The sequence below is a fragment of the Urocitellus parryii genome, chromosome 4, assembly GCF_045843805.1.
Source record: "Urocitellus parryii isolate mUroPar1 chromosome 4, mUroPar1.hap1, whole genome shotgun sequence".
NCBI classification, from domain to species: domain Eukaryota; kingdom Metazoa; phylum Chordata; class Mammalia; order Rodentia; family Sciuridae; genus Urocitellus; species Urocitellus parryii.
Window position 1 is genome coordinate 192,531,928 of NC_135534.1, and position 144,179 is coordinate 192,676,106.

Sequence of the window (144,179 nt, forward strand, 5' to 3'; positions counted from 1 at the left end):
CATTGGTGATTTGCTTTCAACCTACAAATTGGTGCTGGAGAGAAAAATGAACATTTAGCCTACAGCAGAAAGAATCCTTGTTATTTAGGAAGATCATTCATCTAGCCACTGTGTGCAGCAGTCAGACCCCCAGGGGCTGTTCCAGGAGCACAAGCAAAAACAAAACAAAACAAAACCGTACCTGAGCTGCTCAGCCTGGAATACAAGGGAGGTTTGGAGATAGGAACATCTTCATATCAACGAGGAACAGAAGGGGTGAGGGGAGGGAGGACTAGAGAGCTGCTCTGGCTGAGGGTTCCACAGGGTGAAGCTGGAGCCCCCACATGCATGGCTGTGACTTTGCCCAAACAGGCTGAATGACAGCGCTATTTCAAGGTGCAAGGAAACTAGTGTTCTTCTCCCCAACTCATTCTGTGTCCTTGTAGTGACTCATCCTTTAGGATAGGGTGGCTGCTATGCATTAAATATTGGTGTCCTCCTCCCCCTAACTTATAGTTGAATACCAATCCCCAGAGTGATGGTATTTGGTGGTGGGACTTTAGGGAAGTAATTAAGGTGGAATGAACTCATGAGGGTGGGGGCCCTTGTGATGGGATTAGTGCCCTTATAGAAAAAGGAGAAAACACAGGATCTCTCTCTTTTTAGATTTCTAGCCAGAAGAAAGGTCAGAAAATTAATTTTTGCTGTTTAAGACACCAGTCTATGGCAATTTGTTATAGCAGCCTAAACTGACAAGACAGTGGCCAAAGAAACGTTTTCTCACTTAGATACCTAATGTTCCATTTGAAATTGTGATTTAATAATCTCTACCCTGTATCCTACAGATATCTTCCAGTGAGCGCTTAGCTGTTTCGGTGAGTGGAAGAGCTGGATTTCCTATCTGGGTTGTAGCAGTGTGGAGTAAACAGCTTTTATAGAGACAGCAGGCTTTGGTCCTGCAGTGGGGAGACTTGGTTTTTACAGGCTTTGGTCTTCCCTGGAGCATGGAGTTCTGGTTTGACCAAACATTATCTGCATTTGAAAGGACAGGGAGGAAGCAAGTACCATCAGGTCATATTTCATTATTTTGATGCCTCTAAAATGATGTCACTGAAGTTTATTTTATGACTGTTTGTCTCTTGCTTAAAGAAACTACTTTGGGCTGGGCTGGTTTACACAAATTATTGTTTTAAGAACAGTTTAACTCACCAATTACCGGAGCAAAGTGAGATTCTTATCTCTGGGATCCAAAAAGGTATAGTTTATTTATACACCGTATCTTCTGGAATGTATTTTTATAGATTGCACAAGTTGGATAAAGTAACGGAGTGCAATGCATGGTATGCAAGGGTAAACAGAATTGAAAAACTTCTTGTGGCTGTGGTAAAGAAATGAAAAAAAAAAACACATAAAAATGTTTTAATAATTTCTTGAACTTATTCATGTAAAGAGTATAAACAAATGATTAATGAACTATTTCACATTCCTTTCTTCAAACCAAATCCTTGGAAATTTTTTTTGCCTGTAGTTTATACTTCCAATATATCTCAATCTGAAGTACCCGTCTTTCCAGCCCTCAGTAACCACAAGTGGCTTGTGACTACGCTGTTGGACAGGGCAGTTAAAAAATGTGTCCTCTAGAACAATAGCACATTGTATGTGGCATAAATTATGTTGTTATGAAAAGACTCTACTAATTAACTGATTCAGATTTAACTCAGCATTGTAATCTACATTAATATGAAAAAGAATGTCATTTTCCCCTTGAGGCTTCATAGGAGACCATAGACTATTCATTTTCTGGCTCATCAGAGATCTGACAAATGCCTTTTCCAACTCGCCAAGTGAGATAGAGCTGGTTGGAATCCAGTTCTTCCTACTTAACAAGCTATGTCATCATAAATAAGCTGCTTAACTCTTCTGAGCCCAGTCTCTTTAGCTGTAAAAAATGTCACATGTTCAGAATTTTAAAAAATATTTATGGGTTTTTTTGGGGGGGCGAGGGGAGCTAGAATAAGCTGAAATAGCACTGAATGAAGAATAAAGAATTTGAATCCTGGCCTCAACTTCTCCCTGAATCTTTGAAACTAACCTTCTCAATGTCTCTAGGATGTTCTCATTTCCACCAGTAGAGGCAGTATAGTACCCTGCTGGAAATTTCTCTTTTCAAATGGAATCCCTTGCCAATAAAATACAATGGACTATACCCCAAAGACTCAAAACCAGCATACTACAGGGACACAGCCACATCAATGTTTATAGCAGCAAAATTCACAATAGCTAAACTGTGGAGCCAACCTAGATACTTTTCAGTGGATTAATGGATAAAAAAAGTGTGGCATATATACACAATGGAATTTTACTCAGCATTAAAAGAGAATAAAATCATGGCATTTGCAGGCAAATGGATGGCTTTGGAGAAGATAATGCTAAGTGAAGTTAGCCAATCCCAAAAAAACAAGTGCCGAACGTTTTCTCTGATATAAGGAGGCTGACATGAGTGGGGTAGGGAGGGGGACCATGGGAGGAATAGATGAATTCTAGATAGGGAAGAGGGGTGGGAGGGAAAGGGAGGGGGAAGGGGATTAGAAAGGATGGTGGAATGTGATGGATAATATCATTATCCAAAGTACATGTATGAAGACACGAACTGGGTGTCAACATACTGTATATACAAACGGAGATATGAAAAATTGTGGTATATATGTGTAATGCAAAAAAGTACATGTATAAAGGCATGAATTGACATGAACATACTCTATATACAAAGATATGAAAAACTGTGCTCTATATGTGGAATAAGAATCGTAATGCATTCCGCTGTCATGTATTTAAAAAATAAAATCAATAAAAAAAGAGAAAAAGAAAACATTCATATTTCTAGGATTACATTAGGGACAGGACTGCCTTCTGGAAGGTCTGCATCCATAGCAGCACAGTGTTCCTAAGAAAATGCCATTTTTGGAAGAAGGGGTGGAAACGATTAATCGGAAAAATCTCTTAGGTTAGTGACTGAACCTTTGGCATAAAATTTGAAGAGACAACAATGAAAATCAAACCCACGAGCTCTCTATCACTACTTGTGGAAGTGTGTTTTGAGGGCTCTTTCTGGAAGTCAACTGGCAACATGATTCAAAAGACCACATGTGTACATCCTGTCATGAAATATTTCTATGTCTAAGAAATTTTAAGAAAACCCTCCGGCATCCCCAAATTTCTACTCATACAAGTGTCTGTGGCTCTTCTGCCGACACCACCAGAAAATTAGAAATACTCTGATTATTAAAGAAGAAAGAATTAGCAAAAAACAGTCGTAGTGTAGACATGTAAGAGGATATTATGAAACAATTAAAAGTCATAATTTCAAAGAACATTTAATGATGTGAGAAAATGCTTTGTTACATTGTGGAACCTTAAAAGATCATGAGTAATATGCATGATGGGATTGGTGCCAGCCCTCTTTTCAGGTTGGTCCCTTTCCAGAGGACGTCCTTAGAGATCTGACTTGGTCTTTTGTCCTCTTGTTCACTCTCCTCAGAGTGAACCTTCATTTTCTCCTATGTCAGCATTCCTGAACTTGGTACTCTGGATCATCCTTTGTTGTCCTGAGCTTTGTGAGACATTGAGCAGCGTCCTCAGCCTGTACCCACTAAGTGCCTTTAACACCATCTCCCAGTTGGGACGACCATGAGTGTCTCTAGACACCACACATCCCCTGGGGGGCTAAATCATGTTCCCCCAGAACGGTGGTTATTTGTGCCTCTGAGATGTGGAAAATGAAAATTCTTGTGGTCTCTCTCTCTCCCTCCCTCTCTCTCTCTCTCCCCCCACACTTACACACACACACACACACACACACACACACACACACACTTTCACTGTCGTATTAGCACAAATGTTAAGCATCAATTCTCTATGATAGCTCAGTACATATTCACAGTGAGCACTTCTCTCCATGAAATGTTCTCTGCACAGACCTCTGTCCACCACGGGAACAGGCTCTTTGGTATACGGAACAGTCATTCTGCTGGCTCAGGCTTGGGTTCCAGGATGAATGAATGACAGCGTTCCTCGTGTTCAGTGATCAGAACTAGGAATGGAGGACCAACCTGATTTTACCACTTGTTTCAGGAAATTCTTGCCCAGGAAGACAAAGCCGTAAAGTAGTAAATAACCTCACTGTTAACCTCAGACACTTCATGAAAACCCATTTATTTTGCTCAGGAAAATTGGATACTCAGCTGGGGAAGTATCGTGCTTCTTCAGAAAATGGTTTGTCTGCTTGGTTGAGAAACGTTACTTATCAAACAACTATTTTCTTGTGGAGATTCCCCAAGAATCTACCTTCTCTGTGTCTACTCATCCTAAGCTATTGGACGATGAAACCTCTATGAGTCAGTGGAATCCACATTCCTGTGCCTTATAAATGAAACTTATAGGCACATGAACAACCCTGTCTGAAATACATGGAGACTGTCCTAAGAGGGCATTCTTCTTTATTTGTTCAGTAAAAACTGGACTTTCCCTAAATCAGAGTTTTCTCTGGGGTATTGGCAGTTCCCTTGGGCCTGCTACCTTTCAAAACAAGGGGGACACGGTCATAAAGGGACCTGCACATCAGTGCTCACAAAACACCAAGAGGATTTTTTTTTAGTTGTAAATGGAGACAATACCTTTATTTTGTTTGTTTATTTTTATGTGATGCCGAGGATTGAACCTAGTTCCTCACACTTGCGAGGCAAGTGCTCTACCACTGAGTCCCAGCCCCAGCCCTAGGAGCAATTTTTAACGCAGCAGCTTTTCTACCTCTCTATCCAGCTAAGATTCATAGGCATGATGTCCCCACTCTGCACTCTTCAAGGGGAAAGGAGGCACCAGGACTTAAAGTTCCCCCTGGCCAAGGAGTGTGAGCGTGAACTGGTCCAGGGCCACAGGTGCATGAGCATGGGAAAAGAAAACGCAGAACCCCCCTCCCACTCCCACATACACACACACATATGTATATGCCTGCATGTATAAACATATACCCCAAAGTACAGCAGAAATCATAGGTGATTTCATGTTTATATTTCCATTTAAAATTTCTTCTTTAATGAAGATATCTTCCTATTCGTCAAAGTCATCACTGTTATAATTTTAGGTGCAATAATACGCTGATATAATTCTATCCTGCACACTTCAGAAGATCCCTGGAAAACCTAGAGTTGGGAGTTCATCATTTGTACCCAGTATTAACTTGAAGTGTGAATGAAAAGGATTCCCCTATTCCATTTTTTAAATTATCATTTTCTTGAATAATCTCCTGGTTGCTAGTACATAACTCTGTAGTCAGCTGGGATAGGCAGGCCATGGGGTATATGAGGAGAAGCATGTAGTTACTAAAATAATTGTACTGTTGGATACCCAGGGTCATGAGTAAATGTCTAAGCTGAGTGTGCCCTGGATCCCACAGATCACGGTGACTAATTCTCTGGGTTTGGCTTTGACTCCGTCATGTTCTAATTTCGTTCTCATTAACAAAAATACCTCCCCTCTCAGCTGAAGTTTTTTCACTTGCAAAAGTCAGATGCTTGCACCTACCCAGAGAACTCGGTGAATTTGATGTAAAGACCTGAAGAGATAATAGATATGAACATAGGAAAGAGCTCAGCTGCATGTGCCTCTCCATTTGTCAAAATGCCTTTCTGATTGATATTAATGTAGATGAAGATAACCACCCCACATCCAGTCTCAATGCTGGGGCTGCTTAGATCTTTGAGATTGCTTGAGGTGGAGGTGTAGGCAGTTGGGGATCTCCACCTTGTCTTCAAGTACCCTGGTCTGGTGCAGGGACCTGGCTGGAAGTCCTCACATGCAGCCTGGTTCCCCAGGGCCAGGTGGGCGCAGGATAACCCCGAAGAGGAATGCTTAGGGCTGCTTGCCACAGCTGCTTACCATCCCTCGTTAGAATTGATGCCCATCATGTATACCTCAAATTGAATTTTCCAGGGTAGAGTGGGGAAAATAAAAGGAATGAAGGGAAACAGACATATAAGCACATCCCTTGCACGGGTCCACTGTTTACGTACTGTGTGCACCTCATTTCCTAGGAGATGATCTCTCCTGAGTTACTCTGAGTAACACTAGTATAAAGTATACGTGATTGTCTGCATTTACAGGCTCTGCAAGGTTCAGCAATTTGACCCAGAGCACACAGCTCAAGAGCAGAGTGACACCTCACACTCAGCTGCCGAAATTCCATTGTATTGGACTTCATTTGATATTTTGGGGGATTGGTAGATCAGCCATAGTGGGGCAGCACAACATTGGTACTGGATTTTCTGTACTTCATCCTTTGTACCAACTTTAAGTGGCCAGAGGGCAGAAGACCAGGAAGGCTTGATGGAATGGGAACTCGGATGTGGAGCAGTTTATTTGTTCCCCATCAACAGAGCAAAGTTATGCTTGATTACATAAAATGATTAACCACATGGAGCTACATAATGTACATGAGTTACATTAAATGTGCAGCAGTAAATGCATTCTGTTTGATTTCTCTGCACCTAACTACATTTTGATTTCTCAGAACGTTATGATCTAATATTAACTGGATGGCACACACATGAAATTTTACCCAAATCAGCAGATGTGCCTTGTACCCTGTATATAAACAGGCCCTTCTCTGGGTGAGCCAAAGTGTACACCACTGGTCTCTGGAAGTGAAAGTTCTAAGACTGTGGTACAAGATGCCGATTCTGGCTTCCCTTGCCCGACTGTGAGCGCCCCCTATGCTTATGTAATTCAAGGAGGCCCTAAAGTATTTTATCCAGGTGACTTCCTTTCTCTACTAATAGCTCTATTTTTGCCCAATTAGGGACATCTGAGAGAAAGACAAAATAAGTAGCCAGGACCACATTGCTGATTCCAGCTGCACCTTCCTACCCACCCATCGAATCCTTCATCCACGTCTTCCAGGGGTCAGTGGAGTTGGGGGGTGCCTGACCCTCCCACTGGACCGGGACTGCAGGTAAGACAGAGGCCTTGGCTTTTTCTTTCTGTGTTTTGATGGGATGGATGACATCTAAGTGTGCCACCATGTCATGGGCCTGCTTGGCCCTCAGACACGCACTTGATCTCTCCTCCTTCTGGAGGGCCTTGGATTCTAGAGAGTTCTCAGAAAAAGTGACTGCATAGATTTGGTGGAAGGAGCACAGAGCAAACCAATGGGAAGCCTAGGTTTTCGTATCTGCCCTCTCGATGTGGGGAACCACAGACAAGTCACCTTGGCTCTCCGCACCTCTGTCTCTGCCTCCCAGATGGGGGCCTGCCACTCACAGCCCTGAATGCCTAAGAATCTGTTGCTATTTGTTGTGTATAGTTTTTAATGTCAAACCTCCCCGGTCTCTATGTCTGTCTCCCTCTTCCTCCTGTCCTTCCTCTCAGGTGCATGAGAAACCCGGAGTTTACAGTAAAAGCACAGGAAGAGCTGAATGATGTGTTCTCTTTAGGAAAGTACCTGGTCCCCTCAGGGAGCCAGTGTCTGCCTCAGGAGCCTCTCCCTCCCAGGCTGTGGCTCCCGAGGACTTTCAGTGTAGGCCTGGCAACCCAGCCCGGCCTTTGATGTGGCTTTGAAACGGCATGAAGCACAAGCAGCCCTGATTCAGATCTGTGAAAAGGCTTGCTGCTTTCTGCCAGGGACCCGTGGCTACCCAGCGGTGACAGGGCACAGCCTGAGCATCCATCTGGGAAACGGCACAAACTTCCACCATCACAGTCCCTGTGGTCCCCAGACTTCAGGTGGGACTGGCTTCTTCTTCCACCATAGCTCTTTGTTCCTCTGAAGAGGAAATTAGATGTGCTTTTATGACCTGTATGCACCCTGAGAAGCCACACAATACCCAAAGGACTCTCGGAAGCAAGGACACATTGAACATTCAGCTCCTGAATCTCAAAGAGGTACCTATGCTAGAAAGGAGGGAGTCACCCTTTGTTTATTCACATCTTGTTTTTCTTGGTAGAAATAAAGATGGTGGAGGATCCTAAGGTCTCCATTCATGGTTTTCATTCATTCACTTCATCCATTCATTCCCTAACTTAGCAAAGAGGAAGCCTATGTTACTCATGCCACTGTGCTTAGTCTTCAGTGTACAAAGGCCTTATATAGGTAAGAAGGTAGGCAGATACGGAGATATTATATATATATATATATATATATATATATATATATATATATGGATGTAGATTGCAATATGGATGATATGTAGGTGTACAAAGGTTGAAGGTCTAGGTATAGGAACCTAGACTGGACATTGCAAAGCTTAGGATCTGCTGGTAAGTCTTTGGCATTGTATAAATGGTGTCACAAATAATCATGGTAACTGCCCAGAGGTAAGCCACATGTAAAATGAAGGAATTCTGATTCATTCTGGGGATCAGACAAAGCTTTCTGCATACACAGACATTTGAGTTGAGTTCCAGTAAAAAGAGATGACCCCAGACCCCAGAACCAACACTCTTCAAACCAACTGCAGTGTGGGTTCTGGAGTCAGACTGCCTGAGACTCCAGGTCTTTTCCAAAGTCATTGAGAACCCAGGCTCTGTCCTTGTACAAAGTCCGGTAGCTCCCAGTCCTAGAATATTGCTTTCAGCTTCAGGCCATGATGTGGCTGCTGATCCTGCAGGCATCATGATGACTTTCACATCTAGGGAAGGGAAAAGGAGTAGCTGAGGGGGCATGTCCCTTGAAAGAAATTATCCAGGAGCTTCACCCCTTCAATTCCACCTATACCTCCTTGGCCAGAACTGGATCTTCCAATTCTAGTTGCAAGGATGTCAGTGGGGGAAAGAGGGGAGGGGTCTTAAACTGAGCACTCTGCCTTGCCTCTTTGGACCAAGCCAGAGGAGACTGGGTGGTAAACTAGCTCTGTCTGCCTAGGCTGTAGTTGATGTTTCTTTCTTTCTTTGTAACCTACATCTTTCTACCATTTTTGGCGACACTGTCTGGATTTTCTTTGGGGAAGTGAATCTGTTCTCAGGGGGAAGTGCCTGATGCCTAGCCTTCCTGAAACCAAAGAATGGGCTGTCAGACCTTTGAATCGTCAGAAGACCCCAAAAGGGGCAAAACCGTTGGAGATGTTCACTCCAAGGCTCTTCAAATCTATTGATTATTTCCTGCCACCCAGAAGCCTGGAAGGGCCCAGCATCTGTCCTTTCCAGACCTGGTTTGCTATCTTTCTCTGAGATCCATGGAGCCAGAGTCTCTGTTTCCTCCCCCGGATGCCTTCAACATAAGTGCCCCCACCCTTGAGCACCCAGCTCCTCATGTGGAGCTCCAGGTGGGTTGGCGTTTCATTTTTAGGCGGTTGCCTGTAAGTCTGCCCCCTTCCCCACCCCCACCCCCTACCCCTGAGCAGTAAGCTCCCTGAGGGCAGAGGCTGCATCTAGCTCATTTTATGGCCTCTAGCCACTGACATGGTGATTGGGATTTATCAGTATGTGGTGTTGCTGGTTTTCACGGCAGGAACTAGACACTCGCAGGGGACAGGCAGAAGACAAGAGTCTTGGCCTTGGAAAGATTCCTGACCATGTTTCCAGAACTTTCCTCCAAATCCTGCTAGCATGGTAGATGTTGTGACTCATTCTGGAAGTGGTGACTTCTGGAGTTAGCACTCTCTCTCTATGTGACAGCCACTGCTTCTCCACCTCTTCTTTCTCCTCCACCTTCTCCTCCTCCTTCTCCTCTTCCTCTACCACTTTTCTCCTCCTTCTCGGCACCTTCTTTCTCGTCCTCCTTCTCTTCTGCCTCTTCTCTCTCTTCCTTGTGGCCATACCTCCGTTAACTCACACTGAGCATTTCCCCCGTGCCTGTCCGGCCAGTCTAGGCCTTACCTGCGAGGATCAGCCTCTTGCTCTAGATTGCAGGAAGTTTGTGACAGCGCTGGGACTCAAACTCATCCTTTTAACCCACGTGTACGTGTCCTGTCCTTCCCCCTGCCACCGGGGTGGACAGGGAACTCTGGAGAGGCTGAAGAGCCATGTCCCATCACAGTGGAACTCCTTCCAGGAGCCACAGTGCCCCCGTGGTACAGGACGGTTTCTCGGGTATGTGGCTGGGCTTCCTCTGTCTGCAGGAGGCCTCCTTTCCCACTGGTCTCTCTGTCCCACTCCACATGCCTGAGGTTCTATCTGGAGTCACCCGTGGGCCACACCAAGCACTCTCTGCCTTGCTGGCTTGATGTCTTTGCTAACACTCTCTCCACAAATGGCACCCTTCACCTGAGGCCTGTGTCAACTGAGGAGGGCCCAGGAAATCCTCTGCAGTGGCTTCTTTTCAGGCCTGAGCTCTGTTTAAACCCTGTGGTTCCTCCTGTTTTCTTCTATGGTTTCAGGAAGCCACGCAGAGGAGGGACTCAGTCTTTGGAGGTAGACGCACTTTGCTGAAATGCCTTTTCAGTTCCTTTCTCTCTTTGGGAATGTTGGTGAGTTCTTTAGCCTTTCTGCACCTCCTCATAGCTATAAAAAAAGGTGAAAATAGTGCCTACTTGGGGGAAATGAGCCAGAGTTATAGGATGGCTTTTGCCCCTGACCCTCCCCTGACCACCACTTTTGTTACATTGGCCCTGTCCCAAGGCCAAGGTGCTGGGCAGCCCACAGGCCTGGGCTTCTATCACGTATCTTCCAGGGAGCAGGTAATCTTTAGTGGCAAGAGCATTAGGAGGACAGCACTGGCTGCCTCTGCTTCTGTCCTGGCCCTGCTTACTCCTGGCCCCCAGGGCAATTGCCTGGCCTCCTGGGGTGTGGTCCCCCAGTGTCTGGCAGGTGGTATTCTAGACACTGAGCCTGAGCATGGAAACCCCACCTCACTGCTCCCTGCTACTGGATTTCTTAGTAGGTCAGCCGTGGAGGTAGGGGAAGGAGGGACTCACATGAGGAAGGAAAACAACCAGCTTCAGGGAGGGTCTGCCCCTCTCGGGTGCAGTTTCCCCCTGTCGAATGAGTCGGCATGACTCAGTCCCTGCAGCTGCTCTGGTGCAGCAGTAGCATCCGTTGGTTGGTTTTGGCCTCTAAGGACACATGGTGTTGTGCAAGGGGTCATGGTTGGTGGTGAGTCATCCTGAGCCACAGGAGTCTGGGATGTGCGGGGGTGGGGCAGAGAGAAAAAGGACCCATCCAGGGGTCTGCTGTGGGGGGGCGGGTACGAGGCATCCACCTGGGAACGCTCACTGGGAACTCAGTATCAACTGGAATTCTTGAAGACATCCAGTTCAGCCTTTCCATATTACCCTCAAGATAAGCAATCAGTATTCATGGAGCACCTACTGTATACCTTTGTGATGCTATTTGGGAGTATTTATGTTTTTTTCTGTATGTTCACTTGTATGATTCCCATACTTCACATCAGACACAGGATTATGGTTGATCCAAAGAGCCTCTCTTATTTTACTAATTTTATCTCACTTTGGTCTCTTCTCCCAACCTCCTCCTACCCCACCACAAGAATATGTGTAAATCTTTAAAAGTGTGCATTGTGTATCGTGAATGGGTGAGCTTTCACTAAGTGATGGTGTGCTACACATCTTGTTCACTTTCTTACCTCTTCGCTCAATGTTTTATTTCAGGAATCTATGCACATCAGTGGGTGAGCTTCTCGCTGACATTTCTACAGCTGTGTGAAGCCACAGGACTTTCTGTGTATGGCCTCCAACTTCCATGACCAGAAGCAGTGACTGAACACTGTGTATGTCCTCTGTCAACTTTCCCCCATTTTTTTTTCACAAACAGCCACCTGCTACTAACAGAGAAAGTTTTGGGTGCTATGTGGTGTTGCTATTAGTAAAATGGAACTCTATAGCACTATTGCCTGGAGATCAATGTGGTTGGCCCAACTACACCATTATTGCCTCTCTTTGCTTGCTAAGCTTCCCCTTTATAATAGAAAAAAAAAAGCTGCCTTCAGGCTAAAATATTCGTAGGTAGCACATTCTCCCTGAAATTAATTATGTTGAAAATTTAATTAAAATGTAATTTAACAAAATGTACTTATTTAAATGGTTCCTTCCATTATTAATAAGCAAAGCCGGTTTTCTATTTAAAGAAGTGACATTCCATATTTAATAGAATCTAAAATGCCACTGATTATGAAAGCATCATTATTATATATTCTACTAAGAAAGAAAAACAATTCTAATTAAACCCTCATAAGCCATCGATAGTAACAAAGCATGCTGCTTTCAAAGCTATTAAAATTTGAAGACATTTATATCTGTTTCTGTTTCCTTTAACAAACAAAGTTATTCGAGTAAAGAAGAGGACTGATTTAACAGAAAGTGAAAAAAGGACGCCTTGGTTTTAAGTAAACTTAGCAGAAATGACGTGAACACAAACTTGCTTGGAGTTTGGGAAATGGGCTCATCCCACATAGGTGGTCCTTATACCTGCCTTCTAAGGGGGCTGTTGTCATTTCTGTTTAGCAGACGGGACATCTGGGGCAGGGAGCAGTGGCCTTCCTAAGACCACAAGGTGAAAGGAAAATTCAGGCTTAGCCAGGGGGTCCAAGTACCCACTTTTGATACCAAAATTCCACGGAACTGAATGGACTCCAGCATGGCTGGGTCTGCTGCCCCTCCTCTGTGAGGCCCTGACAGGCTCAGAGCATGGCCCCTTTCCCCCAGTCATGGTCCCTTTCCCACAGGGGCTGCATTGCCCATGCAGAAGCATGTGATGGCAAATGGACATTTCCAGAAAGGCATCCAGGGAGGGATGGGGACAGAACACCCCAGGAACAGTTGTAGGAATATTAGGCTCTTCTTGGTTGCTGAAGCCACTGTCTATTTTGTTGTTGTTTGGTCCTTAGCTCAATTACATGAGTAGGTATTATTCCCATTTTACAGATGAAAAAAAACTGACAATGTTAATTTGCCGCTACAGTCACAATTAATAATTAGTCGAGCCGTAAAGCCATGGATTCACTGCCTCCTTTTTAAAATTAAACTTTGTGAAATCATTGTAGATTCGTGTGCCCTCATAAGAAATAATAAAGAGAGAGATCTCAGAGATCTGGCATACTCCTGGATTTACCACTTTTCCCTGAGAGTAACATTTAGCAAAGTTATAGCAGAATGGAGGGACCGGGATGCTGGCATCGAGACAATCACAACACAGAGCCTTGCCTTACATCTCTCTCCCAGAGTTGCCCTTTTCCAACCACACTTTCCTCCCTCTCCTGCATCCTTCCATTCCTGACTCCAGGCAACCGATCATCTAGTCTTCATTTCTATAATCTTGTCACTTCACGCATTATGTATGAAATCAGGTACTATCTGACCCCTAGTGACTGACTGTCCTCACTCAGCATAATTCCTTGGATATTCAGGAAATAATAGCTCCTTTTCATTACTGAGTACTATGCCACAGTATGGAGGCACCATAGTTTATTAATCCATTTATCTGTTGAAGGACATCTGGGTTGCTTCTTTATGAATAAAGTTTCTTTAAACAGTCTTATAGAGGTTTGTGTGTGAGCATAAGTCTTTGTTTCTCTGGGATTAATCCTAAGAGTGCAATTGCTTGGGTTATATGGTAGTTGTGTGTTTAGTGATATATCTGTATATATCTGCATATTCTGTTTGGTGAAATATTTTTTTTCTAAATTCCTTTTCACTCCTCCCTTATTTTTTGTTTGTTTGTTTTCCTCCAATATCCTTTTTTAAAGAAATTCGAAATTTTTATTGATATAATCTAGCTTCATGTGCAATTATAAGAAGTAATAGAGATCAAGAAAAAAGATTAATAACCTAACTTAAGAATGGGATGAAAAGATATTTAATGAAAAATGAAAAGAAATAATGAGAAAAATAAAGAAAGTTCTCAAAAAATACACAATGGTCAATAAGAACATGAGAATATGCCCAAACTCATTAACAACAACAACAAAAAATGAAATTAAAGCCTTATTGAGGTACCCTTTCGTACCAAATAGATTGGTTATGATTAAAAAGAGACAATAACAAGTGTTGATGAAGATGGGGGGAGTTGGATCCTCACATGCTGCCAGTAGGATTATAAAATGGTGCAGGTTGTTTTAGAAAAACTGACGTTGACAAAGGTTAAGCACAGTTACTGCTGATCCAGCAATTCCACTAGAAGGTATATGCGCAAGGGAATCGGAAACACGTCCGCACAGACACGTGCACATGGAAATTATCCATCATAACCCCCAGCTAGACAAGCTCTGATGTCCACCAAATGATAAGGGATAAATAAAATGTGGTCTATCCTTACCACAGACTGTCATTTAGCAGTAAAAGGTGTGAATATGGGTGTATTCTAGAATCAACGTTCAGCAAAAGAAATCAGTCGTAAAGGACCATCTGTTTTACAACTCCACGTATATGAAATGTCCCAAATAGGCAAATCTGTAGACACAGAAAGTCGATTACTAGTTTGTCTAGGGCCTATGGGAAGGGGGTTTGGTAAGCAATGGCAACAGGGTGTGGGGTTTCTTTGGGGGATAGTGAAAATGTCCTAAAATTGATGGTAGGGATGAATTCACAATTCTGTGGATCTGCTGAAGTTGTTGGGACTGTGAAATTTATGTGAGGGAATTATATGGTACGTGAGTCATTTCTCAATAATCCTGTTTTGTTTTTTTGAGAAGGAATACAGAGAGAACCTGTGTACCCTTGACCCAGTTCCTCCAAGGGTAACGTTTCGCCACACTCCAGTGCCTTAAAGAATTGAGATAATTCATTCATCTTAACTGGATACCGGCTCTTTGACTGACACTCACCTCTCAGTCTCTCTGGTATGATTCTCCACGTTTTGTCCAGTGGGTAGGTCTGTGCTCCACTGCCCCTGGTCGAGACACTGGACCATCCTGTCTGTCTGTCCGAAGCTCTGTCCTCCCTCAGTTCTGTTTGAAGTGGCGGCTCCGAGCTTTTCTCAGTTCATGGCCAGACGCAGGGCAGCGCCCCATCGGGTTCCAGGGCTTCCCGCCAGGCAGAGGGATCTCCTTTGGTTGTCAAAAGGCAGAATCGTGGTGGGGTGTGAACTCCCACCCACGCAGAAGGGAAGAAATGTTGGAATCTAGATTCTAGAACCACCCACACGGCTGAAAGGGTGGGAAATTATTTTACCAAAGGGAGAAACGTGAATTCTGGGAGGGGGTTACGCCCCCAGACCTCCACACCCTGCTTTCTCCTCCCACCGATTTCGGAAAGAGTCAGCGCTTTTGGAGATCTGGTGTTTGTTAGGTTGCCACCGGCAATTGCTCTCAGGGACAAGACTGGCAATGATTCATCTGTACTAATCCCTGTGTCTCCATCCGCCGTGCTTCTGTGCAAGGGGACAGCCCCGTGCGTACTTCCACATCATCATCGCTTCGGTTTCTCTCAAAATGTTTAATCAGAAAAAGCCCAGAGTTTGGCCTCGGTGCACTTTGGGCTTCCAGGGGAATTTCCCATCCCTCTTGGACTCCATGGGTGAAGTTGCTTGAAGGTTGGTTTGTCCTTACAACAGCACAACATTTGCCAAGGCTGGCCGCAGGGCACGTCTTTTGGATCAAAGATAGAGTTAGTCGAATCACACACTTTGGGACAAGAAGTGGGGAAAGGAGTAGCTGTCATTACTATCTGTCTCTTGCCTGTGACCCCACAGCCCCCAGTCACCTGTCCTAGTCTACCTGACTACATTCCTGTCCCAACTTTACTCCCTCCCGGGTCCTATAACTCCTACTGCCTTTAAGTCCATAATCCCACAGAATAGGTACTTGACATCCTTTGTGAAGGTCAGAGTCTTACAAACTGGTTCTACTAGAGAAGAAAAGGGGTTGCTAAATTCCTTCTTCTCCCATTGATCACATCAAAAAATTTTAACATCTGCCTCTGTATGTGATTAAGGCATCAAGTTGGAAGTTGGCTTCAGCTGTTATTAGTCAGTGTCCACCAAAAAAACAAGACCAATAGGCTGCATGTGTATACACACCAACAGAATGAATAGGACAGGGAGAGAGGGAAGGAGGGAGGGAGAGAGGGAAGGAGGGAGGGAGGAAGGGTCAGGAGGGAGAGAGAGAAAGTATGGAACTGGCTCTCATGACTGTAGAGGTTGGCAAGTCCTAAATCTGCAGGGTGGCCTGAGGCCCAGGGAGAAGTGAGTGGAGTACTTAGGGTCCGCAGGCTGTCTGACGGCAGATTTCCCTCTTCTTTGGGAAGCTCAGACTTTTCCTTAAAGTTGTCCACTGATTGGATGAGGTCCCCTCACACCAGAGAGGGTAATCTGTTAGTCCTATGTTGAGAATACCTTCACAGCAATATCCAGACTTGGATGTTGATCAAATACCTGGGTATCATGGCCTAGTCAAGTGGACACATCACATGCACCGTCCCGCCAGCCTAGGGCTTTATGAAAAGGAGAAGGCAGGAAGGGAAGGAGAGGGAATTGAACCACCCCATGTTGTAGTCTGTCACTGCCTGAGCATTTGATCCAGAAAAGGGAAGTGCTTTCGATACAGAAGGAATTCCCAGAACAAAAGGTGGTTCCTTTCCACTCTCCTTGGGAGCCAACCGGCAGAGAACCAACCCTGGCTGCTCTCCTAACATCCACAGCACCTCCAGGCCAACTTGGCACCGTGGAGCCTGTCAGGGCCCAGGGCGGTTTAGCGGTTGAGCCCTCTCCAACTGCGCCTGGCTCCTGTTACTCTGGACAGCACCTGGAAGGAGCTGGGTGCTGGGGTCAGCTCTCACTAGGCAGTCTTACAAGAGGAGGCAGAAGCAGTTCTGCAGAAAAGGCTGCAGAGACAAAAACCAACCTGAACCGAGGGTGAAGGGGTCCTCATTTAGACTTCAAAAAAGGTCTAGAGCAACGGGGCTGAGTAGCCAGGGAGAGCTGGACTAGGACCAAGGGCAGAGAGAGCTTGAGACAGTGGACTTCAGGTTTCCAGGACTGATTTGCAATTTCCAGTTGCAAATTCAAGCAGGGATGGCTGCAAGTAGGTAGATCAAGGGTGTTATTTCTCACTCCTTGATCGGCCAAGCTTTCTGCCTCAGGCCCTGTGTTCCAGACCCCCAGGTACCACCTTGGAGAGGAACTGGATGCCAGGCGGAGCATCTTTGTTTTAGTGTTTAGACTTTTTTTTTTTTTTTTTAACAAAAAGAGAAGTTCTAAGGGGTCTGTTTAAAATTATTGGCTTAAACTCCATATATGTTACACAGAATTTCAAGTCAAAATTTTGTCTGCTCACTGACATGGAGAGGAGAATTCATGAGATGAAGCAGGGTAAATCAGAGCTGATGTGTGATTGCCTCTGCGACCCTGGTACTTCGGTAAGTGGTGAAGCTGGAAGTTGGAACCCTAGGTCTTTGTAACTTCAAACCAAACTCGGGTGATGCATCCCAGACACTGTCAGCATGATGGACCAACATGCCCATGAGCTCCCCTGGGTGACTTGTACTGGGGAGCCCTGACCTCTGGCTATGGCTTTCGACAGTACCCTAAGAATATGTTGGGCTGACAGAAGGACACCATCTTCCTTGTGCAACCCATTACTACACTTTCATTACATGTATTTTGAGAACTCTAAAGAATACAGGAAGCCCTTAAGGAGAACATCACATATCCTACCACAATCCAAATTTAAACAGACTAAGACTTTGTCACGTTTGTCACCAGTCCTTTTAAAGCCTGTGGAGCATTGTGGATGACATTTCTATTGCTTCTGGCCTGTTACCCTGCACCCATTTTCCTTCTACTTCTCCCAGAAGCCACAGGTTCTAGTTCATTAAAAATATTTTTCTGTACACAAATGCATACATCCATGAAAAACACACAATGTCTCATTTTAAAATTTAATCAAATGTTTCCAAACTGTATATGCGATTTGATCACTGCATTTCCCACTCAATTTTAGCTTTCGAGACTACATATTTATGATACTGGGTATTCATCTATTACATTTTATTCATATTCTTTTGATGGACATTGAAATTTTTTCCAATTTTTAAATGGGTAGCCAGAATTGCAGGGGACATCCCCGTCTGGGTTCTGTAGACTCCTGAGCACATCCCTCCCTGCCGTGTTCCCACGAGTAGAAGGGCTGGCTTTCTCATGCTTGACCGCAGTATCACACTAGGGGATCAATAGCTGGTGTATATGCCAGTCTCTCCCACCTGAATGCTGATTCCTAGAGATCAAAAGTTTCATTGTATTCATTTCTGTGTTGCCAGGGTCTAACACATGGTGTTGTGATAAATGAATAAAAATATGAATAAATGGAATGCCTCCGTCCCTCCCCCTGATTCTGCAGAGTTGCTTGGTCTCTCACTCTAACCTGATGCAGTAAAGGGAATTCCCAGCCCCTGCTTACGACGCATGCTGCTAGTGTTATCTCAGTCACTTACTGAAACTTTAATTAAGATGCACCACTTTAGAAGTAATAAACTGGAGGCTGAGAAAGGCAGAAGTAAAGATGAGATGTGAACCCAGGTCCACCCCAATCCAGAGCCTGTAGCCTCTCTCTACTCTCTTCTGTCATGGTTCAGAAGGTGGGATTTGGCCTGCGGAAATGGTCTGATCTTTTTCCTATATAAACACAACATCAGCTTCATCAATTCTCTCCCCTTTCAATGAAATCTTTTTTTTTTTTTCCCTTCAGAGTCTGGGGAAATCACCTTCATTAATTATCACATGGGCTTTGACTAATTGACCCACATCCTTCTCTCTTGTGTTTTGAGTCTATGTGTTAGAATCCTAAAATGCAAGCAAGATGTTTTAGTGAAGCCAGACCCTAAATTTTGGTGATGGAGCTCAGGATGACATAGTGCATGAGAAGCCAATATATGGTCAGTACCAGTTCTTTTGAGGCCAGGTCTTTGATTAGTCTTTGGGTTATTTGATAGGGCTGGCTCTCCTCTAGTAGGCAGTAGAGCTGGGTGGGATGTGGCTTTGCTTTCTCACTGGCTTTAGGGGCATTGAAGAAGAGCTCTGGGCAAGGACTGGGGATGGGAAATGGACATCACAGAACTCAAGGAACTTGACAGTGAAGTCTAGCTTGGAAAGAGCCAGATGGAAATTATAGAGGATGCTGAGTTTGCTGGACCAAGGTCAGAGGAAGTGGCAGACTGGACCATGGAGGGACTGTATTAGTCAAGGTCGGCTAACCATTGTAACGAGGGGCTCCCTACGCTCAGGGGCGTAACACTATAAATATGTATTGCCTGCTCACACTGGGGTCTGGTGCTACTGGAGAGTTGGATCTCTGCCCTGCGCAGTTGTTCAGAGAATCAGGTTATTTCCATCTTTAGACTCTTCCCTCCTGAAAACACAGACTGCAAAGTCAGCTTCAGAGGTAATAGGAGGCTTGAGGTGAGTCAAGGTGAGTCAAGGTGAGTCGGAGGCAGCCCTTGGACTAGAGTGGGAATTCTGCTTCCATCTCCAATGGTGGCTGTTTCTAACACACAGTCCAGCCTCTCAACTTCTCTGCTCCTCAGTTAACTCCTCTCCGAAATGGGAAGACAGCTTGCCCTGCCCACCCTCAGCACGGTGAATCCAGGCCCTGGAGTGATTTGTACATGGGTGTGTGTCTACAGATAGAATGATTCCTGTGTTTGTTTGTTTTTTCTCTGTATGGCAAGGAGCCAACCACCCTGCCGACCCTGACCTTTCCCTTCTGCCCCTGAAAGGAGATGACACAGTTGAGAAAGGTTCCTCCTGATTGGAGAGAGAGCTGCAATTTGACCTCTTGGGGCACAAACTCTGGCTGTAAGATTGCAACCTAGGGAACATCTCCCCTCCCTGGTCATGCCGATGAATCCATGCTCTAGGTGCATTCTGACACTGGCCATCAATTCCTACTTCCTCCAGCCCCTCCCACCTGCCACCTTCAAGTACAAGTTCAGGGTCAATCCTTGACCATGAACCATGGAAGCAGCACCACCAGTCCCCAGTAGGGTGGCTGGTTGACCAGAGGATGGAATTTGGAATTCAGTGACCCCTGGATTTGAATCTTGGTTCTAGTGCTTAATGGTCTCACTTTCTGCATCTATTAAATGGGGAGAATAACTTGTAAGGTTGTTTTGAGGCCCAAGTGAGCTCATTATGAAAACTGCTTAGCAGACTGACTGTAAACAGGCAGCACTCAGGAAAGCTGCGGTTATTTTTATGCCATATCCAATGTGCTAGAGGTGAGCTCTGGGCACTTGCATAACAGTTGAGTCAAACCTTCATCCTGTGGCTTCCCTGCTGGCCCTATTTCAGCCTTCTGGCTCAGTGTCCGTCTTCTACTGTTCCCAATTCTTGCCCTCAAACTTAGCTGAGGCCTAAAAGATCTCTCTGACCCTGATGTAGACACATCTGGTGCCCCTTCTCCCCTCTCTTGCTCCCATGGCACCCGAGGTCCTGTCTCAGGCATTCCCATGGAGACCTCCACCATCATGCTCTCCGGGGCACTGGGAGACTAGGGGCTAGAATCTAGGGCTTTTTCATGGGCTGTAATCCATTCTGGCCTCATGGATTCCATTCTGGTTCTCATATGTTCTGACTACAGTGAGCTCCCTTCTCAGCTTGTCAGACCTCCATCAGAACCTGAGACAAGGGCTTGACAGCTGATCTCAGGACACAGGAGTGAGAGAACAGGCAGGGCGAGAAAGAGGAAGGAAAAGTGAATATGTGTCGTGCTCTTCAGTGGGTTTCTGCTCTGGGCAACCAGGGCTTGGTTCCACGGAGGTAAGAGCCATATCAAACATGTCTCTCCATTATTTTGCTGCAGGACGGGAGCCTCCCACATCTGTCATTTGCTCCCATCTCCTTCACCGGTTGAGGGTCCTCCAGGGATGTCCCACTTTGAAAATGATCCTGGTTCAGATGGGAGAGGATTCCCAGGATCCTGAGAAAGCCTCACAGAAGAGAAGCAGAGAGTCTGAGAGGCACACTGAGAGGGGAACCTGTCCACAGGTAGTATGACGTGGACACAGAAAGTGTCTGCAGAACTGTTTGACACAGTGAGCTGTTGCCCACTCTACGCCTCTTGCACAAATTGTGCCCTGGATCACACTAAAGGTCTAGGCACACATGACCTCCTTCCAGAGAGGAATTTTCTGAAATCTTCTGTAATTTTCTGAAATCTTGATGATTGCCTACCTGTGCTTGGTCCATCTCATGCTACTTTTCTTTCTGTGACCCTTTTATGATGGACAGGCCAGTGTGGCTTAAAATCTACCAACATGTGAGTGTCGCTAGGTTGTGGGACGGGATCAAGCAAGACTGATACCAGACCCTGCCTGCTTCGTTATAAAAGGAGAGGGACCAGATGCCAATGGCAGAGTGGGAAGCGGCACAGAAGAAATGCCGTGGCTTCAGTTGACTGTCATGTGTGGGACAGAAGAGTCAGGAAGTGAAGGGAGGAAAATCTAGAGTCAGTTTGGGCACTGGAAACAAGGGAGCAACCAACAGAGAGTTACTGGGCAGCAGGACTAGGACTTGGGCAGAGACCAGACAGGCCTGGTGTTATGTCTTCAGGCAGTGAGGGGCTGGCAGGATCATCTCTTGGGAGTGGACACCATGCATCTTCTGGTCCTGGAAAATTTGATGGCACTCCTCTGTGTCTGGGTTCTCCTCCCTCAGTGTGGCCATGCCGAAGATGTCATTGAAGGTTGGGAGAAGTGGCCACTTCCTTCATGGCCCTGATGAAAATGCATGTCCATTCCATTGCATTCATCTCAAAACTCTGAAGGTGATATGAATCTAGAACCTGGAAATAGGCCTTTTTTTTTTTTTTTTTTTTTTTTTTGTCTTGGCACAAAGTAAAATAGCTTGTGCAGATTGTTTTTCCTGCATCCTGTAGAGGCCCCTGGAATTCTTGAGAGTCTGGGCTGCAGAAGAGCAGGGAAGTATCTGTCCTGGTTTTCTGAGCTGCTCTGGGGAGCCACTGCTCCATCAGGCCAGCTCAGCAGGAGCAGCTCCACTGAGTAGGGTGTGAGTCACCCTCTGGGCTGGGCAGGAGCCCAGGCTGCTGGTTTCCCTTATGGTGACCTAACAGTCCCTGTCTCAGTTTTCCACGCTGCAGGAAGACATCTCCATTCTGTAGGAGGAGTCCTCAGAAAGACCTGCCTGCCTCCTAGGCAGAGAGCACAGGAGGGCGCCTCTACGTTTGCAGTTTTTTTTTTTTCTTCAAGGAGAGTGCAACAATAAGTAACCCCGTGGCTTTCTCGCTGTTGCTGTGCTCAGGTTCTGTGGTTCCTTGTGAGGAACTTGAGTGGTGGAAAGAAAAGTGGAATTTGCTCCTATGGTCAGCATCACTGTCTGAGCCGCGGGGCAGGCTGATGACTGTACCGCCATTAGCAGTGTGTTAATTATGTTCTCAGCCATCTTCACAGTCCTGAGAAGAATGAGTTCTAAATCAAACAGTTCCGGTTTTGTATTTGCATTTAGAGACCAGGTCTCACTGATTGTTTAGTGTCTTGCTGTTGCTGAGGCTCATTTTGAATTCGTGATCCTCCTGCCTCAGCCTCCAGAGCCGCTGGGATTACAGGCGCTCTTCACCACGCCTGGCTAATGCTGCAGTTTTGAAATCACCAACCCTTTCCATGTCTCAGTTTCCTCCTCTGAACCTCTGCTACATCATAGCATTTTTGCAAGGATTAAGTGCGCTTTTTCTGTGGGAAGCGTTTCGAATGGGGACTGGCACACATCCGGAAGTGTTATAAGTGCTGAATGCTACCTTTTTTTTTTTTTTTTTTTAGGATTGTCCATCATTTCAGGAGGGTGAATTTGAGGAAGAGGATTCAGGTAGTTTTTCAAAGTGGAAATCTGTGTGCAATTTCAGGTTTTTAATCTTCTATCTTACTGTTTTGCAGAGGGATTTGCAATGGTTTCAACAGAAAGCAGAATGGGTCTATTTGGACAAAAATGAAAATGGAGAGCAGTGGAAGGATCTAGAATAAATAGAGGATACCATGGAGCTGATTGGAATAAGTGGTAAGAACGGATTGACCCTTTGATGTATATTTCACTTTCTGATCACAGCATTATATATATATATATATTCATTTTAGAAATAAACTCTTTGGGGCTGCTGTGGGGGCAGCAAACACAGCAGGAATCTATTACAGGGTTCTCTGAAGTACAGATGACTCTCAGTTCCGTTGATTGTGTCTATATCCTCAGCTTTCCTACGATAGGTCGTTAAGGGTGTGATCCTTATGCAATTGTCTGGAAGATCTGGGACTTTGCTTTATGTAACTCAAACACCAGAGTAGAGATCATAATGGAAATGAAAAACAAATGTATGTGAGCTGCCTCTCCTATTTTGCAGAGATATTGTGACGTTTTATATTTGCTTTCCCCTCTCTGTCCCGAAGTAGCCACTTGACAGAGGCACTTGACATGACCTGTCTATTCTTCCTCCCAAATTAACTGAGAGCATTCATATTAGTTCCACCTACTGACCAGCCAGTCAAATGGGTATCGATCATTTTACTTTGTGGGAAGCATGTTTGTGGGAGGAGGGAGAGACCATTTTCTGAGCACCGCTCATAGGTGGACCCTGTCTGGGACATTCTATACACTTCATTGCCTCCGTTGCAATCATCTGAGGTTGTCATTACTATTTCTGATTTATAGATGAAAAATGTGAGCCTTGGAGGAGCAATGGAACTTGACCAAGGTCACATGCCTATTGCTGTAGCAGAAGTAGGGCAAGGAACCCTTGACTGACGGACTCATTCCTTGATTTAGCATATTGCTCTCCTTCTTGCTGTGGACTGCCATCACAAAGAATGCTAAGACACACAGCCGAGCCATCAAATTGGCCAGGACCAGAATATGAATCTTGGTCCACTCCCAAGAATTCTAGGAAATGCTCCCCTCTGCAGCACACCCATCGGCTGCTTGGGCAGGCAATTTCCTGGTTGTGTGTCGGATGTGTGTGTTGCCCGACATCAAGGCTGACTGTTTAAAACATGTGTTACATGATCACAGCCAGCCATCTGGATCCCATTCCAATGCCCTTGCCGAGTGATGGGGAAGGAAAAGGATCAAGTGGTGACTGAGAGAGGAAGCTGGATGATAACGTCATATCTCTTTTCACTAAAAATCTCCTTTAGGAAGAAGACCTGGCCTTTGAGCAGGACTCATGTAACTTCCCAAGTGAAGTTTGGGAAGTTTGCCTGAAAGTGATCCTTGCCCTGGAGCTATCTTTTGCAGAAATTACCTTGACCCAGGAGGCAGTGACCTTTTCCAGTAATAGATCAGGGCTGGAGCTGCAGATTTCTTTTCCATTAAGAAGTGTGCTTTAGAAAAATGAGTTAAACTCCGAGGTTTAAGGGTTTTGTCACCTTGTAAGTGTGGCTCCTCCCAGGCATGTCCCCTGGAGGAGGGGGTTTGGCTGTGCAGAGGAACAGGCTACCCTTCTTTTCTATTCTCCCTCTTGTCTTTCTCAGAACCGCACCTGTGCTTCCTGGGGTCTTAGCCCTACGATGCCCTTTGTTTTGTTGCATTTGGAAGCAGGCTGGAGACTGAGAATCGGGAGTGGAAGCACTTTCAATACCTTGCACGCAAAGCGAACTAAACCAGAGGGGCAGAGGGAGTGTGCTTCAGTGCAGCTCTAATATCAGAGCTACCTCCAAGACGTGGGACCCCTGGTATCAGGTGCTCATTACCTCTATGATGGCTTGTTCATTCTCGAAGTGGCTTTGGTCATTGGAGCGCTCTCTCTCTCTCTCTCTCTCTCTCTCTCTCTCTCTCTCTCTCTCTCCTATTTTTTTTTAAGTGTAGTTTGTTCCCTTACAGATTTCAGTACCAGATCCTAGTTCTTCTCTCACTTACCAGTGATACTCTGCTCTCTCCTCTTTATGAGGGATCTTCAGAAATTTTGAGGCAGAGGTCATGTCCCTGCTCACTATTCCACTCTCCCCTTTTGGAGGAGAAATGTGTAGAGTTTCTAGTCTTCCCACTGTGCTTGTGGTCTAAACACGCCTCATTCTAAGGGTGGCAACTATATTATTATTAACAAGGCATCTATTAACTGAGTGCCAATCTCTTTCCTACTGGGACTGGTTGTGATCTCTGATTTCTTCTCAGTAACTGGCAGGAAGTTATTATAAGTTGATTTCTTTTTTTACATTGTTAGTGGTCGATGGACATAATACTTTTATTTTTATGTGATACTGAGGATAGAACCCAGTGCCTCACACATGCCAGGTAAGTGCTCTACCATTGAGTACCACCCCAGCCCATAAGTTGATTTCTTAATAAAGACACCCTAATTGTGTGACTACTATGTCCCAGCACTATGCATTTGAGATGCAGGATTGGGATGCAGCATTGGAGGTGCATTGCTTCACAGAGCAGAGTTGTGAACTTGCAGCCTGCTCTGGAGCTGCCCTAAAGTTGTTCTGAGTTGAAGTCTCTTTTTTTATTTTGAATTGAGTTTTTGGGTAGAGACACCTTTCAAAACATAGCTCTGATAGCCACCTGAAGAGGGGCCCAGAGGTTCACAGGCCTTGACCTCCACAGAGTTGGGTCTTCCCAAGCTCCTATGACACATTGGGAACCTAGTCCTCTTCTCCTGTGCTAGCTGCTTAGGAAGGCCTGCTTGCATTGAAGTACATCCAGAGAATGCCCAAAGTCTGGGAAGGATTAAGGCCTCGGTGACTCTGGGAGGCAGAGGCACTTACTGAGATGATCTCGAGGGCACACAGGGAGGTGAAGCTGATTCAGTGCTGCTCTTACCACACCTGGGAAGGCCCCTCTTGCCTCCCTCCATCATCTGAGTAAGCATTTTAAGTTAATGAGGGTAAATAAAAAGATGGAGAGGTCAGTTAATTTGCTACTTTCCCACTGATCCTTGAGAAATGATGGTTCTCAGCTTGCCTGGGTGGTAGGACCTCTGCCAAATGGGGAGAATGCTCTCCAAGAAGCCACGTGCAAGGAAAGTCCTTGAAGAAGTTATTGTGGTTGGACATGTGACATTCTGTCTTTGGAATGCCTGCTATTTGTGGTATTTTTTTTTCCCTCTAGTTATCCTGCTGGATCCCTCCATTGGAAGACAATCCATTTCTTGGTAGGAGAGGCTATCTCCAGGAACTCTTGATAGAGCAATTGTTTTTTGCCCATTTCTTTAAATCACACTCTTCATTTGCCTCCTGTTGAGGTAATCATGAGCCTGAGTGGGAACTGAATTCGAATCCACATTGATAACACGGTGTTTTTGGGAAATCACTTTCTCACTGTCTGTTGATTTCAGCAATAAAAGATGGTCTGGGAATACAGAATAGATTTGGCACTCAGCAAATCAAATAGACAATCATCGAGGCTCCTTCAGGGTCGGATCATATGTTCAGTCAACAGGTAACAATTGGGAAATGACAGAATAGGCTCTGCTCTGACCTTCAACAGCCCACCACAGACCTGTTCTGGGTGCCGGAGACACAGTGAAGGAGGGGAAATGCAAAGAAAGTTCCTGTTGTCACAGAGCTTGACCTTCAGAAAGTCCACATTTACATAAGCATACCAGTTGGAAATATGTGCTATAGATGGAAGAGGTCTGGGCATGAAGAAGGTGTGCATGTGTGTGTGTGTGCACATGGCTGTGTACACTGTTAGGTAGGATGGCAAGGAAGCGCTCACTAAGATGATGCTATTGGAAGATGCCTGCATGGAGAAAGAGCCTTCCAGACAAATGGCTGGCAGTTGGCAGTGGAGTGTGTCTGCTGGGTTTGAAGGGCAGCAGGGAGCCAGGGCACCTGGAGCATCCTAAGACAGGGGTGAAGGTCAGAGAAGCAAGCATGGCTTAAAATTCACTGTGATAGGCGGGTTTTACTTCAAGTCAGAGGGCAAGCATTGGAGGGCTGGAGCAGTGACGCTTTGTTCCACAAATTGGTTTTCAGCACTGCGGGGTGCAGACTGGCTCTAGGGGGTAAGTGTAGAAGACCCAGGGTCCTTGACCTCATTCACAGTGTTGCTCAAGAAGCTCAATATAATCTGCAGGGATCGGCATCCAAACTGGACTTTCAGACAAGAGAAAGCAAACAGCCACAGGAATAGTGACGGCATCAGGAACGAGTCTCATTTTTCACTGTGTGGCTCTGCTTGTCAGGTAAGGGTAGGGAAGGAGAATAGAAGTGTTGTTGCTGAGGGTTCAGTGACTGAGCAAGTTGAAGGGACAAGTTCAGGACAATAGAAAATACGTGAGCTTGGCATTCAAACTCATCCAGAAAGACTACTGAATAAAAATAAATGAGAGCTGGATCGTGAATACAATGGAGCCACCCAAACAGGTTGGAGAAGTGTGCACATCCTTGCTAGAGGTCCTTGTGGAATTGGATTGGAGACTGGACATTGGGTAAAAACACTCCTTCCCTGTGTCTCACGTTCCTGTCCTCCTTTAGTATACATCTGCAAGAGGTGACAAGCAGGAGGGTTTTGTGCAGCAGAAGGGGATCAAGAACAGAAGTGATTATCTGTTAACTTCCAGGAGGGCTGGAGCCTTTCATGGAGAGAAGTTGCTTTCCCAAAGGTGCCTGTGGGTCTGGGAGCCCAGTTGGTAGGAGCCCCATCCACATCAACACATCTACAAGGACCTGCCGCTACTGGTGCCCTTCTAACACCGGGAGGAGGCTGCCATCTGCTGGTTGATGTAAGTAGTTCATCCAGATGCTCCCCTGTCTTTGAATTTTGTCAAATGCATTTTCTCCAGGCCAAGCACTGTCCTTTGTTCTAAGTTATCAAAAATCCTCACTCTTCACTCCAATGAGTGAAATATCAAGTGACTAGTCCAAGATGACTCAGTAATTGGAAAACCTGGGATGCAAGCCTGACTCTCCCCACAAGATGATTGCTTTAAGAAGTTGTTATGTTGGCTTGCAAACTGTGAAGTGTGATAAGGAAATCAGCAAGGGCCAGGTGTTTCTGGTGTTCTGGATGCAAGAGCGGAGAAAAGAATAGGACTGCGGAAGGACGCTCCTAAACGCTCTGCTGCTTAAGGGGTCAGAAGACCAGATTTGGGTCCTGGCTCTGGCACTCAGAGGCCGGGAAAGCTTGGGAGGAGGGGGGAGAGTCATTTCTCTGTCCTGAGACACAAATTTTCAACCTATAGTTGTAAATGTGCTGGGAAAAGGCGGTGCTGCCTATTTTTGAGTGTGTGTGCATGTGTTCCTGTAAATCCCTGAACTCTATTTTCCAGTCCAGGTGGGATTGAAGTGATTCTCAACAAAGCCACTCCCTGTTTCTTTTCCAGAAAGCGAATTCCTTTGTGGGGCTCCTTGGGGAAGGAGGAGGAGTAGGGGACTGAGCCCTCTGCTGGCCACTGATATACTGCACCAGCCCACACCCTGCAGTGTGCACAGAGGCTGCACTTCCTGTACCCCACGGAGGCAGGAGGATGCGGGTGGATATGCAGATGCCTTCCTAGTAAGGGAGAGAGATTTTCAGACAGCTGTGTTGATTAGGCCCCTCCTGGCCTCCATACCTTCAGCAACTGTCAGTAGTGCTCAGGGGACACCAAGCCCTCTGGGCAAGAACCTACCACTGCCCCCGCTGCTTCCCGCGCTGCCTTTGCTCTTCGCATCCAGGATAGGACTCACCTTGGCATTGCCACCAGGCCTCCTGCTAAGCACAGTGACCTCCAGGAACCCTCCCCGATTCTACATTGCACCTTAACCTAGTATCAAGGGGTGATGCCTCGTGTCCCAGGACCTTGCTGTCTCCCAGCTCCCAGAGTCAGCGGGAGCTGACATTTCTAACGAGGCCGGCCTAATTGAAACTGGCACTCATGCCCAGGAAAAATCCCGGGTAGGAATTGAGGGCCACCCAGGAATGGGAGTGGGGACCTGAAGGAGCTCTCGGGGGTCCCCAGTCCTATGAGCTTTACCTTCTAAACATCCCTCAGAAGCACAGGCTTCCCCTCCAGGTCACCTTTTGCTGAGCATCATCACCGTTCAGCTGGGCTCCTGGGGTGACCTCCCCCTGGGTCTCCCTCTATTGTACCTCCCAGAAGAAATCCATACTGCAGCAAAAAGATGGTTATAAAAATGAACAGTTATGACACACTCCCCTGCTAAAGCTCCCTCGTAGTTTTCCATTGCATTTAAGAAAACAGATCAAAACCTTATTCTAGACCAGACAGACCCACATGGCAGGATCCTGCTGCCCTTGCAGCTGCACCTACCCAGCCTGGGTCTTGGCTTCTCTCCACACAGCCAGCCAGCCGTGGGCCTCTAGAGTGCTCTGTCCCCTGCCTTCTGCCGCAACCTCCTCCTCGACCCAGTTAACTCCTCCTTGTTTAGCTCCTGATTCAAATGCCCCGATGCTCTTTCCTTGGGGGAAACCTTTCCCATCAGGACCCCATTAGTTTTGCATTTGCTTCTAAAACATTTGCCTGTCTGATCCTATAGCAGTTGCCACCCTCGTCGTCCTGCATGGATGCCCCACAGAGGCCAGGACGGGGGTTATTTCGTTCACTTAGTGCTGGGCTTATCTGGAAGTGGTTGTTACCCAATACTGTTTTTTATTTTTATTTTTTGCAGCGGGGGGAAGTACTAGGGATTGAACTCGGGGGCACTCAGCCACTGAGCCGCAACTCCAGCCCTATTTTGTATTTTATTCAGAGACGGGGTCTCCCTGAGTTGCTTAGGGCCTCGCTAAATTGCTGAGACTGGCTTTGAATTCGTGATCCTCCTGCCTCAGCCTCCAGAGCCTCTGGGATTGCAGGTGTGTGCCACCATGATCAGCCCAACACTGGCTTTTAAATGAAAGAGAAGTGATAATCTTGGGAGAAGAGGCCCAGTCGGCACAGCCCTCAAGGAGCCCCTGGGTTCTCTGGGGCTGGTGTGGGGGAAATGGGAACAGTGTGAGTGAGGTAGCCGAGAAGGGGAAGGTGGGATGGCAGTCTCAAAGGCCTGGCCGAGGAGGGCATGCTGGACAGCCTTCAGGCCCTAGGAGGCTGGGGAGGAGAAACCTGCAGAGTTCTTGCTCCTCTGGAGGCAGACTTGTCTGCTCCACTGGGCGGGGAGCAGGGCGCCCTAGGGTCATATCACAGTTCACTGCCAACTTGCGGTGGACCTGGGGCAATACCTATCCCTTCTCTGGGTGCTGTTTTCCTGCTTTAAAGTAAGAGAGATGCTGGCTCAATGGAGCCAGTCTTCCTGGACTGTATCTTTGGTTGCTCCCTGTCTTTCTCTGGCTACTCTGTTTTACCATGGCCATGTGCCCCCAGCTCTGGCACCCCAGCCCCTTCCCCTCCATCTGATCCTGTTTCTCATGGCACTGACTCCCTGTCACATGCCATTTAATTGGCTCATAGATTATACTCATTTTTCCTTGATAGAACGTAAGGTCCGTGACTGGCAGGGACCCTTCTTTCTTCACTGAAGAATCCCCCCTCACACACACACGTGAGAAGTGCTCGGCAAATATTTGTTAAATGAAGAAGTGCTGTTCTCAATCTACTGTGGCTTGTTGAAATAAGTAAGGAACCCCATTTTAAAGAACTTGGATTTCGGATTCAGGCAACCCGACTTTGAATCTTGGTCTGACACCAGTTGTGTGATTGTTGGGGACACCTGCTGCCTTGGAGGCTTAGTTGCCTATGGAAAATGGAGTCATCTTAGCTACTTAATGTCTACTGTGATGGTGAAATGACTTTGAGTATTTCAAGTGCCGAGCACAGGGCTTGCTCCACGGGAAAGTCAGTACAAGTGAGGGGATCATGGTCCAGGGAAGGAGGGTGCTCGACTGCGAGCATCAAAAGTCATCTAGGATTACTTAAGCAGAAGAGGAATTTTCTAGAAGGATCTTAGGAAGCTCATAAAATCGGTGGGGAAATTTGGAGAAAAGGCTCAGAAGACTCTCAGGAACCAGAGGAGGCCAGGTAGAAGGACTCGTCAGCCAGTATTCTGCAGTCACTGCTGGGATGGTTGTCACCATTAGAGGCAGACCCCCTTATCCTGCCATAAATACTTGTCACAGAGGACACTAACAGATGGCCTCTTGACACAGGGGGGAAGCCAGTCTCAGAGGCTTTTTGCTTTGTATTCCTTGCTCCAAGTTCAAAAGCCCAAATTACGTGCCCATGTCCTGACTACCAGTAGGAGGAAAGAGTGTCTTCCCTGTGGCCCTCATGGTGGAGGGGAGAGTCCTCGTCCACCGGGAAACTCTCTAGAGCAAGACAGGAATCTAGATGCTATGAAGCCATTAAACGATGAATGGCCTCTTTGGGAGCCAGACCCAGGTAGGACTAGTAATGGGTAAGAAAAGAGGGGGTTATAATGGGGCTACCAAGTGCCTGGGTGGTCCTGATAGCAGGCCAGCTTTGGGCGTCCCTGGGAAGAGTTTGAGGGACTATTTTCAAAGGTGTGGACAGGACAGAGGGAAACCTCAAGGGCCAGCACAGTTGCCGGGTCTAGCAGCAGCTGAGGTGCCATGACGTCCCCAGGCCTGAAGGAGTAGGGGTTGGGCACAGGGGTCTGACACCCAGAGAGAGACAGTCAATTGGCTGTCACTGTGAGCCCTTACGGGGAAAGCCACCCGCCCACAGAGATGCTAGAGATGGAGGTGGAAAATAAGTACCTAGAGTCTCCCCCAACCCAGTCTCCTCCCTCCAATGTCTTGCTGGTGCCTCCTACATTTTACCCAACTGGAAGTTGGAGGGCCAATAATATCATTGGTATCAGTGGCTTTGAAGGGAGAGAGCAGGGAGAAGGGAGGAAAGCAGGTGGTGGAGGCGCAGAGGACAGCCTGAGCAAGTTGGAAATGAACTCTTAGTGGAGACTCCTGACTGCTTCGTGGGGGTGGCATCGGGCCTGGACCTTGAGGGCGGAGTTGAATTTCAAGAGACTTTTTTGAATTGGAGGCGGTTTCCTGAAAGAGCCTCAGAGTCAGACACTAAAGGAGTGTTAGGCAATGGTGAGCTTTGAATGCTGGGACCTCCTCCCACGCGTGTGCCTGCCTGGTCCCCATTTGGGGCATCTACCACCTTCCTGAGGCCACAGTTAAGGACTCCTGCTTGACGTGGCTTCTTTGCCATCGGAATTTGATTCTTGCGTGGCTTCTGGGGATTGCCTTAGCAGCCCAGGTCTGTCCACGGTTCTGGAGATGGGGTAGGATTTGGGCTTCGATACTCCCAAGTCAGCAGCCCCTGGAGAGTTAAGCCTCCCTCTTGGGGCCTGTGTGAAGGAGCCCGTGTGTTTGGGTTTGTGCAGCCAGAAGAGCGTTGCTATGGCTGAGTCGCAGGCAACAGGTCTTGTGATCTGGAACAGCAAATTGTGTATATAACACGACGGCATTTATTAAAGCAAGATAAACTCTGCAGTGGAGGATCTGGCTGGAGCTATAAATTCCTCTGATCTCCACTTCTGAGACATCACATTCCATTTGAATGAGGCCTATCAGCCCAAATGCTTTCATGAAATAAGTCAATTTGCTGAAAATCTCTAAGAAACTGAACTGCAACTTCCTCCTCCTTTGTTTTAAAATCGCTGTGCAGCATGGCTGTAACTCACACGACACTGCTCAATGTCAATGACCCACGGGGCTGTCATGGGCTCTGCGTGCCCTTCACTAGCATTGTCCAGGCCGAGGTTGGACACCCTCGGCTCTTCCTCTTAGGGGGCTTAGGTGAAGAAGAGAAGGAGACAGACATTCTTTCTAGATCCAGGAATTCAGAGATGTAAGTGCCAAATGAAGGAGCCAATCAAAATCCCCCCTCGCTTCAACTTGAGACTTACCCCTTGGCACATGATGGCCCACAGTGAGAGGGATTTTCACAAGAGGCCTCGGGGAGAGCAGGGGCATGGAGCCCAGAAGGCCTGGGTTTAAATCCCAGCTCCATTATGAACTGGGCAAACAGCTACAGCCTAGTCATTGTATCTCTCTATCCCTAGCCCATCCCATATAAAGTGACAATCAAGATTGCCAACACTTACTAGCACTTAATATACATCAAGCACCATGCCGAGAGCCTCCTATGGATGACATAATGTATCCCTCACAGAAATCCTATGAAATAAGAAGCAGGAGTATCTGAACTTTACGGAAGAGGAAAGTGAGGCTGAGAGAGGTTAGGGACCCTGGGAACCATGGGGCTGAGGCAGTCGGGGCCTTTAACCCTTGTATAAGAACAATTCTCACTGCATGGACTTCTTAGAATTCCTAGGTTGCATTAGGAAGTGGGTGGAAGAGCATTTTTTAAATCATAAACTACTAGTCGTGGAAATGCTGATACTGAAAATCTTTGGTCGTTATTTTTCCCAACTTGTCCAAGAGCTTTCCTCCCTCTCATCCACGGGTTTGCTTTTTCTCTTTCCTCCCACTTAACCACCACCTCTGTACCTATCCTTTCCAACATTCCTCCCTTGGTTCAAAAACAACAACTTTGTGGAATTCAGATTCAAGGAGAAAAAAAGCAAAGTCACAGCCCAACTCAAAAGTACTTGTGCTTTTATTAAAAAAAAATACAATCAGGTACTGTCCAGATGTGTTTGGAAAAGGGGGAATCTCTTTATAAATCCTTAGCTTTCATCATCACCATTATTATTATATTAATAATATTAATCATCTCCTTGAAATGGGAAACAGTATTGCTTTTCTGGTTTCGGCTGGATGAAATGTAAAAAGGAAAATAAAGGGGGGTGGGGGGGGACAATTTCCAATGACACACATTTTCTCTTTCCTAACAAAAATAATGATAATTAATTATACAGCTTTGTGTAAAATATGGCTGGTTCTAAAACAAACTACCACTGTACAGCCTACCCCACTCCCGTTCCCAGAGCCCCCCAAGAGAAGTAAAACCAGGGTGTTGTTGCCACTGGAAGATTTTTGCTGAATTGAACCACAAAGCGGAGACCTGTTGCAGACTGTCGTCTTTGGTGCGGAGGAAGTCATCGCAGAGTGGGGAAGGCCAGTTTCTCTGTGATCTGTGGTCAGGGTCAGCTTGACTCTTGCCAGATGCCCAGGCGTGCTTGATGGTTGGATGGTTGTTTTGGTGCTTTGGTAAAATCCTTTCCTTTCTCTGGGCCCTACTCCTCTCTCACCCAGTTGTCCCTGGAATTCATGCCCGTTTGCGCCTGCCTTCGAGGTTTCGGAAGTTGCTGGGTCTCAGCTTCATCTCAGCAAACTGGATTGAATATTCGTGGCCTTTCCAGTGGAACCAGTTAACACCCTGTGAAAAAAGAGAAGGACCCCGGGTTGGTCTCCATTGACACGTTCAGTGACTCTTGCTGTTTAGTTGTTCAGACAAAAAGAGTTGCTTTGACTCAACCGTTTGGCACCTCACAGCTGACTCTTGTGTATCTCTCTGTTGGTCTGTGTTGTGCAACCTTTAAAGGGACTGGCCAAAGGGGACCCAATTCTTCACTCAACCTGGGTTTGCATTGAGTCCGCCATTTTGGAAAAAAGAAAGTCTAGCAAATGATACTTGGCCATTCTTAGGGTAGGTTCTGCAGGAATTCAGGTAATGACTGGAGGTTACGGAAGTGAGAGGCTGGGTGTAGGGAGTGTGTGTGTGTGTGTGTGTGTGTGTGTGTGTGTGTGTGTAACTGATAGGATTCCTGTGAAGAAGTTTAAAAGAGGTTTGGTGTGGAATAGCAGCAAGAGCATATGAGGAACACAAGATTTGCAACCCAACAGACAAGGTTAAATATTAGTTCTCTTACTTAAGAAATAATGGTCTTGAATAAGTTTGTCAAAACTTTCTGGACTTCAGTTTCACTATCTTTTTTTTTCTATCTTAAGACCTAATGATATCAACCTTGGAAAATGAAGAGTTTGTACAGATGCTATCACATGGGTGAGCACTTTGTGGCGGCTCAGTGCATATAACTTCTTTAATCTCAAGGAAGGAGAAATATACTTGGAAATTTTGGCCAAAACTTTTTCTACAAGAAAAACTACAGTTGTGACTTGGCTTCCTGGTTCCACGTATGAATTTGCAGTGGGGATTCTTGATGGCAGCGTCTGCCCACCAAGTGCATGTGGCCCGTTGCCCCCACGTGTGGGAAGCTAAGTAACCTCAGCTTCAGCAGGGCTCCTGGAGCCTCCACACCAGCTGACCTCTCTCCTCTATAAGCTGCACAGAGCTGTAGGGAACAGGTTCCTGGTCAAGTTAATGGCTGGTGAAATGAAGGAAAGAAATAGACACATTATTAGTTTCTAAATTTTTGGCCTTTACCGAGATGGGTGAGCTGAATCTGATAGGGAGGTGGGATTTAAGAACAGATGGTTCATTTCACAAGCAAATGTGCAGGAATGGCTCAGGTACCCAGGGGCACTGCAGCCTGACAGCCTGGTCCATCGGGTGCCCTCCTCTGCCCTTGTTCTTTCCTCTGATAGAAATTCAGGGCTGGAAGCCAGGTCCTCCTGGGGTTGTGGTGGAGACCAAACCCAGAAAGGGAAAGAAAGCTCACAGGGAAACACAGCAGCCAGAGCTGGGACTCAGCTCTCTGTGACCTTTGTGTCCTCCTGTCACCTCTTCTAACCTTGCGAAATGGGATGATAGAGGAGGTTTCCTTTTCTGACATGTAGCATTTTTTGTCTGTTTTGTTTTCAGGATTTTGTATCACCCTGGCATTAGGGGCCCTGGTGACAAAAGCAAGAGGAGAATGCTTAGAGCAAGTGTCACTGAGGCACCGCAGGATGAGATGGAAAGAACCCAGTGTTAAGAGGTGTCCTTCGAACTCACCTTCCTCCTGACACAGGCATGAAAAAATCTCATCCTGATTCCTTTGGAGAGTGTCAAGTAGAAAAGCCCATGAGATAGAGAAGGTGAGAGTGTTTGAAAAGTGCCAGAAATTATGTCCAGGTAAGATCTACAGGTAAGGTCACAGGTGTCACTCATGAGCAGTCAACTGAGGCCCAAAGACAGGCACCAAAATCACTGGTAATGGAGAGGAATAGCTCACAATCCCTGATGCATGTCAGGAACCAGTCTCGGAGGCCACTTAAAAAATATCCCAAATCAAGAACTAAAGTACAAATAAGAAAAAGCTAGATGGAGCATCCCACCTGGGATCATCGACTTTGATCCCTGGGGTTGTGCTGTGTGGAACCAGTCTCGGAGGCCACTTAAAAAATATCCCAAATCAAGAACTAAAGTACAAATAAGAAAAAGCTAGATGGAGCATCCCACCTGGGATCATCAACTTTGATCCCTGGGGTTGTGCTGTGTCATTTGGACCATTGCATTTCTGCAAAGCCCCTGGGATCCCAAGAGCAGACCTGGTGGGAATCCTGGTTGCCAGGGATCAGTGTGGACTATGAGACAAGAGCGCCCATCTCTCCTCCCTGGGGTGGGGCCAGCCTCGGAGAAGGGGCCAGGGCAGGGGCTGGTCTTGATGAAGAAGGGGGTGTCACGAGGTGTAGTTCCTTTTTCAGGTGCATGCTGGTGTAGGCAGGGCCCCGGGGAAGGGAGATGCCTGAACTGGGTTTGCTCACCTGTTTCTAAAGGGGATCTCAAAGACCTGTTCCTGTGATGGCAGAAGTCGTGCTAGAGCTGTGTGTGGTGTCGGGGGAAAGCTAGGGGCTGGAAGTGGGAGACTTGGATCATTTCCATTCCATGATTGTGGGAAAGTCACCTTTCTTGGGGCCTTAGTTCCTTCATAAAGTACAGGGACTCAAAGGCTGTGACTTCACCCCAAGGTGTCCCTGAGGTTCTGAAGGTGACTCTGGGATGGGCTCTGCAGGCTCTGTGTCACCCTGCTTCACCTAGATGGTCTTCACTTTCACTGGCTTTACTTTTGGGGTTTAGATAGAGGTTGTGTCAGAGGAGACCTTTCTAAGTTTGAGACCCGTCTGACCAGTGGTTCTGCTTGGGATCTTCAGGGGCTAATGTGCAGGTTCTATTGAGCTGGCCGGCCATGTCACTGAGATCTCTTACTGTGTTGGGGACAAGCAGAAAGCATGTGGTCGTGTCTTTGAGGCTGTGACCCCTGGTCCCAGCCAGGATGGAGGGCCTGACCTGTGCTGTGTCCCTCCCGGGCCCTGACAGCTCTGCAGTCCACTCACCTGACTGTGGTTATTGTCCCCATATCTTCCCATCAGGTTGACACGGTGACAGTTCTTATACCAGAAAGCCCCTTTGTAGGACAGGGCACAGTTAGTGATGGCCGAGTCTGTGTCCTTGTCAAAGGTGGAGAAGGATCTGCCGTTGTGATAGGCCATGGAGTCACCTGAGCGGGAGGAAAAATAGGCCCCTGAAGAATGCCGGCCGGCGTTTCCCTTCTGCTGTGAAGCACAGACTCAGAGGTGACCTTCAGAAGGTCTGGGGTAGGGTGGCCTTAAACCTCAGCCCCTGGGAAGGCGGGAATGCACGGCCCCTGAGTGTTACCCCGGGGACCCACTTCTGATTGAAGAGACACAATGTGGTAGAAAGAGGGCTGCAGGGGGCTTGGAGGGGTCCAGCCTGGAGTCCTCTTTCATCTCTCGCTGTGACCTTGCACAAATCAAGCCTTTTGCTGACCCTCGGCTTTCTCATGTATGAAATGGGACCAGCACACAGATTCCATCTACCTCATGGCACTGTCATGACAGCAGATAGGGAGAGGCACCAACAGGGACAGCAGGTGCAAGAAGGTGCAAGGCTTGATGTTATTTTATGATTTTTCTGTATTCCCTTTACATAAGATAGCTCAGAGAGTATGCCGAGAAATCTGTACATAATGATAACGTGTTTTCCCACATACAAGCATTTATAGCCATGATTATAATTCATCCCTTTGGATATTAGATATTGTCAAAGAGCCTCTGTATTAATCATGTAGTTATTTAAAAAATGTTTAATAGACCAGTAGCCCATTTTCATATAATTCTATTTTACTCAGGAGAGGGAAGGAAAATGTGTGCATCTTCTCCCTGGAAATACAAAGAGAAGACGGACAGAGGCCACACTCCTGCTTGGGGGGTGTTCTTGCCATATAACAGTGTCCTTCTTGCCCGAAGCCACTTCGACCAGGGAGGTAGTTATTGCCAGAGAATAAAATGTCAGAATTCTTTGAGGCATGCAAGAGATAAAACCATTTTCACCCCTGGCCATCTCTCCTCATTGCCACCCAACTGCCATCTCAAAAGAGCTTTGTGCCCCCTTAGATTGAAGCCTGGCTTTTGGCAACTCCTCGTTTGGAGACTTCCCTCTTCCCGGATGTTTTCTTTCGGGGCTCAGATGGGCTGGAAACGTGCCATAGCATCTGTGTCTTCTGTTTTCACAAACAGAAAAGAAGGCCACCCAAAGTGGGCACAGCTTGCACAGGGTGGTCTGCACTCTCACCCTGATCCCTTCTTGTCACCAAGAAGACTGTGGGCCACAGTCCCCTGCAGCCACCCCCATCCACCTTCCATAAATGGTCTCACCTGGGGCAAACCACTGGGCCTTTCTGAGCCTGTTTCCTCACCTTTACAACATCTTCCTGAAAGGTTTTTGGGAGGATTAAATGGGGGTAATGCAGAAGGAATGTCTACCCAAGAAGATGCTATCGGGAGGCCTCGGTACTTGATGTTTCCTTATTTAGTTCTCCTCTAATGTGGAGCCAGGAAAATGCACAAAATTCATTTTAAGTCAAAGAAGACTTCAAAATGAGAACTAGGGTTATGAACAAGAGCAGGAACGAACAGGCCATTTGAGAGGTGGGGAGCATGCAGGCTGAGGCTGGATGGCATGTGACAGGGATGCCTTAGAAGAGATTTAAGCATTTAGGTGACGGGTGGACTGCTTGCTACTCAGTGTAGCCCACAGACCAGAAGCACCAGCAACGTCGGCTTCTCTAGGGATCTTGTGAGAAATGCAGACTCTCAGCCCCACCCAGACCTCCTGTTTCAGCATCTGACACATTGGCATGATCCCTAGGGGCTCTGATGCCCAGAGTAGGAAAGCTCTGGATCAGACGAAGATTAAGGCCTCTGAGAGACTATTTAAAAAAAAAAAATCAGTCTATAACTGACATCTAAAGATGGATAAGAAACATGTTTTGAATTGTTAGAAATCAATCCTGATTGTCCAATGCACAACTTACTCCATGTCTCAGCAACTAAAATATCTACCTAACCTTTTCCAACTAGAGTTTTTCATCAGCCTCTGGTGGGTAATCAAGTATTTGCTAGTTCAATAAATGCAGCATTCACATAGGAAGAAGTGAGGGAAGAATGAGTAGAGGAATTAGTCAGAAGCACCATGAGGGTCTCTGTAGGCTCATAGGCTCTAAGTGAGGTGGCCTTGTACCTGCTGTTCCGCTGTACCCCTCCACCTTCAACCTGTAGCGAGTCTTGGCGTCTCCCACGCTGAACTTGTCATAGACGGCGAAGGCTGTCTCCCCATGGTCTTGCAGGTCCACCCGCAACTCGTACTGCCCTTGGGCTGTGATTTTGCTCAGGTTATCCAGCCCTGTGGATGATAGGTAAGGGTTATGAAGAAGCCCAAGTGACCCAGGCCATCATTTCTATTCTTTCCTGTGGGAGCAGCAGCAGGGTGTACTTGAAATCGGTGCATGTCACACACCGCTCTGCTCCTTGCTGGTATGATGCCAGGTAAAATATGTTTGTAAGCCTCAGGTAAAATCAGGTTGACATCTTTGCCCTCCAACCACCTAGTGTACTCTGAAGAGTAAAAGTGATAAAGCAGTGACAGTGCCCTTAAAATTCTACAGCTCCTTGCACATGTAAGGCAACGGATGATACCAGGATGGACATCCGCAGGCTCAGGCAATGGTGCATAGAACGATGCTCTGTGCCGGCAGGTTGGTGGCTAGTGTGAATGGCATGGCTGGCTGGCGGAGGGATAGATGGATGGAGGATGGAGGGATGGAGGGATGGAGGGATGGAGGGATGGCGTTGTGGGGCTGGCCTGGGAGACTTCACATTGCAGGTTGGCTAGATTACCATGGGAAAGCCCTCCAAGCTTTCTGAGGATCTGTTTTCCATGTGCAAGATGGAATTTAGCACTTGGCATGGGTGTTCTGAGGGTGAGCTTATAGTTATGAGGAACCCATCTCAGCGACAGGAGCACAGGAGGGGAGCAGCTAATGATCCACTCAGTGACAGGTTTAGGCTTGGTGTTGGCTTTCCCTCCATATGATGATGATGATGATGATGATGATGATGATTTTTAGTGACCCAGAGCATTTGAATAGTCTCTCCCATTGGGAATTTGATACTCCGAGTCCACTGCCAGAGCTCCTACCACCAGAGCCCCTCCCCCTCTAGTCTATCCCCTCCCCCTCTAGTCACTGCGGGTTAGGACAAAAGACATGGAGGGCAGAAATGGGCATTCTGAATGCAAGCATGCAGCACTGCATTACCCAGCCAGAATTCTTCTCTGCGGTCCCCGAATCCTTCAGCATAGGCCTTCCAGTTTCGATAGAAGTCCTCCCGTCCATTTTTGCGTCTCAGGAACACCTGCAAACAGAATCAACGGATCTGCATGCAGAAGAGAGGGCCTCTCTCTGGGAGGGAGGAACAGCAGGCTGTGGAAAGGCAGCACCTGTCCCCTGCTCTGTCTCTGGCTAATCTGTCATGTGACTTTGGGCAGGTTGTCTCCCCTCTCTGAGCCTTCTGTTCTCACCTGAGAAAGAGGGACTGGAAATTCAGCCCTGCTTTGGTTATCAATCAATCATATCAATGGAGCTCCTCCTCCTCCCACAGATGCACCACTCTGGTGTGGGATGTTGGTGACAGGGGAGATTGGGTAGGTGCAGGGGTTATAGGAAAACTCTCTGATATATTTTGCTGTGAACCTAAAACTTCTCTGAAAATGCAGTTTATTAATTAAAAAACAAACAAAACAAGACAAAACAAAAACTACCCAGCTCAGATGGTAATGGGGCTGAAATAATTCCCGTCAGGCTCTGTCTAGTGCCTGGAAGATAGCAAGTGCTTGGGTGGTACTAAATAATGTAACTTCTAGGTCTGATGATCTCTGTCACTTACATGTTACAGAGTTGTCTGAGGTGGCTCAGATGAGATAAATTATAAGAAAATCTTTTCCCATGTTATTTTTTATGCCCAGCCTCTTTCCATCAGTTTAAAGAGACAATGCAGGAGTGCTCCATGTTCTGGATACCGTCTTGGCAAACCTCATGTGCCTGCGTGTAAGGGTGCCCGGGAGGAGGACATGGCCCCCTCTTCATCTGCTGTGCCCCCAGCCCATGTCCCAGGACTCTGGAGCCACCATGACACTCACGATCCATCCGCCCCCATCAGAGGTCATGTCGCAGAAGACTTCCAGTGCCTGGGCCTTGTCACCATTGAGGTAAATGGTGTAGAGGCCGGAGGTGGTGTCTCCATTCAGCATGGCTTGGGAGCAGTCCCTGGGGAACGGGTACAGGAGTCCAACTGTGGGGTAAGGTGAAAGAGCGACTCTCAGAGTAGGATAAGGAGAAAGCGATAAAACGGCGCTGAACCGTGGCTCTGTCATGTGCAGGATGGAGATAAAGTCTATTTTGCACGGGAGCTGGGAGGTGAGGGATTATGGATGTGAGGGGCCGCCTCCGTCCCTCGTGCTGACAGAAACTGTCAATTATAGGAGCCAAGCTGCTACAAGGGACACATGTGAGGTTAACCCGGCCTATCTGGGGTATCCAGGAGCTGGGGAACACCCAGGTGCTGTCTGGGAAGGCACCTATGGTCCCCTGTGGCGTGCAGTGTTCTGTTAGGGCACAGGAGGCTTAGAAATCTCATAAAAGCTTTGGAGCTTGGAGTTCCCCAGACAAATACAAGTCAGTGTGCAGTGTGGACATGTCTCTGCCTCTTCAGAGGATTCTGAGACAAGGGCCTAGTCCTGAACCTGCCACTCAATTGATATATGATGCTAGAAACACCATTTAATGATTCAGAGTCTGGGAATCTTAGGTAAAAGAAGAATTCCTGGGGGGATTTTCGAGTGTAATGATATGACACAAAGAATTCAAAACTGGATAGACATGGACCATCTTGGGGCGGTTCTTAGGGTCACAGCAATTCATTCTTCTGACTGGACCACCTCCTCACTGTGCTCTCCCTTCGCCCGAGGTGCAGCATGTGGTATTCCACAGCCTCGGCCTGAGAGCGTCTTCCAGGTTCACTCATAGCTTTGTGTTCCCAGAACCTGGCCTAAGATCTGGCAAAGAGGAGGCACCTTCCTCGGCAGAGTATTGCAGAATGACTAGGGAAGGGGGGTGGAAGGGCAGGAGGCAGCTCCAGAGGTCAGCTCTTCCCTTCGTCATGAATGGATGCCACGTCTTATTCACCAACAGAACCGGCTATTCATCTGCCATCTGTAGAAGATGCCCAGTGGGAGGTGTGGGGAGGGGCTCCCTGGCCCCGGAGAACCTGAGCCCACTCGGACGCTAACTCCCAGGCTAGCCTAGAACAGGCCAGTTAGTCTCTGGGAGCCTCCATTTCCCTGTCAGAATAATTGGGCACCATAATCCTGGCCCACGGAGCTCGATGGCTGGGAAGACCATTTGTGATTTTGAATGCACCTCACTGAGGTCTTGCTCAGACTCAACAGCACACAGAGCCGTGATAGAATCCAGGGATGCTTACCTCCAGCTCTCCTTTCCTTTCATTGGGATGCCTATGACCTCCTGCAACCACATATTTCTAAGTAGAGGTAGATTTGTTTGAAAAATGCAAAGGAAGTGGAGAGTTGATTGAGCCTCACAAATTCACATCCCAACTCCTGGTTGCTCCCTGGTCCCCTTACTTGTGGTGAAGATGGTCTGGATGAGCTTGCTCCTCAGCGGCCCATTCAACGCCTGGATCCTGGCTGTGTAGTGGGTGGATGGGCTCAGGTCTGCCAGGCTGTAGGAGGTGGTGTCGGGGCCCACAATGACTTCCTAAGGGCAGGAGAAAAATACACAGCAGTTGCTCACAGATACTTGCAGGATGTAACAGATGCATTCATTCATTATTGTGTATATTTTTATTCATTCAGCAATAACCCACTAAAGCCCATTCTATGCCAGGCTTCACGTACACAGCTGGAATCTCAGAATTAGGGACAATGCAGCATAAGAAAAGGCCCTGGGGCCAAGAAAGGCAGAATAAGTTCTAGTGATAGGAGGAGGCAACTACTGAAACTGTACTTGGTTTCCTGGGAGAACAATGGAAAAGGTGGGCAAAGATCAGACCATGAAGGACCTTAAATGTCAAGTTATAGAATTTGTAGCTTAAGGAATGGAGAGGTCTGAAAGTTTTTGAATGACTGAATTACAGGAACCCAGTTGTGTTTTAAGAAGCTTAAGTTGGTCTATGGCTGGATGAATTACACAAGGGACAGGAGTTTTGAGACCATTTAGGTCAGTGGTACCTCATTGTGGCTCTATTACAGCCTTCTGAGAAGCTTTAAGACAGCCTGGTACCTGGGTTCCATCCAAGACTACTTGTGTGTGTGTGTGTGTGTGTGTGTGTGTGTGTGTGTGTGAGAGAGAGAGAGAGAGAGAGAGAGAGAGAGAGAGAGAGAGAGAGAATTGGGGCAGGGCTAGGTACACAGTCAGGAAACTCCCCGGGAGGTTCTGATGCACGGTCATTGTCAGGCTGGGGATATCTTGGGTCAGGAGATGATTATAATGTTATAATGGCTCAGTGGTGGGGCATGTGCAGGCTGGACCTGACCCAGTATGTCTCTTCTAGAACAGAGGTATCCAGGAGAGACAGTGTGCAGTCCACTCTAACTACTGCTGTCTAGTGGAGGTGACTGGCTTCAGTTTGCAGGAGAGTTCTTGTGTTTCCAAGTCTTCTTGCTAGCTTCCAATTCCTTTTTAGTAGATGACTTTGGTGCCTGAGATTGAAATTCAGCCGACATCCTTGTAAACTGAGCACAACAACATTGCTCTCTACAACCTCTGTACATGGCTGGCTGAGTTTAGGCAGTAATGGGACTGGAACTGGAAAAGCTTGCTCTCCTGATTTCTTCCAAAGGGAAATTGAGTTTTGAGGTGTAAGTGGCAGAGGATGATCTTGCATCCTGGTCTAGCTGCATTCTAACCAGGGACCTGGGTTGATTTTCTGGAGTGAAATATATAAAGCTGGGGTTGGGCATGCAGGAAGGTAAGCCAGGGTGAGAGCTCATTTAATACCAGTCACCCAGGGACCTTTGTGTGAGCCTCAGGTCTCATCCCTGGGGAGGGATCAACTGTCAGGTGCAAAGCTGGGCTCACGGCAGTCCTTGGGGATACAATTACCTGCCAGCTCTCTAAGCTGCTGTGTGAACTTATCTTCTAGGCAGTCAGGGTAGTCTGAAATGGGATTCGTGGTTCAAGTAAACAGTCCTAGGATGAATGACTGAGAGGGAACCTTAGAACCCATTTTACAGATATGAATAATGGTATCAGAAAAGATAAAGGGCCTCTCTCTGTTCATGCAATCAGTTCCTTACATACCACATCCAGGAAGGGCCAGGAACGAGGGTCATGTGATTTCTTCTGCCTAAATATGACAGATTGTCTATAACCTGTTTACCTCTATTTCCTTCTGATGCTCACTATGAGAGTAAAGCAATATAAGGTATAAATCCACTTAGACAAGGGAGATGAGAAGGGAGAGCACAATAGACATGTCATGTCAGCAGAGTCTTGGTAGATGGGAAGTGGGTGACAGAGAGACCACAAACAGGGCAGAATGGAGACAACGGGAGCTAATGAACTAGAGTGGGCAGAGCCACTGACCACTGGCCACACATGTCACCAAGTCCAGCAAGTTCACGATGAATGTGTACAAAGCAAAGATACCTTTGGAGGCAATCTTTGGTTTGTTTAAAAGCTTTGAGTAAGAAATGCTTAAGTCCCCAGATCCTCTCAACCACTCCTAGCCCAGATGGAAAGTTGGGGTTCACTCTCTGGACAGGCTGAGCCAGAGGGGAAGACTCTGGATTCAAATCCACCAGGCTTAGCTGCTGAGGAGGTTGAACTGCTACACTGGAAATGTAAGCTGAAGGGAAGCTCTGCACACAGTGAGAGCCCAGGCTTTCCAGGGCCCCCCAGTAAAACTGCTGGGCACTTGCCCAATCTTTCTACATGAGCCCCAAGTTGATAAGCCCTGCTGGTGCTGTTGTCAATCCCCAGGAGCATTTTATGCTTGACTCTCGTGTAAATGAGCCAACAAGACCAACAGACATTGGGTGGAAGTCTTCCATATGAAAGAGGGAGACCCAAATAAAATGAACCAAACAGCAACCAGAACATGGGGGGAAAAAAAAGTTTGGAAGAAATGGCATGATGTTGCGCAAAATATATACCAGTGACGTATATTTTAGACTTGAGGAGAAGATGATGCATGAAACCGAAACAAAAATGCTAGAACAAGGTGAATGTGCAGAGAATAAGGAAAGATCTCAGAAATACCAAGTAGGATCACCAAAATGAAAACTTCCATAACAAGTTTGGAAGGTAAAGTTGTCCAAAGGTCCAACTAAAAAGTAAAATAAAAATGTTCACAGAGACAGCATGTGAATAGCATGGGCAATGGGTGTAAACATTACAATAATAAACAATGGGTGTATCAACGGTGCACAAGGACTGAGGGAGATAGGCTGAAATAGGAAATGCAATGATGTCACTGGGAGATGATATATATGGCAAAGATGCAGAAGAGGCTCTCAGTCTCAATAAAATGTTAAAGGGCCAAGAGTTTAGCCCCTAAAATGCCCTCACATCTTGTAAAGAGTGGCTCTTGATCTTGGCTGGCCTTAAGAACTGGGGGCTGCTGCGGATGAGAGAGCTGGGAAAGTCTCACTCAGAAGGACTGACACAGCAACCAGTCCCTACTAATATATTTTTTTCTTTTTCTAAGCTCCCTGTCACAGTATTAGGTGATTCTTCCCGACCTTAGGAACCATGCACATGTGTCACCCAGCAGCGGGGACTTGCATATATACTGAAGATACCTTGACTGTACCATCCACGGATTCATAGATCAGGAGGTAACCAGTGACCGACGCTCGGGGAGGTCGCCAGGTGAGGAGGGCAGTCTCCGACTGAACCTCAGTGGCAGTCAGATCTCTTGGAGAATCAATGTCTGGAGGAAAAAATGGACAAGTCAGTCAGTGTCGGACACAGAGCATCAGAGGGCTGGGCTCAGGTCCTTCCCCTGACACTGGACTGGTGTCTTAAGATGAGGAGGTTGACCCATGTGATCTCCAAAGAGAATTCTCTACTGTTCATCTCATCCTAAGGGCCGGGTTTCCATGGGGCCAGCATGGTCTCTGTGGGCCTGGGATGGATTTGGGGAGAAGATACAGCTGTGGAGACCATTACAGACCTCTTATTTGCAAATAAGAGGCCAAAAGAATGCTGATACCAGTCTCCACCCTGACAGAGGGAACACTTTCTCCCTTTCCCCAACTGCTGAAGTTTGCAAAAAGATCTCAATGCATGAAAACCCAGCGCACATCTAAGAAAACTTGCCTGAAAAATCTTTCTCTTTCAGAATACTTCCCTGCCGGCAACATGGCTCATTAAATGCTGGATTCAGGGCCAGTGGGAACTGTTTTTCCACTTTAAAAGCCCTCCTCTTAAAATCTTTTCCTTGTTTGTGGGGAGAAGCAGGTCACTTCAGTTCAAAAGGAAATGGAGTGTTTCTTTGGGTCTTGACTGAATAGGCACGGGGTAGATTTAATGGGGGCTGACGTCATCACATTGCAAGGGCCTGACTTAAGGAGGAAGAGTTGGCCAGGGGCTGCCGCTCAAGATGCGGGCTGTGGTTGGGCAGCTCAAATGGGGAGTTTCCAGCTCTGGGTGTCTTGGTACCTGTGGTGAACTTGGCAGTGAGGGCGGAGCTCTTCTGGGGCCCTTTCTCCGCAAAGATTCTCATCGTATATTCTGTGGCAGGTTCAAGGTCGGTCAGCGCATACTCTACCGTGTTCCCGGACACCGTGCGTGTAATTTCTGGCACTGAACATGAAATACATAAACCAAGGCAGTTACCTCTTGCTGTCTGGGCCATCCCTGAACTTGGCAAACAGCACACCCACCTCCTTCTAACACAGAAAGCTGTTGTGACCCTGCAGAAAAGCTGGTTTGATTTCTGAAATGACCCCCTCCTTTCTTCTCTCTTTCTAGGAAAGATTTATCACATTGGAGGAAGGGGAACTGGGGAACATCTCTGTGGCCGAGACACAGGAACAAGCTACAGGACAATTGTCAGCAATGTCCCCAAGCTGACGGACAATCCAATGTTAGCTTGTCCATTGCCTGTTCTTTCTCTTTTTCATTTATTCACATATCCTATTATAAGTTACCAAATATTTTATCATCAAGGATCACAAAATCCTTAAGGTTGAAGGATCACACTAATCGCAGACACCAGAGCCTGGTTACCTACCACCTCTCAGGCCCACTGGCTTATTCTGACCAATGGTGGGAACCAAACCACATTCCCTGCCTAATCACAGGTGACCAGCTATCCTGGTTTGCCAAGGACTCAGGGATTTCCCAGGTGTAGAAATTTCAGGCTGAAACCGAGAAAGTCCCTGGCAAAGTGGGACAAGATGGTGACCTTAACTCATGATCCAAGTCTCCTTCCTCTCTGGCCAAGGACCTCTGTTACTCCCGGATCCCTATTTTCCATGATTCCTGTGAACTGTCCTCTTATTAATTTTAAGTGAGACAACACATCTTCCCTGTCTTGGAGGAGTTTGCTCACAAGGAATAAGAATTAAAGCATAACAAGAATAGACCCCAATTTCCCCCTCTTGCCCTGCCTAAGCTCTGTCCTCACAAAGAAGTCTCTTAGGTTGGTGCCAGGGCCCAGTGAAAACTCGCAATGGCCCCAGGCACAGGTTATGGTGCCGCCTCTGTCGCTAAAAGCAGAACAAGAACAAACCATACAACAGGAAAGTTACAATGACTTGGAAATTGAAATAGCAGAATTCTTTCTACAATAGATCATTACAAGATTGTGGATGGGCTCATTGGAACTCTCTTCCTCCTCTCTCTCAATTATATTTGACTTTTTGGTGGCCACGGTTCACTGGTGCCTTAAGCATGTGTTTAATCTGCCAATTGGGTAAATTAATGTAGGTGGTTGCAAAAAAAAAAGGAAAAATAATTTCAGATTTTTAAATAAAATTTGCTTCCAATGGTCCTTCCTGTGGCCTCTGAGAAGCCCACCTGGGTGCCACCTGATATGGTCTGCTTAATGTTTTAAATTTTGGGCTCTTGCTTTGCAGAGGATGAGGGGGCGTCTGTCTCACACTGAGAGGCAGAGACTCCAGCAGCAGAGGAGGAAGGGGCGAGGCAAACAGGCAGAGGCTGGGAATGGATCTGCCGGACCCTCTTGAGATTGCAGCTAAGGACCACGGGGACATTGCTGGCCTTTCCAGTCTACCCATGCGTTTTGGTCATTCTGCACCCAATGTGGCATGGAGTGACAGAATGGGAAGTTTGGAGCAAGACAGACACTCTCGGTGTGAGGATGGGCCTGGACAAGCACTTACCTCTTTCCCCTGTGTAAGAGATGACATAACTGTCCACAGTGGCAATGGCCGGCTGCCACATGGCCAAGGCTTCTGAGTCGGTGATGTTGGCTGTCACCAGGCCAGATGGACCATCCAGAGCTGCAAAAGAAAGATGGAGGAGGAGGTGCCGGTCACGCTGGGGAAGATATCAGAACCCAGCTGCTCTGCCGTCCGCTCTGCTTAAGGACTCCTGGCATTAGTCACAGTGACAGATGCAGGACCAGTTCAGAGTTCTGAGCCGGCACCAGGCTGACCTGAGACTCCTCCCCTGTTGGCTCTGTTACCCTGGGCCTCAGTTTCCATACCTGTGAACTGGGGATAGTAATTCTGGCTGGCTTTTCCTCCGTGTTACTTTGATTTTCACATATTATGGGTGGAAAGGTAAATTGAAAAGTGCTGAATGGGCGACAGGGATCGTGATCCGAGTTCACACCCCTTTTCCCAGGAAAGGAACCTATAGAAGACTGCATGGTGGACACTGTCTGGGGCCTGTCAGGGCTTTGAGTGGCATCTCTGGTGACAGGGCTTCTAGGTAATACTGAACCAGGCCTTGAAGGTTGCTGGTCTCAGGTTCTATTGTGGCTTCTTTGCCTGGTGCCTCTGTGCCCTTGGAAGGTCATTTCCCTGGACCAGACCTCACTTTCTTCAGCTGTCAAAGGGGGGCTGCTCTAGGGTCAACCAGACGATGGGCTAAAGAAGCCTTGGCAATGGTGATTATTATTAATCTGTTAAATTAGGTATGGCTTTCAAATAACTTGTCCTGAGAAAGGACATTCAAAGGGCCTCTTCTAACTGACCACTCTCCCTACCCAACGTCCCTTCCTGTTTCCCTCTCTCTCTTGCTCTTCATACTCAATTGTTCTACCCCCAGGGGGGACAAGGGCTGCTCCCATGTGCCCATTTTACAGAGGAGGCACCTGAGCCTCAAGGGATGACATGACTGGAGGTGGCAGAGTTATCTGGGAGCCCGCCTTGTCCACTCCTGGTTCCTTCCTGTGTCATGGTGGTGTACACAGTCTCCTCTGACCGGTGATGACCACAGGGGCCTCCGGAGGAAACACACCCAGCTTTTGTGAGATCTGTTGCTGGGAACGGTCCGTGAAACCAGGATTTCTTTGGGAAAATAAAGGCCCGTGCAGCAGGGCGGACAGGACTTTGGTTTCAGATGGGACGTTTTAATTGCATATCATCAACTCTTTTAGGCAATTAGGATATTTTTAAAATTTCCTACGAGGCCCATTCTTTGGATCCCTTAGTGGACTGGGCGGGATAATTGCTCATATCTCAAAGGATAAATTGTTTAGACACATGGCTGTCGGAAGAGAGATTTTCCACTTCATTCTCCTTCAATGCCATTCATTACTTCTCCCCTTTCCAGCTGCAACTCAGGTTTTCATAGGAAAATCAGCCTTTATTTTATAATACAGGGTTTGCCATCTGAAAGACCTAGGTTCAAGTTTGGTTTCAACGTTTACTGGTTTTGTGGCTTGGTACCTTCCCCACATCTCCTCTGTGAAGTGGGGATGAAAATGGCATTAAATATAAAGGGGTTAGCAGCAGTTTTCAGAATTCTGGAGCTGCCAAAAGAGAGGGGTGGCTACCTGATGACTGTCACCAGTTTGTTTTTGTGTGAGGCACTTGCTCAGAGGGCTGTCACCATGGCAACAGGCAGGGGAAGGAGGGAGAGGGCGAGTGACCTTGCAATCGCTCACACCTGCAGGTCCTTACAGGCCTAAGACAGACTTCACTGTAGTCTTTGCTGAAGTCCGAGTCCTGAAGTCTCCATCCTCATCTGAGGAAGGAGGAAGCAGCAGTACAGAGAGGGCACGGGACCTCAGAGAAACTACCTCATGTAGCCAGTAAGTGACAGAAGTGGGATTTCAAGCCAGCTCTCTATGACCCCCAAAGTTGGGCATCTTCTTCTACAACAGTTGAGGAAACAGGGGCCTGAGAAGGTCAAGGATGCGTCTAAGGTTACCCAACTCAGGAGAGGCCAGAGGTGGGCCCCAGATGAGACTTTTGGCACTCCAAACCCAGTTCACGTCCCACTAGGGTTTCATAAATAAACCTCCCACAGCTGCTGAGTCCTGAGCCAACAATGCTAAAGGCAAGAGAGAAAGGAGCACAGCCAAGAGAGCCCTGGAGAAGGAAAGCCCACGCCCAGCATACCTGTGGTGAGCGACCCTGAGACAGGTTCGCTCTCCTCAAAGCCCTTCATGGAGACAATGCTGACCAGGTACTCCACCCCGGGAATGAGCTTCACCAGCCTGGTCTGGGTCTGGGTTCCATCCACAGTGACCATGGAGGGTGCACCTGGACCACGGGAGGAGCAAGACCAGGAACAGTGAGCCTCAGGGACCGGCACTCACGGTTGCCTGGAGAACGGCTGTCCCACTGGGAAGTGAAATTCTGTCTTTATCTAATACCATTTTCTCCTTCATTTTCTCCCACTCTCTGGAACAAGGGAGTTGGGGAAAGGCCTCACTTTTCGTATCCTGCTTTTTCTGTGGGTGCACTATGCCAAAAAACCAAGCCAGGAGAGGGAAAAAACATGAGGTCACAATGTACTAAAAATGGCAAATTTCTGCTCCATAGAGAGCTGGCATGTGGCATAAATTTTATTTCCTTTATTTTTTTTCCCACAAGGCATATGGAAAGCTCACTCTGTAGTGTCCATCTGAACTCCTTAACCCATTCTCTTGGGTTAAGTAGCATTATGGAGACTCCCTTGTTAGTAGACATGCTATGGATGATGTAAAGGTGGTCACAGTCAAGCCTGTGCTCTTGTATTTATTACCAAGTTCAGAATTGATCTATTTTAGAATTTCAGGGCTGGTCAAACTCCCCATGGAGATGCTAGTACTCTCCTGTGACTGACTATCCCCTCTTTATACACCTCCAGGACCAGAGAGCTCACTACAGACTTCACTGAGGTCTTTATTAAAATCCACGTTCTGAACTGGAACTTGCAACTCTGCCAAGCCACAACTCCCGTCCTATACTGAGACAGACAGGTTTTGGCACCCAAGGACAAAATCTCAACACATATCCAAGCCAGCCTGTCAGAAGAGTGGCTCACAGAGAACAAGTCCTTGTGTTCAAACAATACTGAGAATGAATTTCTTAGGATACTTTAGAATTTCAAGGCTGGAGAGGATCTTCATAAAATGATCCCCCTCCCAGGATTTTGTAGGACTTCACAAAAGATGGTCTCCAAAATAAAGGAAGGATTCTTTTTTTTTTATAATGTTTGGGGGATGGGAATTTTTAGGGTCTCTCACTCTCCCACCCCAGCCTCCAGGCTCTTGTGGCCCTTCCCCTCTCTGAGTCCCCTACCTCCTGTCATGGGCACGTAGGTAATCCGGAAGCTCTCCACCTGGGCAGTGGGTGCCGTCCAGCTGACAGTGGCTGAGTTTTCAGTGATGTCTGAGAAGATGAGCTCCTTTGGAGAGCCCATGGCTGTCAAGAAGGAAACACAGGAGAAACCCAGAAACAGTTAGTGAACTTGCCCACGATGTTTGATCCTGGATTCTGGATCTAGGAAGACTTGGTGTCTAGAGTCTAGGTTTCCAATGGAGCCACGCCTTTAGGATGGAGGGCAGGTGACCTGTGATCCAGCTGTGACTGATAGAAAGAGTGGTCCTTTCGTTCCAGGTACAGGGCCCAGGCCTGTGGTGCAGTTTTCATTCACAGGGACAGTTACCATCTCCATTGCCTTCCAAGGAAGTGGGGAGTGACTTGAAAGATTGTAATATGTTCCCCCTTTGGTTTGATTTTTAGCTTTTTGTTGTTGTTGTTTTTCAAATCTTTGCTTTCTACTTCCTTTTACTAAATAATGCCAAGGCTTGACCTGTGTCCACTTTGTTGCAACTGATACGAGGCTTCACCCTCATCTAGAAACCCTGAGATGATGGTGCGGCGGTAGTGATTACACAGAGGACCAAAGTGAAGCTCCATTTTTCAACCAATATCCTGAGGGACATTTCTGGATCACAGGACTTTGTGGCCAAGCCAAGTCCAGTCCGAGATCTTAGAAACAATAGTCACATGGAAACTGACCTTGACAAACCCACTTCTAGAACAGGAGGGAGGTCCAGAGCCAGGGGAACAACCTCGGGCCATCACCAAAACAGACACCTGCTGGGCACTGGGGGTACATGTGGGGAAGGCCAGGCCCAGTGGAGGCTCCAGTTCCCCAAATGTCTCCTCAACAAACCCAGTTTCCTTTGGCTTTTTTGTGATTTCTGGTTCAGGGTTATGCCCACTTGAACTTCCCACGCCTGGTCAGAGATTTCAGGAAACAATTCCCAGGCTCCGGGGAGCCCAGGTCCTCTCATTCCCTTCTTCAAGCCCTGCTGATCATTAAGTTCTGCAGCTCGCAGACATCAGGGACAGTTGTTTTTCCTGTCCATTCCTGTCTTCTTCTGTCATCTAAGACATCTATCTCCTCCTCCTGTTTTCTTCTGTGACCTGGGAACAAACTGCGTGGTTGCCTGGGCTTTTGCTCTCTCCGTATCAAGTTTTGGAAACCACGGGGCCCCAGGAGCCTGCAAGATCTTGCTTATCCAAATAACTCTGGGAGGCTGGGCGACCCGGGGCATGTCCCTCGCCTTCTGGGTCCTCAGTTGCCTCATGCGTCCAGTGGGGAAAGTGATATTCACCCACAGGAATGCTGTGAGGATTAGCAGAGATAATGGACGTAAACCCTAGCACGGCATCCGGCGGGCAGTAACGATTCCCTGCTTGCGACTGCCCTCTATGTTCTTTCCCATGTGACTCTTTCTGCTGCGAGCCATAATGGATTCTAACGTATCCCCCAGGAAAGACCTAGATGGGTCCCAACGAGAGAGAACCCTGGCGAGGCATACAAAATGGGATCCAGACAACCCCCTTCGGCCAGTCAAGTTCACTCTGACCTCTGCTCTGGATGAAAACCTTTCTGGGGTAAATGATGGCATATTTTAGAACTTGGGTCTGATAGCCAAAGCTTTCTTCTCTGGACTCTAGCTTTATCATTGGTAAGACGGCACTCGAGTCTTACACGCCATAAGAATTAGTGGCTTCATCTCTCACAGACTGCGGGGTGTGATCACTGAGAGCTGTGGCAGGGAGATACTATGCAAAACCTGAAAGAAGGACCCAATCATGGTGGGATTCCAGGGTCAATGATGTACTATTTGTGGATCACAGAACGTCCTAGGAGTTGAAGACTATTTGTTATTCTAGCGTGTCTCCTTCTGCATGAGTAGGGCCCCAAAGCCTCCAGCCCCTCCGCAAGTGTCTGGACACAGAGCAGCTGAATCACATCTATTGAAAAGTCGGGGAGACTCAGGTGATGCTTCTTGTCTGTATTTCCAAGGGGAATCAGTTATTTTTAAACTTCCATTAGGGAAATTTGTGGAATTGCTAAAAACTTCCCAGGAGGTTGAAAGGATTCCTATCTGCCAAATAAAAATTTGCCTCCCGAATCCATGGCAAGTGTCTTCTGTTACATGGCAAATAACAATCACTTAAAATTTTTTTCCCCTTTCAACATTTTTTGTGGGTACAGGGCATTGAACCTAAAGGTAATTTACTACTGAACTACATTCTCAGCCCCTTTTATCTTTTATTTTGATAGAAATTCTTGCTGAATTGCTTAGAATCTCATTAAGTTGCTGAGGCCGGCCTTGAACTTGCAATCCTCTTGTCTCAGCCTCCTGAGTCAATGGGATTACAGGCATTCACCTCTGTGCCTGACTCTTCAACATAGTTTTCTTGAACACATAATATGCATTAGGCCCTGAGCTACATGAGGGATGGAACAGCTGCTTGAGGAGGTATGGTTTAAGAGCTAGGATTTTGGAGCTGGACTAACTGGGTTTTGAATTCCACTCTGGCCTTACTACCTATTAATGCCTTAGGCCCCTGGGTCTCAGTTTTTACATCTGTGAAAAGGGGTGGAATATGACACACTCCCTTGATCTATGTGTGTTGTGGAGACTCAGTGAAGTGTCTGGCTGCACCTGGCATGAAGTTAATGCACTGAAATTAGTAGTGATCATCTTTACCCTCCTGGTAGAGGTGTGAGTCAGAGGCAGGGAGGCTGGGGATAAAGAGCCTTCATCATGTGGAAGGGCAGATGGCCAAGCAGGTGTTTCAGACCTGCTGACCCAGCCCCAGGGACAATGTCACGGCTCCTTGGTGATGTGTGGCTTTAAGTTCAGCTGAGCTATAAGGAGCTGGGGAGCTGTGAGGCTGCTGGTTGGAAAAGTAGAGCAGGGTGGGTGTGGGGGCAGGTTCTGGGGGCTGAGAGAATGCGTATTGATACCCTATTGACACAGGGACTGGAGGAGGGTCACACGAACGTGTGTCTGTGGACAGGGGTGGGGTTGGGGTAGATAAACATTTTTGGGTCCTCACTCGGGCACCTTTGGTAGACCTGAGGAACCTCCAGACCAACACAGTGAAGTCCTCTTAGTCAGTTGCTGGGATTTCTTCCTGCTCTCTACCCATTCTTGGGGCCCTGAAGATGGTGCATGGAGTCATGTTAGCACTAAACTTCCTGGAGGAGAAAGAAGTTTCTCTTTAAAGGGGGGCCCAGATTGTTGTAAGAAAGTGGCTCCGACCACAGAGAGGAAGAGAAGCCATTGTAAATGCAGGGACAGAGAGAAAGAAGGGGTGACAAAAGTAATAATGTAAGTGTCCATCAGTAGGGGATGGATGAATAAATAACATGGATGGGCTTACCCCTTGGATCTATTAATGAGTGAGAAACACCTGGGGCAAAGCATGGAGAGGTGGAAATGTGTTAAACATTGTGCTCCTTAAAAAGGGTAAAAATATTAAATTTATGTCAATTTTTTTCCATTTATATATTTCCAGAAGGACAAGAAATTGGCAACAAAGGTTGCCTTTGGACAGAGCTTCCTCTGCCTCCCCCCATCCCCAGAGCATGGGCATGCGTGGGCACATACGTGGCTTTTTTTTTTCCCTCTGTCTCTCTTTCTCCTCTTTGGCTGTGAATGCCAAAGCCCCAGAGAGGGAAATCTAAAAGAAGTCCTTCCAGAACAGCAGAGCAGACTTTGCTTCTCTTTGTTCTTTAAAAAAAAAAAAAAAAAAAAAAAAAAAAAAAGCAGCTCATGATTATTCATTCTCTCTCCCTCTCTCATCGCAGGGCTTCTAGAAAAAAAAAATCAGCAAAACAAAATCAGAGATCAGAAGTAAACTTTGAAGAGCTGTGTTTATAAACCAAGGTCAAAAATCAGGCTCTGTCTCTGATCTGGAGCCATTTTAAAGGCAGTCACGGGGAGGGGCGACTCCGACCTGCAGGAGCTGGGGGCCTCGCGTGCACAAGGAGCAGGGTTTTCCTGTCACTAGCTGGCTGCCTGGACCCCAGCATGTCTATGAGTACTGACCCTGATTTCCCTTAGTAGTTTGTGGTAGTTTATTAGATCTTGAAACTTGACATAACAAAATACCCAGCTTTACCCCAGGAGAAGACCGTTTGGGCTCGTGCCAGGCTCTGTGCCTCTCAGAGAGGACAAAGAATGTATATTCATTGGTTATCTGTGCTCCAATCTCTGTTACTTAGCTAACAGTACTAAAAGAAGCTGGTGGTTGGGGTTCTACTCCAAATCTAGCTGTGTGACCTTAGGCAGATGGCTTCACCTTTCTGAGCCTCATATTCTTCATGCACCCAAAGAAGGGGCTGAGCTGTGCCATTTCTCAGGGCTCATTTACTTCCCCGTAGAGTCTTTCCTCTGGCTACTCATTGAAACAGCTGTCCCTGGGGGATACTGTTTCTGCATCTCCCTGTTTCCTGAAAGAATTCGACCCACCTTCTGTAGGTCTTTCCTTTTCCTTCTAAAGAGTCATTTAGTCTTAGTATTATTATCAAGAGTCAACTTATTAAAGCTTTTTTTTTCCCCCCTCCTTGACAAGGCTTACGTGAGAAAGGGTTTCATTTCCCCCTCTGGATGGCTTTTAGAGTTGCTAAAAGAGTTGAATAGCGCTTCATGAAATGAATCCAGCTCCTGCCCCCTTCCTTGCTGAGCCTGGTACTAATTACTCACAGGCAACATTTTATAAATATGAAGCCTCACAGGAAGAGGTGCCACTTCTCCATTGTTCCCCACCTGGTGCAAATGGAACACCTAGTGCAAATCAAATGTTGGACCAGAGAACAAGGAATTGTATGCCTGGATACGATACAAGGATACAACGAGGTAACAGGCAGAAGGCAGAGTATCTGCAACCTGAAAGACGTGATAATTGCAACTACGGATGCTGCCTCGGAGACAATATGACAGCTGTCTTTCCCCAGCCCTGGGTGTGCTGGGCTCTCTGCTGTGGGCTTTACATGAATTATCTCACGGAGTCCTCACAACCCTATTAGGTAAATGGCATTGTGCTGTAAGGACTCAGTTCACACTTGAAGGAGCTTGTGTGTGTCCAAAGCTCCTGTCACTACTCAGCCCTGGAGAAGGAGAGCCCCCATGGTGGGTGCCTCCTCCGTTCTCTCCTGCGTGTTTACAGTACCTGTGGTTGCTATGGCACTGACTGGCTGGGACCGCCTTCCATTGCTTATTCCATAGAGTTCAATTTCGTATTCAGTGGCCTCTCTGAGATTGGTGATGTCCCTGGTACGTTCATGGGCAAGGAGGATTATTTCCTGCGGCTCAGATTGCTTTTTGGTATCTCTGATTCTGAGAACAAAACTGTCGAAAATCCCTTCGTCAGCTGTCCAGGACAGACGGAAACCGTCCGGGGTGGCATCTGAAACCAGAAGGTTGTCAACTTCTGGTTCAGCTTCTAGAGGGGGAGGAAAAAAGTGGAAGAAGGAGGAAAGAGAACATCATTTAGCAGCCATCTCCTCTCCTGCAGGGGTATCAATAGGCAGTGCGCCCCGACTTTCAGACATAGAAGTGTCCTGAGATACAGAAAATAAAATCATCCGACATGAACGAGTCTAGTAGGGCCGGGAGAGGGGAGGGCTGGGGCGCACGCGGTCAGAACAAGCCAGGCAGATGCTCGCATGGGTGAGTTCTGTCTGAAAGCACGTCTATAAACCCACATCTGGACTCGGCTCCGGCCCCTCCCGTGCATTACTAAATAAGTTCAGAGCCAGTACTTGTTTATGTTCGCTCTCCGTCTTCCAGTGGCTGAGTGCCCATCTGCTATGAGACCTTTCTCTTTTCTTTTTGAAAAGACAAATAAACCAGCATTAACCATCTGTAGAGCTGCCCAGGATGACTCTGATACACTTCCCTTGAGCCCAAACAAAATGGTTTTTTAAATGCTTGGGTCTTTTTATGCTCTATTCTTGGAGCCGACTGATTTACTAAAGAAGGCTCCTACTCCTGATTTTCTTGTTTGTTTGACTTCTGTTCTTTCTTGCTATTGGAACCATCAGATCAGCGTTCAGATTGTAGAACTGAGGCTTGGAACCTCTTGAGATATATTGTTTGGACCCAGGGGTTCATCTTGGATTGCCTTCACTAGAAAAAACTCAGGATCAAGGTAAATTTGGAGCCAGGTTTCCCAAAGTGTGCTAAAATCCAATTACGTCTATTTGATCCTCTTCCTTAAAAGATACTCATTTGTCAAAGAAGTTTGGGAAATACAGCCCCCTGGGAAATATACCATAGGCTATTCCACAAAGCCTTGTGGGCAAGGCTCCTGTTTGACTTGAACTCAATGCTTCCAAACTTATTTGAACATGCAATTCCTTCACCAAGCAGGACCTTCGAATGGTCTATGGAGCTACTAATCTCTAGAAATAGACTGTGAGAAACATCTAGGTTTTTGACTGTTAAAATTGTTAATGCTATACTTCTCTAGGAATTTTAAATTTTGAAGAAATCATGGATTTAGTTCTGTGTTAAAAACCTTTCTGATGTTAGCATTTACCCATGTGATAAGTTCCGATTTAGTTTTCCAATGACAAGACCTACTAGGTGAGTTGGTTAGATCACAGTTAAGACTTCCAGATGGTCAAGGTTTTGAATATGTTTTTAAAATATACTCACTGGTATATTTTTTTTTTCTTTGAGAAGGCGGAAATGTAACTGGGGACCAGCCAGGATGATCATAGGGAGCTTGATACAGAGTAAGCACACACAAGACCGGGCTAAGGGACTGGGGAACACCAAGAGGGAAGATTTCCACCTTCTCGTTCTGGGATGGGAATGAGGAGTGCTCATTAGATGCGTAAGACAAGGGGAGGTGTGGGAGGACATGAAAGAACAGGCCACATCTGTGGATTAAGTGGGAATATGGACAAGGAGGTTAAAACCACGGTGACGCTGTAGACAGATGACACGGGGGGACCATGGAGAGGAGAGAATGGCTCACTTGAGTTGAAATACCTGTAGTGGTCTCAGCCCTCAGGGGCTTGGTTTGGTGCCCTTGGGTGAAGCCAGAGACCATAACCTCATAGCCAATGCCGGTTATGAGGCCTCTAAGCTCCAGCTTCCTCTGGGTTCCTGAAAGTGTGAATTCCTGGGGGTCCAGAAGCTTCCCAGAATCCACCACCGTGACTAGAAAGCTGTCAAAGGCATGCTCCGATGCCATCCAGGAAACTGTGAACCCGTAGGGATTAATGTCGGAAATGGTTAGGTTTTCCAGAAGGGGCAAGGCCTCTGAAAGAAGGGAGGGGTGAAAACAACTCAGGTTAGCAGCGGGGACTCTGCCGGGAGAGCACAGGTTTCCACGCACACCAGAGACACCCGCTCCGTCACTCGCTGTGTTACACGCTCAGAAAACAAATGTCCAGGAAGAGCTTCCCGGGGCCAGAGAGTGTTACCTAGTAGGATGCTCTTAGCAAGTCTATTCGGTGGGTATCACTCCCAGCTCGCAGGTGGGAAAACTGAGTTTCAAAACAGATGAATGACTTGCTCAAAGTCACAAGCTATTATGTGATGGAGCAGGTTTCCAGCCTAGTCTGATTCCAAAGACCACGCATTTCTGTCTATACAAACAGGATGTCTGTGTTGGGTTAGGTGCTGTTTCTGATTTTGAAGCCAATTAACTTTTTTCTGCTTTCTTTTTTTAAAGTACGCTCCTCTTTTACTTCGTAGGTTTCTATTTTACTTCGAATTCACATTTTACTTCTAACTCACATTTTGAATCAAATCAATTAGGCCAATCAGCGGCACATCCTCATCAGCTATTTTTTTTTTAATGTGTCAAAATTAACAAATTGAGGTTTGGGTCCAATAAGAAATCCTAAGATTTGCCAATTCTTTTGCTGCTCATTTTCTTGGGTAGAGTTAGAAAACAAGGACATATCTGGACCTTCAACAAGTTTTACCATCCTTTGCTCATTCCTTCACCAAACATCTGTGCCCCAGGTGCTCCTAGTTCTCAGCTGCCAGGGGTCTTTTCATGCACAAGGGTGATACAAAGGGTGAGCTTGTATCAGCTAAATTTCTATGGATACTTCTCAGCTGAGGGGGTTTCACATTCATTATCCTATCTGTCCCAGTGATATTGTAAGGTAGACACATTGCCACCTTACCCCTCAATCTCCAGGACACCTAAGGAAAGGGAAAGGCTATCGCTTTCTCCAGATCCCACATCCACAAGGTGGTAAGCGGGGTTCCAGCAGGGTCTGCTGACCCCCAGTTCTATATTCTTTCCACCTGCTCAGGCTGCTGTCTAATGAGTACTCCTGCCCGCAACCTCCGCCCTAGTGCTGGCAAGTCCTGAAGCACAGGAGGACCACTGGGAAGGCCAGCGCCTCCTCTGCAGTAAGCAGTACTGTGTAATGCTGAGCATATTGATCTCTGAGCAGAGGGGGAAAGGGATGGCAATCCCACAGCCAAGGCTGCTTTAGTGCACCTAATTTAGATCTTTCTTGTCCACTGTGGCTAAGTGGAAACTTTCAAAGAGATAAACGACCTTGCGCTAATGCTGACAGTCTAATCAATGTAATGTTAAAAAAAAAAAGTGCTTAAAAAGAAATGTTTGGTGACTGAATGAAAAAGTGAAGAAATGCCCTCATTCCCTAAGCAGAGAGTTAAATTTTGCTGTGGCTTGGGCTTCCTGTACCTATTTTGCAACACTTGCTGTTTATTTTGAGGAATTCCCCCCCCCCCATGTATAGATTTCCCAAGAATCAACTCTATCAAAGGCAAAGGTGAAGTCACATACAGAGTCCAAATGGCTTCTGCAAGGCAAGGGTCTCAAATTCGGCCTCTGGGTTTTATTTAGGGCTCTATTTGATAGCCAGCCTCTTTGCACCTCCTAGCCATCCAAGCAGTGAATTCCAAGGAAAATGAAGGCTTTCAGGCTAATTAGTCAATCCCCGGCTTGTTTTTTCAAGTCCCTCCTATTGGTGGTTTGTTCTTTTTAAATATACTTCTTTTAAAATGCTGAGTCTTTTCACATCCGGATTAGCAGAGACAATGCTGTCACTGGATCTATTATTGGGACCAGGTCTCCCAGCCTCCCTCTCTCCTCTCTGTTCTGTGGGAGGTCCTGCAAGGGGCTACAAGTAAGGTCCTGATGGCATCTGTAGCCATTCCCCTCCTCCAGGGCAGTGAGAAGCTCACCTCACACCTGCTCTTCCAAGCTCCTTAATGAATTACTAAGTTCTGCCTGTGCAGCCTGAACTAAATAATTTAATTCACATTCAATAACTGGAGAGGATAGTAAATGCAGCCACGTTTTAATCTTACATTCAAATGTAAGATAACGAGGGTTCTCTTGCAAATGATAAGCAAATCATGACTGCATAGCACTAGTGTTTAATGGAGGCACGTTGGGCATTTTTTTTTTGTTTGTTTTTTTTTGTATTTGCTTACTTATTTGCAATGCTGGGGATGGAATCTAAGGCCTTGTGCATGCCAGGCAAGGGCTCCACCACTGAGCTACACCTGGCCTTGCGGGTTACTTTTGAGAACATGACTTTCCTCATACTTTTGGGAGGCACCAGAAAAGACCTGACATCTGTATCACACCCACTGAAGTACATCCAGGTAGTTATACTGCATCTGCTTCATCCCTGAGACAGGATACCAGAGGCACCTGTGGGTGTCCTCCTGCCTTACTTAGGGAATTGGGGTTCAAACAAATAAGGAACCTGCCGAGGGTATGTAGCTAAGTAGATGGGGGAGAGGTTTAGAAACCAAACAGGCTTGATCTCAAATCCTCACTCTGCCAGGCCACCCTAACACCTCCAGGAAACTATTCAATTGTCCTTATTAACATATCTTAATTAGAGCAATTTAGACCTGGGAAAGACTTGTTTAGTGTGAAAGTCAGATGGCAAAGTCTGTCTCCTAGAAGTTGTCATTAGTGGAAGACAAGAGACTTTTAAACATTTTCAAGCTAGGGATTTGGTAAAAGCACACCATTTTTAGCCTTTACCATGGATCTGGGATAATATCAATGTAGAAAATAGATAATCGTTTCTTGATGTAAATCAAAGTGAAGTTAGAAGTCAAATTTGACAGATGGGTAAGATTTTAACTAACCTTATAATTTATCTGCCATCTCAGGGTGAATCTTCATTAATCTGCTGTATTTGTCAATTTTAAGAATAGGTTTCTCTCTTTTTTTTTCTTAAGATAGATTATTATATTTTTAGGACAGATAGTTTATGAACTGCCTTAAATGGCATGATTTATGGACAAAATCCCTGTCATAGGCCTTTACTAACTAAGAATTTATTCGTTAGATGGTGTCTCCCAACTGTGAATGTTACAGTATAGAAAACTCCCTGAAAGCTTTATATAGCCATTGAGAACATGCTTCTGTTTCCTCACAGTAGCTGTGAAGCATCTGTCCCTTCTGGAAGCCTCAGCAATCTCTTCACTTAGAAGTTGACATGGGGTGTCCCAGCCATTAATGAGTAATGTCATTTTGCAACCTATGTGTTCATCCATGAACGAGTGGATATAGAAAATGTTCTAACTATATGAACCATGCAGACTTAAAAAAGAAATTTTCATTTGCAACTAGATGGATAAACCTGAAAGATATTATGCTAAGTGAAATAAGCCAGGTGCAGAAAAAAATAATACATGATCTCACTTATATGTGGATTTTAAAGAAGTTTAACATAATAACTAGAGTATAATGTTAGTTACCAGAGGCTAGAGTTGGCAGGAGCAGGGAAAAAGGAGATGCTTGCCAAAGGGTACAAAGTCCAGTTTGACAGGAGGAATAAGTTTTAGTAAGCTATGGCACAGCTTGGTGACCACACTTAGTAGTAGTGATACACTGTATATTTCAAAAGTCGTTAAAAAATGGATTTTAAATGTTCTCACCATGAAAAGTAGGTGAGGTGATTGATATGTTCATTTTTTTAATTCAACTAAATCAGTCCACAACATATACCTATATCTAAACACCATTTTGCATCTCATAAATACAAACAACTATTGTTTTCCATTATAATTAAATATATGGAAGTTTACATTTAGAGCATAGACTGCATTTGGATGGATTTTTCCTTTAGAATATCTTTCTCTTTCCCCCTTTCCCTGTGTTAGAATTCCAGACAGACAAGTGAGAACCTCTGAATACCTGTAACGACAAAGGCAGTGAGGGGTCTGGTGGGGTCACCAGCCCAGGTGGTCCCTGCTACACTGACGTCATAGCCAGTGTTCTCCACCAAGCCAGAGATGTGAGCTTGCTGTACATCTCCTGGGACTGTGACTTGCTGGGACTCATGCAGCGAGTGAGCATTGCTCACATTGATAACAATTTTTGCAAAAAGCCCAGCTTGAGTGGTCCATGATACGTTGAAGCTGTCAGGAGTAATATTGCTAAGAATTAGCGTGCCCAACTGTGATTCTGGCTCTGAAGGCAAAGGAACATGGAGAGAGGGAGAAAGAGACATTATTAGAAGAAGCAGAATATTTCTCCAGAATGTCGCCGCAGAACACAAATGCATCAATATCTCCAAATATTTGCAGAAAAAAAATAGTATGTTAGGCTAACATGCTAACCTTGATACTTACTAACATTGATTATAACAACAGAGTATACATTGCTTTTTTCTGCAAGTATGGATTTGTGTTCTTCTAAGTTATAGGCATGGCCATGTCCTTAGTCACATAAGAAGAAAAGCAGAGAAGCCATTAGAGAGATACATAAGATTAATGTAAGAGTATTAAACTCCACTTTCCAAAGTCTATAGTGGGACACTAGCCCTATAAGATGTTCTAAGAAAAGACAGATTCATGGTCATGAATGCACTGTCAACACTGAATATTATATTCTATTGTAGAAACTCACAGAGTATGTTAGCATCTGAAAGGCTCTAAAAAGCTGAGTTTATAAATAAATGTATTTGATTTTGGTTAACTCAAGCATTTTGTGAACTTATTGATCAATGATACCCCATCTCAGGAATATCCCACAGAGCTACAGTTCCACTGAGCAATGTTTTAGAAAATGCTCCTTTGGAGTTATCTTAGTCTTCTTTTGATCTATTAGGTTTGCACAAATTAAAGGCTCATATCCATGTCAGAGAAATTCTGCAATGGCATAGAAATCCAAATGTATGTGTTATAGAAAAGTCTGGATCTCACCTCAAATACCGTGAAGGTGAAAATGGCTTCCATTCTTGGTGGATGCGAAAGCCAAGGGAAACTTGAAGCTAAGCACTGCCTTTTCTGATTAGGAAATTTACTTACTACATAATTTTGAAAGATGGATGATTCTACCTGGGATAAGCTTCTCTTGTCCCTTAATTTCTGGACAATCAGTGGCAAGAGCCACTCATTCAATATAAGGGGCTTTATGGCTTCTTTCCACAGAAATGCAAGTAAGGTTGACCTCCCAAATGCTCATTTAACAAATATCACTAACACTAATATACGTTTAACCCAGATTCTATTTTAGAGGCAATATTCTGGCGGATTGAAACAGTGGAACAGAATTTAGTGTTGGGAGAGGCAGACTATTACTTCCAAGGTCCTGGGTGTTGTTTTGCTTTAGCTCCAATATTTGGAGGAAAGAAGGGGCTCCCTTGGATAAACTGCAAAATTATACAGCATGACTTGATGCTCTAAGGTCTCTAAGGGCAAATAAGATCTGGCTCAGAAACAGAATATAGAGGTAAGCAATGACAAGGAATTTCCTATGTTATCAATTAGTTTGAGAAGCTAATAATGCTGTAGTTTTGAGCTATGGCACTCATAAATTTCTTTAACCACACAAAAGATAAAATCTCCAAGCTCTGTTTCTTTTGCCTATATTTTGCTACAGAAGCAATATCCTAAATTAAGGATGTATTTTGAGATTATTCTCATGCTCACATACAAAACCTGGCAGTACTAATATATTCATCATGCAGAATAAGATTTGGGTTCTTAGTTAGTTTTACCTTCATCTGATCCCCAGAAGGTACAATTAAGCTCAACTGTAAGAGTCGAGGAAAAACTCAGACAGAGAAGGCTACTTCAGGTGTGGTGAGTGTTTCATGCAAGCAAGGGGCATTTTTCTCCCACCATTTCTAACCCTTTGGAGTAATTCTTTGACATGCTGTCGACTTGCAGGAAAAGAGACCTGTTCCCAAAAAATGCACTGAATATTCACCACATGCACCAAGACTTAGACAAGATGGTGGATGGAAAGAGGACTCTGACATTTCAGAACAGACATGAATGGGTGACAACACATGCTTGACAGAATAAATATTAAAAAGAACAGTCTGTGGGGAATCCAGGCAAAGGGAAATCTCCAGAACAAGAAGAGACCACTAGGTCCTCTCACGGTGGTTCTTGGATTGTGACTTAAGTCTCTCTTCTTAGCCCACTAGTAGCACCATTATTTAAAATTCTGCTAGACAGAGACTGTAGATCATTCTGATCAAGGAATCAAAAATGACATGCACACCTTTTCTTTGCATACGACACAGGCAAACTTTGATTAGACAGACCACAGGCAGATGATGATGGGTGGCAAAGGAAAGGATTATTCAAGATCGGATGAAAGGATGGTTTAGAAATTCAAACAGAGCAAGTCACGTTAACTCCATACACACAGACAGACAGACTAGTGTGGCAGGGGGAGCAAGTGCACTTTTAGGGGAAAGAGGTCAGATGCTGAAGTTCCTTAATTTGGGGTAAGTGCTATTTTAAAGCTTTCAAACTGTGACTTGGTTGGCTCTATCAAACTTGAAAAAGAACTCATGGAACTAGGAGGATGAGAAGTGGGTTGACATTGGGATGTGATTCAGAGGAAGTTCAATGGCAAGTGAAGAACCCACAACGGGAAATACCTGTGGTTGCCTGGACCATCCGGGTCTGAGCACACTGCCCACCAATCAGCCCATGAAGGTGGGCTGTGTAATTAGAAGCAGCTTTGAGGTTGGTGATGACCGAGCATTGGGATGCCCTGGGCACAGAGCGCACCACTGTTTCCTGGGGATGGTCAGAATTACTAAATTCTACAAGAAGGCTATCAAAGCCTGGCTCCTGGGCTTTCTGCAAGATGGACACACTGCCCCAGGTCACATGGAGACAGTGAGATGGCTAAGGAGAGATTTGGCTACTAAAGCAATAAGAAAAGATACGAAAGCATATCAATTTAATACACTATCAAAGTTCAAGATCAAAACACATGAGGCTAAACCCATAACGTTTAGACTGTATCTTCCAGGAAAGTGACTTGTCTTGTTGAAAATCAATTTGAACCAAATTCATACGGTTGACTAATTCTCTCCTAGGATTTGTTAGATTGTAATCTGGCTGAGATGGGAACTAGACAGTGCTGGCTCCTTGCCTTGACCACCCTGAAACCATTTGAAATCTCATGTAGAATGAGGACAGACCCTCCCTCAACCAGGGGTCACTCAAGTGATAGATAATTATTGATGCTACAATGCTTGGATTTCCCCAGAAAATGGACCCTTAATTTATGAGCTACAAGGAAAAAGTTTCCAGAGTTTGTTCTCTAAATATCATTTTTGTTTTTACTTTGGGACGTCTTAGCTTACCTATTAAGAGAATGCATTATCTGAAATATGCTAAGAGTGCTATCTTGAATGGATAAAGCTCTCCTTTCTAAATCCCCATAGGATTCTCTATTACTGAACAGCAGAACATGTGGCATAGGGCACACATGCCACAAATCCAGAGTGAGAGCAGTTTACTCCTCTTTAAACTAAGCCTCCTGTTTGAAGATGGCCATTCTACTTTTATTTGTGTCACGTACCATTCACTGTTTTGGGAAGAAAGCATGATCTGACTTTTCCCCTTGGAAGTGGTATTGAAATTGGGGTAATCGGATGGCATGGCTGTCTCCTACATTCACCTGATAAGTAATCTATGCTCTTTCTCTTCATTTTCCCAATTTAAAACAAAAAACTAACAACGGTTTCCTTAACTCACTGGGATATCTGGGTAAGAAAAAATTTAGGACTGTAGGAAGACAAAGGCCCTCGAGATAACATACAAATCCAATTCTGAAGAATTCATTGATGATGTCGACATCTTTCCAAGCCAAGGGCAACTCTCATGATAGCTTTTAAGTTACCAAAGGAGAGAATTCTTTTCTCCAGATTCTATATGGCCATCTGGACCAAACTACATTGTGTGCTGCAAAAGTGTCCTGATCAAGGATAACCAGGCACATGGCTTTATGGCAATCCACGATTCGGACGGACTTCTGTTGGAAGAGAGTTAGGTGAAATGTCACTCCAACCTCACATTACGAAAGAGCGAGCACGCCGGCATGTGCTCTGATGGGTGAGCAGGAGTGGCCGCACCCTGCACAGAAGCCCGAGGACCCGGGGGACGCACATGTACCTGTGGAGGCTGTGGTGCTGATGGTTTTGGTCCGAATGCTGGGAGCAAGTCCAGAGAGGTAGACAATGAAATCAGTATTAGGGGGGAGCCCTGAGATGTGGGCGGTTCGTTCAGCCCCAGATATATTATATTCCGCAGTTTGCAGCAACCTATTAGAATCAATAATTTCAATGGTAAAGATCTCGAAGGCCCCGTCAGTAGCTGTCCAGGAGAGGTTGAAGCTTTGAGGAGTTACGTCAGAAACATTTAAGTTTCCCATTTCAGGTTCTTTGGCTGAAAAAAAAAAGGGGGTGGGGGAGGGTAGGAGAGAAGGAACAAATAAATGGGAGTTAATTATTCCTCTGTGTTTTAAGATGGAAGTTGTTAATAAACCATCGCTGGGGAGAGAGATTCCACAGTTAGGGGTGATGGTGAAATGAAGCTTCGGTGACCGTTCAGTGCCAATGAGAGAAGAAGGGACTTTGTTACAGGTTAAGAAAGGAAGGCATGGAGATGAGGTTTCCCTTCTCTGCACTTGCCATGCATGATCAGGCCCTGTGAGATCCCTGGAGAGAGAGGTGCTGGATGATCTCAGTGCGGCAGCTGTATGTCAGCTGCACCTGTCTCCAAGAGTGCCGCTTCAGGGCTGGTGGCCATGGCTCAAAATACAGAAGTGCTGGTAGCTTCCTGTCTCTTGAACTACACTCAGGAGACCAAGATGACTTGGATGCCTCCCCAGACATCCTTTGCTTTGCTTTGAGGGTGCTCCCATCTATTCAAATGAAGGCTAAGTCATTCTGACACATCAGCCTCCCGCGGTGGCACCTGGAGGCTTCTGTTTTTGTGACTTGGAGGGATTGGCAAATTTCTCAGTGTAATTCTCGATATATATATATATATATATTGTTTTCATCCTTCAGATAAGGGCCAGCCAGCTGTTCTCACATTCTGGTAAAATAGCTGGTCCACTCTCTTAATCGCTTCTGTGTGCTCCAAGAGGACTAGCATTGTATCGCCAGCCAAGAGTGTGAAGCCAAGACAAGGCAGTTTCGGTAACTCTTTTTAGCCAGGAAATAATATTTTGTCCTGGAGATGGTCCTGCAACAGGAATAAACACACATAGGGCAGGCAGGAGCAGGAGCAACTTTGAAAAGTTGGTGATGTTTAGCAAGGAAGGAGGCTCCTGGTCTCTGAGACCAACCCAACGATCTGTTGAAACACAGATCAGATGGAATTATGGCCCTTCCTCCCTATCTGCCAGCTCATCAGAGGTAAGAATGTCACTGTCATTAAAAAGAAAAAAAACCACACACACACACACATAAAAACATCAATGGAATCCAAACCACATGATCTGCGGGAGAGATCAGATGGTGGGTGATTTGTCTGCCTTCCGGGAACAAATGATTTGTGGATGTCAGGTTAAAAGGTCCCGGGCAAATTCAGGGCAGCCACCACCACAATTCCTAGGTATTTCTGGGTCACTGTCCATGCAGTGGTCACCTGTGTTCCTCAGTAAGGGTTACTGAAATGACTAAGGCTAAATTGCAGATCTATGCTTTCAAATCAATGAGGATGTACAGGCTTGCTGTGAAAGTTCAGTTGCAATAATTATATAAAAAGGGAGACAGTGATTTGCAAAGCAAGGCAGAGCAGCCTCAATGAGCATCAAACCAACTGGGGCACATTGTAAAGATGAGCAATGGAAAACGGTGGTGGTGGGTGGGAAGGCCACTCACTTTAACACCCTCCAGGGAAACAGTGAAGCCTGGTAACTGGAGCAGGGTGAAGAGAGGTGGGAGTTCGCCCTCTAAAGACCAAGCACTCCAGGGAGCAACCCTTGATTCAAACAGCAGGAAGGGTACCAGCTCTTTCATAGCCTGGGACATTCCTTAATTCAAATGCTGCTGACTGTACTTCTGCTAATGAATGGCTTTCTCTTTGGTATGGTTGCTAGTCATAATTGCATGATTTATTTTTTTTCATTTTGGTCTAGCTGTTGGCTAATTTGATGTTGTAACAATGACTCAGTATCTGAGGGAATGGCCTGGAGGAGGGCAATTCAGTTCTCTTATTCTGTTCAGTGCATTTTAAAGAAACATTTCTTAAATGCAAGAACTGCAGGACCCATACCCTTGAGGGTCTGGAGATGGTAAAGCACCATTGTCAAGCGGCAAAAAGACTCTTTAAAGAAATAACACGTGACTCCTCACCATTGGAAAAGATGGGCTTCTAGTGATATTCCAGCACTGGAGAGGATAGTTAAAAGCATCAGGTTTAATCCATGAGACAAAAAGCCATCATGCAAAGGAGGCGTACTTGTAGGACTGGCCAGGTAAGGTATGGGAGAGAGGCCGGGGGCTGGAGGCTGGAAAGGGCAGCCTCCACAGTATTCATCACAGCCATGGCAAAGGCTTCCAGACAAAGGTGCAGCCCACAGGGAGGTCTCTGAGCATGCATGGCCAGCCGCCAAGGGCACATGGAAAGGATCCAGTTATGGAGAGAAGCCGAGTCCCTGTTCCATCTCTTGGAGAAGAAGCAGAGAACCCTGGGAAGAAAACATGAACAGTGGAGGAAAAGGTACCTGTGAAGGCCTCGGCAGAGAGCACGGGTGTTCTATAGCCCCGGATCACCCCATAGATGGACACTCTGTAAGGGGTGTTGGCCTTGAGGCCAGGGATGTCCATAGCCCGGAGGCTGCCTGGCACCGTGAGGTTCTGAGCGGCCTCCACCTTGTTGGCTTCCTGCACCTGAATGACAAAGTGCTCATAGGCCTGGTCAGCGGCTGTCCAGTTGAGTTTGAGGCCATCCCAGCCGACCTCAGTCACGACTAAGTCTCCCAGCTGGGGGAGCTCCTCTGAAGAAGGACAGAGAGGTATTTGTCAGTGCTGCAAACAGAAAATGAGGAGCCACAAGTCCCACGGCCCAACTCCAGGAAAGACAGAAAGAGGAGAGGAGGGTTTTGTTTGGGTGATTCCTGGTCTGTGGGTGCTTGTGCTTTGAACTTGGTACTCTGGCTGCATCTTTCTGCAGGAGTTGAAAATGGTCAGAAAGGGGAACCTCTGCATGGCTCGGCCTTGAGACAGCCAAGGTGTCTGTACAGATGCACAACCCCCTGGCAGCCCTGAGCATGGATCGCCAGCTGCTAAGGGCTAAGAAGCATGGAGAGGGTGGGTCTGTGGAGGGAAGTGGGGTTGAAAGTGCAGGTTTTGGAGGTGGGCAGATCTCGGTAGGAATTCCAACACTGTAATTTGCCGGCTGAGTCATCTTGGGCATGTCACCTGGCTTCTCTCTGAGCCCCTCTCTCTTCATCTTTCAATGATGCTGACAGGACCATTTCATTGGCTTGTGTGATGATTATATAATAGTTTTTAATCAATCCCTTCACATCCTACCTGACACAGAGTGAATGACCTACAAGTGACAGCTAAAGAAAACAGTCATTATTTAAGTATTTCTTCTTGGAACTTTCAGTCATTTGGGGGACTGACTTGCTTCCTCTCATGGCCTGGAGTCAGAGATCACCTCAGTATTGGCCACCAACTCTCTTCCTGGCTTTATAAATTATGTGCTGTCTCAAGTTTGGATAAGCACAATGTTTAATCTCTGGACTTCCCTCCGTTTTCAGGGATCAGAGGTTACATACTGGATTCTTGCTTGGTTCTCTCCTCCCACCTGCTTTTGCTGCTCAGTGAAGAATGGTTGTGTCACACTACGGGGGTGCTCCTGTGAAATGTGTGTGCCTACTTTCTATTAAAAAATGACTATTTTTTCTCAGTAAATGGTGCAGAACAGGGCCCACTATTAATTTCATATGATGTAGGAAGGAAATCGAATGGCGTTATTATTGCTGATTTTAAAAGATTGCATTCGGGTATAGAAAAAAAGTCCACTGCTTTATGAGATAGTTCTCAGGGTTAAATGCAACTTCTCAGCCTCTCTCCTTAAAACTAAAGTGGCTATGGATCAGAAGTTCTGGAGCAAAATATCTGCAGGGATCTCAGCCCCCGCCCCCACTCCTGCAAAGGTGGGGGAGCTTCATTCTCAGGTATCCCTGGATCAGAAGAGTGTGCCAGGAGAGTCTGAGCAAACTCTTCCTGTTAGAGGGTCTGTTTTCAAACTGTCCCCCACACAGACCTGGCACTTTGCTGGAAGGACTTCTTTGGAACACAGATGCAGGCATCTCCCTCTTCCTTCCCAGCTAAGAACTGCTCTTTGTCTGTCATATAGAGGGCTTCCTGGGGAGATTTCATTTGCTAAAGAAGTTTTATTGCTAAAAACAAGTTTGTAGACTGTGAAGGTAGCTCATTCTGCACCCAATCACACATTTCTCAGAGACCTTTTGTGCTATTGTTTTGTTTAAAGGTACTTGAGGAAACACAGGATAATAACTTGGCCAAATGAGGTAAATGATAACATCACCTTTTTATTTTTGAGATCCTGTGTGGTTTCTATCAATGACCAAGTTTGTTTGGCATATAAGAGCAAGAAAAACAACTTATTTGAACTAGCTAATTTGTGCATAAGTAAAATACAAGGGACATGGGCTTAGAGAAAAACCTGATTATCACAGATTTGGCCCATTTGCCCAAAGCACTTTTTGAAGCTATTTCTAGAAACCTCAAGAAGAGTTCACAGTTTTCTATGATAGATGGAACATCCTATTTTCAGGGGACAAATTGAGATGAACTATTTTCTCTCTCCAAGTTGAATAACAAACAAAGAACTCAAAAAGTACTATCCTTTCTTGGAAATATTCTTATCCTGAATATCTGATAAGGAGACAGATGTGGATACTTTCAACTGAAGATGACCAGATCATTCCCAAGAGTGATTCTGTAGCCATCTGACTAGGAGCTAGACGTTAGTGACTCTAAAGCCAATATTGATAAGGTATTTTTTAGAAAGTTCTTCCCTTATCCTTGTGCCATGGTCCTGCTGTTGTGCTATTTTTTCAATAAAACTGTTGCTTATGACACATTTAGCCATTTGCTATTCAATACTGACTGCACCATGGGCACTTTGATAAGCACGTTCATTCATGAACTCACTAATGCTCATGACAGTGTTCCAAAGTAGGGGTGTGATCTCTGCTTTGAAGACGAGAAAAGGCTCAGAGATGCAAAGTGATATACCCAAGAATATTCAGCCAGGAAGGTGGAATCCCAGCTCAAACCTTCCTGAGTTACAGATTCATGCTGCCTGCCAACCACTTTTAAGGAGGATACCCTGCTACATGGTATGGAATTTTCTATCCCAGCAACAGGTCTGGAAGGGGTCATATACCTGTGGTGACCTCTGCAGCAAGGGGTCGAGTAGTGCGGCCCTTGAGCTCCCCATGCAGGGTGACTGTGTAAGGGGTGCCAGCCCTGAGGCCTGGGATCTTCACTGAGTGCAGGCTGCCAGGAACCATGAGTTTAAGAGCTTCTTCCACCTGACCAGCCTCCTGGACCTGAATGATAAACTGTTCATAGATGCCATCGGGTGTGGTCCAGTCCAGTCTGAGGGTATCCCAGCTAATCTCGGTCACTGTGAGGTTTCCCAGATCTGGAACCTCCTCTGCATAAGGACATAAAGTTGCTGGGTTACTAAAAAAGGCAATTGCATGCTAGGATCCAGGTGAGATGGCATTTTGGCTGAGGTTGGGATGAGCTGTCTGGTTAGTGTCGATGGCAGATGCTTGATTTACAGCGGTGTTGAGCGAGCTCTCATTGTTGGCACTAAAGCCGGGGTTTTTCTGTGCAACCCTTGGGAATGAAAGGTGGTTTTACAAATTGTTCACCACTTCCATTCTGGACATACAAACAGGGTTTTGGAGTGTCCTTGAGTGTGTGCTTGGCATGAGCTCAGAGCTATTTTATTTTCTTTCTTTCACTTACAAGTAGTGCTTTCCAACTCCTTAGATATTATGACTGAAATTTGCTTTGGAAAGAGCAACCTCTCACTTTTGTAAATGAAGAATAGGTGGAATTTTCCATGGGACTGGCTACCAGACTACAATGAGGACGCGGCCAAATAAGGGATGTGATATTTGGGAAGTAGAGATGATTCACCGGTATTTCCCCCAACATGGTAGGGGCTAAACCCATTTGAGAGCCTTGATTCCTCCTGAGCAGATACAGGGGGATGGAGCAAATGAGTGAATTAGTCTAGAATACCTGTCAAGACTTCAACAGAGAGGGGGGCTGTGCTGAAGTCCCCAATGACCCCGCGGATGATGATGCTATAGCGTGTGGCTGACTTGAGCCCAGGCAGGTCCACGGACCTCAGCCCTCCTGGGACGGTGAGGTTCTGGGCTGCCTCTCCTGTGTCAGCCTCCTGCACCTGAATGACAAAGTGCTCATAGGCCCCCTCTGGAGCAGTCCAGTTGAGTTTGAGGGCATCCCAGCCCACCTCGGCCACCGTGACCTCTCCCAATTTGGGAGATTCTCCTGGAGAAGGACAAAGAGCTGGTTTAAATCACACACCAAGATGCAGGGAATCTTGAACACAGGAATAGGCTTTTAAAAACTTTGATAAACATGCATCATGCAGCTTTCTAAATTTTAAGAGAAGAGCAGAGGGAGAGGTTGGGGACTATTTGTTTTCTAATTATTAAAGAATGGCCCTAAACATCAGATGTGGGGATTAACTTATTTATGACTTCTTTTCCTTTTACACACAGTGTTTTAACTCCCTTGCAGTCAGTCCCCTTCCTGAGGCCACAGGGTGAGTCCCACAGAATAGGCTCTGTACAGTTTCAAAAGGGGTTGGTATGCGGAGTGATGGTTAAGGTGGCCTTGGAGTTGTGCTGAGAGCCTTGCTGTCCATTATTGGACTCTATGGCACTCTGACCTATAGCAAAATGAGTCCATTCCAAAGCTAGATTATCTGCCTGATTATCCACGGGCAGTTTCCTGTTGGGAGAAAGAGAAGCTGTAGGTGTAAAGGTAAGAAGTACCTGTGAAGGCCTCGGCAGAGAGCACGGGTGTTCTATAGCCCCGGATCACCCCATAGATGGACACTCTGTAAGGGGTGTTGGCCTTGAGGCCAGGGATGTCCATAGCCCGGAGGCTGCCTGGCACAGTGAGGTTCTGAGCGGCCTCCACCTTGTTGGCTTCCTGCACCTGAATGACAAAGTGCTCATAGGCCTGGTCAGCGGCTGTCCAGTTGAGTTTGAGGCCATCCCAGCCGACCTCAGTCACCGTGAGATTTTCCAGTGCAGGGGCTTTGTCTGAATAATGAACAGAGATGGGGTCAGTTAAATTATTCCTCAAAATGCTTTTCTTCTGAGGCCTGCCGCCAAAGATGCAAAGTCCTCGGAGTCCAGGTGCAGGATTTTGCTCAGGACATCCCTTAGCCATGCTGTTCCCAGTAAAACCCCAAGAGAAAAATCATACAGTACTTGTTTGACCTGCATGCATATTTGGGTTTGTGTTTGGGAAATGTATTTTCCTATCGACCTGTGTCCTGAAGACTTAGGAAACTTTTCATCTATGTGAGTCATTATTACTTTGGAGAATATATCTCCTTATAGGAAGGTGGCCCTTGGCTGTCCTTGGGTCTTGGTCCAGCCTTCTGTACCTTGAAATAATTGGCTGCTCTTAGATCCTGCCCCTTCCTTTTGTTGCCTCCATCTCCCCTGGAAGTTCTGTTGAAGTCCATATGGGAATCTTGCCAGTTTCTAGGGTTCAAACCAGTTTACTCAGTAAGGACAAGAGGTAAAGGAACACTCTACTAGTAAGACTGACCTGAGAAAGGTGACATACATTTGAAAAGGGGTCCCTTATTGGACAGAAAGAAAGACTGAGGCCTTGGGAGAAATGAAACTTACTGAGCTCAATTAAAACGGACTGCAGCCTCTTTATTCATCTGACACAGAACTTCGGCAAAAGCCCACTTGTCTGAGTGTGCCTAAAGAAGGGTCATGGGCCTGAGGCTGAGCTTAAAGAGACTCTACAAGACCTAGGAAGAACAAATTTTTCTGGAAAGGGATACTGTAAACAAGAGAATAGGAGCTGGATTTACTCACTCAAAAGAATAAATAGTTTATGTACTTATACCTCACATTGCTAATTTCAAATGAGCCCTATATGTTCATGATAGCATTCATTTAATTACATGAAAACATTTCATGTAATTTGAACAAGGTCATCCTTTCAGAGGGAAAAGCATGTCTTTTCTAGAATCTGTTTAATTCAGACTTTTCCAAATTCTGGAAAACATTCTTAATTGTTTCCTATTGGCAAGGCTTATAATCCTTCAGCTTTCTTCTTTGTTTAGAATTTACTTTGACCCAGCAGATAGGTACACAAACCATGACCTGAGGGGCCACATCTGGCCTGCCGGCCCCTGTGGGAGTTGGCAAGTGACATCAGTTTTTACATTTTTGAATGGCTGACAAAAATTCCAAACAGGAATGATATTTCCTGATGCATGAAAATCAAATGAAATTCAAATTTTGGTGTTGTAAACTAATTTCCACTGGAACAAAGTCATGCTTGTTCACTTAAACATGCACGATGGCTGTTTTTGGGTGACAAGGAGTGGAGCAGTTACGACAAATTGTCTGTCTTGAAAAATCTGAAATATTTACCATCTGGCTGTGTACAGAAAACATGTGTGATACCTGATCTTGAACTACAGTCCATGGATACCTCGTTTAACCCAATTCATATCCTGGTGCTCATGCCCAAGGCTTTATAACAGTTCACAATTGCCTAGACACTGTCTCCATGAGAAGGAAAGGACCCCAAACTCAAGCTGATGTGTCTATATTTGGGGAAAGAAAGGAGAATCTGCTACCCTTAAGCACACAGGCCCTTGTGAGACCAGGAATGATACCTGCAGATAGGATTTTATCCTTGACTTTGGGATTTAACCATAACTAACCTCAGGAGCATGCTGCCCTCAAATATTCCATCAGTCCTCATGCGTAAAGAGATGCAGGACAAAAACAAATCTAAGCAAAAATAAACTCGATCTTGTGGCTCTTAAACTCCCCTTCTTGGCTGGCTCTCCTCTTTTTTGTTCTTCTGCTTTTCAACATCATTGCCAGAAACTTATCTGACATTGGCAATTTATATTTTTGAGTGAACGAAGACACCATCTTTCCTCTCCAGGAATCTGTATTTTAAGCCTAATCTCTAATATGACATAAAACATTATTTTTTTACCCATCATAAAAATTTCAGATTCCAGATTACAAAGGATATGGGGAGAGGTCCCTACCTGGAGGAGGGAGGAGGTGGTCACGGATCACATGTTAAGCTGTTAGAGTAAAGACGGATGGAAAGGGAAGAGCAGACAGACAGCAGAAAATGTGTCTTCCTGATGAGAATCCCAAATCCATGAGGCTTTGAAACAGCTCTTGTGTAGGTCACTGATGCTTTCAGAACTCGACCCCCACATCCTTTTCACGTAATTCCATGTCCGTCAGTAAATAGCAGTAGTCATGGTGATGATGATCTTCTGCCAAAATTTTTGGCTATTTCTCCATTTTTGAGGGTAGGGTAACTGAGAAGGAGCACTGGTTTAACTCAGACTTTTCCAAATTCTGGGGAACATTCTTCCTTGTTTCCTATTGGCACAACCTATAATCCTTCAGCTTTCTTCATTTTTAGAATTTACTTTGACCCAGCACATAGGTACGCAAAGCATGACCTGAGGGGCCACATCTGGCTCAGGTGTCAGTTGGCAAGTGACATCAGTCACTTGAGAGGAGTGTGTGGCCACATGAGTAGCGGGTGCTGCTGGCATCTGCCCAGAACCCTCTACTAAACAAATGCCAGTCAGAGAAGTCAAAGGTGCAGCTCTGTGAGTAAGATTAGTAGAGAAATGAAGGAGACAGGGAAGGGAGTGATGAAGGGAGGGGACACCATGAAGGAAAGCAGAGCGGATGGAGTTTAGGTGGCCACCGAGAGGCTTCCCATGAGTGCTGAGTCCACATTTCCAGAGCTCATGACACCCCGTGGGCTTCCTGCCCCCAGAAGCCAAGTGTTTCCATTGAACAGTTCCGCACTGACTTTCTTGGCATTTCTTGATGAAAAGGCTGTTGTCTTTTTCTTACAGCTGTGCGTTGGAATCTACCCTCTGAACAATGTCAGTGGGCCTGGGAAATCAGAATTTCCAAATCCCATGTCTGTGCTCGGGGTGGGTTGAGCAGCTGGCCCTGAGGAATTTCTGGCCGTGTCAATTTCAAATCTTTCGATTCCCACCATCCTGAAGATGGCAATGACCTAGTGCTGACTTGAGGAGACACCGCTTCCTTGTTCACTTATGAGATAAAGAGCGATTCTCCCATAGGATAATATCATCTAAGTCTGAGGACCCCAAAGGTAGATGAAATGGCACCAATACTTTTATACAACAACCCCCACATCCTGTTTCATCTAGTCATACAATTGAGTAATTTTTCATGCAGAGTTAATTGAAATGAAAAGTCTGGGTAAAGTCTGGGCTGCCTAAAAACTTGTTGGTGAGTCTCTGTATCTATCAAGAACAGGGTCCAAGCCCTTAGCATAATTTTCTGGGCCCTCTGCAGATGTCCTTGATGACCTCTCCACCCTTGAACCCTGCTTCTCTCCAGCTCCATCACACAGCAGGACCTTACAGCTTGTGTCTCATGGGGGTGCAGTTTCTCGTGCTCTGAGCCTTTCAGATGCTGCTCGCTGTTGGAAATGCCATTGGTCCTTCTGCACATGCCCAGCTCCTTTTCCTTTTTGAATGTTCATGGCCTCTTCGAAAACCTCTCTGGGCTCTTTGCTTGCTCTTCTTAGGTGTGTGATAGGTTCCTGCCTCTATCCTCCTGTGGCTTCCACATGTCCCTCTAAGGCAGGTGAGTGACGTTCTCACATTTTGGTTTGATGCTGGGTCTTTCTCATGACAGTCTGCGTCACGTGTTCAGGGGAGAGGGCTGTGTCTTTCTGTTCTGTACCAGCAGACTGGACTCAGAGTATGGACGAAATACACACATGTTGGCAAGATAAATATTTGAATAAACTTCAGTTTGCTTCATGAGACCATCAAAATGGCATATCAAGGGTAGAATGGTCTCTAGCACCCGTAGCTGTGGTTAAAGCAAACTTCCACCTTCCTTCTTCCAAAATTTATGGGAATATCACTCTTGAGTCTCATGTTGCTATGGAAACATGCTTCCTCATCTGTGCTTCTACCTATCATCTCTGCCTGATGCCCCCATTGCCTCCTGTGGTGGCTCTCAGTACATCCGTGGCCTTGGCCTGAAGCTGGGTTCAGTTGATTTTATCAGAATGCAATTGCAGAAGGCAGAGGAGAAGAGAAGAGGAGACGGGCAGGGAGAGAAATGCTTGGCACACTGATTTTCTTCCATGCCAACAGGAAGACTCTCTTTCTTCCTCCCCTCCCCTTCCTTTCCTTTCTTCTTTTTATAAATCCAGATTTAGATGAATTAAAGACTTGGGGAATGACTTCCTTTTCCTTCCCCTGAGTTCTTAGGGGAGATATTGATTGCTAATGCGGAGGTGGAACAAAAAGACCAGAGAATTCTTTGGAAACGCCAACTCTGGAGCAGCTGGAGTTCTCCAAATGCTCAGGAGGCTCATGCCACATGCTTGGCTGTGTTGAAGGCACTAGAGGTGCAACATTGGTAAAGGGGACGGTCCTTGCAATCTGGCAAGTGGAAGTAGTCATAGATACTAAACTGACTAACGGACCACTGAGGAGGCAGAGAAGGGTCAGGAGGGAAGCTAATGCAGCAGGAGGGACAGATCCAGGGAGGTTGCATTTCCATACTTTATAAAAGTGTGGAAGTCCCCTGCTTGGGAGGACACTTGAGCTGACTGGGACAAGGGAGAACACCGTGTGGAAAACTGGAAGCAGTGTGGCATCTGGGGAGCAGGACAGCATGTACAGATGGAGATGGGAGCAGAGTGTTCTCCTGGCGCCTGGCTGAGGTCTAGATGCTGAGCTCCTCAGAGCACAGATCTGCCTGCCTTGGTTCAATGGCCTGAGAACTCAGCACGGAGGGCGGCCATAGAATTTCACTGGCTTAGCGGCGAATGCAAGAGATTTTTAAAGAACTCAAGAGAAGAAAGCCACATCTGTTCTGCTTTTAATAAAATAAAATTGTTCTGTGGAGAAAGTCACGGGGGGAACATGTTCTGCAGACAACGAGGAAGATCCAATAAAAAAAGACTTTGCACATGTTTTCCTGCGATGGAGAATTGTCTTTGAACACAAACTGTGATGTCTTTGAAGTAGACCGAAGGAGGTGTGGTGTGGGAAATGAAATGGCTGAGGCTTTGGGATGTCAACACAGTGTGCTCCTTCAGATAAGGGATCCCTCCTGGGGTTCGCTGGAGAGGTTTTTGTCTCCCTGGGTTGCTGAGGTTGGGGCTTCCCCATTGGAGAACAGCGGGAGCATGGCTGTGACCCAGAAGAACCAGCGAGGGCTGAGACAGGAATCACTCCGCGCACAGCATTTGTCAAACTCAGGGTAAAGTTGAGAGGGAGAGGAGGGGGAGGAGCAAAGAAAGATTTCTTCTTTTATATTTTGAATCATTTTTTAATCCCTTGATATCTCATACCAAGCTGAAATGGTCAAATCTCTGCTATAGATTTATTTCTTTTTTGATTCGATTCTCCCCCTCCCCCATACTTGATTAAACTACCCCATGCAGAGGACCCTCCAGCTGAGTGGAGCAGTCCCCGTGGAGTTAAGAGGACTGGCCATCTGGGCTCACTTTACACTCTTTGGCAGAGAATGTTCTTTATCTACCAAATCTCTCTCTTTTCCTTACAAACAACCTGATGTGAAGTGTACAGCGTGTTCCGACATGAGACTACCCTTCTGGTTCTCACTCGGAGGTAAGAATGGCCAATGGCTTTGGGGGATTGTTGAGTTTTCCGGAAAGACTCGTCTAAGAGGCAGCCCAATTTTGGAGTTTGGGTTCTCTCTTGGTAATGCTGCCCAGCACATAGATGTATCGCAGCAGCTATAATGTGACATTCAGAAGACATCGAGAATGGGAGTCAAGGACTAAGAATGCTGCAACGGAGGGACAGAAGAGGCCGGAGTCCCTGACAACTTGAAACTACTCTGTGGTCTCCAAACCACCCAGCTCCAGACTTGTTTTATGAGAGAAGAAAACAAACTCTCTCTTGCTTAAGTGATTGTTACTAGAGAATTTCTTGATATTCAGTTGAACATATTTATAAAAGATCAAGATGCTTTAAGGCATTGCCAAATGTTCCCATTGCTGTCCCTTTTCTGGCTACGGAGGTTCAGCCGGGGGAACACCTCTGTCATGAGACCTCCACTACCTGTTCCTGATTCCTTCCCTCTCCTCCTTTCCTGATGGGTCTCTGAATATCATATCTTCCCTGAGAACTGTGAGCAGGAGACATGGGTCAACTTAGCAATGTGATGATGTAACCCACTGCCCCTCAGGCATCAGCACAGTCCAATGCATGCAGGTGGTGCTCAATAGATTTTACTAAGTAAATTGAAAGTTAGGCCGTTGACTTGCCAAATCCCACCATTGAATACTTAGTGGCCAAAATTGCATGTGTTAGGCATCACATAGAAAGAACTATTTTTTTCCTGATTGTCTTCAACTTAGCCACTAAGAAAATGGGGCAGGAGGTTTAGTGATTAGGATTGAAAGGGCTAGAAGGGACATTAAAGGGCCAGGGTTCAGCTGTCATCATGGATAGACCAGGTTAACTTCTAAATGAGTAAAAGAAAAGAGAAAATGAGAAGGTGCCGCGGGAGGATCAAAGGACCATGTGTATCTCTTCAGGGGCAACCTTAGAGGAAAGCCAAAGAGCTGGAATAAAAACATGTCAGGGAAAATAACTCCAAATTATTGTCAACATCCCGGTCATCTTAAAATTAAAAAAAAATTTAAAAAAGGAAAGTAAATTAATTGTTGGGGTAAAGAAGGGAAATCAACAATTTAAGAGATTCTGTGAAACACCTAGTTTTAAAAGAAAACAATGACAAACACAAACCCCGTTACTCTAAGCCCTCCTGGGGAAAAAATAAATGTCTAAAAACCACTCTTGTCCTGCAAGGAGACTTTGCTGAAAAAGTGGATCATAAGAAAGTCAACGCTTGGGACAGACCAGCGAGCAGCTCTGTGGAGGCGGGACCTAGAGGTTTCTTGGATGGAAGAAACAGCGCGTGGTGGTGGGAGTCCCAGGTGCCCCTCACCTGGTTGCTGGGTCGCTCTCCTTGTCCTGCTTCACGGCAGAAACTCATTGCTCATGGAAGGACAACCTGGCCAAAAGGGTTGGCAAAGCTCAGCCTCAGAAGAGGGCTTCATAAGGCACAGGGGACTCACCGGTGGACGCCGTGGCAAGTGCGGGCTTGCTCCTGTGCCTGCCCTTCTCAGCCGTCAGGAGGATGGTGTATTCCTGGCCTGGTTCCAGGCCTCTGAGGACATAGGAGGTGGTGTTTCTTGGAAGCTGGGCCTCTGCCACCTGGCCCGTGGGGAGGCTATAGTTGAGGCGGTAGCGGTCAAATTTGGCTAATGGTGTCCTCCAGACCAGGGTCAGGCTGTTGTCCGTCGTTTCAGAAACCTGAAGGTCCCTGGGTGCATCAATTTCTGGGAGAAAGGCAGAGAGGTGGATACTCGTAAGGCTGCAAGGCATGGCTGCTTCTGGCACTGAAAGTCAACTGGTCTGGGCTAGAATCCTGGGTCAGCCCCAGAAGGACCATGTGGCTGCAGGATGGTCACCCCTCTGAGATTTTGGTTTCTAGGTTTGCAAAATGGGTCTAGTTATATGTTACTTTGTGGCTTGTTTGGAAGACTAAAAATAACGTCCTGGGGTATCCATTCCACAAAATGTCACTCAGGTAAAAGTGTTTAAAAGGACGGACTACGACTACAGATTCTAGATACAATTTAGATGAATCTCGAAAGCATTATGCTGAAGGAGAAAAGCCAGTGTCAAGTGACATACTATTTTGCTATGGACTATACATTAGTGACACCTTCCCCCGAATTCTTATGTTGAAACCTAATCCCCAGTGTGATGGTATTTGGATGTGGGGCCTCCGGGAGGTCTCATGAACAGGATTCATGGCCTTATAAAAAAGACTCCAGAGAGATTCCTTGCTTCTTCTCCATGGGAGCACACAGTGAAGAGGCCTTTCTAGGAGCCAGAGAGGGTCTTCACTGGACACTGAACTTACTGGCAATTTGATCTTTCACTTTTTAGCTTCTAGACTGAAAATTAAGTTTCTATTGTTTATAAGCCACCTAGTCCATGGTATTTTTGTCACTGTATCCTGAGCAGACTAATACACACAGGATGTCATTTATGTAGAATTCTTGAAAGGGCAAAATTTTAAAGATGAAGATTAGTGAATGCCGAGGGGTAGACAGAGGGGGAAGGGACTATGGCCATAAAAGGTAGCATGTGCGATCCTCAGGATGGGTCTTTCTGTTGGAGTGACAGGATGGTCCTGAATCTAACTATGATCCTGCCAATTATGTTCTGCTTGTGAAGAGGTTGATGTTAAGGGGTTAACAGAAAAATCCCCAGATGTATTTTAAGTGGGGAATGACATTAAAAAGTAGAATTGGTTATCAACTTATAAAGGTGGATTTCTTATAATGTCTAGTTCTAAATTTTCTTTAAAAACAAAAATCCCTCCATCCCCTTATTGTATAAAAAGCAGCATCCACCTCATTGGTTGGGCATGCAAAGTGTTTGAATGTAAACGCCTAGGCTAGCGGCTGGGGGGCCCTTTCTCCTCCATGCTTCTACTTCTTTTTAAGTAGGTCTCTGCTTTATCAGCCCTGTCCTGTCTGCTCCGCGCCAGCTCAGAGGTGGTGGGAGTCCCAGGTGCGCCTCACCTGTGGCCGCATTGATGGTTGCTGGATCGCTCTCCTTGTCCTGCTTCACGGCAGAAACTCCAATTCCATATTCAGTTCCCGGCCTCAGACCTGAGAGAGAATGTGAGCATTGAGATTCAATCTAGAATTGGAAAAGCTTCCTGGGATCAAAAAAAAAAAAAAGATCCTGAACTGGTCCCTGGACATGGATTTCTCAGTGTGATGTGTACAAACGAACTTGTTGAAGTTCAAGGGAGAGGACTTTCTGGGACCTGGGTTTATTTCTCTCTGGAGGGTTGCACATTGGGGACATGCAGGAGCAGGTGCCTGTCCTTCTAGGCCCTGTGGAGAGGCAAAGCTCACCAGTGAGTGTGGTTTTCGTTGTGGTTTGTTGACTCTTGGGAACGTCGACCTCCGCGTGGTCCCCACCAGAGATGGGTGCATACTTAATTCTGTAGTTGTCAATGGCTGCCTTGACATTCCTCCATTCCAAGGTGATGCTGCTGTCAGTCTGGGAGACGCGCCGGAGGTTCCGGGGAGCATCCAGACCTGTGTGGGAGAAGAAGGAGCATGCACATTGGAACTCCAGGCACCAGGAGAGCAGGGGTCTGACGGGTCAAGTTGAGACACAAAACACTCCTTCCCTTGGAGAGAAATGACAAAGCTGCCCTCAGTCCCTGGGTCTCGATCATAGCTTATCTACAAATCTACAGATTTGGCAAATTTTTCCCATTCTTGACACTCATGATATTTCAATAATTTCCATTTTTCTCAGACTTTATTTAATTTTTTGGTACTGGAGATTGAACTCAGAGGCACTCAACCACGGAGCCACATCCCCAGCTCTATTTTGAATTTTATTTAGAGACAGGGTCTCACTGAGTTGCTGAGGCTGGTTTTGAACTCATAATCCTCCTGCTCAGCCTCCCCAGGCGCTGGGATTACAGGCGTGTGCCACCGCGCCCAGCTTTAGACTTTATTCTTACAGAACAATTCCAAAACTTACAAATAAGATCACGAGTGTCAGAACTGATTTGTTGAACTTTGTCACTATATTTCTAATAGCTAATACAATGCTGAGCTCTGACAAAATATGTTTGAATAAACAACTGACATTTTGGTACTTTTAAACTAATATAGTAGGAGCCAAGGGGCTTTTTGTTGTTCATGTTTTCTATATAATGTATGTTATCTCTAAAATGTTTATTTAAATTTTATTTTAAAATTTGTCTGTGATTAACCAATATCTTCTATGTGTACCAAAAAGAAAAAGAAAGTTTTGGAAATCCCCTCTGTACTTTTCTTAGTGGAAACTGAGTTGAGAGGACACCCCATCATGGATCGGAACAGAAATCTTGCCATCTTTCCTTTCCTTTACCCATTACAGAGGGAGGTCTGTTACCTGTGGTGAAGGTCTCTTTGGCCGGGTTGCTAGACATGTCACCCCTGCGGGAGATGAGGGACACCTCGTACTCAGTGTCAGGCTTCAGGTTCCCGATGGAGTACTGATTCTCATCATGTGTGAGGTCGATGGTGGTGCGGTCACCAGGCACATCTTTGACACCATAGGAGAGCTCAATGCCATCGATCTCAGCCTGGGGCTTGAACCAGGTGACCAGAGCTGTGGTGTCGGTGACATCTCTCACCTCCATCTGGCTGGGGGCATCCAAGCCTGTGATAGGGAAAGAAGGAGGAGTTTCAGAGTTCAAGGGCAGTACCAGGGGCTGAGCAGGAGGGGCTTTGCATCCCACCAGACCTGGGGGTGGGCATCGAGGGAGATATGGACCACTTGATTTCATCTTACCTTCTGGAGCCTCAGTTTCCTGTCTGATGAGCTAAATGGAGATTATGCTAGCTGCCTCTAGGGTTGTTTTTTTGTTTTTGTTTTTCATTTAATGAAGGGGATAAAGCTTGGGAAGTTCTGGCACAGAGCCTGGCAGGCGGCAGTCACATGATCAGTGCTCCTTTCCTTGGTTGGGGTCATCATCATCATCATCACTCTTCTAGAGAGTTGTGGAAATATGCTTAAGGGATATGTCCTTTGAACAAAAGTGATCTATTTCTCTGATGTTTTTAACAAACTGGGCAAATCTTTCCTGGATGGTAGATAACTATTAGTTAATATCATGTAGCAGAAGCGTGTGACAGTGGACTGTCTTCATGGTACACAGAAAGTTGTTTTTTGATGAAAAGCCACCGCTGTCTCAGCCCTGGACTATCTTTCTATCCTCCTCTTGGCTTCCTGCTGTCCCACCCTTCTCCTGTCCTGCCTAGCTGCTCAGCCTGGCTATGTCACCTGCCCCTGCATTCTTCTGTGTCCCCTCCCTAAGGTGGCCCTTGCTTATCTAAAACCCTCCTTTTCACCCTTAGAGATCTTACCTACCTGTCACCTCCTAGCAGGCAGCCTCCCTGGTCCTTCCCAGGGGCTGCTATGCCCTTAGAGATTTTCCCAGTATCACACTTTTCCCCTCATGTAGTAGCAGATTTCTCTGTTCTTTGAATCAGTTTAGATGGGATCATTCACTCACTTATTCATTCATCCAGGAATGAGTCTTTGGCCATTCTGAGTCCCCAGTGTAGAGACAGGCACACGCCAAGCATTTAGTAAATGTTCTCCCCCCACACATATACTTCTTTATAAAAATTGTTAAGTCTGTGTTTTCAGTATTGGTTGGTTAAAAAATATCAAATAGAAGGCGTGAGCTTTCTGCAAGGAATGAGGAGGAGGAATGATTCATAGCTGCCTGTGAGGATAATTCAGAATGGTTTTGAAGACCAGGTGTTGATGCATCCATCTCACTCTGCAGGTGATGAGCTTGCAGGATGCACAGTGACCGTGACACTGCAAATTGACAGTGATGCTGCCTGTCCTAAGTTTTCAGAGCTACTAGCAAGCACCCAGGCCATACATGCCACCTCCCTTAGCCTTCCTTTTATCAGAGCTTGGGTGCAGTCAAGGACACTTGACTCCCCCTTACATTTGGATTGCTTCCTTGTGGAAACTAACATTGCTCTGTGCCAATTGCGTTCCAAGCATGGGACTTTGTAATGTGTATCTGAATTCTCAGGATGACCTCACAAGGAGGACAGTGAAAACCCATTTTCTAAATGTTGGATCTAAAGCTTAAAGAAATGGATTTTTCCAAAATGGTGATGAATTTTTAATATTTAAATCCAAGGCCATGTCTTTTGCCCTTTCTGTGACACTGTTAAAAGATATTCACATATCAATAGCAATAATACAACCTCCATCTAAGTGCCAGAGAGAAGGAACCAACCACATTTTGCACTGAAAGTTTAAGGTCCTTCAAATCTGGAAAAACTTCAGGTATATCAGCGTAATGAACTGGTAAATATCTGACCTTCGATGTTGATATGTACTTCATTATGGAACTCCAGATGTTGGGTGTTTGTTCTTCAATAAGAAGAAAATAAAGCATCTGATCCTCAAATTTAGATTAAAAAGAAAAGGGCTGGTGAAAGAAACGTCTTTTGGACTTTCAGGGTGTTTTCTCTACAGTGAATAAGCACATTTGTTTGATCTTTTCTGTGCTGTTCTGGTGATCTAATGATTTCTTCCTGTTGGTACCTGCCTCCTACCTACCGCAGAGAGATGTTGTCAGGATGATGGAACACACTTGCTTATGAGGGAGACGATCCTAGGAATTGGCTCTGAGCTCAGCAAAATGTGCAAACATTTAAATGCAAGATGTTCTTTCTTGTCATTAGTCAACAGTTTAACTTTTCCAACAACCCCCTGCCAAGAAGAGTCAATTCCTAAGAGTTGGCACATATGCTATCTTTAAAAAAGTAAGAGCTTTTCCTAAATGGCAATGCAAAATTATTTTCTTCTTTTTTAAAAAATTTACTTCCTGGTAGAGCAACTTCGAATTCAGATTATTGTTATTTTTTTTCCCTCCACCAAATGATCTAGTAGTGATCCAAATCCTTCTCTACTCCAAGAAGTTCTGACAACATTAGGATTGAGTGAAATTTTACTTAGGTTTCAACATTCTGCTCAAAACAGAGACTATTGATTGGTAATGGGTTTAGAGTTCTAAAACAAACCCTGGCTTAAAGTTGCGGCTCTGATGGTATTAAGTATTAGTTAAAGTGATTCAGCTCCTCCAAGCCTTAGTTTCTACTCTTGAAATAAAGAGCATGAATATCTGCCCTATCTCTGTTATGGGACGGGGTGATAGTATTAACTTAGATAATGTGGCAGATGGTTTTTCATGTCCTCAATTATTTATCTTCCTGCTCCTTTGCAATGTGACAGTGAAGCTCCTCTCATTAAGAAATTTTTAATTTTTTAAGTTTTCCTACCCCTTAAGTTCCATGGCTTTGAGATGGGCTCTGACACAAATTATGTGTTTCTAGCCCCAGGTAAGCAACCAAAGGTTAAGCCCACATGGAGCAGAAAGTCACCATCCTGGGTGAAGTCATTCTGGGCAATCAGTCCCAGATTACACAAGTATATGAATGAGCCCTGTCCAGGCCAGTTCAATGAGCCCGACCCCTCACCTGAGGGGTCACACACCTGCACACAGGTGCCTTTTGTTAATCGGCAAAAGCTAAGTGATACAGATGTCATGTAGGAGGTACTTTATCAACCAGAAGGTTCCACAAGGCACAGTCAGCTGCTCATGGGTCACAGGTGATACTCACGGGTGGTGGTCACTCTCTTCAGGCCAGGGCCCCGGGTGTTGTTTTTCACGATGTGCAGCGAGATCTCATACTCTTGCCCAGGAGCTAGACCGGTTTGCCGGTAGGAGGTCTCCGGCCTCCTCAGGCTTTTGGTAATTTCTCCCTCATCTTCTTTATTCTGAAAGAGAGGAACCCCTTGATAAGACTTAAAGGAGGTGCCGACATCTCCACTTATGTGAGTCATTCGCTGTGTCCATTCGTTCCTCTGTGGCTCTTCCCTCTCCTCGTTAGGCTCCCCTAGGTAGGCAGCAGATCCATATACGGAGGATACAGAGATGAGAAAGGATGTCTCCAGTTCATTTCTCCTGCTTTTCAATCTCCCTACTCACCTGTTGACATGTAAGTCAAAGGACAGAATGGACGAGGCAAAGGAATTCTAAAGCCATAAACAATGCCACTTTTGACAGATGGAAAGGCTGGTATCAGAGAAGTTGTGTTATTGCCCCATGGTTACACAGCTAGCTAGTAGCAGAGTCTGGGGTGAAATTAAGAAACAGGGTTCCCTGCCACACCAGGGCCTTTGGCATGTAATCTGAGATATGCCTGGAGATGTTGCATGGAAGAGCCTGGTTCTTCTTTTCTTTGGCTCTGAGTTGAGATTTTCAAGAAGGAAACTAGAAATATTTTCACTTGTATTTGTCTAGGGTTTTAGCCTTAACTACTATACTTTTGACTTTAATTAATATCAGGGCAAAATTAACATCACTTAAAATATACATGCAAACACACCAAGTGCTAGTTAGAGCCTGGTATTCTACCCAAAGCTAAGGAAATCAAGAGATGTAAAACTGCAGAATCCTTCAATCATTCTAGAACCTTGAGATCAAACAGACCTGCTTCCTTGTGTCCCTTACCATATTCCTGAAGATGATCTCCCATGTTTCGAAAGCAATGTCTAGAGGGTCCCACTCCACTTCCACAGATGTCTCCTTGATGGACTTGAATTTCAGGCCCTCGGGTGCAGGCAGGTCTGCAAGGAACAGCACAAAAACAGACGTAAGGATGGGAAGAGGTGAGATAGGGGCCTCTCAACCCGTGATGGCTGCCCATGGCCCGGGGCTGATAACCACAGCTGGAGTCTGTTTTAAGTGTCTTCTAGGACGTGATCTATTGTACGGTAGTATGAAAATTAATATTGCTGCAAATCATAAGATGAAATATTTGCAATTTCATAGGGTTAAACCTAATAAAGGACAGAATTTAGAGTGTGCCAGAATTTTAGCTCCACCACTAATACAGTGACCTTGGGCAAGATGCACAAAGTGCCCTGTGACTGTTTCCTTTCCAGTGAGAAGGAGGCACATATGACTGTCCTTAGGGATCCTTGAGAACTGAGCAGGATATTCCATGCAGACTGCCCGGCCCGCTTCTTGGCATGCAGCCCAAGTTCATTAAGTGGCAGCCAATGCCATTATTACTAAGCAAGACAAGGCCAACTTCTAGCCACAGCTTGCTTTTCAGGTTCAAAGGTAATTATGCTGATGCCAGACTCTTAAAGGAACAACTTGAACCCTAACATTTACACACACACACACACACACACACACACACACACACACACAAGCAAAACAGTGGCTAAGAACATAAATTTGCGAGGACTGCCAGGGTCCGAAGGCCATCTCTTCCACTTGTTAGCTGTGGGATCTGGGATGAGGTCCTTAACCACGCTTAACCACTCAGTCTCAGTTTCCTCATCTGTACACAGGGTTAACAACAGCTCCTGTCTCATGGGTTGGATGAGTTAGTACAAAGTCTGGTGTCTGGTGAACACTTGATACATGGTGCCTGCTATGGAAAAAGGACCTGGGGAGAGCCAGGAGGGAGACGGGTAGGAAATGAGGAGTTGACAACAGAAGATAATGAACTCAACTGGATTCCAGGCTTACTTGGGGGTAACTATAAAAGGAGAAAGGGGGGCTAAGGGGGCAAAGTGAGGGTAGTTCCTGGGGAAGGCCCTGCACTTTGTATGGGGAGAGGCCGGGGGGGACTGTCCAGAGGGGCTTTGCTCACTCACAGGTGGCCACCCGGGCGCTGACGGGAATGCTCCTTTTGTTTTCCAGGATGGCGAACACGCGGATAAAGTACTCCACACCAGGCTCCAGCTCCTGGATGGTGGTGGATGTCTGGTCCCCGGGCACACGGAACTGCATCTCCAGGCCGTCGGCGTGGGTGGGTGTGTACATGATGAGGTACTCTGTGACCCGCATCTCATTGTCCCAGGCCAGGTTGACAGTCTCTTCCGTGACTTCCGTCACAATGAGGTCTTTGGGAGGGGACACTGGCAGGAGTGAGGAAGGACATCTGGGGTGAGTAATGTACCTATGAAATCCTTTCACGTTTGCTTCCATGGGCCACTGCCTCCTCCACTGTAATCCACAGAGGCCCGAGGCTCTCCCCTTGAAATCCAGCTTCTACCCTCTCTAAAGTGCAGAAGGACCCCCTGTTGGGATCCATCTCTGAAATCCAGTAGTCCTCTACTCAGTTCCAGGTCAGTGGTGTGGCCTTCAATGCTCCTTATGACCTGCCCCTGTCTACTTCTCCACTCCCTGAATCCTAGCTCAGATTCGGGCTGTGGGCCTGGGAAAGTGCCACCTGAGATTGCTCAAGTGTGCTAACCCTATCAGGTCTGCGGCTCACATGGCCTCCCTGTTGGCCTGTATCCTTACCAACCAGACTGTCATACTTTGGCCATGTTAAACATGGAGCTCTTTATTCCTAGATGCCAAGAGCAGAAATTCTGTCATGACAATTACAATACAGGTAAATGAGAAAGGTACAAAGATCTCATTAAAGATGAGCATTAATAGTCTTTGCATATGATTCCACCAGTGTTTCCTGAGCAGTTACTATGTACCATTCCCTTTGCTAACTGCTGAGAACAGGGCTCCATTAAGGAGCTCATAGCCCTTAAGATAAAAGCAGTTAAAAAAATAAAAGAAATTTAAGTGGCAGGCCTACCTTATAGCTGATCAGCAGAGAATCTAGCTGAATGTACATTTAAAACCATTCATTCTAGGTAATCTTCCTGTCTACTCAATGTTGTTGAATTATCATTTCATCCAAATTTGGGGGCAGGGGTTGCTTGCTATCAGCTCAAAGTCAGTGGAAAGTAGAAAAGAAGGTCCATGCTTAGCAAAAGGAAAGACATCTCTGTCTACCTCAGCTTGGCAATGGATGTTCAATTCAGTGTACATGAGTTAGGCAGACTCAAGCACCAGCTGTGTGTGTGTGTGATTGGGAAAATGACATAACCTCTCTGAGCCTTTGAGCTCTCAGCCAGGTAACCCTGTACCAAGGTAGTCACCATAGTCGTGAGTGTCCAGAGCCCACACAGGAGTGTTTGATATAAATATATTAATATCACGAATAAATAGAATCTGGGTGTGTTGATACAAATAGTCCTCCAGGGCACACAGGAACAGCACAGCCATTATCACTCTTACTGGCACAGGTACTCACCTTCTGAGCAGTCTTCCCCGGTGTAGCCCTCGATGCAGATGCAGTGCCCAGAGACACACTGTCCCCGTTCGCTGCAGTCATTGGGACAGGATCGCTGCCCACAGTCGGGGCCTGTGAAGCCCTGGTGACAGATGCACTGGCCGTCCTCGCAGCGGCCCTGGCCGTGGCAGTCGCTTGGACACCTTAGCTCCTTGCAGTCTTTGCCTGTGAAGCCCTCGTGGCACACGCACTGCCCGTTCACGCAGCGGCCATGGCCGTGGCAGTCACTGGGGCAGGAGAGCTCAGCACAGTCGGGGCCCGTGAAGCCCTCCTCGCACAGGCACTTCCCGTCCACACAGCGGCCGCGGTTGCTGCAGTCCCGGGGGCAGCGAAGGTCCCGGCAGTCTTCCCCGGTGTATCCGTCGTCACAGACGCACATGCCATTCACACAGCGGCCATGCTGGTGGCAGTCATTGGGGCAGCTCATTTCACTGCAGTCGTAGCCCTTGAACCCCTGCTCGCACACGCACTTGCCCTGGACGCAGCGTCCCCGGCCGTGACAGTCGCTGGGGCACCGCTGCTGGCTGCAATCCTCCGCGGTGTAGCCCTCGTCACACACGCACTGGCCATTGACGCAGCGGCCATGGCCGCTACAGCCATGGGGACATTTGAGTTCCCCGCAGTCTGGGCCGGTGAATCCGTCGTCGCACTCGCACTGGCCATTGAAGCAGCGGCCACGGTGGTGACAGTCCGCGGGACACCGCTTCTCGCTGCAGTCTGCGCCCGCGAATCCCTCATCACACACGCACTGCCCCTCCTCGCACTGGCCGCGGCCCTGGCAGGCGTTGGGGCAGGTGAGTTGGCCACAGTCCTCGCCCGTGAAGCCTTCTTCGCAGTAGCAGGTGCCGTTGATGCAGCGACCGCGGTCAAAGCAGTCATTGGGACAGACGAGCTCGCTGCAGTCGTCGCCCGTGAAGCCCTCGTCGCACACGCACTCGTTCTCCACGCAGCGCCCGCGGTTGTAGCAGTTGTTGAGACACAGGGGCTCGTTGCAGTCTTCGCCCGCAAAGCCATCCCGGCACACGCACCGGCCGTCCACACAAGTCCCGTGCTCCTCGCTGCAGGGCACCGGGCAGACCTCCTGGCTGCAATCGGCCCCGGCGTAGCCTTCGAAGCAGACGCAGACCCCGTTCACGCACCTGCCCTGGTCATTGCAATCGCCGGGACAGGCCAGCTGGCTGCAGTCCTCACCAGTGAAGCCCTCATCGCAGTTGCACTGTCCGTCGAGGCACTGGCCTCGAAGGTTACAGTTGCCCGGGCATTCAGGCTCGGAGCAGTTGGGGCCTTTCCATCCAGGTTCGCAGATGCAGCCACACCCTTCGGTGCTGAAGTTGCCATGACCGCTGCAGAAGGGCCTCGTGTCCAGGCGGCCTGCAATGAAGAGAACAGAGGCTCTCAGAGGTGCCCGAGCAGCAGTATCTGCTGGTACCCTTAAAACCCAGATGCAAATTCAGCCTGAGGATGGTTCAGGCTCCATCTGGTTTGAAAACCAGCTGCATATCGTGTAACATCAGACTGGACTCACATCCAGTTACAGAAGCAGGGATTCCCAACTTCCACAGCCTGAAATTGTAGACTTGTAGGCAAAGGGTAGTGCACGCATGTGTGTGTATTTCTACCCCTGGGGAAAGGATCAGTAATTTTCATCACATTTGCAAAGAGTCCCAGGACTCCAGACAGTGTGAGTCATTGTCTTGTGCTGTTCATTACCCAGGGCTGCTTCCCTGGTGCTGAGACAAGGTCAGGCATACAGGAAACCTGAAAAATTCTTGTTGGACCAAACTTCACTCTGACTTTGGATTCAATAGCTGTGCCATGTTTGGGAAGGGATTTGGATTCTCTGGAGCTCAGTGTCCTTGTAGGCCCAGTGGGACTGATGTCTTCTGGGGACACACAAGGGTCAGATGAGGACATTAAGAGCTTACTCCTATGCTCATTGTGATTTTTTTTTCTGTTTGCTTTTCCAGAACTATTTTGGGGTCGATTCAAATTGGTATATGTGGGCTTATGTGACAAAAACTTGTGAATTTTCCAAAACTGAAATGAGGCAGCTAAGTAGTGGCTTTCTAATTCTGTCAGGACCACTTTTCAATTTGGCCTGCCCCCAGAAAACGCCTGTGCCTCTGTCTTTTCCCCATCATGCTCCCTGGTAGGCTGCAGTGGTGGGCAGGCCTGAGGGATGCAGCTTCCGGGCTGACAGCCCTTTGCAACTAGATACTGGTTGGTGCAATGTGCGGAGCCACTGGGCTTATCCCAAGTGAAGAAGCAGAGCTCACTTTCCTAGTTTTTGCATCTAGGTCCAGTTGTATTATTATATGTTCACTCCTTCCTAAAAGCAGGAAGGAAGAAATTTTTTTTAAAAAAAAGTTGGTTTGAAAAATGAGAATGTAATGTGTGTTTTCCGGTATAGTGGCCACTGTCCACATGTGGCTACCAAGCACCAAAAATTGTGGCTCAGCTGAATTGAGATGCATTTAAGCAGAAAACATACACCAAACTTCAAAGATTGAACATAAAAGAATAAAATATCCAATATTAATTTTTATATTGTTTCTGTGGTGAAAAATGGTTATTTGGGCTACATAGAGTTAAGTAAAAGAGATGATCGAAATTTTTCTTACTTGTTTCTTTTTCTTTTATTTGACTACTGGGAAATTTAAGATTACAAGTGTTATTGGCCAGCCCTCCTGTAAACAATTGTGTCCACTACCCTTTCCATTACTGTGTACTCTCTCACCTGTATTTTTCCAGAAAATTGACACATGTGGAAGATAAAGTAACTTATGCCCAATGAAAATTTCTAAAACTTCTCCTTTAGATTCCTAGAACATGTCCTACAACACTCCTCAGTTAATGCTACCAAGTGGTTATTTAGTGGTTAGGTCTATTCTTAAACAACTAATAACTTAAATAACTACTCTCAAATAACTATTGAAGAACTTTATGGTACTGTTTTTTTTTTTTCTTCTGGGTGGCAGAAATGAGATTTTTGCTTCTGATTTGAGGTTATCAAATCTTCTGTAGCCCTTCTGATGTTAGGGGATGAAAACGAAGACATAATTCCAAACCAGACAAATTGGGATGCATGTGAAGACAGATGCAACAGGCAGGCATGGGCTCTGGAGAAGCAGGCGTATCCAAGGCGCCTGCCCCTCATCACTCTCTGTCATCCTGTGGCATTTGGGTAACTTCTTTGAACTTTAATCCTTAGGTCTGCAGAAGGAATATTAAGCCTTATCTTAAAGGGGGAATCGAGGACCTCAAACAAGATAATAAAGTCAGTGTCTGGTGCCCTGAGGGGGCTTCCGACATGATTGTGACTATCAAGACATGAATGTCCAGTTCCCACAGACGGAGTCCTGCGAGGGCAGCACTGGACCTTGGAGGCACACTTAGATGTGCACTAGTGCTCTTAAGACCTAACTCAGCTCCTCACTGCACGACCTTGAGAATCCCATCCACCTCCCGGGCCTTGGTTTCCCTCTTTGTATAATGCAGCGAAGGGGCTAGAGCCTTCCAAAGAGTGTGCCCGTGGGGCAGGGATTTCATGATCATCGTAGGTTTTTGGGTCAAGAATGGGTAGATGTCACAGCCAAAGTTTTCGAAACATATACTCAGAGTGAAATAAGCTTTTCGAAAGGAGAATTCTTTGCAGCCTGACAATTCCCGTGAGAAACATTTGCAACCCTGACTCCTCCAGGAGCAGGAGAGAGGGCCACATCCTCCACTTTTTTTTTTTTTTAATCTTAAAATCTTTTTAATGAGCACCTTGACAGAGTAGTTTCCCAGGGAACCCACTTTGGAAACAAGGAATGGGTCTTGCTATGCTCATCATTTTTTTCCCATCTTAAAGCGATGGGGACACGTACCTTCAGCAGACTGGAGACAGCAGCCGGCTCCCATGGTGCATTGCTCCCGCAAGGAGGACACTAGGACCTCCAGCTCCTCCAGCCGGTTCAACAGGTCCTTCACGTCAGGGGCCGCGGCACAGCCGCAGGCGCGGCGGGGGATGTTGATGCGGTGCGTGAAGACGATCTGGTTTTCCCCATCCACGGTGTGCTCCTGGAAGCTTCCACTGGGCTCTGAGGGTGGGGCCAGGTCCTTCTCCCCACTGGCTGATTCCAGATCCACCGAGCACTGGGACCCCACGGGCAGCTTGATGTTGTAGACGTGGTTGAACACCACGGGCTGGTTCTCCTCCGGCAGGGAGATGTTCACAGCGCTCTGTCTCTTGTGCCGGATGACTTTCTTTAGGACTCCACCTTCAGAAGAGAGGGCCAGCAAAGCCAGGAAGATGCCCGGCAATAATCCGGTCAGGACCCCCATGGCGGAGGCAGGGAGGCTTGGCCGAGGCTCTAGGATGTCAGTCTCAGTAGAATCTGGGATTCAGGAATGCAGAGTAGAATCCAAAATGGTTGTCCCTGATCTCCTGGAAAGAATGACTTTCTACAAGTAAACAAAGGAAACCACAAACTTATTAGTATCTAACTGAACCTATTGCATATGGACAATTTTGAGTGAATCTTGGTCTTATATCTCGGGTGCTTGGAGCTTCCTGTGTTTCTTCATTATGCTCTAGTGATGGTATAAAATGAACTCTAAAAGAATTTCTGCATTCTTGAAGGCACCATTTCACTCACTATTCGATGGCTAGAAATTTAAGGAGGGAGCCATATAGAGAGGGAAGTGCCAAACATTGGAATGAAGTCAACATGAGTTTGTATCTCACCGAGCTCTGGGTCCTTGGGCAAGTTATATGACTTTTTTTTCCAAACTTATTTCATTTTATGTACAGTGAAGACCATAATGGCTAGGGCAGGGTTTAAAAGGATATAAGAATTAAATAGAAATTGCTCATGTAGTCATTAATTCCTTCAGTATTTACTGGCCAAACCATCTGAGGGAATTCTTATAGGAATACAAAGGCCACAGTCTCCCAGGAACTGTGCTGTGACTCCTGCCTCCCATCACGGACTCCCCAAACAGAGTTTAACACTATCCACTGGTTCTCTTCTGCCACAGGAGGTGGAGGGCAAGGTTGAAGGACACCAGAAGGTAAACTGAATTTTTATCCAGGTGAGCTTCTTTCCAGTTATGTGACTGGTGGCATCGAATTCTCTCTCTCTCTCGCTGACGCTCAGTTTCCTTTCTTCTTGGTTTGTATCTAAAGCCCTCCAAAGTCTGGTTTTTAGAAGAGCTTGAGAAGGAATTCCTGAACCTTGTTATTTAAACTGAGATTCATAGCACCAGATGGCTCAGAAAGGGTGTCCATGAGCCTCTGGTGTCTTCTCCAACCCACAAGTACATACAGAATCCCTGCTGAGTTTCCCCAGAATCAGAGTTCTGTGGGTGGTGGAAATAAATATAAGACCAACTGTCTACTCTTAGTGGACTAAATAATAGGGCTAAGAAGAAAATGGAATCATAATTATTTAGGGAACAAAGAAAGGATACAAAGGATTTATACTGTGGATTTTCAATCTAACTGATTACAGTGCTTGAAAAATTAAGGATAACATGAAATTAAGGGATAACATGAAAACATTATGGAGGACACTTTGCTACTGTGAACATTTGTGACTTTCCTAAGTTTTCTTATTCATCTGCCATGTGGCTATTGACCCATATGGGCAATCAGGGAACAGTGGAAAGGCACTTGAGAAATTGTGTGGAAATAGGAAGATGTGGCTAAATTGGGTAGTTTTAATACAGACCAATGCCTTAGATGCAACCATGAATCCACTCATGACCCTCTTTAATCAGAAAGTACACCTAAGTCAAGATTATTGAAGAATTTTTTTTTTTTTTGTAATGCTGGAATTGGTACCCAATCACTTCTGTGTGCTATGCAAGTGCTCTACTAGTGAGCTACAACTCCAGTGCTAGCTCTTTGTTTTTTAAACTATTTAAAAAACATTTTCTTATAGGTATGGTCTTCTTACACTTGCAAATTCTAAGTTAGCTACTGATGACAATAAGCTATGATATTGGGGTTACTAATCCTGTAAGAAGTTTTCTACTCTTTTTCTCAGAAAGATCTTATCACAATGATAGAATGTATCAACTTGATCACATAGGACAGAAAATCTTTGCAATGCCTGGAGAGGTTTGCAGCAAGGAAGACTGAACTGAGCGGCATTTTTATAGGATTGGGAAGGGATCCAAAGACCTCAGAAGCATAGCTGTGCATTTAACCAAGAGCATCCTACCCCCACCCCCACCGCATCCTAATTTTATTCCTACCATTCAAGTAGTGACTACTCAGGGCATGTCTACTCCATGGTTAGGAACAAAACCACTTCTGATCATGCTTTCTTATTCAAAAATGTTCCCTAAATAACTAGCTGTGGGTGGGTGATGTAGGGAAGGTCAGTGAATGAAGATTATCCTGAATAGAAGAGCAGGGTACTCTGTTCTCTCAAACTAATATGTCCCTGTTATTTGTTCTCTGATGAATATTGATTAACTGCATGATCTAGTAGAATGCCTGTTCTGACTCGATTTGCCTTCACAATTCTTTTGCTCCCACCCTTTTCTCAGGATTTCTTAGCTCTTTCTTTTTTTCCCCTTGGAAGAAGGGCTGCAGCGGGCCTCACCACAAAATGCTTTTGATTTCACTTAACACCTTTGTCTGTGTTGTTAAACAACCTAGATTTCCATCTAAAACACCCCTAGGGTTGTTGGTTGAGACTCCAAGGCAATGAGTTAGGGAAATTATGCTCAGAGAGTGGGTAGGGTGAAGATTTCTACTGCATGTGTGTGATGTGCACTAACACTGTATGGTATTCTTTCTTTATCTGATGCTCGGGATTGAACCCAGAGGTGCTTTACCACTAAGCCACACTCCCCAGCTCTTTTAATTTTTTGAGACAGGAACTTGTTAAATTGCTCAGGGTCTTGCTAAGTAGCTGAGGCTAGCCTCAAACTTGAGATCTTTGTGCCTCAGCTTCCTGAGTTGCTGGCATTAGAGATGTGAGCCACCGTGCCCAGCACAGGGCATGTTATTCTTAAGTGTTGGTTCATGGTAGCCTGAGGGTAGGTTTTATGATTGGGAAAAGATCCATAACATCTTTAGTATTGTGGAAAATGCTTAAGCTTTAGAATCAGACAAACCTGGGTTCAAATGCCACTCCTGGTGTGTAGTTTGGGCAAGCTACCTACCTTCTGAGGCACGATCTTATAAGGGAGGGGTCAAACCATGATGAGGGTATTAAGGACATTAAGGATTAGGGATATGTACATAGAGCACTCAGCATGGTGTGGCTCAGAGTAGGCACTCACTAAACAGTAGCTGCTATTTTGTTATCCTCCTGGGAACCAAACCTAACACAAGTCCACACCAATAACCCTTCTTTTGCTTAAGCTGGAGCTTGACCTCCTCCTTGAATCCAGTCCTAAACTCAGCAGCAGCTTGGATCTAGATCAAAGAAGCTGCAGAAATCACTGATGAGCTAGACGGTCGACCTTGTGAAGATCAATTTACTAGAACTAAAAATATTTATTCCAGAGAGGGAAAATCTCGGCAGCAAATAATGACTGTTAAGAATGCAAACTATTCTCATGTAGACAACTGGCTGGTTTATGTTATATTTTATTTTATTTTTTGAGGACAGACCTCGGGAAAATTACTTAAGACTGTAGCTTGGGAGATTTAAATCAGACATGAAGGATCAAGTTCTGATAGTAGGGCCTTAATGTCATAATGAGCAAATGTTCTACAGAGGCTCCTTAAAAGATACACTGGATTCTTATCTTTATGGTAAATGACTGGTAATGAAAGGTCTGGGAAACATCTTGTAGGAGGAAGAACTACAGACCTGTGCTTGTTTACTTTGTAGCTGGGAAAACCAGGATCCAGGTGGGGGCAGGGTCACCATTACAAATCCTAGAGAAGTAGGAGCTGGCTTGTCTCTGTGTCCCCAAAAGACAGAACAAGTGCAAATGTGGGGGTCTAAATTGGGGGTTGGTTGCAAGTAGTAAAAAAAAAAATTAGCATACCAGGAGAAAGATTCTGCTGGGCAAGCTGTTTGGTAGCTAACCTTTTGGAAGCTGCGTGGAATAAACTAAGGGTTATTTTTAGGCACCTCACCACAGGACAAAGACCATTGCTAGAGGAAGGAATCAACAAGCTTTGAAAATTTCCTTGGTCACAGCTGGATAACAAACAATAAGTGATTTCATTCTTCGATAAAGATAAAACTTCCCACTGGCTAGAGTCATATTTCAGAATCAGTTCCTTATGACTTCATTTTTTGTAGCCCGTGCAATATATTTATCTGAGTGAGTTAGGTATGCATGTGAAATATCCTAGGTTTGGAAGGACAAGCCTGATTCCTAGTGTTTAAAAATGCAGATGATTTTGTTTCCACATCATTTTGGAAGCACCCGAGGCAGCTTACACCAACTTTTTCTTCTGGCTTACAGACCAGAGAATTTTATTGTGCCCAGTCATTCAAGCATAGAGTTGCTTACATGGACGTTCTTAAATGTTCTAGAACTTCCTCACCCCTTGTCCTTCCCAACATCCATAAATTCCTTCTTGGAATGTGTCAGGGAGAGAAAGAAGCCAGGAAACAGCTTTAAGTTGGATTTTTTTTCCCCGAGGACATTTGATCTCTACAGTTCAATGAGTCCAACACAACCTGAGTCATAAACTAATTGAGAAATCTCTAAATGACAAACCAAAGACCTCCTGAGCCCCAGGTGTTTGAATTCCAGCACTGAGAAGCAGTTATCCACTTAGGTAAGTAGCATGGTGCAGGGTTACCAGGTCTCGATTCTAAGGAAGTTGGAGTTGGCTTGACTCCGTGGCCCCAAAGGATACAAGATGCACAGTGAAGCCAGTTGTCATCCAAAGTCCTAAGAATTCATTTTTTAAATGAATTCAACAGAGATGAAGGGAATGAATGAAATAACAGGCTATGGGACAGCCCAGCGCTGGTGCAGTGTTTCAGAGATTCATGATGGACAGGTCTTGGTCTCCATGAGTTCACAGTCCACTAAAGGAGGCAGACATGTCAACTGATCCTTACTGGAAAGAGTGATAAGTGCCCAAACTGACAAACAGCCAAGAAGAGTCTGTGTGATGCTTGAGAATGTCTGCTCTAGAATCAGGTAAATACTGGTGGATCTTGTTTCTGCCACTTGATATTAGTTTGCACCATATGAAGTTGCCATTGTTTTAGGTCAAAAGTGTCTGGGTAGTGGCAACTCCCTATGATTCCAGCTAGTAACTATGACCTTGGATTTGGAACCGTGCCTCCCGGAGCCTCAATTTTCCTAACTATAAAATGGCAACACTGATACCAATTCCACAATAAGGTTCTTTCAACTGCAATGGAGGAGAAACTTGAATAAATGAGATATTGGGTGTGCAACACTTAGTCGCTAATACTTAAAAAGAAGGCAGTTTGGGTAACTACTGTGCATAATTTCTCTGTCTTTTTCTTTGGAGAATGCAGTTAGCAGAAGCTAGTCTCGGATGGGTGAGAGATTCATAAGAGAATTTAGGAAAGCCTTCACTTCACTTTAAAAAGACCATCTCTCCCCCCGCCCCACCCCAAGAAAATCCCACTGTTGCTTTTCCGTTTCAGTTAGTGAAGTAGCAGGGATACTCTGGAATCCTTGGGAAGGTGAGGAGGTGAGGGCTACCACCCTCATATCTACCACTATGTCCTCCTAGTCTGTCTGGCCTTGGTCAGTAGCAGGGTAAGCAAGTCAATGAGCCTGGGTGGGGCCCTCTTCTTTTCTGGGAGGTTCAGTCCTCTGGCCAAGGCCTTTCAGGGGCAGTGCTGCTACTGGGATATTTCTCCATGTTGCCAAGCCCGGAATTTCTCCAGAACAAATTGCCTGTGGTTTAGTCTTTCAGGACTGTGCGTCTAACGGGAAACATTTGGCCCAGCTTCTCAGCACTTTCCATACCCAGACAGAAGTCAGATGATAGAATCAAAATCACACTTCAGCAATGCTTAGAAGCAACTGGAGAAGATCACTGAGTCTAGTGGTGGCAAATCAGTGGCATCTGGATGACTCATTCTAATCCACGTGGCAGATATCACTAATCAATAGGGAAATACTTCTGGGGAGCCCTTGTTGATATTTATTCTGAACCCATCACTCCAGGCAGCCACATCCAGTCAGGTAGGGGTAGAATTTGACATGAAACTTGTCTGCTATTGCATCTACTTATTTAGGAGAATAAGAACTGAACTGAAACACCCAAAGAGAGTCACCCAGGAAATTAGTGAATAAAGCAGATATTCTAATCCAGAGGTCCTGCCTCTCTGCCTCTTGGTCAAGGTATGTGATTGCAGTCTATCTTTTCCTCATACCACTGGGAGGCCTCCAAACACAGGTGCATATCACAACCCAGAGACTAAGCTAGGTAGGTTCTAGGGAACGAATTGAAGCAAATTTTGTCATGTATATATCTGACTATGTCACAACAGATTCCACTATTACATATAATTATAGTGCACTAATAAAAACATTACAATGTCTGCTAAAGGGCTGGGACTTTAGCTCAGTGGCAGTGTGCTTACCAGCATGTGTGAGGCACTGGGTTCCATCCTCAGCACCACATAAAAATAAATAAAATAAATGTATGCTGTCCTTCTACAACTAAATTTTTTTTAAATTTAAAAAATAAAATGTAACCAGTCATTTTTAAAAAATCTGCTAAGACAATAGATTTTCAATTATCTTCCCACATACAAACACACACACACACAGACACACACACACACAGACACACACACAGGTGTGAAGTGATGCATGTGTTAATCATTTGAATCTGGTAACCATTTTACAATGTATTGCAAATATCAAATCATTATGTTACTTGCCCTTATTTGTCAATTATCACTCAGTAAACCTGGGAAAAACATTTAAAAAATGTATATGAAAGTTTTCCACTAATTCTTAGCCTGAGGTCACTGCAAGGGTCTCCAGAGAGAAATATCAGGGGTAGGAACCTGGCTAGCATGTGTGTTAAGAGATTTCTAGACTTCTTGGTGCTGGAGGGTTTTCACTTCGACATTCCTCCATCCACCCATCCGTCCCATCTTTTCTATCAGTAAAATGTCAACTCTGATCCCAATTCCACAATAAGGTTCTTTCAACTGCAATGTACATATTTATTAAATACCTGCCATATGCCAGGCCCTAAGTTAATGGCACAAAAATGGAGAAGACACATGTATCCTCTATATTAACAGAGCTTATAATTTCCTCCTGCAGAGTCACAAAATGCAGTTGCTGAAAATATTTCTTGGTTCAAACCTACACATGCCAGGTTCTTGGATTTGTAGAATTAAAGAATGAACACATGCTTTCATTTTCCTGATGGAACTAGTGTAATTGGCTCTGTGATCTCTTTAAAGGCAAGATGTATCAAGGAATTCATCATAGCCTCAATTCTATAGTTGGCTCATTTCTGCAGGAGTTACCAAGACAGGGCTCCCTCCTTTCCATGAGAACTAGTCAATCCCCCAGGAACTCCTGGGAGCCCAGAGCTTCACTTGGAGACAAGCTTTCTGTATGACCAAAGTAAGCTCCACTAGCAGGAGGTGGACTGGCCAGGCCTCGACACAATCAGTTTGGGTATGAAGGAAGCTTCTTGGCTTATCACTAGTAACCTTTCCGATTTTATCGCAGTATCTCTTGTTCATTAAGTTTAGACCTCTCTCCTGAATTTTGGTCTTTACTATGTATCTTAACTTCTTGGAGAATCTTGGCTCTTATGGGAACACGCAGTGGAAAGGGCAACCAGTTGAAGAACAGGAAGAGGAATGCTGAGCCAGTTCTGCTAACCACTCATTGTGTGACCTTGGGCAAGGGACATCTGCTCATTGTCTCCAGTTCTCCCGTAGAATAAAGCAACGTGCGGCTCAATTCTAGACCATCTTTGGTCCTAGTGACCCAAGGCTTTTTGTTAACTTGGCAATATTTCTATCAAACTTAATTTGGATGTCACTTTAGATTCAAGCCAAATAGCCAATATTAAGTACAAAACTCCCCAAATATTGAATGTGTCTTTCCTATGTTGTTTGGCCCAAGTCTTGGTGAAGCTATGGGACTCCCTCCCTTGTACTCCTTGAACTGAAGTTTCCTTACCAACCAAATTAAATCCACAAATCTTAATCCATAAAATATTTCCATCTAGACACAATAATGAGATTCATATTTGTGGTTTAGTGTACCTAAGAAAAGCTCAGATGAAATATGACTAGATCCATTGATACATTCAGACCACAAACGGCCCCGGTAAGGTCTGGTTTTAATTTTTGAAGTAAAACTGCTGCAGAGCACTTGCTTTCTCTTTTCTATTTCTTGCCTGGACAGAAAAGAAAACAAAAAGTGGGTCTGACCCAGTGGCAACTATATAGATTCCTGGAAAATTCTAAAAAAAAAATGTTTCAAAAATAGATTTGAGTTCATTTCCCAATGGAACAATGACCTCTTCCATTTTGTCCTTCATCCAGTATTTTAAGAAATCTAGTTGGCTCTTTCACACGTCTTGGGAAACAGGTTCTCAAGTGCTTGAGCCAAGGTTAAGAAATTAAAGAGATTTATCTGGGAAGGACAGGTTACAGACACAGCTCAACGTAGGAGCTGGGGAGGGTGGATGTATGAGTCAAATATTTGGCATAGCAGGACTAGAAAGGTCTGGAAATCTTTTCCTACCCAACTCGCTGATATTCAGATGCATGGAATTCTGCTTGACTGAGATGTACCTCAGAGGGAGCCAGATGGAAGCTTGGACAATTACAAAAGCCTGCAGGAATCAAGTTCAGTAAAGTCTGTAGACCTTGAGAGAAGTGGAGACTCCTGGATAGAGTTGATAACTCCTGAAATGAAAATAGGCCTCTAAGACTGTTAGCAGGAACATGGACTCTCAGGGAAAGCTAAGACTTCTCCGGGAATTGATTTGTACGATTTCAAATATACTTTCATTGTCTACTTTTCCTTTCTCAAAAGGGGATCATTTCAATGCTACGATAATAACTCACCTTGATTAAGCACATCTGTGCTTCATGTGCCTGATGCGGATTATCTAACTGATGCCCCTCCAGGACCTCTGAGGTCTTTTGCTGAAAGATGAGGAAACAGAGGCTCAGAGGACTCCAGGTTACAACAGCTAGAACGGGAGAGCAGGGATTTCACTCAGTGGACTGACTCACGGGCTAGAGACTGCGTTCTTAACCATCCGCTTTACTGCGGCATTTTAATAATGTCAAAGACTGGCTTGCATGACTGAGTTCAAAGGACTGACTTCAAAAGGACCAGCGTCGGGGTCCTGAATAACTACTAGCAATGGAAATCTTTATGATTTACAGACGGTGCAGGAAACACAGCGCAAGGGCCTGAAAAAGAGAGATACGTCTAATCCTTGACTTGGGCTTAATTTAACTGTGTAACTCTAAGCGGCATTTTCTGAAGTGTAATCTACATGTTGAGAGGTATTAATGCGGGGGGGGGGAGGATTTCCTAATTAAACATGTTTGGAAAATGCTATTTGAAAACCAAATATTATTTTAAGCCAAACAAATTACCCAGCTTTGTTTTCTTCAGGATTTTCCAGGGTCTTTTAAGTGTCCTTGTTCATGGAAATCTCTAAGAAGGAGACAGTTTATGTAGTGTTTCTCAAACTCATTCAATTATTTTGTGTCTAAGTACGTCACAGATTAGGTTTGGCAGCACCTAATGGGAAGTGCTGGGGTAGAACAAATCCTAGACCCTTTCTCCTTTCATTTCCCAGTGGATGAGACAGAAATCATGAAGATTTACCTATGTTTGACCCAACTTTGATAAAGTGTGAATCCCTAGGCTGGATGATCTCAAAAAGTTTAAACCAAGCTGGGTAACGGTGGCGCAGGCCTAAAATCCCAGTAGCTCAGGAGGTTGAGACAGGAGGATCGTGAATTCAAAGCCAACCTCAGCTACAGCGAGGCACTTAGCAACCAGGGAGACCCTGTCTCTAATAAAATACAAAATTGGGCTGGGGATGTGGCTCAGTAATTGAGTGCTCCTGAGTTCAATCCCTGGTACCCACCCCCTAAAAAAAAAAAAAAAAGTTTAAACAAAGAGTGAGGAAAATAAGCTAGCATTTATTCTGTGCCTGGTACTTCACAGATGCCATTTTATCACAATGCCAACTCCATGCCTCAGGGGACACTGCTTGTACTTTCCTAGTACAAGGACTGCAGGCTACAGAAGGTTAAATAAGTTGCCCAGTCAGGAATCACTTGAAGAAGAATTAAGAACCCAGTCTCATACTTCCAAACCCTAAGCTCTTTCTGCTACACCAAGTTGTCTTTGAAGTGAGAGTCATTTTTCGATTTAAATAATTAATATTTATATAATAACTACCAGAGGGAAACTCAATTTCATTAATGTAAATAAAGTTGATGGATTCCTAACATGGGACAGTGTGGAGGGTGGAGATGGGAAGCTGGGGTGCATGGGACAATTTTATGTACAGTTTTAAACTGGAGAGGAGGGCACAAGATCAAGTACTGAAATATCTGTCTTGGGTAAATCTTGAAAGCCCCCGGAGAACAGCTGCTCTCCTTTAGTCTGGCCTAGTGAGGTTAACAACCCGGAGGAAGGGAAAGTGAGAATCAGCAGACTGAGAGCTTAAAAATCTGTCCTTTTTGGAAAATCAGATCTTATATCTAAAAAAAATATGGCCTCTAAGATATCAGTCAAGTCTGAGAGTATTTCAGCAAATCTGAAAATTATCACTTCCATTTCTGAAAGGAAGGATTTACATGTCCAAACAAGAAGTAAGGAAAAGGGAGATGGTTCCTTCTAGATGGAATCACTGAGTTCAGCGTAAGGCAGGAAAGTCAAGAAATTTATCCAGAGGAAAAAAATCAGATGGACATATTGAGAATGAATCAAACAACCCAACTCTCTTGTCATTCTTCTAAGCTTCCTCCAGGCATAGAGTTTGGCATCATGTGGTTGGAGAGGGGACTTACTAGATGAACCTTTGTTTCAGCTTCAATCTCTTTATATAATAATATACACCTTGCTTGGTTATGGTGACTGGAAATTATACATAAAAAAATTACTATGCTGACCAGCAGTGGCCAGTAAACATTTTCTTGAAGGATCAGAGAATAAATATGCTAAACTTTGTGGTCAGATGATCTCTGTCACAACTATTCTATTATTATAGATAAAACAGCTATGGATAATATGCAAATTAGTGAGCATGGCTACATTTCAGTAAAACTTTATTTACAAAAATAGGCTACCTCTTCATAGTTTGCTGACATCCTATTGTTATTTGATAAATACTACTATTCTAAACCCAAATATAAACTGAACTGCATAAGAAGGAAACAAACATGCTATCGAGTGCCTATTATATAGTTATACCTGTTTTGTGCCAAACCTTACACTAAATGCTATTTGTTCGTGCTATCATTTGTCATGACAAACCGGTGAGATAGTTATTGCTATACCTGTTTGGAGATGAAAATGCGCCTCAGGGAGGTTTAGCAACTGGCTTATGTGGCTCTCGAATGTGTGCTTTCAACTACACCGAGCTGACCCCTCAAGCAACTTCCTTCAGTTCCTGTAAAGTGAAAACTTTAAATTTGCACTGCTTAATAAACAGATCAGAGTCCAAGAGGTTCAACTTCACCTTTCAATTTCTAGACTTCCAGCAGGAATCTGGAGGCTGTCATATGACCTGTGTCTTTCTTCCCAACTTCTGGCTGGATCTTGTTTTATACACTTCCTCTCTGGAGAACATATAAGCCAAGGTGTATTGTTTGCAAATGCTTATTAGCTTCTGGGCATATGTTGGCAAGTTTCCTTTGGCCCAGAAGGAGTTTGAGGATCTGCCTAGGTCTGGCTGTGCTCACTGACTATCTTAGCCAAAGGGAGTTGCTAATTAGGATGATACCCTGTGAGTCTCCACGTCTAGAGTTTGGTTTTCCTGCCCTGGGCATGCCTGTTTGGGCTCAAGTGGTTTGGCTGTTTACTGTAGATTTAGATGAGTGAGAACAGGTTTATAGACCCTTTAAAACCCATGACCCTGGACTTCATGGTAGGGTTGCCCAGGCTACGTTTCAAGATATTTGCAGGCAGGTGTCCTGAAGCTATCTGTGGTCATAAAGGTGTCCTGAGAGTATCTGTGGTCAGATAGGTGTCCGAAGGGTATCCATGGTCACATCAGTGTAGGGATACTGGCTTCAGCAAAGTTGAACAAATTAACTGCTGCAGGATTTCTCAGGTCATGTACTCTACTTCCCCAAGAATTCCATTATCTTTCAATCACACACAAAATAAAATCCAAACTCCTAGTCACCTGTCTACAGAGCTCATTCTCCATTTCATTCAGACACTTCCAAGTCCCACTGTATCTGAAAGAGCACCCTCTGACATTCCACCAAACACTGTTCCCTTACCTTGTTTGACATTTCTTCTTAGCCTCTTGAAATGGAACCATAAGTTTGATTCCTTTATCTTGTCTATCTTCCCCCATGTGACAGTCTGAATATTTATGTGCCTCCAAAAATTCATACGCTGAAACTAATTACCAATGTGACAATATTAGCTGGTGGAAACTTGGGGAAGTAATTGAGTCATAAGGGTAAGGCCTTCATGAATGGGATTAATTAGTGCTCTTATAAAAGAGGCCCCAGAGAGTTTCCTTGCCCCTTCTGCCATGTGAGGACACACCTGGAAGGTTCCACCTATGAACCAGAGAATGGACTCCCCCAGGCATTTTATCTGTAGCCTTCACAGCCTCCAGAACTGGCAGCAATGGATTCCTGCTGTTTTTCAGCCACTCGGGGTTTGTGGTATTTGTTTTAGAAGCCTGTGTGGACTGGGCCACGCCTCCTAATATTAGCTCTGCGAATAAAGGAACTTTCCTGTCTCATTTTCTAGTGTAGTGTCAGCCCTTGGAACTGTATTTTGAAGGGACATATGAGCTGAGTTTCCAAGATCAGGATAGTGTCAAGTGTTCTCCGAAGTCATTTGGCCTGAGAACACTCTTTCAGGTATACCTCATGAGAATGCTCTCTCACAGGGCACGCTGTTGAGAACAGCTTCTCTAGTGGGGTCTTATCACCAAGAACAATTTCAATGATGAGTAACCACAGCAACGATGGCCACCAATCTTCCCTATGAAGGTTTGTGAGTTTTGTGCTAAACAATGGACTTGCGCTATGTCATTCAACCATCACAATGACCTTGTGAAATAAGTGCTATCATTGGCCTTATTTGAGGAAAATGGAGCATGGAGAAGTTAACTAACCTAGCCATCACCCAGCGAGCAAATGTCTTTGGAACCCAGAGCTTTCTGGTGCCACATTCATACTCTTAACCATCATTCATTCCTCTCCATTGGCTGTGAATTTCTCTGTGCCCGGAGATAGAATGCTCTCTGTCCCCATCCATTCCCTGAGCCCATTCATTCCTCCCACTACTTGTTGACTGAGCCTTGTTATATATAGCCTCAGCTATTCAGCCACCTCTAGTGACTCAGCCTTAAATTCCCAGACAGGCCTCCTCTGTCCTTGGTACTGGTTTTTCCAAATCCCAAGCAATGCATGCTTTCATCCTGGGGGCCACCTCTGAAAGTCAGGACATTCCTTGAAGTCTCTGTTCTGAGACCTTTTCCTGTCCCAAGGCTGGGTTGGCTTTCTTCTGTCCAATGTTATGCCATCCCTCTACATAGTTGCAAGCCCAGAGGGTGAAGCATTAAGAACAGCTTCAAGCTCTGGGCTTTCTGAATAAACACTGGAGAGAAAGGGGGTGTCCACATTCGGGACACAGTGATAGCTCCTGCTGGTTGCTGAAGGTTAATTTTATTCAAGTTGTGCTTAGTTTCAAATAAACCAGAAAAGTTCTGTCAGGAAGGGTTGACCTATGAGTGGACAGGCAATTCCAGGACAGTAATGAGGATGATGTGGAAAACCATGGGGTGGAGTGGGATGGCAGGAGAGGGGTATCTAACTTACCTGGAGGAGGTGGTACCTGAACTGAAGGTTGAAAGGATAATATAAGAAGGTGAAAAATATAGAGAAGGGCATTCTCGGCAAGAGGAAATGGTATTTGCAAGGACATGAAAAGTATAAAACTGCCCATTAGATAATCCCCCCTGACCACTTAGTTGCTTAACAACCTGGACCCAGTGCAGCTCAGCACGTACGCACCCCAGGGCCTAAACCAATCAATTTGAATCTATACCCCACTCTAGGATTGACCAATCATCCCCGCCCGACCTGTTCCCACCAATGAATGTGCTAATCATGTTTGAGAGTTGTTGTTCGATTTTCCCGAGCCTCATGATGATTTGCTCTGATGTATGCAAAGCCCCCGCCCTCCCCAAAAAGTGTACTTAAGCACTGCTTAACCCCTGCTCGGGGCTCTGGGCTGCTTTCCCTCCTTGAGTGAGCACAGAGCCCCAGTGCGCTGGATCTTCAATAAACCCCTTTTGCTGTTGCATGAGACAGTCTTTTGGTGGTCTCTTCCTCCGTCGTTCGCTGGTCCCTTACAGCTGGAGGAGGCGGGGCGGGTCCCTGGGGTGTGACTCTGGGGTATATATTTTGTATCTGGTGAGCAGAATCAGTCTCTCTCTCTCTCTCTCTTTCTCTCTCTCTCTCATGTCTGATAATCATGTGAGCTGCTTCCCTTCACCACACTCTTCTGACCTGATGTTCAGGCTCACCCTGAGCCCTGAGGAATGGAGCCAGCTGCCTATGAACTGAGACCTCTGAAACCGCTAGCCCCCAAATAAACTCTTCCTCCCCTACAATTGTTCTGGTCGGGTCTTTTAGTCACAGCAGAGTAAAAGCTGACTAGAACAGTCTGTTTGGAGACCAGGGTTCAGGTCATGGAAAACCTAGCATGCCAGGTTAGGGATCTGAATTTTTCTCATGGGCAGAAAAGAAGCATGTGGAAATCTTTCAGTTCAGAAATATCATATCAACTTCCTAGGCCAAGGCTGAGGGGAGATTAAAGGGGCGTCACTGTGACCTGCAAAAAGGAAGCTGCTTCAGTGGCACCCTGGGGCAATGCCAGGGGCTGACCTTGGAGGTGAGAATGGATGGGCTGGGGAGGCTGTGCACGGATGCACTTGTCAAGGCAGCAAGATCTACAAAATTTTGCATATGGGGAGTGTCAAGGAAAAGGAACTGGCTCCAGGGTTTTAAATTTCATTGTACCTACCGAGAAGGACAACTTTTGTTGCCTTGAAGGTCTTGCCTTTAAATTAAATATATTTGGAGTCATTTCCTTGGGGGGACCTTGCCCTGGGGTAGCATTCAAAAGAAATCAGGGATACCTAATGAACTATGACATCAATGCAAAACACTCGTATATGGAGACGGAGAAATCAAACAGAGTCTGCTCAGTGGCTGCCATAATTATTGATTATACATCAGCAGAAGTACTGATAGATCGAGTGAAATTGTCACTGATAAGCAGTTGCCAGAATATTGGTGACATTAGAGTGTTAGAGCCATGGCAAGCAGGTAAGGATGGCCTCATAGATAACTGCTTCCTGATAGTCCCATATCTATGTAATCACCTTCCCTTGATTGTGGTATGGCCTAATGACTTGTTTGTTGCCAACAGCATAAGATTAAGGTGATAGAATGTCACCTTCCTGATTAGGTTTCAAAAGAATGTGATGCCCCTCTTGCTAGCAGACATTCTCTCTCTTTTTTTTCTTTCTTATTGGCTTTGATGAAATTAATGGCCTTGTTGAAAGAGGCCCACGTGGCAAGGAACTGAGGGTGGTCTCAGACCTATAGGCAGCAAGGAAGTGAGGCCCTCAGTCTAATAGACCTTGAGGAATTGAGTCAAGCCAACAACTACATATGTGAGCCTGGAAGTTCATCATTCTCCACTTGAGCCTTCAGATGGGACCTGAACCGCGGCCAGCACTGTGACGGTAGCCAAGAGCAGAACATCCAGTTAAGCCATGCTCAGATTCTTGAACAACAGAAGCCATGAGATAGTATGTGTGTGTTGTTCTAAGCCACTAAATTTTGCGATAATTTATTATGTAACAATAAATAACTAATACAGAATTATTAGTTATCCTTGGCCAGTCCATGTGAGCTAAGGCTGCTTAGAGAATAGGACCGTTCATTTATCTTTTCTCAGAGAATGTATGAGTTCTGCAGCTTTTTATATTGTCCCTGGCTTCCAAGAGCAAGAGTCAGAAGACCTAGGATTCCACCCTGACCCTGATGCCAACTGGCACAAGATCTTTCCCTTCTCCATGTCTCAGTTTCACCATTTTTAAAAGAAGGACGTTAAACTGGGCCAGCACTTTGTAAAAACATTTTTTTTTTTTTTGGCCACAAAATCCTTCCACCAAATGAAATTTCATGAGGAAGCTCAATGTACAAAACAGATAAAAATGGAGGAACTTCAGTTGAAATAAAGTTGAGGCCCCTGCTATGCTTCCACATCACCAGTCACTTCTGGGGGGCTTTTTGAATTCTGCCTGCAAATTCCTGGCTTAGACGCTGCCCATAAGCCCATTTTGTTCCAACATTCTCTCTCTCTCTCTCTCTCTCTCTCTCTCTCTCTATATATATATATATATATATATATACATATATACATACATATACACAAATATGTATATTTTTATATATAAATTTATGTATATAAATTTAAATTTATAAATATATATATAAATTTATGTGTATATATGTATTTATATATGAAATATATAAAGAGTTATAAAAGATATATATATATATATATATATATATATATATATATATATATATCTCCCATCTTTATATGAGAACTCTTTTATAATGTCTCTGCATCAAGCAGAGACATTATAAAAGTGACCATCTAACACCCATAGCTCAAAAAGTTGAGAGTTGGCTGAGGACTTTGTTCCTCTGGGGTCTGGTGCACCTGACTTCACTGGACCTCTTTTTGGTTTTCCAAGCTCTCCAGAGGTGGATTCCCTCTATTGAACCAAAGCTCCTTAGACCTTTACCTCCACCAGACTCTCTCTCAGGTGGAAAGTCATGGTTTCATTCTCCGAACACACTCATCTTTTTTAAAAATACATTATTTTGTGTCTTGATGACTATACTGGACACCATGTTCCCAAGGGTCTCTTGCTGTCAGGAGATCCACTGGAGTTTTGGATCTCCCCTTCTGCCTACGATGTGTTGCTTCTGCAGGTGAGGCCACATGCACTCACGTGGCACTGTATATGCATCATACACTGCTGATGGCCAGGGTTTCCCTGAGCTGCATCTGTAGGTTTAGAACCTTCAACAAAATATTCAATAAGTTTTACTCATTGTTCATATCTCTGTCATTGTTTTTAACCTACCACGTATGACTTTACCCTTCTATACACTCTCTGGGTAGTAAAATTTGAGTTCTTCTACTCCTCCATAGTATCCCTTTGCCTGACATCTGCCATTGGAAGTTCAATGGTTTAAGCATTATTCTCTCTATCTACCCTTTAAAAATGTAAATATATCTCTAGCAAGTAGCCTATTGTCACCAATCTTTTTTTTTTTTTTTAACCTGGGAAATGGGAAATGGGAATAATTCCCTAGCATCCATGAGGCACAGCGAGAGAAGCACCATTTGGGATGTTGGGCCTGTCTGGGGTGGACCACAAAGCCACCATTTTCAACTTTATGCAAGTGACCACCTTTCTAGGCCTCAGTAACTGTATCTGTAAATTAATAGCTAAGTACGGGGAATATCTGTAGTGAAGCACATAAATTTGTAAATCCATGAGTATCTTTGTGAAAAGCAGACCTTGCAGGCTGGGATATAGCTCAGTGGTGGAGTGCCTGCCTGGCAGACAGGAAGCCCAAGGTTCAATCCCTAATATCAATCAATCCATCAGTCAATAAAGAGTTAAAAAGAGACCTCACAGGTGAAGACGCCTCATAAACCATAAAAAAAGTCACAAAGGCAGTGTAAAAAAGGACGTTGGGAAGTCAAGCAGTATTGTGATGTTTCTGTTAGGGATAGCAGAGAGTTTTATCAATAGTAAGTTACAAGGGCCACGTACCGCCAGCAGGCTTTGGGGAGAACAGACTCCAACAGGCATGAGAATAATGGCCCTTAGCATACTTGCAGATTCTAACAGTTGTTATCACTCTCCAGGATCTTGGAGCTGGATTTGATTTGGGGATCTACCAATTGCTTATCTGCATGGTGTTGGAAAAACTGCTTAAACTTTTTCAGCCCCAGGCTCCCCATATCTGAATGGGGAGCAGTGCTACTAAAAACAATGGCTGGTGATCAAATGGCATCATGCCTGTGGAGTCCTCAATAAATGTTAGCTTTACGGTTATCCCCTAGGCTGCCCCTGGAAGAACAGGCTGGACCCATGCATACAGAAGTTAGCAGAAGCCAGCTCACCTCCTTTAGGGTAAGAGGTGATCTGCCGCTAATTCTGAAGCAAAGCTGTCTGCTTGCAGAGCTTATGGCAGAGGGTATTTGTGGAGGATTAAAAGTCCATCAAATTTTGATGGCTACGTAATTAAGAACCTGTGAACTTCAGGAACTTTCAATCTGAGACAAGTTGGCATGAAATAATTTTTTAATACTTTTTTATTTATTCATTTTCATGTGGTGCTGAGGATCAAACCCAGTGCTGTGCCACTGAGCCACAACCCAAGCCATGAAATAATTTTTTAAACCTCCATTTACAAATAAACTAGAAATACACATTTCTAGTGTTACAGTCTGCTTTCAACAGGGCATTTCGCTTTCTCTCCATGGATGAAGGTAAGAGATCCATGACCGTGCAGAACACGAGGTGGATGCTAAAGTGGAAGAAATATGAGAAAAGGGGAAGCAGACAGAACCAAGAAATCTAGGCTTAAGGCAAACCTGAAAACCCGACTGTACACAGGGTGAGCCTCATCTCCTCCACAGAGAAGTCGCAAGGCATGAGTTGCCCCTAACGGTAGGTAGGTCAGGACACTGCTGTATTTTGTTGGGATGGAATTATTGCCTGGAGTTTGCAGAAGACTGTGCTTAACACTTTGAGGGGTTTTCCCCTTGGAAGAGAGCCACCACCTAACATTTCCCACATGTTGACAGTGTTCGAACTGGTCCAGGATTAAGTTCAGGGGGATTCCGGGATCTTCTCAGAGTGAGTGGAGTTGAATCTTAACCCTCCTCTCTGAGGCGCTGGCTGAATTTGTGCATGGAGCTCACAACCATTTCCCAGTTGTCCTGAGATTCACTGCCCCAAGGTTGGGCACATGTATTTCCTTTATCTGTCTCCCCATCCACCGTTTTAAAACCAGATGCTTTTCTCATCTGGATCTCAGAGAAGGTGCCTGAGTCAGAGGTCCCACCTGAGACAGCACGGAGGAGTGTTGATTTTCTGGGATGAAACCAACAATGATGATCTGTCTGCTACCTCTGGTTTTACTCTTCTCTCCCTGAGGCCTGAAATATGAACTCTTCTATTTCCAGGCAGAGAGCTGCTCTACCATGACCTTTTGTGAACACAGTGAAAGATGATATATGCCAGGTTACTCTGTAAAATCAGTAGACAATGCCAGTAGGGGGCTTTTCTGCCATCTTGGTCATTCACTGAAAGACACCACTTAAGATTCTGCACTTGGTCAGTCTTTGCCTGCCTGACTCCAGGAAGCCACGTGGCACAGCAGAAAGAACAGCATAGCTTCAGTTAGAAACTTTGGCTTCCAGGCCAACTCTGCCTCTGACTTATGGAAAGACCTCAGCTGAGACTTAACTTGCTTGAGCCTCGGTTTCTCTATCCATTCCATAAAATGGAGATCGTAATTCATAACTTGTAGCGTCAGGGTGAGAATTCGATGAGACATCAGAAACAAAGATGCCCCTTTTACATCTGTGACACATCATCAGCCCTCACAAGTAGCTATTTTGGTAGGTCTGTGTTTTATCATCACAAAGGGTTTGCGGAGCTACAGCCAACTAGATGTTTGTAACACACTTTCTACTTTTCAAACTGAGGTGGCTTCAGTGTGAAGGGGCTGGTGCCCTGTGCCAGCTTGGCTATTTTTCCCATAGGAAAGCATGGCTGTACATTTGGGGAGATGCAGGGGGAGGAGAAAAGAGGTGCTCTTACTTCATCATAAGCCTTAGAAAGGGAGGATGAAGGGGGTATGTTTTTCATTCTGTCAGCTTGAATTCCCTTTCCAAATTCCATTCTGGTTATACGATCAGGCTACCGCTGTATTTATGGGTGGCCACAGTCTGCCGGCAGGGGCATATTTAGTCAAAAAGGAAGTCTTTTCTCCCTGAAGGCAGAGCAAGAAGTAGAAGCACTCAGAATGTACCCCTTGTCTGGTGATCATGGAGACTTGGGTCTGAAATCCAGCTCGGTCACTCTGAGTTCTAAACACTGGAAAAGTGACTCAGTCTCCCTTCTCTCCAAGCCACCTTTTGTCCAATAGGTACAGTCCATGCCTCAGAGACCTGTGTCGGGATTTAGTGAGGCGGTGTCCAGAGAGGGCCTATAGCTTTGCCAGAAGGCCACCGTGCATCTAGCTATGGCTATCCTTAAAGTTAATTAAAATAGCCAGTTTTTGTTAAGCCAAACCTTCCCACTTATTCCTGTCATCTGTCCTATTTGGGGAATCACTTTTACTCCCATGGCAGCTGCTGACGCAGGGGGCCACATTCCTTGGTGAAACAGATCTGCAACCTGAAAGCACACCACCTGGCTGCGGGCTTTGTGGCTGTGTTTGCTGTTTGTCAAGACCCGGTGACATCTCCAGACTGAGAGCAAGGAGGTGAGGTTGGGATCCTTTAACCCCATTTCAATCAAAAGAGCTCCACATGAACCTGTCAAATTCTAGGGTGTTCCCCCCTCAAGCTCATTTAATGAACATTTCCATTGTTAAAAGTAAATTCTAAACTCATTGTTTAAAACATTAACACTGAACAAGTCCCAAGCAGGAAAGTCAAGAAGAGCTTCCATTTATCGAACCCTCATTACACACGATTCCTGTGCCAAGAGTCTGTCGTGTATTTTTTCATTTGAATGTCACCAGAGCCCTCTGAGATGTAGATGTCACTCTCTTTATATGGGTGGTAAAGTCAAGGGCTAGAAGGTTGGTAAGCTCTTGAGAGGGGGAGGGAGGGGCTAGACGGATGTGAGATTTGGAAGAGAAGTTTTTTAAAACAAAGAGTAGAGGAAAAAAAATGATGATGGTAGACAAAGGCAACACCCCTTTCAATCCTCCTCCAGTTCACACTGAGCAAACCAAAGAATATTCATGCGCCCCTTTCTTTCCCCATATGTGGTCACTTTCCTGAAACGCAGAGGGCCAAGGCACACTAACTCTCCAGTCCTGCAAACAGCTCGGATGTACACAATGCCAGCAAACTTTCCACTGGCTTATTGAAGACTAAATAAACCTCTTTCTCAGCCCTGAACTTGGCCTTGCCACATCTCAGGACAAGGTGGGAAACAGGCAGCCGTTTTCACTTCTAAAGCACATATGGGAAAGCTCTATAAACACACACAAAGTTCACAAAAACATGAAAAAGAGGCATTCATTCTTCCAACACACTTCTTGTCCCTCTCTCCTTCTGGACGGAAAAACATTTCCAAAGACTCCCCATCAGCATCTTACTTTCTAGCCATCAGCTTTAGAATCTGCAAATGCCTAAACACAAAACCTCATGACGTTCTGGAATTGAAACTCAGCATTCACATCCAGCCCCGGGCTGCTACCTTTTCTTCCAACCTGTGCCAACACAACCTCCTGCTTGTAAAATGCAGCCAAGACTCCGACCTGCCAGCCTAGCAAGAGACACCCTGAGATTGGGCGAGATAAAAAGCAGGGGCTGGAAGGGGATGGGAGAAGGCACAAAAAACAATCCAAGATTGGCTAAGTGCCCCTTAGAACGTCCGGGGTGATGGCAGCTTTTGGCAATGAAAGTGGTTATCCAAACTTGCAGTTACCAAGCGCTTGTTGCCAATCTCTTTATCCCTGCTTTTCTCCTCATGATAACAAGGAAGTTATTGTTCCCATTTTAGAGAAGTGGAAACTAAGGCCCAAAGAGGTTACATATTTTTCTCAGACATGTGTATGATGCTGATGGAAATGTCCAAGATTCCTCTAGCTTCAAAACCTGAGTTCTCAATCCTCTTACAGCCACGACAGGTTACAGGAACCCCTGTGTTTGTCCCAAAGTCCATCAGGGGAAGTGGACTTCCTAGATTTCGGGGAAATAGTTCCTCAGGGCTTTCTGTGGGGGAAGTCTGAAGAGGGGGAGGTGATTCTAGAGATTCTGTGGGACACTGCTGGCTATAAGTCCCCCAGATATGCAGGAGTCCCACTTGAGAATCAGGAGGCAGCCACCAGAAGCTGACTGCCCTTAAGGACCCAAGGGAATGCCACCACTCTCACCTGCAGTCTCTCATCTGGCCCTAGAACTCCCTTCTGTCTCTTCTATTCCAACTCACCTCTTTCCACAGGGTGAGTACAAAACTCTCTGTAAACTCTAAGAGCCTTTTAGATGTAAATTCTGTTGTTCTCTCTACAGTCCTCTATCACTCTCCCCATAACCCATCTTGGAGTAAGGCCATGAGCAATTTCCACTTTCAAACTCTACTTCCCTAACACTCAAAAGAAAAAAAAAAAGTCATTCACAGGTGAGTCAGCGGGCAGGGACTCAAGAGAGAATTACCACTTTTCCTCTGCAAAAAGGCAAGGGACAAAAACTTTCCAAAAAGTAAAACGAAATGCAAGATCAGAGAAGGACAGGCAGAGAAGACAAGGTGCATCCGATCTTAACCAACAAACACGGGCTTTCTGCTAGCAGCCAAAACAAAGCAAAAGTTTTATAATTAATAGAACAACAATGCATGTGGTACCAGGAGTACCAACAGGACATCATAATGATCTTTGGTGATGGGGGCTAAACAGGCTTACCTCTCCCTGCTGGAAAAGACCTAGATCCGGGAGTGCACCGGCTTCATGAGGAAATACCTGGGCTTGAGCAGCAGCGGGGTTCCCACGTGCGCGCCCCGGGTGTCCCCCAGCCGCGATGTCTTTGTGCCGACCAGAGGCGGGGGCGTGTGTCTGCGCGGGAGAGGCGTGTGACAGTAGGCAGGCTGTGGCCAGAGCAGCCAGCTTTGGCTGGCTTATATAGCCAGCTCCTTCCCCTGTAATGGGACGCCTCGCCTCCAGACATCCTTTCCCACTTTTTCAGTTGGCGAATTAAAGGAACAGCCCTCCCAGCGGAACAGGGTTAGCTCATGAAAGACGCACTCACTTCAGGCTCCCGGCCAGGGAAGGAACTCATTTGCATACAATTTATGGCGAAAGTAGGAATTCCCGCTTCCTCCGCCCCAGACGCCGAGTAGCTGGGAGTGAAGTGTGATTTTTGCATTGCTCCCCAAATGGGTTTTCTAATTGTGAAACAGAAGCCCGGGGAGCGAGAGGGAGTAGTACCCTGGCTCTGCTGCGCCTCTCTCTATTCCTGTGGGCTGGAAACGCAAACTGGGCTGCCCGGGCTCTGGGTAGCAGCTGCTCAGTGGCACCTCGGAGAAAGCACAGGGACTGAGACGAATTCCTGGAAAGAGGAGATAAAATCCTTTAAAAGCTCGGGGAGTTTCAGCTTTCCCTGGGCCAGCAGAGAGATAACCCAGGATTAGTCCTCAGCAGGTGGGGAACATGCTGGGAGCACAGACCTGCCAGGTTTTTTCTAAGTGAGAACCAGCTATGCCCAGCTGCCTGCAGGAATCATTGTCCCAGCCCCACTGTCCTGCAGGAAGCTGCTTTTTGACTTTGTTCTTGCCTGTGCCTGGTGCTGCTTCTCAGCTGGATCTCCTAGGGAGAGATCCCCAGCTTTCCTCTCAGTACTGATCCCTGTTAACTGCAGCTAAAAAGAAAAAAAAAAAAAGAAAAAACATAATTTTGAAAAGTAATAACTTAATCTTTGAGCCAGGAGCTGCTCCTTCACTCCCCAGCCTGCTGTGGATTGTGTCCAGGCTCTGAGTCATCTGTTGGTTTGGTGGTTAGTATGCATTGAGTATCCCCAGGGCACACCGGGGCATTTGCAGGAGGGGGAAGTAGCAGCCACCCACGCTGGGGAGGACTTCTGGGCTTGTTGCAGCTCAGATTAGTTTGGGATAGTGTAGGGAAAAGAAGCACTATGGAACCTGTAGCTACCACCGAATCCTCTTTTATTCAGTCTGTTTTAGGTCCTGCACAAGATACATTATGGAACACTATGTCATTATGTCCTTGCAACCAGTAAGTATGAGAGGTTATAAGGTGTCCCCTTTTTACAGATGAAACAGCCGAAGTTTAGAGAAGTAATGCAACTCACCAAGGGAATACATGTGGGAAGCATTTAGATTACAACACCGGGCTCCCATACTTTTTCCATGACACATTGCTGTCCAGGAATAGTACATGATGATATTTAAATGATGTTAATGTCTTATTAGATATTTGTATAGAAATTATTGCCAAATTGAAATATGGAAAAGGCATTTCTTTGTTCTGTAGAATTAATTAGGATAGAAATCTTTGGGGTTTTTAATATTATTAACTATTAATAATGGAGGTTTCAATTATTTACCTACTTTCAATACTAAATGATACCAATCTCATAGTATTGATTATTCTATAAGTCTGTTTTCCCACCTGAGGAAAGGAAGGCCAGATTAGGTCATCTCTATGGTAGGTCTGGCTCTGGTATTTTAGGATTCTCAGCTTACGTGACCCACCCAGATAGCAAGAAAGTCCATAAATAGTCATGTCATAAAACGGCTCCCTTGAACTTTCCAATCATTTTGGCTGATTCAAATGTTGGTTATTTTGGAAGTTTTTAATTCTGTGTTTCAGCCAAAGCATATTTCAGTAGCACGAGGCTGTGTCTTTTAACCAGTAGTGAATGCTTTCATGCCTCTTGGCTTTCCTATGATACTGAGCTTATATCCTGGGTTATCAAAAAAAAAAAACAACAACAACAAAAAAAACCCCACTAAAATAGTGTAGGTGTCACATGGGATGGTCTATATTTATAATACATAATTGATATATATGCATATACTTTTGTGATTATGTGTATGTATTTAAATAAGACAAGAAAGCGTGCCAGGAAACTGGGTGATAAATGTGACTTCTTTGAGGAATTCTAAGTTCTACAACCTGTCTTGCCACTTACTATTCTAAAATCATTGATTGGTGCCTACTACAAGTGGCTTAGCCAATCACAGAGAAAACAAAGTCAGATATAACCAGGCTGTTCCTCAAGGTTGGAAGGAAGCAGGCTCCTGGTGCTGTGAATGGTCATGCTTTAACAGTTGTCATAGAAGTTTATTAAGACAACATGGAGAAGGAGTAATTAACTTTATTCATCTTTAGAAGATGCTACTTTTAAAAGGAATTTTCTCCAAAAATCTATGCAGTGTCTTAAACCACATCTTGTCATTTGTGTGAGAAGTTCCCAGACAAGGACTTGGTTTTGGTTCCTGGATCTTTTGCAACCTTGTCCCAGGCAAATGGATCTGCTTATGACATGCGCTCTCTCTCCAGCATCCCAGACTTCGATTATGCTGTCCTTTGCTTGGAATTGTTCCTCCATCTCTTCACATCCATTTATTATCCAGTTCTGATCCCACTTCACTACAGAGCTTCCCAGATAGATTTCTTCCACAAGAAATAAGTCCTCCCCAGATATTTTGAAAACTCTGTTAGGACAATGATTGCTTCTATGTGGTATAATTATGTATGTGTGTATCTACTTTTTCCTCCTAGACTCTAGGCTTCCTGTGGTTGGTGATCATAATTCCTTTTTCTTTGCCTAGTCCTGACTGAGCCTTGAGCATGGTAAAAGCTCAGGAAATGTTTGTTGAATGAATGAAGTAGTGGAGGAAAAATGAGTTTCACATGTTGTGCTTTATAATTAAATTCTTCGGTTGACACTCATGGAAGATGAGGAGGAAACTGTACTTTTGTGTCCAACAGATGAGGAAAGGGGGCCAGAGAGGAGAAATGACTTGACAGAGGCCACTATGGCTGCTGTCCCTGCACAGGGTTCTCACAGTCAGAACCGAGCAAGCAAACTCCTCTAGACACCAAGCAGAGAATGCTTGTGGAAATTAATAGCCATTCATTCTCCTGTTTGGCAGAGGATGCCGTACCTGTTGGCAAGGAATATCTCACGTGAGAGAGCAGGATGGATACTTGTAAACACCACCTCCTACAGAGTTCCCTGCCAACAACTGATTTTGTTTTTGCTTGTTTGCAGTTTTCACTCATGAGCTGCTGGTGGAGGCTGTGGTTTGGAGGCCAGAGAGAACATGGAAGCTTGCCTCAGGTGAGATTATTCTCATTTCCTTAAAGATGTACTGAAGGCAATACCTGTATTTCTTTTTCCAAACAGAGCAGATAATGAGAAGAACACAGGTCAGGACTAGCTCTACCTGAGGAAGTCAAAAGGCCACTTGCTCCATGGATGGATTGCTTGCTTCCCATGTTGAGGATGCTCCTTCATTGCTCCCCACCACCTCCTCTTCTTTTTCAGTGTCATTTGGTATGCTAACACCCATCCAAAAGTCCCACATGACTTTATAATTGCCAGAAATTTCTCCCAAAGCAATGAAGGAGCACTGACCCAACACTGTGTCCATCCTTCAGTTAGACACATTTGTTTAGAGTCAAGGTTTCCCAATTTGCCTGCAGATTTTTATCTAGTGCTTCTTTTCTGTCTCTTTTCACCTCTCCTTAGACAACAACAGACAAGAAAAGCTCAAATGCTTCAATGAATGAGATGCAAGACAGACAGATGGGGCTTCCCTGCCTCATGGAATAGGACACTTCAGCTTCACCATCAACCAATAAGTGGATTGGTGGGCAGAGCAGAAAGGGTGGGTCATGAGTTCAGGTCCTAATTCTCCAGAATGAACTCTGTCCCTTATCCACATGATAAATTATTAGTTTTTCAAATTACTGTCTGACTTTGGCCAAATCCCTGAGCTTCCTGGACCTCAGTGTCCTTGGTACCAAATGGGAAATTCTTAAGCATCTTGGAACTCAAGAACTCATTTTTTTTTTTTTTTGGTACCTAGGATTGAACCCAGGGGAACTTAACCACTGAGCCACATCCCCAGTCCTTTATATATTTAATTTTAAGACAATGTCTCACTAAATTGCTTAGGCCCTTGCTAAATTGCTAAGGCTGGCTTTGGACTTGCAATCCTCCCTCCTCAGCTTCCTGAGTTGCTGGGATTATAGGTGTGGGTCACCACGCCCAGGCTAGAACTCAAAATTTTTGCATTAAAAGTTCAAATAAATAAATACATAAATACATAATGCAGAAGCCTATGAGCCTTTGCACATATAATTCTCCAGAATGAGCTCTGTCCTTTATCCACATGATAAATTATTAGTTTTTCAAGATTACTTCAGGATACTTCTTCAAAGGAAGTTTTCATGACTTACACATCCAGAGAAAAGGACCCCTCCTCCACGCTCAGCCACAATACCATTTTTCATTTTTAGTACATTGCACCCGATATTTGCCTTGCCTGTCTGTCCAACTAGACCATGGGCACCTGAAGGCAGGCACTGTGCCTTGTCATCTGCTGATTGGCAGTCTGTTTATGGCCAGCATCTATTTATGTCTGATGCCTATGCTGTGTTGTTGGTTAATTTTTTGAATCTCATTTCAGCATATTAGAGTTTTTAGAATAACCTCTGACCTAAAATAGATTTTGGAGGTAAACAATAAAATGGTCTTAAAATGAATTATTAGACGATTAAGGCTCTTAGTTGTTATCATTGATTCCCTCATCTAGTCCCCCAGCTGGTCTTGGAGAGCTTTTTGAGGGCAAAGAATCTGTTCTCCATCCGCACATGCCCAAAGCACGTGTAAGTCAATTCACCACCCCCCCAAAATGCTGGGGGGCCAAGTGGTTGACTACCTGATGCAAAACAGCAAAAAAAATTGGTACAAGCAATGTTGTGTTCTGTTTAGCTCAGCTACTTACCAGGTGGATGGTCTTGGGAAAATCAGCTTCCCTCCTTGAAGCTCAGTTTTGTCTTGTGAGATGGGTAACAGTCCACATCTTGAACACCTCTCAGAGTTTGTATAAAGACCACATAAATGAACGGATGAGAAAGTTTTCTGCAAACCAATGCCCTGGGTAGAGTTTCTTAAGAGCTGAATGATGTTTTATTCATCTCCAAAAAAATCTCAGTGGAAAGCTCACACTGCACATAGCTGTATTATGCTTATGAAAGCATGAGTCCCAGCTTCTGTCTAAAACATTTCTGGGATCTGTGGAGGTTCATAGAGGGAGAAGTCTATGAGCAGCCTTTGCACACTATGGGAGTTCATAGAGGGAGAAGGAGTTGAAGCCACCTGGTGCTGTCTTGTTGACACTTTAAGACTGCCTCTTAGCTGGTGGCTGAAGAGACAGAGAGGTTAAAAGCCAGCATGGGCCAAAGCCAAGTTGGAAGATCTGGAGTGTGTGTTTCCTTCAGAGCGCTGGGGAGGCAGTTTGGGGCATGTTTACTGATCCAAGCCCAGGCTGTGGTGATGAATATGTGTGAGTTAAACCATCCTGGGCTTAAAACAGGTCACAGATGGAACAGACAGCTTTGAAATCAGTGCAGGTCGAATTTTCCACAGCTGGGTGGATACTTATAAGGAAGTATAATTTGTCATTTTTCCTTATTTGGACTAACATTTGTAAGGGCAGTTCCTGTGACCTAGGCACTATTTAGCAGTTTGCATGTGTCGAATTCTATAATCTTTACAAGGAGCCTATTGGATAGGTCCTATCATTATTTCCATTTTATAAATAAAGATTACAAAAGGTACAAAGAGGTTAAGTAAAAGACTAGGGCACATGGGTAATAAATAGCTCTGAGAGGATACAAGGTCCCCAAGAGGATTCCAGCCTCCAACTTTCTGTTTTGGGGAATGTTTTATTATGTATTTAATTTAACAGCTGCTCAAAGTTGCTCCATTCTTGAACTCAGATGGACTGTGCCGAGGATGATGGACTTGGTGCATAAAGATCTAACAAGGCAAAGAGGGCTCTGACTGTGTGGCTCTGTACGAGGGCAGCAGTGAAAAGTCCATGTCAGGCCCTGAGCTAAGCCACAAATCACAGGACCATCTAGCAGGGACTTGGTTGGGATTCTAATTCAATTACAAATTATGAGAAGGAATGGGACCCTGGGCAATTACTTGAATCCTTTGTTAGATATTCCTCATCTGCAAAATGGGTACACTAATAACAGATGCTTGACGTTATTCCCAGGATTAAAGAAACAACACTTAGCCAAATATTTATGCTATTTCTTGCCACATTCTAAGTAATCTCAAAATGCTGGCTACCGGTTATTAGAGACAAGATACTTAGTCTATTCTGAGCCTTTATCTGCTCATCTCTAAATGATGGAAAGGATAATCTCAGAGGTATGTTCCTGAAATGTGCTTACTGAAATACAAAGGGTAAATTTAAAAATGCATAAATTAAAAAAATGTATATGTATGTGTATTATATATATTTATGTAAATATATTATACACACACACACACACACACACACACATAGATAATCTCCTTTTATGAGCCATGGTAATCCAAAACCATAGTGGTCCTTCTCTTCACTTACACATCCTTCATAAATTTCCCCTTGTTCCTGCTGCACATGGACAAAACACACACACACACACACACACACACACACACACGGCAGGAGCTCATTGAAATGAGCGTTTTTCTGAAGGGATGTTTAGTGCTTCTCTGAGACATTATGATCTAGAGGAAAATATATTAACTTCCTTTGAAAAGTAGAGCTACATCTGCCCGCCCCCTCACCACCACACTTTAAACTTCTGTTCTTCATTTCCTGGTTTTTGCACATTCTGTTTCTCAGGTGGAAAGAGTGCCCCCATTCAGAATCAGCTGTGTGGTACCTCTTATCTCAGAGCTGGCAACTTTGGCAGGGCCTTGGGGTTGATGGACTGATATCACTTGGGTATTTGAGTTCCTCTCCTCCCTGGGGCATGCCCTGAGCTGACTCTGCCTTCCTCTAGGCAGTCCTACCTTTACTGCTATCCCACCTGCTGTGGTTTGAATATAGTTTGTCCCCTCCCCTAAAGACTCCAGTTGCAATTTGATTGCCCTTGTGGTAATGTTGGAAGGTGGGGCCTAGGGGGAGGTGGGGCCTAGAGGGAGGTGGGGCCTAGAGGGAGGTGGGGCCTAGAGGGAGGTGGTGCCCAGAGGGAGGTGGGGCCCAGTGGGAGGTGGGGCCTAATGGGAGGTGGGACCTAGTCATATGTGGAGCCTAGGGGGAGGTGGGGCATAAAGGGAGGTGGGGCCTAGAAGGAGGTGGGGCCTAGTGGAAGGTGGGGCTTAGTGGGAGGTGGAACCTAGTAGAAGGTGGGACCTAGTGGGAGGTGGAACCTAGTAGGAGGTGGGTCCTATGAGAGGTAGGGCCTAGTGGGAGGTGGAACCTAGCTGGAGATGGTTGAATCCTGTGTGAAGCCCTCAGGAATAGATTAATTCCTGTCTTATAGGAATGAGTTAGCTATTGTGGGAGGTCAGCCACCTTTCTTTCTTCCGCATGCACCTGTTGGCTTTCTCTTTCCACTCTGCTGGAGACAGCACGAGGCCCTCACCAGAGACTAAGAAATTGCTTTCGGACTTCCCAGACTCTAAATAAGCTTCTTTGCTTTACAAAATACCAGTCTTGGATATTCTGTTACAGCAACCGAAAATGGTCTTAGACACCAGCATCCCACTACCTTACTGTAGCAGGAGTTGTGGCAAATACAGCCTCTTATATTTATATAAGAAGAGCATTTATACGATCTTAGTCTGGTTATCAGGTCACATCCATATTATAAGTGAAGAAACTGCCGTCAGGCACGGTCAAGAGACTTACGTAAGGTTACATAGCCAGTGTGTGGTTTGCTATAGGTCTCTACATGCAAATTGTTGTGCCTTTTGATCTCCATTGCATAAACCATCTTAAAGAGGGTTATTTTTTCAGTTTTATGGGTTACAGTGGTATAAACGAAGCATCACTTGCTGTGAAATGACACAGACTTCCACCTTCAGTTTGCAGTTAGGGTGTGACCCTTTTCAAATCCTTTCACTTCTGTGACCCCCATCTTGTATTTGTGTCTGAGTGAGCCAGGAGGGTTGTTGGAAATGGAATAATGATCCCGTGTAATGCTTGTCCTAATCCGTGGGACCTGTGAATAATGCCTGGTATGGCAAAAGAGACTCTGTGGTTGTGACTAAGTCGAGGACGTTGAGATGGGGATATGATTCTGGAGGTAGATACACGTATTTTTGTAAGAGGAAGGCAAGAGAAATTTGACTACAGAGGAGGAGAAAGCAGTGTGATGAGGGACCAGAGACTGGAATGACATGGCCACAAGCCAAGGAATGCCAGCCATCACCAGAAGCTGAAAGAGGCAAAGGAAAGGTTCTTATCTGCAGCCTCTAAAAGGAACAGTCCTCAACTCACTGATCTTAGCTTATTAAGACTTGCTTCAGTCTTCTGGCCACCAGAACTGCATGAGAATAAATCTCCTTTGTTTTAAGTTAATAATTTTGCAACAATTTATTAGAGTGGCAAAGGAAGCTAATCCAAGGAAAGTATCCCTGTGATAATTTCTTTGACTTGTGTCTAACAGGGATTTAAAAATGATTGTGTTTGTGTTGCACTGAGATATTATTTGCCTGGGAGAAATGGTATTGATTTCCTTTGAATATTGGAACTACATTTCCATAGACACGTGGTTCCATAATGTAGACAGGTAGCTCTAGATTTCCAATACCTTTTTGTTGTGGTTCCTTTAGGATGATTTTTTACATGTGGGCTGGAAGACAGCAAAGGTAAAGAAACAGGAAGGAGCTGTGACCTCCACCATTAGCTTGACAGTTTTGAAGTGGCCTCTTGATAGGGCAAGCTTTGCTGTGTTGAGTGATTTAGCTTAATTTAAATCTGAACTTGCACTTTTCATCCTTATCATTTCAGGGTCAGACCAACCCAGCCAGCCTCAGGCTTATTTGAATAGCTGCCCATCTACAAATCCAAGGATCTACCCTTTGCACACTTTGTCCAGTTGAAAGGAGCTAGGATATAATTACGCTCAAGCTCCATTAAGAAAATGAGGCTCTGAGTGGCCGCCTGCCTTACTGGGTACTGTGGACTGTGGGAGAGCTTAGGGCAGGTCTGCTCATTCACGACACAACATCCCACAGGGGGAAGCAACTTGTCCATATTACAGCACGTCCACATGAACCCGGCAAGTTTATTGCTTAATAATCCTTCCCATCAACTGGGCTGCTTCCACTTAGATAGAAAAGACATAAAAAGGGATCTGAGAGGAGTGAGTGGACCCGTGCCAGGCTCCTCAATCCCTTGGAGCTTCTATGAATAGTCCACATGTCCCGCCTCCTTCTTTAGCTTCCCTTTGGTCCCCCTGTGCTCAGTGATCTCATCAGACATGGTTGTGGTATCTGGGGACTGAAGGAGCCCCTTAGGGAGATATCAAGCAAGTTTTTCCTTCCCTGTCTTGGAGAACAGCCTCTGTAGGGGAAGTTCAAAGGCTTCCTAAATTCCTGGAAACACCTGTCCAGGCCAGAATTGGACTGGACTTGCAGACAGTGTATGGGGAGTGCCCTTGAGTGAGTATAGATCGATGACTCATGGCTTGAGGCAGATGATGGAAGAGTCCCCTCATAGAAATACTTTATAAGGAAATTAGAGTGAAGCCTTGAAAATCCCCACGGGCAGGCGGGGTGGGGGCTGGATGAATCAGTGAGACAGCTGTGTGTTGGAAGACCAATGGAAGGGGTTAGCTTTGAACTGGATTCCGCCAGAGGCTCATCTAAGCTGGTAAAGCATTGCCAAAAAAAAAAAACCGACCCTCTGAGATCCTGGTTTAAAGAGCTGAAGTCAGTAGTAAATGGTTGCTTTTGAAGGAACGGCAAATACTTTGGCTCTTTAACAGATTGCAGTCTTACCTGAGGTTCATCTCGTAAGTAACTCCTAGGAAATTGTCCTTGTGCAATCATATCAGACCTACATAAATGATAATGTCATATTGTCAAAATTAATACACTCCAAACTTTATCACTAAAGTTGTGACAAAGATAAGTCCCAGACTGAAACTTGTCTAAATTTAAGAAGGCTTTGCTCACTGTTATTCTTTCAAAGGACATCAGATTGGTAGAGGGGAGGGTCTTTTGGAAGGGCATTGAAATGGCTCAGTTCCCATAGTCTTGAAAGCTCTGGTTGGTTGATGGATTCTTTCCCCCACCTGTACATACTCTATGATATCAAAGCTATACATAGAACCTAGGTAGAGTAGGAAGATACCTGGGGTCCCTAGGGTGTGGTATTGGCAGGTGCTGTGCACCTTTAAGAGGTGAAGCCTTTGGAAGGTCCATAGGTTACTGGGGGTATGCCCTTCAAAGAGTTTGTGGGACCCTGGTCTCTATCTCTTTCTATGCTTCCTGGCTCAAGATATGAGCACTCACTTTGACACATGCAAACCTGCTCTGATATGCTGCCCTTGTCAGAGGCCCAAACCAATGGGATTGCCCTATCTTGGACCTGAACCTTCAGTATTGTGAGCTAAAATAAACTTCTCTTAATTGCTTAAGTGAACTGTGTCCAGTATTTTGTTTTAGTGATGTGAAGTTGACTAATAACACAACACCTAATCAAAGAGCTATAACAAGCTAATGTGGAGTGTTGGAGTCAGATTCAGGCCCTAAGAGCACCAGGGAGATAAGCCAAGGTGCAAGGGTCAGAGGCATGGTGTCCTTGGGCCACACCTGGGTGAATGTGTGAGTGGATGTTTGCTGTGTTAAAGGGCCCCTCACAGGGAAAGGTGTTTTGCTCTATTACTTCTCTCACTGAGGATCCCCTGTCAACTGTGAATGCTAATTTTTAATGAACACTTACTGTGTTCTGAATGCTTTACTTAGAACTTTGCTTATGTTAACCCTATTTAATCCTCATAACAATTGTATCAATAGATAGTATTATCAGTTCCAAGTAGAGACATGGCAAAGAGAAGTTACCTGACCAAGAATCACAAATCAGTATCAGATGTGGGTTTAGGACTCAAAACTTTTAAAAAATCTTGTTCAAGATCCTCTTTATTATATTTTCCTAAAGAAGATGTTTTCCTGCTGTGCTCTGTACACTGAAGGGAATAAAAGGGTCTGGAGTGTTGCCCGCGTGGAATGTGGACGGATTCAGGGTCACTCTGCGTGAATTGGGCTGGCAACTAAAAGACCACACAAACACAAAAATACCTTTTTTGGGGGGTCAGGGATGACTCCGTGGCCTTAGGGTCAGCTCCTGCACTGGAGGGCAAGCCAAGCAAGTGAGGCGAGAGGTAAGAGACAGTAGAGTGAGGGCACCCTCACTTATTAGGGGAAGACATTCAATAGAATATTCCACCCCAATAAGGAAGGGATTGTGCTGTTACAACAAACAGGAGGTGAAACCCAGTCCCATTGGGTGACACTAAAACTCAGAGCTGCACTCCCTTGCCAAGGGAAAGTACCATTTCTACACCTCCATTATGCAAGGCTAAGGGGGAGTGCTCAGCTCTGTTCAGGGTGTCCCTCGAAAAGGGAGGAAGCAAGGAAAGGGTGTGGTACTACTTTTATTGGACTAATTCTGTCTCTCTTCATTCTCTCTCTATGTTGATGGGGTACACAGGCCCTTGGTTAGTACATGCTGGGAACACAGCAGCAAACAGCACAGGTACAGCCTCTTTCCTCTTGAGCTTACCTTAGGGCAATATTTTTCAGCCAGAGGTGATTTTGCCCTCCAAGTGATATTTGGTGCTGTCTGGTGGTATTTTAGCTGTCACAACTTGGGGTTGCTACTGGCATCAAGTGGGAAGAGGCCAGGGATTCTGTTAAAAATCTACAATGCGGAAGATGTTTTTCAACAACAAAAGATCATTGGACTCCAACGTCAATGGTACTGAATTTGAATGGTGCTAGTCTAGTGAGTATGTAAGAATGTGAGAATCATGACAAATGTCTAATATATCAGATTAAGATTAGAGAGACCTGCATTTGAACCCCTAAATCACATTGTAACATTCAAGACCTTGGGCAGAATCAACCCAACACACTTGGAATGGGACAAAGTGCGTGAGGAGTTTTAGATTATGTAAAAAGTGAGACAAACTTTGTCTTCCAATGTAACCCCAAGAGGAGGTGAGGAGACTTCAGCTGGTTGTGGCTGGTGGGCTACACCTAGAGACTGTACCTGGAGTGGGCTCCCAGCCTTTCCCAAATCTTGGCATCCAGTGGTTATGGAAGGGGCAGAGTTACTCCCTTCCAGGGATACAAGCTTAGGCAATGAGTATGTCTGCCATGATCAAGGAGGAAAGAGGCCTGGTTTATGGTTTATGAATGACCCGGCCTTCATGAGATCCCAGATTCTTGAATAAGCTGGTAGGCAAGGGAAACAACTCACAGAACAGTTGAGATCATATTTTGTATAATAAATTGGAAGAAAATAGCATGGTTGAGAGAAATAAAGAAAGGAAAGATGTCCTAAGCTCAAGTACCATAATGTACCCTCAATAGGACTCTATGTATGAAGTTTCCAGCTTATGACTATTTTCCTTCTTCCTTCCCATGAAGAACAATCATAGATGAAGTAATAGCTTTTCCTGTTTTCAGGGGAGTTGTATCATTGGGGAGATGCAGCCTACAAGTATACCAAACTTTCCAATGCCTAAGCATTCTGTTTCAGATGCTGACCTCTCGCCAGGAAGTGTACATGGCTTAGTTTATTAACTGTTTCCTTTGTGAATCAGATGTTCCCTTCTCCAGTGGGGCTGAAACCAGAGGATGAAGAGTTTGTCTCTAACACTCTTGGGCTCTTTATTCCGGTCTGCCCTAAGCAATCCAATAGGAGTAGCTGGGGTTTCTTTTTGGTAACTGAGAACATGCCCAGTGCCAAAATCATTTCATTCTCTGAGTCTTGAAAGAGCTGTCAGGACTTAACCAGCACCTTGAGCCATGGCTGACTCTATAGATATTTGTTATATGTATGAATGGCGGAATCTATTTTTGAAGTGATAGCTTGGATATGGAAAATCTGGCTCACAATTTTCTTTGTAAAAGCAGCCAATTCAATTCAGTGCAGAATAATTGATTGTCTGTTTTTCTGAAACAACAAAAATAGCAACCCAATCTATTTCTCCTGGTTGTTTGACGTGGTGTGGGCACAGTTGGCACCAGAATTGTCAAAGCTTAGAATTGATAAGTTGTGAGAGATCAGAATGGTAATTTTGTCTGAGTTTCAATTCAGTGGACCCATGTTCCCTAAAACATCCATGTCTGTATTTTCAAAACACTTATTGGACTCAGACGTATGTCACACCTTGGGTACTGGTAATGGGACCATGTCACAGGGCTTGAAAGGTGATCCATTTAACTGTGAAGGAGTGTATAACCATAGAAACAGTAATTGCAAAACAATGTAATATGGGCCGTAGTGCAAATCACCATAAGAGCCTGTGATAGGAACACAGAGGGATAGGGAATCATTTTTCCATTGCTTAAATATTTCCAATGTCTGGAAACTCATTACGTTAGGAGGAAATACAGGGAAAGAGAGTGTACTAACATTTCCTGTTCTCTGAGTTTTGTTATAAATGGGTACCTACTAAGTGCCAAGTATCATATGGAGTGCTGTATGTAGTAAGAGATATAATCCCTGCTCTCTTAGAACTTTCAGACTTATGGGTGAGACAACTATTAAACACATAAATACACAAATAAGCATATCATTACAAAGAATTGTGGGTGCAATGAAGACAAGACAGGCTGCTGGAAGATACTCTATGCCTACTACCTGAATTTAGTTAATCACATTTAAATCTCTTTTTTGCTGAGGCATTAATTGAGGATCCCAGCTATAAGATTCTTTCTGAAGTTTCACAGCTAGAAGGTAGGAGAGCTGGGATTAGAACCCAGAACCATCCAATGCCAAATTCATGTTCTCAACCCCAAGTCCTCAGTGACAAGTCTCATGGTACATGGGCCACCCCATTCGGGATAGCTTCACTCACTAGAAACATATTTATTAAAACGTGTTCTTTCTATTTCAGCTTATTATTTACTTTTCCTCCCTTAATGTGTACCACCCACTTAGGGGGTTAATTATGTACTATCTCCTGTCGATTTGTAAGTGTGGATTAGCCTTGTTTAGATAAAGGCATGGAAAGTCTGACTCTCCCACTCAAATCCGCCCACTTCAGTTTAGGCTGATGCTAGATGAGAAGGCCTTATTAAATACTCATTGGTTTAAATCATCAGTCTTGAAATTTTATGGTGTTGGATGAAGATTCCAAAGCAATGGATGAAGAGAACCAAATGACCCTAAATTCAGACACTAAATCATGCAGATCTGGGTTCAAATCCAAGTTCAGTTACTTACTAGCTCTGTTCCTGGGTAAGACTGTTTATTTTCCTTTATGAAATGAGGCATCAGAGTCTTCGTTTATGAAATGTAGGTCAGAGCACCACCTTTGGGGCTGAAGTGAGGAGTCAGAGAAGCAATTAGCATCATGCTTAAAAAGAAAGTGCTAAATAATTGGTTATTATTATTACTTCTAGGTTTCCTCTCTATGTAATACCTGTCATTTGAACCACCAAATAAAGTTACCTGCTCAGTTTTTAATTCATGTCTAAAACTAGAGTTTGAGGCATACTGTATTTTATCTTCTCCTGTATTCTTTTCCCTGAATTCAGTGGGAAGGGAGTCTGATTTGTTCTACCTCTTGATTTAGGTCAGTGGTTCTTAACTGGAGGCAACTTTGCCCCTGCCAGGGGGAATTTGGAAATGTTTGGGATGTTTGGGCTGTTGTAACAGGGGGTGGGTGGAGATGTTGCTGGCACCTAGTGGGTAGAGACCAGGGATGCTACTGAATGTCCTGTAATGCACAGGACAGCCCCCCTCAACAAGGATTGTCCTGCTGGAAAATGTCCACAGTGCTGAGACTGGGAAGTCCTAGCTTGTATTGCCATTGCTACTCACATGTGCCTGCATGTGTATGAGCATAGTTGCACACTGTACATGCATGTCCATGTGCATGCACATGCACTTCCTGCATCCTCGGTCCATAGGGAAGGCGCAGTGCATACAGCCTGGAGCCCCAGTGTGCTCCAGGATGATGTCATGCTCAGGAGACCCACTCCAGCCTGTGGTGAGACACAGTACGCGTGGGGGATCTCACCATTTCCGTGCAGACCCCTCACCTCACGGCTGCCGCTGCCTCATATCCTGCTCAGGTCCCTCCTGGGAACCCAGGGAAACCTCGCAGCAGATGGGGTTTCACTTAGTCACATTCTCTGCAGCCAGATCGGATTACATCAGCAGCAACTCTAGCTTGGAGAGACCCAGAGTTGCCTGGTGTGCTCTGGACGGGCCCTTCACCTTCCAGGACCCAAATTCAGCCCAAGAGCATCAAGGAGGGGGGCATAGTTTGTATTTTATTTATTAGAAGCAAGGAGGCTGAGAAATAGGAAAAGTCAAAAGGATGTTGATATCTTTTGTTAAGAGCAGGGACTAGATAGTTCTGTCTTGTTTATTGCGTGTGCTTACCATGACAGGTGAGAAATATTCAGTAACTTTTTCAAGAAATACATAAATAAGAAAAATCTTGATGGAGCAGATATTCCATGTGTGTCTGCTGCTATAACAGAATGCCATAGACTGGGTGGCTTTTAACAAAATAAGTTTACTTCTCACATTTCTAGGAAGTCTAAGACCAAAGTGATGACAGATTTAGGGTTAGGTGAGGGCTTACCTTCTGGTGCATATAAGGTGATCTCACACTCTCCTCACATGGCAGAAGAGGCAAGGGAGCTTCTTAAATAAGGACACTAATCCCATTCATGAGGCATCCACCCTTGTGACCTAATCACCTCTAAAATGCCTCACCTCCCAATAGCATCACCTTGGGGACTAGGTTTCAACATATGAATTTTTTTTTCGGGGGGGGAGGATGGGACAAAAAATTCAGTCTATAGCAATTTGTATAGCAAATGTATTGAGTAGTTATAATAGCCAATAGTTAGCTCTTTCAAAAATCTTCTCTCATGTAGTTATAAAGCAATGATGTGTAGATTAATATCTTCACTTGAGTCAGGACAGTTAGCTCAGCAACAGGCAACAGCTGCTAAGTGGAGAAGACAAGATTCCAACCCAAGTCTCATTTCCTTTAAGGCCTGGGTCCTAACCACGGAGTGAGATGCCTCTCACTAGGTGCTTTAGTTTGGTTCTAGAGAGGGCCAATCTTTTGCAGAAAGTATGGCTTTTTCAAGACCTTCCAGCCACTAAGAAGTGAGAGGAGTGCCATGAATTCCTCTTGACATTGATCTTCAGCAAACAGATGAAACAAGCGAACTTAGTTTCAAGTACCTCCCACCTGTCACCTAGGCATGCACTCCCTGCCTCCCCCAATGCAGATGGGATGCTGTTACTTCCTATCTCAGGTTCCAGGTGTCCCCACATACCAGATGCATTGTGAGGCACCAGAACCTGCTCTTGAGAAGCTCACCATCAAGTATGAAAAGGAGATGAGCCAATGGACTATTGCAGGACAGCAGAATAAGTTCTGTGGCTGAGGAAGGTGCTAGAGAGAGCCATCTCACACAGGCTGTGGGGAAAATTAGCTGATTTAGGTTTGGACCAAGTTTTGAAACATGCCCAAAGCAAAGCAGTTTGAAAAGGGTGTTCTGGTGGAAAATACAGAAAGTGCAAAGACACAGAGGCATGGAAGAGAACTGAGGAACAGTGAGTAGTTTAGGAAAGATGGGCGCAGATCCATAGGGGAAAGGAACAGCTGGAATAGATGATGATGAGTATTGTTGATCTCCCTCAAATGACAGTGTCGCTTGGGAATAGTGAACTTTATAAAACACAGATGAATTGCCCACGGTTGGCTCTGATGAGAACTTGTTGCTCTTCCATAATGACTTGGGCACCACCCACAGCCCCCGGTGCTTGCCTCCAGGTGAAGGAATTCTTTCAGTCAAGTGCCCCTGAGGCTGTAATCCACTCTCAATCTCTGCTACATATTCTAATCTCTCATAGCTATGGTATGAGCCAGAGTGGGCACCGATTACCTATTTAGATGCCACTCTCTGTTCGGCCAAGTACTCCTCAGTGAAATGTTTATAATGGTTCATTGTCAACTTGATTAGATTAAGAGATGCCTAAGATTAAGAGGCTTCTGGGAATCTCGATGAGGGTGTTTCTAAGAATAAATGGCACCTGGGACAATGAACTGAAGTGGAGACTCGCCCACAGTGTGGGTAGCACTGTCCAAAAGTTGGGGTTTGGAAGAACTGGGAAGTAGCAGCAGACCCCAGCTCAGTTCTTACAAGGGTTCTTGGTTGCTGCTGTGATCACCCAAGGACTCCAGGTTCCAACTCCTTCACTCTTCCAAAGTGAACTTTGCTCAGGGATTCTCCATGGAATTCCCAGAAGCTTTTGGTCCTGGACTGAGGCAGCTTTGTTGATCCCTCCTATTCTGAGGCTTCAGTCTCTTGGACTGGTTCCTCCAGCTCTCCAGCCTGCAGATGGCCATTGTGGGAATATCCAGCTTCTGGTGGTGTAAGCCAATCTAATAAATCCCCCTTTTTAATAATAATATTTAATATACATATTATATATGTATATGTATATGTATATTTTGTTGGTTCTCTTCCTCCAGAGAACCATGCCTAGTACAATGTCCTCCCTCCCTCCATCCACAGGGGACTGAGAAGAAGACTGAGTCATTGCGCAGTCATCACAAGGAGGCTGGATACCCGCTAGCCATCCATATTCATGGAAGAGACAAAGGATACCCATGTGCTGGGAACTAGAATCAAAGTTGCTCCTTCATAATCTATTTTTGGAAGGGAAGCAAAACCACATGGAAAAGATTTGATAATGTTAACAAATGACACAAACTTAACTAAGTGAGCCAGGAAGTGTTTCTTTCGACACTCACATCAGGATGCACTTTAGTTACCCACGCTTCTGAGAAGTCAGCCTTCTCATCCTATCTAAAACGCCATTTCGTCTTCTGGTGCGCAACCCAAATGCCACCTGCTTTGTAAATCACTCTTCCATATTCACCTCAGAATGCCTCTTTACATTTTACTTGTATCTCTATTCCTTGATTACCCTGCTTTTCCTGGATCCTATATAATTGTCTCCATATGTGCCTCTCTCATAAGATTATAAAACAAAGGGTGATATTTATTATGACTTTTATGTGTTGGGTTCTGAGATAATTGTTTAATAAATTGCATTCTGCTGAAACTTCTTAAATTGAGTATGGGCAGATGTGACCCATACCATACTGAAAATGAATCAATAGAGGTTCCAAGATTTTAAGTTCCTAGAAGGCTTAAAAATGTATCTACTTTTGCATGCTCCATAAGTGTGGCAGAATAGTCTGTTGGAAAAAGTAGGAACAGAATAAGTTTAATTGAAATCCTTGAGTTCCTTTTATTCCTGGTTCCAGTAATACAGTTTCTATCCAAGGCTCATTTTATATTAAAATATGCTAGGAAAATTCAGTATATCAAAGGAATGAGAGCACTAAATATCATGGCACTTACCACAGAGTAAAGGACATACATTGTTCTGTGCTTCATCGTAATAGAATGTTCCATGATGTCATGATATAGATCAGGATCAGATTTGCAAAACTTCTGTTCCTAAAAAACTATGGGCCATAATGTGAGCAGGTCTTGGGCATCTGGACCACCCTGTGTTCTTTTTCTTCTCTTCTCTTGTGCCCTTTGGCAAGCCCAATGTCTCTCTCACTTGATGAAATAGCTTATGAAACACAGCCCTTCCTTAAGTTAACCCCTGATTTCAGAATCTCTTTCAATACCTGCTTCTAAGTGTGGTATATGTGTCTTACAGAGAAGAAGGAAAGAGTGAGATGTGGTTTCCATTCAGTAGTCTGGGGTCCACACTAATGGACCATTTCTTCTTTTGTAGAGTTTGGAATGCATTATTTTCTAGTTTGGAAAAGCAGGTGTGAGACATTCATCATGTTCTCATGCACGGTCAGAAGGCCTGCTCAGACCTTTAAAATTGCAGAGGGAATACTTGTGAGCTCCAGTGAGCTAGAGAATTTGGTTTTCCTGCTGAAAGGAACATGATCCCAGGGAGATGATGAAGCCTTCTACCATTCTTGGGAGAGGAAGGCTGGGTGGCCCTAATGGGTTAGTGACAATGCTAAGTTCGTTCAACTTTTGCAATCACTCTGATGTAAACACTCCTTTGTGAGCCTGGCCTCAGCAGGAAACTGCCGATGCTCCATTCATCTCGGTGCTTGGCCTGCGAGCCCAGTACAGAGTAGCCTTTACTTAAGACAGAGATGAGGATAGGCAGGCAGTCAATCCCTAGAAGTCCTCGACTTACTGGTTTTTAGTCTCAACAATCCACAGCAGTAAAATAGACATCATAATACATACAGAGAGATAGTACTGTGGTTGAAAGCACGGGAACCAGGCTGTCTGCATTTGTAAACTCAGGTAACTTACTTGTGACTGGTGACTCAGGGTCTACATCAGCAAAGTGGAGATCATTGTTCCTGACAAACACATTATAGAAAAAAATGCATAAAGCCTCATGTAAAGGAGTAAGGCCTCTGAAAAATACTGATAAAACAAATGCATAGTTCTTCCTTTATTTTGGATTCATTTTCTCTTCTTGGGACAAAACACTTATGGGACCCATTGCATTCTGTGGATTCAGAGTCATGTTTTCTTTGAGAGAGCAAAGGGAGTCAAGATTTCTTTTTTATCTTTTCAAAATTAAAAAAAAAAGTTTTTTAAAGTATCCTTTTTTATCCAGTGCTATGATAGGTATTTTCTTATGCCTTCTGTGGCATAGTTCCCTAGAATTGTCATCTGAAATTGTCATCCTTATCTAGTCATGTTTCTTCTGGTTGCTCAAAGAATCCTTCTCAAACACCAAATGGCTGAAGGTTTGTGTCCCGCACAAATTCATATGTTGACACCTGATCACCAACGGGATGGTATCAGGAGGTGGGGCTTTTAGGAGGTGATAAAGTCACAAAGGCAGAGCTGTCATAGATGGGATTAGTGTTCTTATAAAACCCTGGAGAGCTGCCTGGCTCCTTCTACCATGTGAGGACAGCCAGGAGGCCTCATCTCAGAACAAGAAAACAGGCCCTTGCCAGACACTGAAGCTGCTGATGCCTTGATCTTGGACTTCCTAGATCTTGGACTCTGAGAAATCAATTTCTGTTGTTTATAAGCCACCCAGGCTCTGGCCTTTTTGTTATAGCAGCTGAAATAGTCTAAGACAGCTTTCAAGTTGCCCAGCTAGTTTCCTTATCTTCATATCCTGCTTTCCCTACTAAATGCTAACTGTATCATCAGCTTGAGCTGCCATATACCTTTTACTTATCAAAATCTCATGATCATATTTGTCTGCACCTCAGGATGTATGGAGGGAATTCCCTAGCTTCTCACTTGCCAATGGAGACCCCACTTAAATATCACCATCCCTTGAAGAATTGATTACTCTTATCTTCCCTGATCTCTGGCACTTTCTTTGTTCTTATAAAAGAGCACTTACTACAGAATAGCCTAATTATTTGTTCATGAATTTGCCTTTCCCTTAATCAACTGTAGCAGAAAGAACTTCAAGGACAGAACCTGGGTGGTCTTGGCCTTGTGAACCCCCAGCCCTAACATGAAGCTGGGCTCAGAGTCCGTGATGGGTAAGGCTAACTGAATGAACCAATGGATAAGGAAATCCCACTTGAACTGAAGCAACAGGGGGTGGATGGTATGCACCTGTCCTTCCAGCCTCTCCTGGCCTTCATCTGTACTCGGCACTCTGCTCAGACTAGAGAGCATCTAGAACCAGTCAGAGGGGAATAAACATCCTGGGAAATGATACAGTATTTATTGCTTTGCTTGTGTTCCCCTGATAAGGTGTTGACCCTTAGAACCAGCATTAAATTCTGCATTTAAAGTCATTATTTTTTTTAACATCTAAGCAAAGTTTCAGGGCTTAAAATTCTTTCAGTTTCCTAATGCAGTTTAGGTAACAAGATGCACGAGGCAGTGTGGGTCCAGGTATAAGGATGCAGCACAGAGATTGACAGGAACAAGAAAGCCTCGACTTAGTGCAAACTTGGTCATCGTCCCAGCTTGGCTTGGAACACTTAGAGCACAGGTCATCCATCCTTCTTCACAAAGATTAGTCCATCAGCAAGTCAGGTGCCTTGAACACTCACCATTTGATCCCCCCTATTGCAGTTGTTCCCCTGTGGTGAAATGTAGGGTCCTCAAGAACTGTGACCTCTCATCTTGAAAAACTTTGCACTTTTTCAAAGATGACAGGTTTTTTTTAAATACTTGCAAATTATACGATGCAAAGCATATTGAAAATATAGTTATTTAAAAATAAAACTTTTATCACTCTTTTAAATAGATTTAGTGAAAACCATATTTCATTCATTCATAAAGAAATGTAACAATAACATCTTCTTTCACAGTGGAGAACTTAATAGCTTCTTTTTCCCCCTTAAATGTATATTTCTGATCCATTTCATTCAGACATGCTTATTGTAATGTAGCACATTTTTATATTTGAATTTATTTCACTGACTGTGTTATCATACTCCCCTGAAACAAAACATGCATATAAATTGATATTCAATTTCTTCAGTGTTCTTTAAATATTATGTTCGAACAGGAAGCAATTTCTTCTGGATTAAATTATCATAACAATTGTTAGTTGTATCCAATTGATCTACTTACCATGCATCGACTAACATTTTGGTATATATGACATGAAACATAAAGTTTTATTAAAAATGCTTCTTTGAATGAGATGATTTTTTCAAAAACTTTAGATCAGACATCTGTCTGAGGAATATTCATTAAACTTAATGTGAAATGGTATTACATAATTCTATTCCTTGTTTTCATTTTTTTTGGTTGTAAGCACTGAGAAATCTACTCAAAGAAATAAGTAGATGGAAAAGAAAGGCTTTTGATATAACAGTGTTATACCTTCCTCTCAGATTACATTTCAAAAAACAGAAGGGAATAATCATCAAAAAGCATTTTCTTTCAATATTTATTTTTTTCTGTACTTAAATAAAATTTTATGTTTTGTTGATGGTTTTCCAAGAGCAAAGTACTTTTTCCATATTAATTTTAAAAAATTTCTTGACACATATTTGTATATATTGATGGTAATGGTATAATAATTTGATATATGTATACAGTGTATGGTAATTTGATCAGGGTATTGAGCATTTCCATTTTCTCAAATATTTATCATTCCTATGTGCTGGGAATGTCTAGTCTCTTGACTAGTGGATGGGAGGAATCAGCTCCATAGCCCTAGAGCATAGTCAACTACCTATAGTCTACAGCAATGTATAATGTATTTCAGAAAGCATTTTAAATTATTTCTCACTTTAATTAGATACTTTAATTAGGTTCCCCTTTAGTTTAGTGGTAAACATAACACTGGAAGTCATCTGACTTGCAAAATAATTTGCTACTAGTTCAATAGTCATTCACTTTTTCCACTCCTACAACAGAACTTTGAATTGTGCTTTTGTTTGATTTTTACCATCCACCCCCACAAAGGGAGTAACTCAGAATGAAGGAGAGGTAGGGTTTTCTTTTGTAAAAAGAGTTTCTACTCTCGGATTCCTGAGGAGTGCAAATGGAAATTGATGATCTGAAAGTTTTACTTACAACTATCTTTGCCAACGGGATCCCTTGGAAAATTCTTGAGTATCTAGCAGGGTACCATAGACCACATTTTGATAATTGCTACGAGAACTGTCTTATCTATGTTTAAATTATCTCTCCCCAGAAAGACAGCAGGGATGTAAGATAATAATGAAATAACAATGCAAAGCCACCAGAAGTCCAGGCTCCAGGGACTTACATGGACCTTAAAAAAAAAGCTAAGTAATGAATGTTGCTTTACATGTTAATTTGGCTTGTTCGTGATGGCTCAGAGTTCCATGTCTAGAAGGATTCAGAGGAATCATCAAAGATCTGTAGGAAATTTTGTAAATTGATTAGTTATTGGGAGAAGCAGGAAAGGAAGGGGCCTTATAGCTCTTCATTTATCACCCCTTTGTCATTTCTGAGCTGGTCCAAAGAAGTATGGTCAATATGAACTGGAAAACACTTTTCTCACTGGGAAAACAACCTAGTGACAGAGCACGATACTTGATCAAAATCCTACAGCTAATTAGTGGCAGAATGGGTAGAATTACTTATTTTTTCTTCTTCAACATTTGGTACTCATTGTGACTTTGCTGGTAACATTTGCAAATGGAAAATTTTGTGATGTTTTAGAGCTGGAAGGAAGCAAGTTATTTTTGCGTGAACATGAACTGCTCTTTCTTTTAGGGGGCTCTTAGCTTCCTTCACATTTGTTCTCTCTGCTCTTTGATGAAAGGAGGAAATGGGTCATCCATTATGAAAAGACTGAAGAACGGCTAATTCTGTGTGTATGGTCTTAGCTGTCCTTTCGAATAGTGCTCAGGAAAAATTATAAAACATATGGCCAACTCCTTTCCCATCTTCCAATGGCCTCTTCAGGAACACAGGTCTACAGAGGAGATTCATAGAAGCACGAAGTTTCCATCCTTTTACATCTATCTATGATATCTATCCATTTCTAGCATCTCACACCTCCACAGGTATGGGAGGGTCCTACATGGTCCTCTTGCCAAATCTTGGGATTAGGGTAAGAGCTAACAGAGGTCTAAGCAGAGGTACAAGAAGACATATATAAGTGGATTTTCACATGCATACAAAATCGAATATTCTGTTTTCTTTCTCTTAGCTCTTCTTCTACATACATCGGCATGTACTTCATTCTCTTTAGCTACAGCATAGAGTTCAGCTGTCTAGACCTCTGCTGTGGTAAACAATACTGCAACAAACCCCTTCCTTGTACATTCATCCTGGTGCACTTCTGAGACTTTATCAGAAGGATAAATTCCTTCGACTGACTGCAACAAAGGAACTATGCCACTCAATTTCCATACATACTGGCAAATGGGTCTCTGAAGAGCCCATACCAATTTACATTCCCAGCCATAGTATAGGGGGTCACCTGCTTTCCCACATCTGGCTACCATTTGGTATTTTCAAACGTGAATAATAAGTGCAGGACTTGAATAGCTCTAGTTTTGAACTGGACTTGAGGCATCCCTCTCTGCTATCCCAACCTTTATCTCTCCAGAGCAACACAGCTGGGGAACGGCTAATGCCACACACTCCACTCAGAGGCTGAATGCTCCTGCTTTGGTGGGAACGGGGTGCATTTCTTCAGTCTCTGCCCTACTTGGCACCTGTCCCTGACAGACCCAGCCAGTGTGGGGAGCCAGCCTCTGCGACCATAAGAAAGAGCGGATTGGAAACAAATTGATCTTTTTACAGCTGGCCATTCCACTCTCTCCCCTCAGCTTGGACCCCGCTCAGAACAAGGTCGCCCATGTTCTGCTGCAACAAAGATGGCATTATTGAGGACTGCCTGCTCGGCGGGGCAAGACTTGTTCCCCAAGAATCGCCTCCGTGATGTCAGCTATGACAAGCCTTAGGGACAGAGCATAGCTGTGTGTCTCCAAGGGTCTCCAAAGCGACACTTAACTCTGTCCATCCTGTGGGTGACCATATACTCTTCTATGGGTGCCCATGCTTTATTTAAAGGATGTCAGATGACTCAGTTCGACAGAATGTAATCCCTTATTCTTCCTTCCTGGAGGCCAGTGGTCAGAGGGTAGGAGACGTGGTTTTCAAAAGAGAACTGTGTGATCACAGGAGAAAAGAGTCTGCTTCAGGATTCCTTGTGTCACCTCTCTTATCACCATGCAGCCTATCAGTCTGAGTTGGTTCTCTCCATAGCATGCATCTGTTTATCTGTTAATTGTCTGCCTCCTCTGCTAGAGTACAGGCTCCATGAGGGCAGGGGTTTTATTTAGTTTATGGTGCATCCTCAGTCCCCAGAATACCTCCTGCTTCGTGGGAGGTGCTTGAAGCATATCTGCTGAGTAAATGAAAGAATTTAATGAGCATCTCCTCTGTTGGGCAATTATGTATATAAAATGTATATATGTTATATATATTTTATATATAATTATACATATTTTATATATATGTAATTTTATATATCCATTTAATATATAACCTCTGTTGAGATTTAGATATTATTTTCATTTGTGGCTCAGGAAATTGTATCTCTGAGATTAAGTAATCCTTACAGAGCCACACAGCTAGTAATTGGTGGAATTAAGAATTGAGTTTAAGGCTAACTGATCCCAAATCTATCCTATAGACCATTAGGATTCTGAATTTTCAAAATGCAAACACAAGAACATCAAAGGCTTTTTGCAAGCCATGAGAGAAGTGGTTATCAAAAACACTTCCAGATGAGTGTGGTATATTCCTCCTGTTCCCAAACTGTGCCATTCCCCAAGTATGAAGTGTTATGAAATCCATATTCATTTGGGGGCAAGCAGTACAGCTAACCTATAGGCACTTGGACAAATCTGTGGGCCTCTGAACTGAGTAACAAAGAAATTCAAAAAAACCCTAATGTTGACAGTGAACAAGGCACAGGCACTGATACTTAACCAGGTTATGTTGTGTGCTGGGAACTATTTTAAATGTCCAATTTGACTTAGTTCTTATAAAGACATTTTTCTTTTCTTCTCTTTTAAAATTTCGGGGCAAGAACATTGCAGTTTAGCTTGGTTAAGTGTCTAGTGGTAGGACCAGCATTTGAATCTATGTCTACATGACTACAGAACCTCTTCTCTTGGTATTTACCCTGCCCCATGTGTTGGTCAGGACTGTGATCTCAGTGGACCACGTACCATCTGAGGCCCAGAGGGTGCTGCGCAGTGCCTGATTGTCAGGCCCTTGACAGCCTGGTCCTTACACTCTGAACCCCAGGACTGGGGTCTGGAACTGTGCCTACTCTGACTCTTTCCTTTAACTGTCTCTTTCTTTTGTGGGCCAACCCCCTGAGGG

At 45.0% G+C, this 144,179-nt stretch overlaps 1 protein-coding gene across 1 annotated transcript; it reads right to left on the minus strand.

Annotated features, from left to right (window-relative positions):
- Positions 1-33,415: 33,415 nt before the first annotated feature.
- Positions 33,416-118,119, minus strand: Tnc (tenascin C). The gene is given in 31 exon segments (XM_077797970.1): positions 33,416-34,105; positions 36,946-37,109; positions 39,152-39,313; positions 40,227-40,323; positions 41,108-41,259; positions 42,611-42,743; positions 45,791-45,921; positions 46,653-46,796; positions 48,341-48,460; positions 50,531-50,674; positions 51,698-51,820; positions 56,882-57,154; positions 58,711-58,983; positions 62,876-63,151; positions 65,580-65,816; positions 65,819-65,851; positions 67,108-67,380; positions 69,671-69,943; positions 72,373-72,645; positions 73,245-73,517; positions 74,027-74,299; positions 81,390-81,653; positions 82,911-83,000; positions 83,253-83,438; positions 84,292-84,561; positions 87,558-87,714; positions 88,451-88,566; positions 89,611-89,874; positions 91,056-92,465; positions 94,964-95,540; positions 118,013-118,119. Coding segments are annotated over 30 exon segments (7,152 nt in total). The 5' UTR covers positions 95,421-95,540; positions 118,013-118,119; the 3' UTR covers positions 33,416-33,994.
- Between the last annotated feature and the right edge of the window lie 26,060 nt (positions 118,120-144,179).